This window comes from Curcuma longa, chromosome 8 (assembly GCF_044706935.1).
Source record: "Curcuma longa cultivar G26 ecotype Majalengka, Jawa Barat chromosome 8, ITB_CL_G26_1.1, whole genome shotgun sequence".
NCBI classification, from domain to species: Eukaryota; Viridiplantae; Streptophyta; class Magnoliopsida; order Zingiberales; family Zingiberaceae; genus Curcuma; species Curcuma longa.
The window spans coordinates 8,884,355-9,004,455 of NC_133868.1; the positions used below are offsets into that span (position 1 = coordinate 8,884,355).

Genomic DNA, 120,101 nt, shown 5'->3' on the forward strand with positions numbered 1-120,101 from the left:
AATTATTTTTTAATATATATAAATTTAATTTAAATTTTAAAAAATAAAATTAACTAATTATATTTATTAATTTAATAAATTATTTTATTAAAATAATTATTTTAATAAATTATTTTATAAAAAATATATAAACTTATATTAAATTTTAAATAATAAAAATAATAAATGATGTTTATTAATTTAGTAAATTATTTTATTATAATAATTATTTTAATGAATTATTTATTAAATAAAATTAACGAGTTATATTTATTAAATTAATGAATAATGTTTTTAAATATATATAAATTCATTTTAAATTATTAAAATAAAATTAATGAATTATATTGATTAATTTAATGAATTATTTTATTAAAATAATTATTTTATAAAAAATATATATGAATTTTTGTTAAATTTTAAAAAATAAAATTAATAAATGATGTTTATTAATTTAATAAATTATTTTATAAAAAAATTTATTTTATTAAAATAAAATTAATAAATTATATTTATTAATGTAATAAATTTTTTTTGTTAAAATAATTATTTTAATGAATTATTTGTTTAAATATATATAAATTTATTTTAAATTTAAAAAAATAAAATTAATGAATTATATTTATTAATTTAATGAATTATTTTATAATTATTTTAATAAATTATTTTATTAAAAAGTATTTAAATTTCTTTTAAATTTTAAAAAATTATAAATAAATTATATTATTTTTTGATATATTATGAATTTATTATTATTATTAATTTAATTGAATTAAGGGTAACATAATAAATATTAAATTTATTATATTTTATTCCTTTCAAATAAATAAGTTAAATTAAATAATATTAAATTATATTTTATATTCTATAATTTTAATTATATGATTATCTGATAATCATAAAATATTTTATATTTTATCATCTCTAAATTAATTTAATTTAGAGTGATGGATTCCGATGAGTAAATGCGTCAGCAGTTACTTAAGCTGGATATAGGAAACGCGTCGTTTCCCCCGATTCGTCCTATAAAGTCATGCCCTTCCTCACTTCTCTGCCAGTGGAATCCCACCTCACCGGCACCGCCGCGTCTCGCTGAGCATAAACCAGATCATGAATCCACCATGCGATTCCGGTTTCGAGATCTGCCCCCGCAACCCCGTTCGCCACCGTCCCAATCCAAGCTCCGCCGCCAAGGCCTACTGTCGGAGCTCCAGCTTCGGAACCCTCGTCGCCAACGAGTGGTCCGACGGTCTCGCCTTCCGCCTCGACGATTCCGACGACATGGTCATCTACGGCGCACTCCACGACGCCTTCCATCTAGGCTGGCTTCCCTCTGGCGCCAAACCGGAGCCAGCTTCAGAATACGAGGAGAAGGAGCGGTCGGTGGCGACGGCGTTTGAGATCGCCCACCAGCAGCCTCAGGCGGAGGCGAAACACTACCGAGGCGTGCGGCAGCGGCCGTGGGGGAAGTTCGCGGCGGAGATCAGGGATCCTGCGAGGAGCGGGGCGAGGGTGTGGCTGGGGACGTTCGACACGGCGGAGGACGCGGCCCTCGCCTACGATCGCACCGCCTACCGGATGAGGGGTTCCCGAGCCCTGCTCAACTTCCCGGACCGGATCGGCTCCGCGGAGGCCACAGCAGTGGCCAGGGCCAGCGCAGCAGTCGCATCACCCCCGTCGAAGCGGTCCTCACCTGTGACAGAATCCTCCTCCTCCTCCCTCAATTCCTCCTCTTTCTCGCCGAAGAGGAGGAAGCGAGGCGCGGCGGCGACGATTGCCGCCCCCAATTCTGCTCCTCCCGTCGCCAACCCGGTTCAAGGGCAGACCGTTCTCTGCGTAGGCAATAGACCGGTCTTCTCTACTCCATCGATTACCCAACTGCCACATGCCGACCAGTTGTTGGCTAGCTAGAGAATTATTTCATGAAAGAAAATCATTTTACCCCCATATCTTTTACTGTATTATAAAGTTCGTCTATTTTCAGTATTCTTAATATTATAAATTTATCCTCCATACTCATTATTATTGCCAACAAGCCCCTTTAGCTCTATAATTCTCATTTTAACCTACTAACTCATCTCATTCACCGCAATATTATAGGTGGTAATTTAAAAAAGAATAAAAATCTAGAGGTGTTTGTATACTTGGATACCTAATCAAACAACTCCTCGAAGACTCTTTGAAAGCACGTGAGAGTAGAAAAGTAAGGAACATGCGATCGCCAGTCAAACCTTGTGACTAAGGAAATTTAAACTTATGAAATTTCTTTCTTTCTTTCTGGAAGGATAATGAGTTGGTCCATCTCTTAAACTACAATTTTACGAATCAGATTTCTTTTTGATTTTTCTTCGTGAAGAATTGCAGAGAGATAGAAACATATCAATTCTCTCGACTTCAATTAAGGAGAGATGTAATGTTCCAATTCCGAAGACTTTATTTTTTCTTCTCGAACAGGACAATAAATGCTTATGATAATTACAAAATATAGTAGGGAAGTCAAAATAATTAGAATACTAAAAAAAACAATGTAAAGATCTTTGTTATAGAATTCCATCTAATTTTGTCATTTTGTGTGATTCTAGAAGCCCATCTAACAACTTACCTACCATCATTGATCTTTGGCACAGAAAAATAATAATTATATATCAAATTATAAATAGGATGATTATTTTAAAGATCAATTTCAAACTATATTTTAAATTAAATGCACGTCAGCCGTCACTGTCGCGTTTGGTCGGTTCTCGTGTTGCCCTAGAGCACGTGCCGTCGACGGCGCTCGGCGCAGAGAGCACGTGCCGTCTTCCCCTCCTCCTTCCGGTTCCTTCCGAAAACCCTCTTCCGCATCCCCATCCAACGCCGACCAAGCTGATTCCCGCCGTGGAACTCGACGCACGCCGCTACTCCTTCCTAGTAATCCTCCTCTGATCCTGGGACTAGGAGAAATGCTGCCCCCTTTGATCGCCACTGGAGGTAGAAGGGGAAGAGTCAGAACAGGAGGCATCGACCTGAGACGGCGAAGGTTGAGTCGGTAAGGAAGAGGTCTATTGCTGCAAATGGAGCGAGCACTGCATGCGTGCGTGCAGCAGCCCCCACCAGCTCTTCCGAGCCGGAGCGGCGGTAGATCCGAGAAGTCGGGAGGGATATTCTCTCTAACCGAGAGCAAGGCCCCCAGATCTGACTACGCTCACAGTCAGGCGGCGTCGTCGGAGATTGCCGTGGACGAGGTCGGAGGCAGGATCGTCCTCCGCCAGTGGAAGAACGGCATCAAGGAGGAGACAATCTCAGATCTGCTGGTACCGTCGCTGAGTTCCCTGTGGTGGTGCGCCACCACAGCCTGGCACAGATTGCTTCTACCATCGCGGCATTCTTTGTCAAGGCAACTAACGCAGGCAGCGTCGTCTCCGATCTCCTCGAGATTGGCAGAGCCCACTTCGGTGGCAGCTACCGGCAGCTCAAGTGTAAATGGAAAAACACCTTGGCTCATCGACGTCTTGATCAATCTACACTGAAATTAAGCTATGCTAAAACTAAGTGTTCAAATACACTATTTGTTGGTTTTAATTGATCTTTTAGAGACGGTGTATCACTCGAACAGTGTTCTCGCAGCTCTGTCTTCAAGCTGGACATCAAAGCCACCACTGGCAATTCGGTACCGCGCGCTTGGATATAGCTACTTTAGAGGAATCAGGTGGCCATAAGGCCCATTGCTCTACCTTGGAGCGGTTCTTGGCCTGGGAAAAGAAGCTCTACCAAGAGGTTAGCCCATTTTACAAATTGTGCATTGGTAACATAGCTATGTTATGCAGCTGTAGGAATTTGTAATTACACTTAAAATTCTAAAAGTTCACTTGCTGGAATCAAGTAATGGCTAGAACTCGTTTCTGTAAGACTTTCAATTCTGGCTTAAGAAAATTGTGCTTAAGGAAATTTTAACACTGTTGACCTCTCTTTAAATTAGTATATTTCAGTAGTAGCATTTAAATTACATTAGTTCAGTGAATGAAGTAATACTGTGACTATGCTTAGTTCATAATGAAATCTTGCAGAGTTGCACTGTAGTGAATGTTGATGATAATTGGTGATTGATACATGAAAAACAAATGCTGTTTTATTTTGCAATATTCGGTTGATCTTATATTGTTCACTAAACCAGAGGTTGGTCATTGGTGTCGCCTTTATATCAGCCTACTTAACAGACAAGCATTCTTTTGAGGGTTGATAAATTGCCAATTCACCAGGAAACAAAATTAAAACTATTTCCTGTTGACCTAGAATTGATGATGTATGGACACGGAAAGAGAAGTAAACCTAGCATGAGGTTTGTTGGTTTTGTTTAAATGGTGGTAGCTGGATTCAAGCTGGTGCGCTAGCAAAATCAGATTTTTGTCTCCTGTTTATTTAGAACATGTGAGTTCATTGTCATAGTTCATGTTTACAAAAATTGAAGTTGTTTTCCTTGTCTCTCTTCCTTTTTTTTCCTTTGTTTTTTTTATAAATGTTGATCTTACATCATTTCTTCATTCATCTCGTTTCAGTAGTTCAAAACAGTATGAGCAAGATATCTTCCTTCTGAATAAACATTGCTATTATGTGCCAAGCTAGTGGGCACGATGCAACATAGAAAATCAATCAAAAATACAACTTATTGTCATAGAAACATTGATTATTTGGCTCCTTAGTTCATATTTGCATGCTTCATTTGTTTTTGTAAGGTGCAATCATAGGAAAACAATGAAATGCATGCCATATTTTCATCACCATACTACTACTACTATGTGTCTCCCTAGGGAATTAAGTTTGAGTAGATTGGTGAGATCAAACTTCAAGCCCATGACATTATTTCAAGGAGAGTGTTTGAAGATAGACAGTACATCTATCTTCAGAGGCAACTGGTAGCAACGAAAGGAGGACAAGGAGAGAAGGAAAGAAAGCAAGTGATTACTTTCGTCTATGGGCGGAGCCAGCCCGGATGATTTATCCGAGCTAATCCCAAGCTATGAGCCACCACCCGAGCTAATCTTCATTTTTTTTCTTTTCTCTCATAGTAAATCGAAATTTATCTCTTTTCTATCACAGTTGAGTCCCCGGGCTACAACCCAAGTAGGCATCAATCTGGCTCTACCCTTGCTTTCGTCGTCTTCCTTGTCGACCTCATGTTGCTCATGCTCATCTCGCCTACCTTAACATAGACCTCAATAACTTCATTGCTTGATGACCTTAGCCAACTGCATGGTTTTAGATGCATTGCCCATCGTCCTGAGTGTTTGACCTTGCTCATTCTAATTAACTTTGCATCTCAAAACTAAATGTTTATCTAAAAATATTTTTTTTAAAAAATTAATATTTTAAAAATATATATTAAAATTTTAAATATTTTTTCGGTCTAGGGCTTCAAAATTGATCGAGACGGTTCTGTGTGAAGGTTGGAATTCATACGATGGTTTTTCTAGAAGAGATTTATTTTATTCAAGTTTCAAATAAAAAAATAATTTCACATATTTTATGGTCAAAATAAAACATAATACATAAAATTCAACGGTTCGTACATTGCGATCGCAACAGGTGACGTGTGAATTGCTGCCGGATAATTCTTGCGCATCGTCTTCCACTTTCTTTGCCCTTTGGTTTTTATTTTATTTTTTTAAAAATATTTTCTTGACCTTTATTCAAAATTAAATTCCATGAATTTAAAAAATTCACAGTCGGTGGATGCCATAAATGCCGAGACACGAACGAGAAGATAAAACAAGGACAGAAAGCGCAACGACGATGTGTGAAAGATGGAGACAGACAACCGAAACTCGTGACTTATTTCGTCATTTATGATGTGTATGTGAATAAGCAACTCGTGAGTTGATTCTGGACTCCACCACAGTCGTGGTTAACGTGGACGCAAAGCACCTGCACCACCATCCCGCAACGATTCGTGCATATTTTAAATCATTTTGCTTGCGTTCGACGATGGAAACGTACACGTTTACTATTGATGGCAATTAAAAGGGTGCCTCGTATTATTAAAATTATTTTTAAAAATATTTTTTAAAAAAAAATTAAAATAGTGTCATATTTTTGGAGGGATGATACATCCCCATGAATATATAGTGTATTTTTCTTTTTAAAATTTATTTCCTTTAATTTAAATACTAAATTCCAACCCTTAACTCTAAATATTATACCTTAAATTCTAAACCCTTAAATTTTTTTTAAAAATAATAATACTAGGTGCTCACTAATAAATGTGTAATATAACATTTCTATCTATTTTTATTTTAATATTTTCATAAAATTAATTAACTATGGAGTAACTATTATAATATATTAAAATTATGATTATTTTAAAGTGATTTTTGATTATATATATATATATATATATAATATTTTTAATTAAATTGAATTTAAAAAATAATTTGCTTTAAGACGTAATAAATGAAATAAATATAAAATTATTTTAAAATTTACAACCTGGGAATTTTACTTATTTTTCTTGAGTTAACACGAAATGAAATAAATTCCCAACTTATTGTTGACTTTGCCCATTCATGACATAAATTAGAAATTCGTTTTTTAAAATAAACCTGTCATTTTCTTATCAACTTAAAAAATTAATTAGTTCATCTAATTGCGTGGTCCTGTTACCAATTAATTCAGAGGGAAATGGTATTTGATATTTGATAAATAAAACAATAAATAAGTGGTGTTGTTATAATTATTATTATTATTTTTTTATATTTATTGACAAAGGTTAAAAAAAAGGTATTATATAAATATCTTTTAGTACGGTTCATCTCTCTTTTAAATTTATGAATTTATTAAATTATAAATTTTTTTAAATTAAAATTATTTGAAGATTTGAAAAAAAAAAAAAATTTAAATGATATTTTTTTAGCATGAACTATGACCATATGATCTCTTAAAATTTAGAATTTAATATTTATATTAAATGGCACTTAGTTTAATCAATGGCACTCGACTCAATCAAAATTAAGCTAAATTGCTATATTTGGACGAAATTTATGTGCAAATTACATTTTTATTGATTTAATTACACATCATTATTATTATTTTAATTTTACAGCTTGGCTTATACTTCTTGTTAGCTTTGCAACTTGTTCTTTCTTCTCCTTGTCCTCTCACAAATATCTGACTGGTTAATTAATTTAATCCGCTGATAGTAATCAATCAATTAATTTGTTAATTATGATAAGTATCATAGAAAGGAAACAGAATCGCCAGCTGCGCAATTCTATCCACTATCTGTTCCGTGAAAATTGTATTCCACACCCTCAATTTTCTTACTTTTATCAATACTCCCGAATATTTTTCGATCATCAAAATAGACCCTCTCATATGCATAGCTAAAAAAATACAAAAGGTACTTTCGAAATATGAATAAATCATAAGGGGCAGAGTGAAATTGATTTTTTTTTTTTGCTCTAAATAGCAATTTTTACTGCAGCAAAGCACACCCGAAGGGAAGGAAGCTCATCGCCACAACCTTCTTCCCCTTCCTTCTCTCTATATATTTATATCCCATTCCTTTCGTCCAATCAGCGGATCGATCGCCTCTCTCCTCGTTCGCTTTCCGAATCGAGACATTTTGAGCTCGTTCCGGCCATCGACCGCCGTCATCGATCGGAGCGGAGTCGAGCTGGTAGATATAATGAAGGCGGCAGAGGAGTACTCAGAGGGGAGAAGCAGTACTGGAATGCGATCGTTGCTGTCGAAGTACGAGGTGGGGCGGACGCTGGGCGAGGGTAACTTCGGGAAGGTCAAGTACGCGAGGCACGTTGAGACCGGCCGATCCTTTGCCGTCAAGATCCTCGACCGCAAGCGCATCCAATCGCTCAACCTCCACGACCAGGTTAGTTTAATTTTTTCGTTTCGGTCTCGTTTGCTTTAATAGAGCAATTCGCGCTTGTCGCCGTCGTTGATTTCTTCTTCGTGAAACGTCGAATCAGATCAAGAGGGAGATCGGCACCTTGAAGCTTCTCAAGCACCCCAACATCGTCCGCCTGTACGAGGTCCGTTTCTTCGAGTTCCTCCTCCTCGATTTCGAATATTGCTCGTTTTCCTGCACCGTTTTTGAGTTTTTTTAGGTATTTAATGGAATGATAAAGTCCGATGTGATTCGATCGGTTGATTTTGAGAAGGATTAGGCTGTAAACATATATGACCCCTGGAATCTTGTTGACGTTTTCATATGTGCTTGGGTTTGGGGAATTTTTTTTGTTTTTTGCACAAAAAGTTGGTTGATCGCCTCGCCTTCTACGGCGCTGATTGGCTCCCCTTCCTGTCCCCTAGCGAGGCCAGTGCTTTGAGATGCATGAGCCTGGACCCTTTGGGTCGCTGCGATCTATTCTGTTCATGAAATGATGGAATCGACCCAAATCATTGAGGCACCCTTTTAGCCATGGACCCCGACGTCCCTATCCGTCCGGTGCCGACGTGCTGTCGATGCTATTGGAGTGCTCCATCGAGCTCTATCCAGTATCAGACGCGCAGTGGTTCAGCTCAGCCTTGGAAAGTGGAGTCACGGTCTCTATGTCAGCACTCCTCGGTCGCTAACGCTTATCAGGAGTGCGATTGGGTAGCACTCATTTTGTTGTGTCTTTCACAAACACGGTGGCATTATTTTTTTTTGGCAAGATTATTGAGAAATTATTATTTTTTGATTATTTAGTGCTGTCGAATCGTTAAATTTCATTACTTTGTTACCACTAATCTCCACAACCCACTTATTCTGGACTTTAATTCACTATATATATCTCAGAAAGTTCTAAGCAGAGAAATATATTTCTTAGGAAAATACTTTTCATCGTTTAGTTTTTCATGATTTTTGGTCATGCGACAGGTGTCCGCTAGCAAACTGAAGATTTACATGGTCCTGGAATACGTAAATGGTGGCGAATTGTTCGACATAATTGTAAGGATCTTCGACTAGTGACTTTATGCTTGTTCTTGCATTTCAGAATGCAGGGTTCCTAAAGTTGGTACCTCTTCTCGTTGTTGATCTGTTGAAGCCGGCGAAGGGACAGCTTTCCGAAAAGCAAGGACGACATTTTTTCCAACAGTTGATTGATGCGATTAGCTATTGCCATGATATGGGTGTTTACCACAGAGATCTAAAGGTTCGATTAAGCAACCAGAATTCTTCGCTTGTTAGATTATGATTCTTGACTCTTTTTTTAATTTAAAGCCGGAAAATGTACTTGTGGATGCAAATGGAAACATAAAGATATCTGATTTCGGTCTCAGTGCTTTACCTCAGCATCTAGGGGTATGTCATTCAATCTTCCAAATGAAACAAAACACAGCAATCTATCTATTAACACATAATTTGGCTAATATCTTGCCTTGTGCATCAGAATGACGGCTTGTTACACACAACGTGCGGAAGCCCAAACTACATTGCTCCAGAGGTACATATTCAACTCACACAATACCTTCCAAGATGAAGATCGAGAACGTGTTTAATTTCATGATAAATGACTAGGTTCTGTCCAACCGAGGTTATGATGGTGCAAGGTCAGATATATGGTCGTGTGGTGTCATTTTATATGTTCTTCTCACAGGTTATCTTCCTTTCGATGATCGAAATCTCGCTGTTCTATATCAGAAGGTAAGTTTTAGAAGGATAAAATGATACAAAGGCAAACCAAGTTACTTTTGACTCGTTTTAATGTGCCTTGTTTCTCCAGATACTTAGGGGAGACACACAGATTCCCAAGTGGCTCTCTCCTGGTGCTCAAAGCATACTAAGAAAAATTCTTGATCCAAATCCTATTACTCGGATAAATGTAGCAGGAATCAAGGCAGATGAATGGTTCAAGCAAGACTATGTACCAGCTATCCTGAACGGTGGCTATGGCGATGAGGAGATAATCTTCCATAACTCTCTTCCAAGTAAAGAGGTAAAAAGGAGCAATTTGATGGCAAACTATTGTTTTTACGCTATTATGCACTTCTTTGTAAATTTGTTTCTTATTAATTAAGATGTATATCAATCTAAAACAGAGGATTGTTGATTGGATGTAGAAAGAGAACTGATCTTTTTTGGTCTGCAGCATAATGTCGCAGATCAAAATGAGACTTCGCCCAGCCATATCAATGCATTTCAGCTGATCGGAATGTCTTCATCGCTTGATCTTTCTGGTTTTTTTGAGAAAGAGGTAAGGATGTTAATCAGTACGTAGATCGAACTGTGAGAAAGCTATGGTCTAACTCAAACGAATTTAAAAAAAAACAACTAGAAGAAAAAAATTATTATCAACCAGTTGAAATTTGATGATTAACATTCTGTTGCCTTGTTTGCGTTTACAGGATGCCTCCGAAAGGATAATCAGATTTACATCAAACTATTCGCCTAATGTTTTGTTTGAGCGTATAGTGGACATTGTCACACAAATGGACCTTCAGGTTCAGAAGACACACGACAAAGTTAGTATAACTCCTTGATATCTTTCTCATTGGCGTTGTCAAACTTTCACTAAAGAACGACGAGTTAATAATGTTCATGTTCGTTGTCAGTTGAAAGTTGTTCAGAAGCAGGACTCAAAGAGGCCCAAGAACACTGGATCACTCTGCGTTTCGATAGAGGTAACTCAATGCATGAGCTAGATACCGAACTAGTCGATTCCCTAATTCAAAGAATCTTAGTGATTATTTAATGTGGCATGCAGGTGTTCGAGGTCAATCCATCTTTATGTGTTGTAGAATTGATGAAATCGCAAGGTGATTCTTCATGGTATAGGAAGGTACTAAATTTACTTTCTGGTTAAAACTCCAAACTCAGGGATTTAGAACTCCCACTTCAGTGATTGCTTAGTTCAACTTCCCTGGGTTTCCATCCACAGATGGGTTCGAGGCTATCAGAAGAGTTGGGCGTGGGTAAAGACCAGCAGGGATCGGAGAGAGAGACGATAACACCAGAGGAAGCGGAGGTGCCTTCTGCTGCATTGTGACACAGGATAATTTTGAAGTGGGTAGGATTAAGAAGTGAATAGGCGTTGTACAGAAGCCTAGGAACTTCCATGTACGGGACGACAAATATTTTCAATGGCAAAAAAAATTATCAATCAGATTAATAAACTTATAACAAGCAATGTCAATAGCTTGTTAATGTATCATAAAAATAGTGACACTGTTAGAATTTTTTACTATAATCTATCTATCGCTTACATTAATTCTCTTTTATATTCTAATTTTCCAGTCACAAAAACGGATTTTAATACGTTCTCATGTGTATCTTTCTTTCTGCAGTGCATTGTTAGATTCCTTTAATCCTCTATAGTGAAAATCTAATAAAGTCAGATGGGATGATACCCACTCAAGATGAGTAATTATGAACTCCACAGAAGCTGATATTAAAAGCATAGCACATAGCCTCCGGATAACGGTGCATTGGACTCAATGATTTAATCCAAATATCCATGATTCAAATCCCAACTTCAATGTTTTATCCAATGATTCAAATCCCAACTACAACACACCGTTTCTTCCAATGGAATAAAAAATCTAAAACATTAAGCTGGAGCCATACATATTTTCAAACTTATCCTTGTAGCTGAAGAAAGATTTTTATGAAACCAAACAGGATCTGAAGAATTAGATACCTAAATTATCAATAAAAAAAATTAAAGCATACGTGATTAAAGCATAGCACATAAACATATTTCAGTACAGGGGCTCAAACTGAGGATAACAGCAATTTTTGGCATGCCGTTTGCCAATAGCAGTCATACAAGCTCATTGTCTTCGACTAATAACATAATCTAGTAGCACATTCAGAAGAATGTGTTTAACCACCAAATTACCTAGCTTTACTTGAAAGCATTTATCATATTTCCAAAAGTTTTTACCAATTAACAGTGAATTATATGTAAACTTGTAGAGAAACGAGCTGATCTCATCCGTGCCATCCTAGATTTTGCATTCAGATAATATGTACTGAAACTGCATTTTGATATTTTTTACATCATCCTAGTTTAGGACGGTTATCTCATTTGCCACTCATACCCAATCTGCTTTTTTATCTGCATATGGTAAATTGAAAGATAATGGCTGCCAACCCGATGGGTGAGGCACGATCCACTTTTTCAAATCAGTTGTTGCTTGCAGTATCTGAAGAACTTCGCCTAAAGTAAGATGGTTTAGGCATGATTTTCTAATAGCTATTGCTGCTTGATACCTGCACAATATTATCATTTTGATAATATAGATGTGAAAACAAAATGAAGCATATCCGCAAAGAAAAGAAATGTTACCTGCTTTGTGATGCCGCTACTGAACGCCGTCCTTCTATTGACGATAGAAACTTAAAAACTGCATCCCCAGTAGCCCTTGGATGTTTAGCATAAATATCCATAGTATTAACCCATTTCCAGAGTGTAATATTTTTTTCTACGTATAAAGGCAAGTTACCACCCAACATATGGAGCACAACATGTTGATGTTTAATAGCATAATCCAAGGCTGCCTTAATGTCAAAATTCTGGATATTCATTTCACCATACCGTATACAATCAGCTATATTTGCTTCTGTCGGGATCATTTTGTCAGCTTCTAAGATATGCAAGGCACTTAAAATAATCTGAACCTCAGAAGTTGGTGCAGGGCGCCCTGGGTTATTCGAGAGCCCATCTTGAGACATAAATTTGTGTGTTACCGGTGAAGGTAGAGGCGGAGGCGGAGGTCTGTGCATATATTCAGAATTCCAAGAGCCATTTTTGTCAGGGAAAGAGCTCACACTTGGCTTGTTTGGGTTTGGATTATAGGATAGACCATTTGGATTACCACTGCTGGAATGTACTAAGGCACCAGGCCTACCCATTTCAGATTGGCTTAATGGACGAATTGATGGATTGAATGGACCACTGGAATAGAATCGCGGGCCATTATAAGAGTTTGAGGTAGCATAGTTGTAGCTCGGAGAATTTGTTGAAGACAAATTCCCATGTTGATTATTAGGTTGTGGAGGCAGTAAATCACTTGGTTTTAGTGGATGAGACCAATGCGATTTATGGTTACTAGGAAAGATATTCCCATGTTCTACAGCAAAAACAGGCCTAGGTGCAGTATATTCTGCTACATGGACACTAGAATATTCAGGCAAGTTTCCTTCTGCTACATGGCTACTAGAAGAATCAGGACAGTTTCCTTGAAAAAACTCATGAGGAGCTACCTTAAAAAGCATTGCTTCAGAAGGGTGAGAAGGTGGCTTTTGAGTTGATGGCTGATAACAAGGACTAGTATTCTTCAATTGGGAATTATCCTGGAATTTGGTGCTAGGTATAGTTGAGAGAGACACTTGCTCAGGATTTTGCATATTGTTGCTAAATTGTTGGCTACTGACGTAAGCTGGAAGACCTGGACTTACTGGAGGCAGATTAACCGTGCTTGGTGTCAGGGTTATAACACTAGTTGACTGGGTAGGGTTTGTTTGTTTCCTTTGTTTCCATTTTGTGCGATTATCAACTTTAACATTCGCACAAATTCTTTGAGTGCCTAGACTTACTGCAATAGTGGGATCACTAGGGTATTCAGTCATTTGTTCATGATCAGCAGAACATCCATAATTTATATCTTCGCTGACTGGATTACCATTTGACACATTGTTAATATAAGGTGGCCCAGGCAATGGTTTCCCACCAGTGACAAGGTCCTTCCAGTTCCAAACACTCTTTGCTGCTGCAACAAGAGTTTGTGATACATTGGGTGGTTGAGCGAGAAGAATGTTGTACCTACGAAAACTAAGTTGGTGGAGAGCATTTGAAAAGTCACGATCACCAGATATTAATAAGTAGTTGGCAGGAGGTGGATTATCAACTGCCCAAAGTAACATGTCAACCAAAATCTTCTTATCACTTGCATCTTTAACGCCTGTGTTACGGAGACGAGGATAAATAAACGAATGATTGTAAACAAAATCCTGAAATAACTCTATACTATTCAAGAAATAAGATCTCTCCAAAGAAGAAAAGCAGACTACACAGACTAGTGATATATTAAAATTAATGCACACTAATCATAATAGGATTGTAACATGGAAAATCTAGCTTTATATCAAATTGTAACTTGCACTAGATTGTGTAATTACATTTTGTTTCTCCCTTCTCCATGTAACAAGTTCCCACCTACAAACTGATTGTCTATCATCAACTACTACAACCTAATTAACATCTATATATATCTTGATATTTTAGTTGTTTGTATTTTTAGATAATAGAATTCCCTTTCCAGGAACTAATTTTAGATACCTCAAAATCTGAATGACAGCATTCATATTTCATATGTTGTTCACTGGTATTATGCATAAACTGACAAACAATATTCAAAGAATAGGCAAGATTTAGTTTTATGTGAGTTAAGTACATAATCTTCCAATATCTCTTCCTGTCCATGGATGTCCAGTAGTTCCTGGCTTGTCTTAATACACAATTTTAGATCCTCTTCCACTAAAGTGTCAGATTGACATACTGGTTTCATCTTTCATGTAATAGATCTAAGACATACTTTTTTAAGATTGGAAGAACCCTTTACTTGATCGAGAAACTTCAATTTTCAAAAAGTATTTTAAAAGCACTTAGTCTTTCATTTCCAATTCCTTGGGCAAATATTACTGCAAATCTTTCATTTTTTCTGGATCGTTGCCTATGATGTTCACATCATCCACATATATGATGAGTGCAGTAATTTTTTCCATTCCATTAAAAAATAATAATAATAATATGTGATCTAAATTACTTTGTTTGTAACCAAAGATTATCATAGATTTGGAAAATCGTCCAAACCAGCATCACATTTACAGTAGTCAATTTCATTGGGTTGGTTAGTCTTGTGACATCCGACTGAGTAGATCGTGGAAAATCATAACGGATGCTTCTGGTTTCTCGATGTAAGTAGTAGATTGTATGACCTCACAACAAACTAAGGAATAACACTCTTCCGAACATAGAAGTGGGTCATGTCATAAAATTTCCCATCAAGGATGATAAAAATATTTATCTAATCAGAATACTCAAGTTCACTAAAAAGGCCTATCATATGTTGTATCATCATCAAGATCCTTTATGGCTACTTTATTACAATAATCTAGTTACCAAAAAATCTCTAGTAGCTCTTCATAATACTAAGAGCTCCCAATAATATACTAAGAGGAATTAGGCTAGAAATGGATAAAAGTTACCAGAAAGGATGAGGCTCTTCATAAACATCGACTCCCAATAACTTTTATCCTTTGGAGCCAGATATCAGAAGTCAATGTTACCTTTTGATTTACCATTTTTTATCTCTCTTTTCCAACGCAGTAGGTGGAGCACTTTTATCGATGATGTAGGCTAGTTTTTCTCATCCAAGAATATGCATCTTTACCAATTGAGACTACACATTGTAATTTTTTCAATAAGTAAACGCCTACATTAACTCATTTTTTTACTTTTGTTTCTCTCTTTTTTTGTTTTTTTTCCTTTTTTAATCAGTAACAGATACTCCATGATATTATCTATTTTAGGGGGTGTTTTGTATAGAAAACTTGTAATGATAATGACTTGGCGTTGTAGTGGGTCTTAGCGCTAAAGGATGAGGCTTAGCACGATTGCTTCTTCTTGAGGAAGGAGCAATACAATAATCTCCGGGGATGCAAGAAGCAACGAGTCCATGTCAATACTGCAATTCAAACTCAATCAACTTATTCACCTTCACCATAGGAGGGAATGGAAGTGAAAGACCGGCGATAGCAATGTCGGTCAATGACATGGATTTTGTAGAGTGAAGGACTCCGGTGAAGCGACAGAGATGATTCAGACCACTTGGCAAATAGCAGGCAATTGGTTTGTTTAGAAGGAGTTGTCACCAACCCCCTTTTTTATGACGGTCAATGGCGATGACAAATTTGGGTGGCAACACGATGGCAAAAGGAAGCATGGCTTCTTAGGGCAGCAAGGGAGAAAATTAACTATGTTATTTCTGAATGAAAGGTATAAGAGAACGTATAAAATTTGATGTAGGAATGAAAAAAGTACCTATTTTTCCAATTTTTGAAGGATGGTAAAGAAGCAGGCAGAGGCAGCAATTCAATATTTGCAAAAGAAATTTAAAAGAAGGTATTAATTAATCTGTGGTGTGATCTATTGGTAAACAAACAAAGAATAAAAAAATTGTAGTATCAGAGGTGGAATCTGTTGGAGCAGAAAACTGAGAAAGAAAATGCCAGAAGAGAGAATAGAAGACCAAACCAACAAAATTGATAGGATTTGAAGAGGGAAGGAAAATTTTGGCTATGATACCATGAAAATAAGAAGTATTTTTGGTTGTTACACATCTTGACTAATAAAATAGAGTATGTATAGAGCCCTGACCAGTGTGGTGCAATGGTGAAGCACTCAAAGGAATAATAAAAAGAATAAGGTTCGAATCTCAATAGGGATAAATATTCTAGAGATTGAGTTTCTAAGTATGAATAAGTTGTGCAGTTGTGCTTAGGATTTACCTAATAGGCGAATCAAGGGGGAAGGTCGTTGATGCCGAACAGAATAATGATTATTTGGAGACCGAAGATTAGAAAAAAATTGTAAAGAAAACAAGTACGAGAAGTTGGAAAAACAAAGAGAAGCCGCGACAATGTCGTCTCTAGGATTTTTGCCGAAAAAGAAAATTTTATTCAATAATCAAAAGTTAGTCGAAAGCAATTAAACATGGATATAAATAAATAGACTGTAAACCAAACCTTAACTTCAAAAAGTCAAAAATATTCTAAAACCCTAAAAATAAAAAATTACTATTTATAATAAAAAATAAGTTCAAAGCCTTTGAAAGAACACTAAACGATGTCGGATGGGCCCGAAAATGGATTGGTACGGGTTTTATCCAGTACCGAATAAAGGTCTCTTAAAGAGCTTCAATTAGCAACTGACCGTGCCTCGTTCTGATACCCGAGTCAAAAATTATGGCCCGTTGAAGGTCGGCTCCTCATGTGTCACCCCTGCATTAGCCATATCTAAACTAGAGTCCCCAAATAGTTCCCTAGAAATCTACTTATACAATCTTCCACACAGAGTAATCAACTAACAATCTTCTATCCAAGATAATAAAATCAATTGTAAATATTCTATACAAGACAATAGAACTAATTTGCAATCTTCTATGCAAGGCAACAAAACCAATTGGAAAGTTTTACCAAACCGTTGATTATCTCACCACCTCATAATGATGATTACTTTAGTCATTTGGCAATCTTTACCGAATCCTTGTTTAAGTCTTGCTACTTTCTAGCTAGTAGGGATTACGAAGCACAAGCATGAAGTATTAAAAGTCCCTGATATGATCTTTTAATGGATTTATTCAAATGAACCCTTCAAAACTTTATCATTAATTCTATTTTTTAGATAAGTTTTCTTTTCAATAAATTATTAGACTTTTTCTCTTGAAAAAGTATCTTTATGTTCTATTTAAAGAAACGATATGTAATCCTTGAAGGCAAGCAAAATTCTTTTGATTAATCAATCTACTTAATCATTGGAGATCAATCCTCTCGAAGTGATCACCTATCTCTGTTCTCATTTTTTTTTCTCCAATTTTCCACGAGATAGGACACAAATTCCTATCAATTTGGTATCATAGCCAAGTTCTTTTCCATCGTTATCATCGCATAGCCTCGAACATCAATTTCTTCCACACCTCAAGTACACGTCCACTAGAAACAAGCGCATGGTCTTAACCCGACTTCAAAAGAAGAAGATCCACTCTGACATGACGATTGAAGGAACTCAACCTGACAACAAATGGATTATAGAATTTAAAGCTAAGCACAAGGCGCACATGGATAAACTAGAAAAGGCTATAGCATCCTTGGTCACAATAGTATAAGAATTGAAGGATCGTTTAGATGATGACTCCAACTCAAACAACCCAATCAAAAGAGGGACAAATCAACAATCTCAACAACAACAATACAACCGCAGAACTAACTCATATGAAGATCGAGAGCACAACCTTCCACGTATGAAGATAGAATTTCCCCGTTGGAAGAACGACGATCCGATTGAATGGATTTCAAGGGTTGAAAAAAAATTTCGCTTCCACAACACGTCAGATTATGCAAAGGTAAAACTAGCATCTATAAATCTTGAAGGCGACGTCATCCAACGGTATGACTAGCTTGAGGCATGCCATGGACCTCCAACATGAAAGAATTTTAAAGAACTCCTCAATTGATTTGATCCCTCCGAGTATGAGAATATTGATGAAGAGTTGGCCAAAATTCAGCAGACTACTACCGTATTGGAGTACTAAGGACGATTTGAATGTCTCTCCAATCAAACTTGTGATTGGTCCAAAAAACAATTATTAGGCACTTTTATTGAAGGACTTTGCCCTGACATACGACGAGAAGTGAAAATGGATCAACTCTGCACCATGAAGGCAGCCTAATCTTTTGCACGACTACAAGAAGAAAAGATAAATAAAGAAGGAAGAAGAAATAACAAGGTAATTCATGAAAAGGCACCTCGTTTCTCAACAACTCGCAAACTAACAAAAAAAGAGATCAAGGAACGAATGACAAAAGGACTTTGTTAGCATTGTAATGAAAAATGGCATCGTGGTCATCAATGTAAGCAAAAGAGTTAACCAATAGAGAACTCTAAGAAAGAAGATGATGAAGGTGAAACGCAAGAAGACATCAACGAAGTATAAGATGACTCTATGACCATCTCAATTCATGCCTTAGAAGGGCTTCAAACTCTGCAAATGATGAAAGTAAAAGGATTCATAAAAAAACAATCAGTGATAATACTTATAGATTCAGGAAGCACCAATAATTTTTTAGACTCAACTTTGGCAAGAAGGCTTAAATAGAAGGTAAAGTAAGCATCTACATTTGATGTCAAGGTCGCAGATGGAAGATCACTTACAAGTCCAGGAAAGTGTGACAATGTTAAAAAAATTTTGCCTAATCATAAATTAACCACAGAGCTCTTTCTTCTACCACTTGATGGATGTGATGTCGTACTTGGAGAACAATGGTTGAGGACATTAGGAGACAATTTAGAATTTCGCTCAGCTAACAATGTGCTTCCAAGATCAAAGAAAAGAAGTTTGCATCAAGGGCAAGAAATAAGATATAATCACATCAATCAGTAGCCATCAAATAGAGCGGTTGTTCAAGAAAGATAGCTTGATATATCTCATGCAACTCTCCATTAAGAAGGAACCTAAAGGTACATCATATAATTTCCAAGAATTAGAGACGTTTCTTTCAAAATTTTCCAAATTATTTGCCGAGCAAAAGGGACTTCCTCTACCCCGTTTACATGATCATCGTATACCTTTAATACCGGGGAGTGCACCAGCAAATATTAGGCCTTATCGCTATCCTCACATTCAGAAGGAGGAAATTCAGAAAATTGTACAGGAAATGCTTCAAGCTAGTATCGTTCGCCCAAGTGTAAGTCCATATTCCTCTCCATTGCTGCTTGTACGAAAGAAAAACGAAAGTTGACGAATGTGCGTGGATTACCGTGCACTCAATAAAATTGCAGTGAAAGATAAATATCCCATCCCCATCATTGATGAATTAAGAGGTGCCTCATTCTTTTCAAAGTTGGATCTTCGCTTAGGCTTCCATCAAATAAGAATCCATCAGTCAGATATTCTGAAAATAACTTTTCGGACCCATAATAGTCATTATGAATTTTTAGTCATGTCATTTGGCTTAACTAACGCACCTTCCACCTTCCAAAGTTTGATGAACGATATCTTTAGGCCTTACCTTCGTAAGTTTGTGTTGATTTTCTTTGATGACATTTATTTATAGTTCATCATTCGAAGATCATTCACACCACCTTTATAAGGTACTCACTCTTTTGCATGAGCATTCTCTTTTTATGAAAAAATCTAAGTGCAGCTTTGGAACAACTAAGGTGGAATACCTTGGTCATATTGTAAGCCAAAAAGAAGTAGCTGTTGATCCCTCCAAAATACAAGTTATGGAGGAATGACCCATCCTAAAAATTATCAAGCTATTATGTGATTTTCTGGGTCTCACAGGTTATTCTCGTAAATTTGGGGGAAAAATTATAGAAAGATTAGTGCTACACTAACAGCTTTATTATAGAAAGATGCATTTAGATGGTGTTGTGAAGCAGAAGAAGCATTTCAGAAATTAAAGGAGGCTATGATGACAGCTCCCGTTCTAGCATTACCTGATTTCAATAAACTATTTGTCATTGAAGGAGTTGGAATCGGAGCAGTTCTTATGCAAGTTATCTCCCCTACATCAATAGATGTCTATCTATGATAAAGAGATGTTAACTATCATACATGCTGTTCCTAAATGGAGACCCTATCTCCTTGGGCAACGCTTTCAAATATGAACTGACCATAAGAGCCTTAAGTTCATTTTCGATCAACGTGTCTCTAACATGGATCAACAAAAATGGATCAAGAGGCTCTTGGGATGTGATTATGAAATCATTTATAAGAAGGAACCAAGAATACATTAGCTGATGTTTTATCTCACCTTCCTAACCAAATGGAGTTTGCTGTTATATCTTTAGTAACTTGTAAGAACTTAGACAATATAAAAAGAGAAAAAAGGAATGTTCATTTGCCCAAGCTCTCATTCAAAGCATACTATAAAATTCATTGTTGGAACTCTGCTATTCTTGGGATGGAGAAATTTTATGATATAAAGACGGAATCTTCCATTCAACTAACTCAGTAGAAAAGAGAGTGATATTAGAAGAATTTCATTCTTCACTAATTGCTAGACATTCTGATTTCCTACGCACATATAAACGAATTCCAAGAGCTTTCTATTGGAAGGGAATGAAAAAAATATCAAAAATTTTGTTATTGAATGTGATGTATGTCAACGGAATAAAGGAGAAATATAACAAGACCAAGTCATCTTCAACCCCTCCCCATACCTGTACAAATATAGACAGACATTTCCATGGATTTCATAGATGGTTTACTAACATCACAAGGACACTAATATCATGGTGGTCGTTGATCGCCAAAATATGCTCATTTTTTGTTCGTTATCACATCCTTATACAGCTGCCCGTGTTGCTCAAGCATTCGTTGACCACATAATCAAACTACATGGGCTACCAAGATCTATTATCACTGATAGAGATCCAGTATTTACGAGTATATTTTGGAAGGAATTATTTCAAATATAGAGCACTAAACTTAATTTCAGCACATCCTATCGCCCACAGCCGGATGGACAAACAGAGATGGTTCGATGCTTAGAGAATTATTTACGTTGCTTAACTGGTGATAAACCAACGGAATGGATTCGTTGGCTTCTATGGGCAGAATGATAGTACAACAGGACTTACCACTCAGCTACTAAGATTACACTATTTGAGACAGTTTATGGATGTGCACCACCCTCGATCAACTCATATGCACGTGGATCCACAAACGTGCATCAAGTAGACTCAAACCTACGCATAAGAGATCAAATATTGCAACTTTTGAAAAATAACTTGCACAAGCAAGAATGAAGCAATTGGCAAACAAGCATTGTTCAGAGAGAGAATTTGCAATAGGAGATTGGGTTTTTCTAAGACTTCAACCATACAAGCAGGCTTCTATCCGTACTTCAACCTCAATGAAATTGTCATCAAAATTTTATAGCCCTTATAAGGTGCTAAAGCGTATTGGATCTGTTGCTTATCACCTAGAGCTTCCACAAGATTCTAAATTACACCCTGTGTTTCATGTGTCTTGTTTGAAGAAGAAATCAGATGATAAATTTACTCCTCAACATCATCTCCCTGAAGTGAATTCTGATGGTGAAGTTAAATTTCAACCTTGTACTATTTTAGAAGAAGACTTGTGAAAAAAGACAATCAAGTGACGGTCAAGTTATTAATTCAGTGGGGCAACTTACCTATTGATGATGCAACATAGGAGTTATATGACACAATTCAAGAAAGATTTTCGGAGTTTATTGCTAATCAACCTTGAGGGCAAGATTATTTTGAAGGGTGGAGGAATGATACGATCCTTTAATGAATTTAGTCAAATGAACCCTTCAAAACTTTATCTTTAATTCTATTTGTTAGATAAGTTTTCTTTTAGATAAATTATTAGACTTTTTCTCTTGAAAAGGTATCTTTATGTGCCTATTTAAGAGACGTTATGTAATCTTTAAAGGCAAGCAAAATTCTTTTGATTAATCAATTTATTGGAGATTGATCCCCTCAAAGTGATCGCCATATCCCCGTTCTTATTTTTTTCTCAGATTTTCCGCGAGATAGGATCCAGGTTCCTATCAGTCCCAGCCAGTCAAAGCATATATGAAAAACAATGGAAACCCAAAAAAAAATTAAGATAAAATTAAGGCCTTACCATAGGATAGAACAAAATAGGTTCTAGCAAAAAGAGAATTGGGCACACTTTAGGGCATAGAAGATCCACAAACCACAACGTCAAGAAACTTAGGGTTTACCATAGAAAGTAAAGAATCAAGAAATTTTACCGGCAGGGACGTGGTTGAGCGCGATGCCGGTGCTATTGAGCGCTTGTTGCACGGACTGGGGTATCTTGCTCGTGTCTCCGAAGGCGGAGATCGAGACGGGGCCGCGGTATCCCAACGCCGCCAGCGCCGAGCTAATGTTCTGGGCAATCAGGTGCGAGTCGCACACCTTCGGGACCTGGCAGTTCTCGATATCCCACCACACCGACGTCTTCACCGTCGCGTAGTCATCCTCCGCCACCAGGCCCGGTGCTACCGATCCTCTGCCCCCTCCCATCGCGTATCCTCCCTTCTCTACGACTAGGGCACCATCGGGGATGATCGGATTGCGGCGGCCATCCCCCTTCCTCTCTCTTAGAATTGGGTCGATGGCTACGAGGGTTTCTTTATTGATGACTCAGGGTTGAGTCGGTCTCGACGCGGTTTTAGGATCAGCTGTTATTCATAATGCACGAAACACTTTTTCCTGTCATTTGGTGGGTTTAAAAATAATAAAAGTAATCATAAAATTATGATTTTTTTAGGTAACATGATATTAGTATTTTTTTTAATAATTCATTTATCTAAATTTCATTCTATTAAAAAAAATAAACGACTTTCTTTTTTTTTTTTTTTTGTTGATTCAGCCAATGAGTACTTGCTTGACTTGCACAATAAAAATTTAAAAGTGAGTTTATTTGAGACCTATATAGCTGAGTTGATTATAATAAAATAAATTTATAGAAAAAAAATAAAAATTTAAATCTCGACGAAATTGAATAAATCTTCGAGTATAAGTTTTTAGAAATGTTATTAAATTATATTATAAGTATTAATCAAATTGTACATATATAACTACCAAATTTAGATATTAAACAATTACCCTAAGTCATTAAATATTATTTATAATCACATTAATTTGTACTGTAAATCGTATCGTATTGTTTCATAAATTATACTATAACTATAATTTGCAAGTGAGTCTCCTGCAGGAGCAGAGTTAGTAATCTCATAAAGATGAACACACTGAAGACAATTTTCTGAATTCTTAAGTTGAACCGGTGGCGGGCAATGGCAGAAAAAGAACAAATGGGCGCGAGAGCGAACCCAAAGAACTCGTTTAGTTGCAAGGAGCATAGGCATACAAATGTTATTCCTTCACCTTCAAGATTTCTAGGGGGAGATCAATTTGAGATGATCTGTAGAGTAGCACAATACAAATTAGCGAGTACGATAGGCTGAAGTAGCAGCAAGTTGCAACTCGCAACATAAGCAGATCAACAGTTGATAGCAGACTCTTAATGAGCAGGAAATGACTCTATGGCAGGGGTTCTTGGGAGTCTCCCAGTCGAGAGAGATGAAGATAAGCATCTGTTCCTGAGCAGAGAAGATGGAAGGAAATTCTCAGCGAAGACATATTGAAACAGTGTGGTTTAAGCATGAAATCAAAGCTGCAAGTAGTAAAAGAGAACAAAGACAATGTTTGCTTTGGGTTGTTTTCTCTTTGAAAACGAGTTTTTCCGATGAATTAAGAGTTACATATTCCTTTTCAGCAACATAACTTATCCTTTAACTAAGACCTCAACGATAAAGTTCCATCTCAAGGTTGTTAAGCGTTGTAGAGGAATCTTAAAAAAGCTAAGTTTGCAGTATTTGCACGAAACAAGCTGGAAATTATATGTGAAAAATCACACCAAGAACCATAATAAGCTGAGCTTTATATTCAGATCACGAGGAGGATGCTATAAACTAGAAAACTTCAGAGATGATGGATCTCTTATGACTTTGGTGTTACTTCATTCATTACTTGGCCAAATTGTTCCAGATGATTGCTTGATATTAGCCCAAGTTAGTACTAACAATAAAAATACGTACATTTTAGTCCTGAAAAATCTGCAAGGTACTAATGAATGATGTGTAGGGGTACCTAACCTTTAGCAGTAATGTCAAAACATCTCAAAGGAAATACTACACCAGGATTAAACTATGCATCTGTCATAAAATGTGTATTGTATACGATAATAATTAGGAAATAAAAAGAGCCATATTGGAATTCAAGTAGCACAGAATGCAATTGGATTATTGAATAAAAGAAAGAATTGGGCCTACCATATCCTTCCATAGAGATAATTTGTAAATCGCCACCAAAATAACGAGCATAGAGACGGCTAATTGGGAGCCCATAACCATAACCTGCCATAATTACTCCATCTGAGCTTCCTTCATAGTTTTCTTCCAGTGGATTTTTTGCAGTGCTATAGAGATATGTGAAAATCTTTCGAAGACCGCTTCTTGGTATGCCACCCCCTTCATCTGATATCTGCAATAATTGATAACATATCAAAATCAATATTGTACAACAGTGCTCCAAAGCTAGATCATCTAGATGATTTCGTCAGTAAACCTCAAAAGCCATACGATGAGCATTAGCAAACAGTAAAATGCAACCAGTTCGCACATACTAAGAAGAAGGTAAATTACAAACATTAGAAAGTTGTTTTGCATATATCTTCTATATGGTTGTATTTGTATCAACAGCAGATGCTGATATACATGTAGTTCGCATAAAAAGGTTTTCAACAGGCTCTAACGTCTCCTTGTGTGCTTATGGTTAAATATAGACAAGAATGTAGTGGAAAGCTCTTGGATTTCACATAATGATTGTCTGGTTTAAAAGTAAGCTAGTGGCAATGAGCCCAAAATTTGTGAAATAGTTGGTTCCTATGTTATTTGTAAAGGTTTTATGATAAATCTAATCGTCCACTTTAAAGAGTGAGGATTTAATCCAATTATGTTATTCAATGTTATAATTATTCTGTCTTGCAAAGCTACATCTGGAAGTTCTGCAATATCAGCACATTTTGCATCAGCAACCTGAAAACAATTCCCAAAGGAAATATAATTCAAATCTATATTTTTCTTCTCCACTACATCTAGTTTCTATTTTCAGATGTACTGAAAATAACCTACTGTGTTAAATTCAAATTTTGCAACTCGCCGAGACAGGATGAAATTTCAACTATTTTTTTGCAATTCTTTTAAGTCTTGCATTTCTGCTTACCAAGTAACTCAACAGTAACTGAAGATATAAGTATTCGTTGGTGATGTACCTTTATTGTAACATCTTCAATCCCATCGGCAACAATAATTCTAACAGGAGGGGCATCCTTGTTAGAATTCATAAAACGTTCTTGAACTGCACGCAAAGAGTTTTTAACCAACTCAAAGACCATAAGGTGCAAATGAGAAGGAACATACCTGGTCCATGGAAACAAGTAGAAAGATATAATCAGAAAAGTGCTAAATGTACTATATCATCAAAGAAATATTTATACAGAAAGGAAGTGACCTTGAATAGAAAATTATCATCATAATATTATAATATTATATGGAAAAAATCATGATCTTACAAAAATACTACATAATCGACATGGTATATAATCAGTTGGAATTGTTATCATGCACTGTCATGCAACAACTACTCCAGCTTTGTTACAGAGATAATATATGGAAAGCAAGACCAAGCCTATTGGTCACTACATATATGGCATTACCAATGGTACTTATGAATAACTGCCCATGCAACAGGAAAAAGATAAGAGAAAGTAGATCAAATTTGGGACATAAATGGAAACAAATAAAATAAGAAAACTGAATCATTAGCCATGAGAGCAGTTGTCCTAATGAGCATACACTATACACACCTTAATCTGATATCACTACTGATTGAAACCAAGAGATTAAAGGAGAAAAAAAACACTTGAAAACATTGCTTTAAGGAATGGTAAATAAATGAATTTACAACACTCACGGGAAGGTGAAATTTGGATCTCCATATATATTAACCTCAGGAGCACTCCCATATTCCCTGGAACAGATACAGCGAGCATCTTCGCTGGCAGCTCGTGCAACTTGCATTGGAGAAAGTCTAGTGTTTATATTCCCAACACATCCAGGTTGTGGGTCAGGATCATGCAATGCCACATGCTGCCCTGAGTTTAACAAATATGTCATGAGTTTTATCCTTCCATATCACAACTTCAACTTTTCTTTGAGGTTGGCTAAACAGTGAAAAGAGATCATGCATAAATGTGTTTCCATGTAGTTAATACACGCACAGCATAGTGAAATCTGAAAATAAAGGATAAATGAATTAAGAAAATGTCTTTTTACCTATAAGCATGCGTATCCCAATTCTTGACAGGTAAAAACGATCAAGAAATTGATGAATCTCTTGTAGTTCTGCTGGCACAACCTTGTGCTTCAGGTCTCTTTTTAGTTGCTGTACTCCTAAAGCCATTGCTGGTACGACATTGTTGTGCCTCACTTTGATCATCTTAATCATTTGGGTAAAAGCTAATTCATCACCTGTGTCTTTAATTTCAGGAAATGACCGCATATCACGGAAAGAATCCTGATACCAATCTCTGACCTTAAAAAAAGGGGGCTGTTTTAAGTCAGCCTTCATAAATATAAATCAAGCATATATTCAAGCTGAATAGTGAATGATACAACATTCTACTGATTATTTGTCAGTTAGCCTTGCGATTAACTAAAAGAAACAGTCCATAAAAAAGGAGACAAAACGAAATAATAATAATAATAATTAATTTATGGTCATCAACCTAATGCAACTTTGCAAGAATTGCTTGCATTACATTGCAACTTATTCACTATTGCTAACCAAGTCTTTTTTTGGTCTCCCTCTATATTTATCATTTATATTTAAATAAATTTTATCATTTGATTTGCATATTTGTCATAATTTTCACATCGCCTAATTGGAGCATTTATTGATCGTCTAAGTACATGTCCGTACCATCTTAAACGTGTCACTTGGAGTTTTCCCTCAATAAGTGGAACCTCGACTTTCTCTCTAATATTTTCATTTCTTATCCTGTCCATCCTTATATGTTCGTACATCTACTTTAACATCATCTCTACAACTCTTATCTTCTGCTCATATACCAGATGTTCTACTAGGCACATGCTCAAATAATCCAGAAGCCTATATCAAGTGAGCACAAACGAAAATAAAATAGCTCAAAGTAGCATATGTCATATGATAAGCAATAAACGAAACCTTCTTAAAAACCAATTTAAGTGAGAGGGGGAAATGAATGGCAAAAAAATAACAAATGCATATTGAACTACAAAAAAAATGTAACAGAAATTTGTTTAAGGAAGTCAGCTGTAAACTGTAAAGAATTTCAAACCCATATAATCAACTCAGAATTTCTTAAACCTACCATTGCCCTAGGGCTTTCAATACTGTGTTAATTAAACAGCAAAGAAATCCCATCCTGGCACATTTAGTCCCAAATATAACTATGCAAACAATATTAAGTGAGGGCTTGTCTACATTAAAATACTTGTTGAGGCATAGAGACAAAAGAAAATGTTATGGCAAATGTTTGTTGAAGTAGATTTTCCCTGTTAGGGTGGTGAATTTGTCATTGACAACTCATTTACATCCACGAACCACACTAATATACAAGCTCATGCCCCAGTTTGATCAAGCTGAACTAAATCTATGAATATCACAATTTCCTCACTCTCTAAAATAGGTTGGATATTAATTTCTCATTTTCCTAGGAAATTAATTTAAAACATGCTAAACTCTATTCGCTAACTTGGTTAGAAAAGAAATTTCCAACAGAAAATCCTATGATCCGTGGTCACAGTCAGTTAGGAAAGCAATTTCCAACAGAAAATCCAACGGCCTGCGATCAAGCTGGACCAAACCAATGATTATCACGATTTTTTCTATCTGGGATAGATTTGGAAATTAATTTCTCATTCATCAGAAAATTTAATTTCCACACAGTCTACTCGCAAAATAGTCTGATAGATTCTATCCAATCACTCGGTTGGAAAAGCAATTTCCAACAAAAAATCGAATGACATACTATCAAAATACCAAAACAAATGGCAACATAAAAAGTAAGACGAATCGCATGTAGGGAGTTCGAATAGATACAAACATTTTGAATACCCAAGTGAGCACATAAATCTCCCTTGCTCATATGATCTAAGTCCCGATGGTGCGCTAGCGATGGAAATTAAATCTTTACTTACTACGGAGTTTATCTCCCTTGCTCATATGAGAAGATCAGATTACAGTGCTGCTCACTTATTGAGCCGGAAAGTCCTTTCTTCCCCGACATTCGAATGGATAGAAGGTTCTTACCCTAATTGGTTTTGTCAAGTTGTATCTAAAGACATGATGTACTCTCCTTAATGAATGCATGTGGTTTCGCTCAAACAAAATAAAGCCGAATATTTCCCTTTAATTGGTACAAGTCTGCAACACGGGATTCCATGGTGGAATCTTAGGCTCAAAAAATGAGAAGGTTCCCCATATGTGACAACCAAAGAATCTTATTCTTCAAATTTGCAACAAAAAAAGCAAGATTCATCATACAAATGCATAAAAGAGTCGGAATTTAGAACAGGAAAGCGCATCCACAGTCTATACCCACAGACCCAACGCACAGGGTAAAAAAAAGGAAACAGGAATCTTACAGCAGAAAAATCGTGGGAAATCTTAATTACCTTTAACACGGCCGATTTCTCGGACAAGCCGAAGGGCAGGGACTCAAGCTCAGTAGCCCTCCGGGCGATCCTTATGGAGAGCTCCTTGTGGAGGAACTGGGCGGAGATGAGGAGGTTCTTCCGGTTGGGCCGGGCTCCGAACTCCATCATGTAGCGTAGGCTGACCCCAGTCTGCTTCATGCTTCCCCATCGCTGTACCTCCTCCGCCAGCTCCTTGGAGAACGACTCGGCCGCCTTCTTCACCGCCATAGCTTGCCCAAGAAGCTCAAATCACAGGCGACGACGAGGAGGAGAAAGAAAAAGCAACGGAAGAAAGCGAAGTTAACGAGGCCATGGCGGCGAAGGCCCTTGTGGGGGGAAGGGGATTATAAGCGAATGAGATCGAGCAGCCCTTTTCTGCAAAAGTACAATTACTTCAATAATTTTGAATCCCTTGACCCTTTCTGCGCAGTAACTGACTTCTCAAAACCGTCCTCAGAAGAGGCATGGCGCAATATGAGAATATCCGAGCATGTTTCTGCAAATATTTCCATCGCGTGACAGTGACCTGGGTCTTCCGTCTTCCGGATAATAGTAAAAAAATAATATTGACGTGTCGTACGTGAATCACTGTGCGGATATGAATGAGGCCATGAGGCGGGCGGTTCAGTTTTCTAACGGAACCCGAGCCGTGGTTTCGGACGAGTAGGGTTGACAGCTCATAGCATACGGCGATTGCGGATGTTGATTTGGCGGATTGCTGACTCATCATCGATTTATTTTGGTCCCCCTTCAGGGCAAATTAGTCATTTAAGACGCTCAGGCCTTTTTTACTTTAATTTCCCTTTTTTAAAAATAGAATTCAAAAAGATTTTTTTATTGGAATACTCTCAAAGATAAATATTAATAAATTATGTTATAATTTATAACTAATATAATATAAATATTTTATCTATTATAATAAAAAAAATAAGGTATGCAGTTATAATCGAATATAATTATGACTGTGGTTGTTATAAATAAAAAATCTAATGATAATTTCAATAAAAAAATATCCTTTTAATTTTTTCTCAAAACAAAATATATATTAAAAATAAAATAGTATTAAATATAATAATAATAATAATAAATATACTTGTGGAAAGTGTTAAATTATTCACTTAACTTTTAAAAACGTCTAAATTAAATCGTTTGACGTCAAAATTGTTTACGTAAAAGATTAGAAAATAAAACATATAAAGGAAAATAATGATTTTATATAAGAGAAACACGGCAAGTCATTAATAATCTACTAAATAGCTCTAAAACGTTACCTTCGAAACGCTTTCCTGCCCTCCACGTGGCTTTTTAAAAGGATTTTATGTCCATGGACAACTGCTAAAATATTTAATGAGCTATTAGAGGTAATTTGTTTAATTCAACATAAATATCATATGTTTTAATAATAGTATTTAATTATTTATTTAAAGATTATTGTCATTTTGCACACTGATCGACATAGACGTTGCGCTAATTTAATTATTTCAATGAATGTTAATCATAATGGTGTTTTTATTAAATCGCATTCCTGTTTAATTTTGGCCTTATTAATTTTTTCATATTTTCTTTAAAAAAATTAACTTGTTTTATCTAGATCATAAGAAAAACTATTTTGTAATTTGTATTAATAGAATGTCCATTAATTTATCAAACCATGTGGGTGCGGGACCATTAATGAATGAGAAATTAATTGAGAAATAAAAATTAGTTTAAGATTTTAAGAGATAATTATCTAATTATTAAGAACTAGTTAATTAACTATTTAATTTAAAGATTAATTAATAACTAAATAATGCATGAAGGGTCCATCTATCACTGAAAAAAATATATTTTTTCAGTGATCCTTCATAGCTTAATGGATATAAATCTCTCAAGAGTTTAAATGGGACATGATTCGTAACAAAACTTAGCGCTTTAATAATAGATAAAAAAATTTTATAGTCGGCTCTCAACAAAAGGTAAAATTTATCATCCTAGCGATTTCATATGATCGACCTCCATCTATGAGAAGATAAATTGAGAAATTGGCTTCACCGATATTCGATCTTTATCGACTTTCAACAAGTTTGTCGTAGTAACATTGTCTTGCAACACTTCGAAATTGTTCAATGAATTAATTTTTAATCCATTAGTCATGGACTCAATCCCTGGGGTGACCTATCCCCTCATAATCAACGTAGCACTTATCGAAATGGTTCCACATGCAGTGAATTAATCTAGCAAGAGATTGAATTGGTGAACGAGACATAAGATTATGAGATTGCAAGCAAATGTAGCCTCTAATTTAATCCCATCTAAACCCTCTGCTTAAAACCTATAATTATAGTCTTCTAGACATCGAATGGAGCGACGTGGATCGCAAGCAACCGGAATATATGACATAGACACGCATTAATGGAATAGGTAATGCTCGACGTTAGCTGCTTCTCCGATCGAAACGTTAGATTCTATGACGTGCAATCCCATTCTCCTCTAACTCTACTATAAAAATAAACAAAAAATAAATCAAAAGGCATTATAAAGTATGTAAATAATTTATACACATTGGATATTTTATACACAGAATACTCATTATTCAATTGTTTTTAGCAATGACTATTACAACGTAAAACAATTAATTATTTTAATTTATCAAAATACTTTTATATCAATTTGATAAAAGACAGGATGAACTTTCTAGATAATAAGAGTTTAAATTTAATTTAAGATATATTACATCTGAGGAATTTGAAATATTTGTGATATCGTATTGTCTGACAGAAAATTTTTATAGATCAAGTCGATCATCTCTAAAATTAATCAGATCGGATAGTAATAATAATTGATTACCTGAATTACTATAAACAAAAATGGACACCACTGAGTGGGATTTTGAATGGTCGCAATCGTATTTAACTAAATCTTGTTAATTGATCTTCATAACTCGATCGACAAACGTGCGCACTAATGGTGGATCACTTTTTGGACTCTAACAAGAAAAACCGGGGGCGTTTTGTCCTGTAAGAGCTCTCAAACAATAAGAATTTCTATTTTTGCTATTCTTTTTAGTTAGCCTTTCCACGCTTTCTCTCTATTTATATACTATATGTGTTGTCAGTGTTAACGATGATCGTTCAAAGTGAATCAATGTGTAAATCTACCTAACAAACCGACCAAGTAAATAAATAGAGTTTGAAAATGAGTTGCACTAGTTGATGACAATAATAATAGAAATGAGAGTTAAATGAGACGAGCAAGTCGAGTGTATAAACTAAATGAATTAGGTCGGGATTAGGCGAAAGTATCCGCCGCGAGTTTGGATGAATTTGTGTCATGTCGAGCCAAGTCAATTAACACTAAATTCATGCCAAATTGGAACAAAATAGTCATTATTCATGTGGGTCGAGTTTGAAATATTTAACCCTACGCATTTTTTAAATGAAAATTGATCTAATTAGAATATTTATTTAACATTGATAAAAAAAATAAAAGAACATGAAATTGTAAGGAATATTAAAAGATCGCTTTAAAAAAATAAAATAAAATATATGCTTGTTTTAGAATTTACATTGATTTTTTACAATCCTAATTTAATGCAAGAAAACGTGTTTTATTTGTTTTTTGAAATTTAATTTATTGGTAAACTTATTGAATTTAAAATTTATTGCAAAATTTAAAAATAAAATAAAAATAAAAATAAAAATAGGCATATTTTTTATTTTTATTCTTTATTATTTTAGTGAACCCGGTTTAAAGTTGGCCGATGGGCTTAGTTTATCCTCAAGCGGGCCCCTATTGATTACGAGGTTGGTGGGCCCACTCGATGCGGTCCATTCAAAGGCCGAAAGAGGACTCCGTGACGGGCCTCGTTCCGATCGGACGGCTCATAGCTTTTCTTCTTCCACAGCGACCCAGTGACGTCTTAGTTCGGAAAGCATTCTTCGATCGGTCGCGAGGGATTGATCTGCTCTTGGTTTCGATAGAGAAGCAATCTTCCTCTGCTTTGAGGTGGAGGATTGGGGAGTGCGATCCCCCCTGTTCTCTAGAATTTGGGAGAGTCGTGCTGCGCCGCCGGTGCTGGCTTTCATTTTTTTTTCTTTCGGGAGGAAAAGGAATGGCGATCAGTGCGGAGCTGGAGGACATTCATCAGTAAGATTTCTGTCGCATATCTTACTGGATCATTCCCTTCGTGTTGCAACCCTAATGTTTATTTGATGGATTTGCTTGTCTTTTTGTACATTTGACACCAATTAAGGGAAATTAGAATTACCATGAATGTGTGAAGTCGATTTGCCTGCAGAACTGCGTCGATCTTTGTGTTGTTAGTGCCTATGTCGGTTGAAAATGTGCAACGAGGAATCAGCTGTAACAATGTGGGGAATTCCTAAGTCTCAACTATTTCATGTCGACTATTATCTTTTTGCCTTCGATCAGCTTTCTTTTGTATTTATAATTTCCATAAATCTCTTAGTTTTAGCATCGTTGCACCATAAATGCTAATTGATTCAGCTTATCTAATTAAAAATTTTGCATGCCGCCTTCAAACATAATCATACAATGTTATCACCTATTTCTCGATTGTATTTTGTCTTACTATCCGATAGGCACTTGATAATCACATAATATCGTTTCCTTTGTAACCTCTTACATTTTATCTTACGAGCAATATATTCACATCTTCCTGTCATCGGATAAGATTGAAAACTGAAACTTTAATCTAGACTAGAAGTTTTTTTAGCTTCATTAGTTACTACACAAGTAACAGGAAATTTCTATGGTGGATCTTCTTCCCTCACATAACAACTACTTCTGGTCAAGCAAATCAGAATCACGCTGATGAAAGTACTCTGTCAAGGAGTTAAACTTCAGTATTATCCCTGTAGCAATCTGAGAGTATCCTCCTGAGGTTAATAAGCAGCTCGATAATAAGAAGCAAACCATGGTCAGTTAATTTAACCCTTGATTTTGGCTTTATTCTGTAATTCCTTTTTTTTACTGTGTAACTTCCACTTGATTGCAGATCAAGGAGCTCAACTCATATGTGGCTTTGAGAAAAAGGTAATTTTCAAGTTGTTTTAGTAGTTAATCTTTCTGTTTTGTTAAGCTTTCTGCTGTAGTTTATTTATTTTTGATGTCAAATATCTCGGAAGAATCAATCATGAACTAGAACATGACTTCTGGTTGATTAATACTTGTAAAAAATGAAGTTTCTCCACATTAATACATATGGTTTACTAAGTTTTGGTTCTAGATTGCCTTGAGCTGATATTTTCTCTTTCTTGAACTAACAGAATCCTTTTGTACATGTAGAGTTTCTCTGGTTTGGCAAAGCTTTTGAGCTAAGTTTCTTCACAAATTCTGCCATCGAAAGCACACGACACCTTCAGTAAAATTGATTTGCAAAAGTGATTTTTATGGTTGATATGTTTGATAATGTTCTAATGAAAATGCGCTGAGAATACAAGTGATATTTCTGTCTAAAATATTGAAGAATTGTTTTAAAGCAAAATCTATCCATCAGCAGTTATAGTTTGTTATTTTCTCTCTTTTGAGGTTAGGACTTTATCATATCAAATATATGTTTAAGTGCTGTTACATATACTTTTATTTCAGCATTTCAAAAAAAGGTAGAATCTGTCATCCTTAACGGTCTCACACAGATTGATTCCATAATCATCTATGAGAAGGTAAATTGAAAAGCTATAATGGATCATTATGAAAAGGATATTGTCTCAACTTTATTGAAATTCGAACAAATTATCTTGAGTAACCTTCAATCATGTCTCAGGGACTGATACTGTTGTCTTCTGTAATAAGATAGAATCCACCACCTGGACGACTGACACAGTACTATTGTCATGAGTATTGAAGAGGTTGCTCAAATATCTTGCATACCATGCTTGAGAAGCTGCAGAGCTTAAGTGTCACTATTTGTTTTACATAGATTATTTTTTCTCTTGTATATCTTAATATCGTGTCATAATTTTCTAAAGATTCCTCATAGTTGTAAATAAATAGTCTAGTAAAATTTTGTGATGTTTTGTTTGATAACATAATTTAGTCTATATTATACATTTTTCTATTCAAATTTATTTGATTTTTTAAAATTTTTTATTGAGTTTATAATATAAATTTATTTATTTATTTTAAAAGCTTATTTTGTGCATTGGTAAGCGTACCGTCAGCCTGTAGCTGTATTCCTACGTGACCGTGTCGCCGAGGCCCGATGTTCCTTGGGAGTTTGTCGAAGTAAAATATCTGTGTCCCATTATGTCTTTTTTTTTTTTAATAATTTTTTTTTCTAATTCATGAAATATTGTTTTATATGATAAATAATCAACTCCCTGATATTCATAGTCAACAAATTAGTCACACTTCATTCATATTTAATTAATTTATTCACGTTATGTTAAGTGGAAAAAACTTTCCCCATAATAAATATTTTTTGGAAAAAATATTTTCTCAGCTGCCTCACTGCTTAAAATAGAAGGAATAACCAAATTTAGCTACGTTAAATTTGACATGCATTAATTAAAATCCAACCAAGAAACCTTAATTAACAAGAAGGCATTGGAAGGGCAATTTAGTCTTCTCACATATCAAAGGGACAGTAGTGGTATCCGAACCGAACCGCCACGTGTCAATTCCTTTCTTCGTCCAAAATTTGGATTTTGGCGCGCGCTCTCGGCTTTCGAGTTTGCCCTGAGTAAATGTGGTCCGGATCCGCACCACAGCCCCGGTAGCTTCCATTTTTATCAGCCCGAGCCGAGCGGAGCCAAGTGGTCCGCGGCGTAGCGCTGTTGCTTGCCTTAACGCCGCCTCTGCTCTCCGAGGAGGAGGAGAAATATGCGAAAGGCGGAAAGGAGAGATTTTGAGCTTCCTGTCACCATTTTTGGGTGAGTGCACTTTTCTAGGGTTTCTTCTGTTTCGGTTCCTCGGCCGGAGGAGGCGCTTCTGAGGTGGGAAATGATGCGTACGTTTCCTCTTTCGTCCGTTGACAAAGACGCGGAGGAGAGGCGAAGGAACGCGGAGTAGTAGTTGACGTTGTATTTTTTTTTTTTTAATATTTTTTTGAAGGATTTTAGCATCTGAGCAACTGCATCTCCCTGGCAACTCCCTTTGTCTAGAGATCGATCGAGTTTTGTGGCGATTTACAATTATAAACAAGTAGTTGAATCGATTTGAGGTTGCGTGTTCTGACCCGAAAAGAGTAAATCGCTGACAGAAGCTTGCGCCTTTGCTAGATATCTCTTGTCACCTTCGGAGAGAAATCTTTGGCATCGAAGCGTCGTTTCAGCGTTTTGCGGTCTGGGTGGATGCCACTGCAGTAAGGGAACTCTTTTCTCGTGATTTCTGTGTTTGAAACGTGGAATAGCTTGTGCCACTGTAGACGTTTTCTTTCTTCAAGCTTTCATAATAGCTGTATCTTTCGTGGTAACCTTGCGGATTTTGAGATGTCCACGAAAAATGTGTTTTTTTGTTGGAAAATTCCTCTTTATTTTAATTTCACAATGAATATTACGGTTTTGGCTTTTGGTGTCACTTGGGATTTAAATGCAAACAGTGCCATTTTCGCTTTGAATTCTTCAATGGGACCAAGACCAGTAGCTGTCTCTTTGAATTTCCATCAGATTTGGGGAAACTGTATCCACTTGTTGCCTGAATCATCTTGCAGGGGAAGAGAAATTCTAGCTCGAAGACATCTGCCATAGTATTTGTACCCATTTATTTGCATGTTAGACTGGTGATTTTCTGATGTCCGTGGCGGAGACAGTAGAGTCTTTGGCCTCCTCTTCATCATCAATAGAGGTGGATCCACTTCTCAAGGATCTAACAGAGAAAAAGTTGATATTTAAGAAGAACGTAGTTACATTGGCGGCGGAGCTGAAAGATGCGCGACGCCGCTTGGTGTTGCAGGAGCAGTCTTTTGCAAAAGAGGCACACACGAGAAAGGTAGGTTTTGATTCTGGTTTTGTAGAGTGGGATTGGTGGATGCCAAGGTAGTGTGGTTGGTATGTGAAAGAGAATGAAGTGGTGAAGTCTTTGACAGGTAGCAGAGACGAAGGCAAGGAGCATGGAAGAAGAGATTGGCCGGTTGCAGATGTACCTTCAAGAGAAGGATGAAAAGCTCAATGCAACCTTGAGTACAACTCAGCAGGTACAAATGCTAGAGTTTCCTTTTTCCATTTGCCATGGCTTTATGTTTTCTATTTTCTTTCTTGTACATTGGACGTCGATTCTGTCTGAGTAAGCAAGTTTTTTGTGCAGTTCCATGTTAAGATCCTAAATTTTAGTAGGAAAGGTAGTTTTCTTAATCACTTGGGATTTTTTGATCTTGTTTGAATCAGAAACTCCAAATTCAGTGGTTCACTAGCTTTATTCTCAGTTTTATGTACACTTTAACAAGATATCGATACAAACAATTCTCAGTTTTCTTGTACATTTTTTGTAATGAGTTAAATTTTGAAATTTTTTTTATCTTCCTGGGAATACTTTCCTAGAATTAACTTTCCTGTGTTTATATCAAATTAGAAGAGGCTTGTTAGCAGCTTAAATGCAAATTGTTCACAGAAAATAGTGAAAAATGCCATCATACTTCCAATAACTAATGCCGTATGAATAGTGTTGAATAAATATCTTAGAGTTCTTTTATTTTTACATGCATTCAGGTTTTCTGCTACAGGTCATCAATGCTCGTTACCTCAATCTTGAATAATGTTGTTAAATAATGAGTGCATGTTCCAGTCTGTAAACAAATTTAAAAATTTCATGCTGTATACTTTACATTAGTAGTATAAGTATTAGTTCGCAAAAATATTCTTAACTTGCTTCATGTCATACAGTACACGAAGGAGCTAGATGTTTTAAAATCTCAACTGGCAATTACTCAAGCAACTGCCGAGAGCAGTGCTGCATCAGCTCAGTCAGCTCAATCTCAGTGCTCGGATTTGTTAAGAGAGCTTGATGAAAAAAATAGTATGCTAGAAGTGCATGAAAACAGAGTAAACAAATTAGGGAAGCAGATAGACTTTCTGCAAAAGGATCTCAAATCAAGAGAATCTTCACAAAGGCAGCTAAGGGAGGAAGTACTGAGAATAGAGAAAGAGATAATGGATGCGGTTGAAATGGCTGGAGCTAAAAAAGACTGTGAACTAAGGAAGATTTTGGCTGAAGTTTCCCCAAAGAACATTGAGAACATCAATAAGCAGCTGACTGCAAAAGATGAAGAAATTGCCAGGTTGAGAGATGAGATTAGAGTGTTGTCTACACACTGGAAACAACTAACTGAGGAATTACAAGTGCAGGTTAGTCTTCATCTGATTGCAAACCTAGTTTCAACAACATTATGTCTTTTTTTTTTTTTTTTGCTTATTTAGTACATGTATTACAGCTAGAGCAACAGCATAGGATTGATCAGGAGCTGAAGAAGAGGATAATGAAACTTGAATTCTGTCTTCAAGAAGCACGATCCCAGATGAGGAAGTTTCAGAAGGTAACTTGTTTGGAGGGAATTCAAGTAGTTTGGTTATATTTTTCTATATTTGTTTATACATAACTATGAATGTTTGTGTTGGAGCAGGTCTTATCTTTCATACTATCTAGTCATAATGTGTATGACGTTAAATGGCGAATATGAAATTTCTCCAATAAAATATTAGCATCGCGAATAGCGGCACCTCTAGATTGATGAATTATAGCTATAACATGTTTTCTTCTTCTTCTTCCCCATCTTTCCCTCTTCGATCACTTTTCCCAATCAATGCCAATCAACCCCACCTCACATTGGCATGGTGTGCTGCTCAACATAAAATCATTTCTTCTAGCCAAGCACTGAAACCACAACCTAGAATTCAACTTTAAACCTTGGTGCATATGTATATTTATAATTTTTCTCTTTAGGTGTATATTTGTTGAGTAATACAATTTTATGCCTATCAACATCACTTGGTGTTGACATGTAATCGAAGTCATCTCATTCGGTATTGTAACTCTGACACAATGAGGTTCAAACCTTTGCATGTGTGCAAAGATATGATTCTCTTTTTGTTTAGATCATTAGGACTATTCCTCTAGCAACATTGTCTAGATATATTAAATCACACTTATGGTGGAATCCACATAGTGGATCCTGTCTCCCATTGTAGATTTAAATCTATATGAGCTGTCAGATTAGCTTAATTATGGTTTACCAACTCTTGGTTATTTTTCTACTTGTTATATTTCTACTAAAAGCCATGTTTTGAAAACTAGACCCCCTGGTTCAACCAGTTGAATCGCAAATTGAAGATGGTCAATTTATTTATTTATTTTTCTGATTCAGCTGGATTTTTGACAGATTCAACATGAAAACCTGTGATCTGGGAGGTTGATCTGTTAACGTCCCAGGCGGGTTGTTTGCGCACCAGCTGAAACTATACTTTTGGTCATAACTTAAAATAGCATTGCTAATTGTCTTAAGTTCCTTCAAAGCTCATGTATCTTTGGGACCTTTTGTCAATGATGTAATCTTAAACACATGCCTTTGTTCATGTAACAGATGGGTGAGAAAAGAGACAAGGCGATTAAGGAGTTGAAGGATCAATTGGCCATGCGGCAACAAAATTGTTCTAATTGTGGTGATAGAGTGAATTTCTGGGAGAGTCAAGGGTTTAAGGTCATTGCCTCCATGTCTATGCTGGTCCTTGTTGTTTTTGCAAAGAGATAGAGCAAGAGCCGTTTTGTCGATGCCTTTGTAAATGAATGTTAGTTCAGTTTTCATATTACAAAACATGTACTGACTTTATCAATGCTATGGAATGGTCTATTTTATTCTCTCGTGTGGTTTCTATTGACGGAATCACTCACATCTCATGTCATTGTTTTGTTCATTTGATTCTTTTATCTTTGTTTGCTTATTATTATTTGTCATACTATTTTTTTTATCATAATCATAATTATTAATTGTTTGTATATTATTTTTTGGAATCTGATGCTTTTTTTAATCAAAATGTGCATACTTAATTACCTTTTATTATATTATTATATTATTATTATTATTATATATTTTTATTTAAATTTTGAATTGAAATGTGTTGTAGTAATTATAAAATTATAATTACTATATAATTATAGTAAATTATAATTATTATAATTGTGAATGTTAGATAAGTTTGTAGAAGTTATAGTTTTTGTTGAATTATATGATGTGTCGAAGTTTATTAAAAAATATATAATCTTTTGGTAAGTATAATTTATAATAATTTAATTTTAAGTTTAAAAAATATCATTTAAAGATTTTTTTTAAATTTCAAAGGATTTTAATTGTAGATTAGTTTTTGTATTATAATAATTGTGATTTATAACTATTATAATTATAAGTTATAATTATTTTAGTTGTAATGCTATAAATATATATAATAGGTATGATTTAGTAATTGTTATAATATACTGTTTTAATTGTTAAGATTTAAATAGGATAATAATAAGAATAATATTGATTTCATAAAAAAAAATTACACACCTCTAAGAGCAGCTGCAACGCAGCTGGTGTTAATCGCAGCGTTAATGCGCATGGTCGAGTTCACTGCCATGTGGTTGGCAGTGGTGGTCGACCAGTGGTCGACCACTATATGGTGATCGACGATTTGGTCGGAAACGACCACCACTGACCCTGTTTTGGCGTTTGACGATTGACGTTAACATTGAAAAAAAAAAAAATTATGGTCCACCGATTAACGCGATGGTCGGACGGTGAAGCGATGGTGACGACAGCGGCGGTGAATCGCGGATCCTCCATACGGTTCACGAATTACTCCTCCACGTCTAGCATTCCCTTGTTACGCTCCTCCACGTCCGCTGTTAATGCGCGATTAACGGCGCGTTTCATAAAAAAAATCACACACCTCTAATAATTAAAAAAAAAGATATTTTTTATTTTTGCCGTACTATTTTTATTATAATTGTTATTATATTATTACTTATTTTAAAATTTTTTTAATAAACAATAGAATCTATCATTTCAACGACATGATCGATCTTATAAATAAAAAAAAAATTACAATTGACCACGCTGCCGGATATCCACTTTCGGCGAGATCCGCCTTCCACTTTCGAGCTCTCGCTTCTTCCTTGTGTTGTTCACTGCCTACTGCCCCTCCAAATCCCATTCCCATGTCAAATTACCACGAAGAGGAAAGGGCGGCGGAGGAGAAGGTCCTCTCCTCCTTTTTTTTATACGGTAGATTCTTCTGTCTCTGCCGACAATGCGTCAAGCACCTGCCGCGACTCGAAGAGGACCCATCGCCGACTCACCAACCGGGGGAAGACGAAGCTAACCACTGACTCCCCTGCGACAGATTTCCGTCCTGTCCCCTGGAAGACTTCTTGTAGCTTCGCCAGTGCTGTATGGGGTCCAGCGGTGGCAGAGGTATAAGCGGGTGAGGGGGCGAAGGGAGACGATTGAAGGAGGTACGTCCGTCAAAGTGAGATTTTTGGAGGTAGGGTGACTGCCGAATTAGGGGTTTTGATTGATTGTCATGTTCCGATGAATGTTTTCCGATTTATCCGTTGGATTATGAACGCCTGATTTCTTGCTTTCAGATTGATTTTCGCCATTGCCATCGCTTGCTGTGTCTCCTTTGAAATTCTAATGTTTTGAAATATGATTCTGCGGGCGGTTTGCATTTAGACACTGATATTATTGAGGGAAAAATTGGCATGTCCAGGTTTTTTATTCGTTCGACATGATTAATTTGTAAAACTGCATGCTGAAAAGATATTCTGTAAAATTTGCTACGAAAATATTGCTTTTCCACTTTTATTCCAATGCTAGTGGTTCTACCAGAAAGAGCGATGCAAGTTCATCCCTTTTTTGTTTTTATTTCATATGGACACTTGAAGATACTGTTGCCTCTGGCGTAGTTGTTATCTTGGATAGGGTCTTTAGTTAGTTTGATCTTGACTTTTAATTCTTGCAGATACCGTGCCATCAGAAACATGTCATCGTCCAATCCTTCTCTTTCTGATCATCTATCTGGAAAAATTAGTCCTTTTGGTCTTCGAGTGTGGGAGATAATTGGTATTAGCTTTGGAGCTGTCCTGTTATGTGCACTCTCATTGTTGATGATGTGTGTCTGTTGCCAGAACAGAAGAAGATATAGAAGTCCTTCTGGTTATTCTCCCACCACTGAGATTCCTGCATTTACAAGAGACATAGAGGAAGTTCCAGTCGAGAAGCCTATAAAAAATGATTCTGTTCTTCTTAATGTCTATGCTGGCTCTAGTGACAATGGTTCCAACAAGGGTGTGGACTTTGGAAAACTGGAACCAGGTGAAAACGATAGCAATTTCGGCTCTTTCCATTATGTCCAGAAACATACTAGCTCCGAGTCTACTGAAATAAGGACAGTGAACTTTATGGTAAACAGGCAGCATTCTGCTAACCCTGCTGCTGCTCCACAATTATCAAGCATTCCAGAGTTTTCTAACCTTGGTTGGGGTCATTGGTTTACCTTAAGGGACTTAGGAATTGCGTCAAATTGGTTTTCGAAGGATAATGTTATTGGTGAGGGTGGTTATGGAGTTGTTTATCGCGGGAAGCTGATCAATGGAACTCCAGTAGCAATCAAGAAACTCCTCAACAATTTGTAAGTTCATGGAGAATACATGTGTGATATTTCTATACAGTTTGCTTCATTATTGCCTTGCATTTTCGTTCCTTAACGGAGTTTTGTGGTATTGTGGGTTTCAGTGGCCAAGCAGAAAAAGAGTTTAGGGTGGAAATTGAAGCAATTGGTCATGTTCGCCACAAGAACCTAGTTCGGCTCCTTGGATTCTGTGTGGAAGGCACTCAAAGGTTCACCATTCACTTAAACACTGACAAGTTGCTACAACAATAGTGGATCAAACCAAATGCATTTTCTTTGAGATAGTTCTTTGGATCAAACCAAAGTCTCGAACTAACTTCAGATTATTGAGCAAAATAATGGATCTTTTCTAGTGTGCCTTGTAAATATTACATGTTTCTATCTGTATCTGATGTATATTCCTCAATGCTCTTATCCTTTATTTTTCCAACAATGATCAGGATGCTGGTTTATGAGTATGCCAATAATGGGAATCTTGAACAGTGGCTTCATGGGGCTGTAGGACAGAAGGGTTCTCTTACTTGGGAAGTCCGTATGAAGATTATCTTGGGAACAGCTAAAGCGTAAGTAAATCATCTGAAGATTGCTCTTGCATTTTTCCCAATTTGCACATGCTTAAGTCAAAAGGACATGGCTGCAAATCATGACACTTTACTAAAATCAACATGGTTATATACATATGTTTGTAATATGAAGCTTACTTTCTGATTATACTTAAAACTTAAAACTCTCGTGTGTCTTTACTAATTCAACCTCTTAACTTCTTTAGGTGTAACTTTATACTTTAGCATATTTACTTAATGGAAGAGACTATTTCATGTTTTGTGGGTTTTAAACCCTTATGTACATTTACAGGCTTGCGTATTTACATGAGGCTGTTGAACCAAAAGTCGTCCATCGGGATATTAAGTCCAGTAACATATTGATAGATGAGGACTTTAATGCCAAGATATCTGATTTTGGCTTAGCAAAATTGTTGGGTGCTGGGAAAAGCCATATCACTACCCGTGTTATGGGCACTTTTGGGTAAATATTCTAGCTGAAATGGCAAACTATTTATATTTGCTAAATATTTATGAACTTATTTAATTTGAAGCTGTCGTACCTGTCGTTTATCTCTTACATGCAGGTACGTTGCACCAGAATATGCAAATTCTGGATGTCTTAATGAAAAGAGTGATGTATACGGTTTCGGTGTTCTTCTCCTGGAGGCCATTACTGGGAGAGACCCAGTTGACTATCAACATCCTCCTGATGAGGTAGAGTACTGATCTTAGACAGTAATGATATTAATCTTTAAATAAGCAGTCCAAAACAGCATCATTCAGCTGTGCTTATGTAACCTTGAAATATTTTCTGAACAATTTCATAACTTCTATCTGGGTGTCTTTTCCATGCAAACCAAATAGAATGAATGTATTTGTGAGGCCACATAAGCCTAAGCAACATGCACAACATGACTATCCAAAAAATGGAGAAAAAAAAAAAAACATATACTTAGTGGATGAAAACTCTAGTTCCTATTGAGAATCGGTTTTCTGATCTGGAAGCTACTAACATAAGTTTTCTTAGGAAAACATGGTATCTCATATTTACATGTATTAGTTCAACTTGAAATACCATGGTTTATCTTTACTAATAAGCTTTTCAGATCTGGCAAAGTTAATAAACACTGCCTGATTTACTTTTCCCATGGTAATATAAAGATTCTTCTCATTGTTCAGTTTTTGCCATCCGGAGATGTACAATAACAAGTCTACCTATTTCTGACAGGGATTCGGTGACTATAATAGTATAAAATTGTGATTCAATCATTCAAAATCTTAGGAAAATTCATTTTGATCTACTTGTAAAGCATTGGAAGGAAACTTCAATAACTTAAGTTTGTCCAAGTTATCTTGCCATATTACGTTATGGATCCTGAGTTGTGGTATTATTGACAATTTGAGTACAGTTAATTGTTATCGTATGTTAATCCACATTAAGAATCTCACTGCATCAACTTTCAACTTTGAGTTTGATTGTCAATATCTGTCACCTGTATTGATATGATAATTGTGAAAGAGTTGAACATAATATGAGTTCAGCAAATTCTCGATCCTTCCACATCTGACTAATATTTTTTCCTGTCATGTTGCAGGTAAATCTTGTTGACTGGCTTAAATGGATGATTGCCAACCGCCGTTCTGAAGAAGTGGTAGATCCAACCATAGTGATTAGGCCAACTTCTAAGGCTCTGAAAAAAGCCCTTTTAGTAGCATTGAGGTGTGTTGAACTTGATTCAGAGAAGAGACCGACAATGGGGCAGGTTGTTCAAATGCTGGAACCTGATAACCATAAATCATGCGAGGTTCGCTTTTTAATCTCCTAGTCCATTCATATACAATATAAATAGTGGATAAAAAGAGACTAGTAGGTGAAGAAGACAAAATGTCTTCTGCAAATCGTTGAGACAAGTTCATTTGTATTTAATTATGATCTTCCAAAGGCTAGCCTGACTCATAACCATGATCATACTGGAAGATAACAATTAACAAGTTAACAGCACATAAAATCTGGGTTATGGAAATCACTAGTCTAAAACTGCTTATGAATGAAGTAACAAGTACTTATACTCGATCCAACAAGATGCTGTGATAGTTCAAGATAGAAATTTCTATAAAGATGTTTTTTGTGCTAAACGTTTTGAATGTCAACTGCATTTTCTGCACAATGTTATTCCTCCTGCACAATATTAATAACTTCTTGTTTTCCAAAACCTGGGACAACACTTGCTTGTTTTCCATTCCCTATACAAAAAGGGGATATTCAGTGCTAAAATTTATGTAACCTTTCTGATTGTTAACAAGTCTGGAATTGCAGAGGTTTTGAACCATAATCTAAATCTGGTATTAAGTTCTGTAGCTTGAAAATCATCTTTACTACTTTGTAAATGGCACTTGGATCTACAATTATCTATGATACTAGTATGAGTTTGAGTAGCATTGTTTGTCAGAAACCTCGCTTATCATTACCTTTTGTTCACATTTTTGTGATCTTGGTCTGTGCATACCGTTGTAGATACTCATATCTAACAAACTCATTTTAGATTATCATTGACATTTTAACTATTTTACAGGACCAAAAACATCAGCACAGTCGGGTTGCGAAAAGAGATACTGAAACAAAACTGGAAGATTTTGATAAAAATCCCAATCCTGATTCCAAATCCAAAGGAACAAGAGACAAGCAGAAAAATGATAGGGGGGACAACTAAATTGCAGACGACGCTCAACATGTATTAAGTTGTTGCCTAGCGAGCGATAGATTTAAGATTGTTTTAGGAATTAAAGTGTGTTATGTAGTCGTTTACACTGGTAAAAGTTGAAAATATGTATAGTAATCATATTTACACGTTTGGGGATTAATATTAAATTATGTTGTTAATAAGAATAGTTGCATGGTAACTTGCAAATTATTTTTTAATCTGTCACGCGACGCTTCACTCGTGTGGTCGTCCACCTGTCTGTCTAAGGCTCGCATGATAGTTTACATGGACCTTCCACCTTTGTGCCTATATAAGGTTCCGCAAAAACACACGAAGGTATCAGAGTCCAAAGCTATCAGAATCCGACTGATGTATACAAATTTGTTGGTCAAAATGGAAGACTCCATACATATAAGATTTTTAGATTTGAATGATAGGTAAATAAAATAACTCAAAGAAAACAGAATTTAGTCCCTATAATTAAAGGTGAGTGAAGAACATTTGGAACAAACGTCGAATGAAGAAAGCCAAGAGTTTGTTATCCACCAATTCCTAATCTATTCAACATCAAATCGAATTTTACAAATGCATTCAGAACAAAGAAAGCAAGATACAAGTTGTGAGACAATCCGTCCCATATTGTGGCAAGTCGAGATCAAACTTAGAGGGACACGTTTGAATTCAAAGGATATTCAAAGCTAGAGGGCAGAGGTTTGAAATAATTGATCATTTTGAAACCAATGGTGATATATAGAATCTACAGGTTAGGACTGCACTTAACTCTGCACACATAATACGAAGCCAATGAATCAGATCATGGTTCACATTCCGGGGCCTTCGCCGGGGTGGCCAGACCGAGCATTCAGCAGTGGCTGTAAAGCTTTAACGACAATGCTCATGTTCGGCCGAAAATCAGCTTCATATTGCACGCACAATGCCGCCACCGCAGCAAACTGTTGAACAAAATTAAGACATCATCATCATTGTATTGTTTCCTCGTGTTTGTCACAACTATTTAGAATCTACTACATTTTAAAATTGACTATGCATGCTAGCCCTTAATAGAACTCTAACTATATCACTCTTTTCGAATAATCAAATTTAAAGTTAATTGAATTACGTTTGCACAGGTAGCATTAAAATTTATTTGGACCCTATGTCAAATATCTATGATAACCAAATATAGATTATGCATATTTCCTATCATTTATCTATGAATCATACAAATATCTATGATAACCAAATATAGATTATGCATATTTCCTATCAAACCTTTATGACACAAACAAGATCCCAATGCCTAATGAATCTTAGAAGACGGCTAAAAGTTTCAAAGATTATTCATAACTGACAGTATAGAATTGCAGACAACATTAGATAGAAATATAATCAGGTTCGCCCCCATCATATCAATCGCCAAAAAGTTGTTTGGCCTAACAATTCAACTGAGGTTTATAAAAAGCATATGGATGTAGGTGAGATGGGTTTAAATACTATGTTCTAAAAAATAGCTTTATAAACAAACAATTGTTTCTGAAGTAGTTGTCTATAAATTTGTTTTACCTTCCTGATGATTAAAACACACAGACATATGACATGACCATTTTTAACTTCTTGATGGAAGCATGAACATGTACATATTTCTTTGCTATAGGTAGTGTTAGTTGGTTAACATGCATTATTGAATATTATGTTTTATATTAAAGGTATTTGATTAGATTCATTTTTGTACAGAATTATGAATTTCTTAGGGAATTCATTTGATTGTCAAGTAAATCATAAAATTTTTATTTTCATTAATAACTTAGGTAGATTATTGTTATATAATATGTAATTTATGTATAAAAATATTTTCAGATGCATGATGCATTATTGCTAATATAAGTGTAAAATTAATACTATTTCTTTTCTAAAAGAGCGGGGGCAACTCAATTGTTTATTGCATGTCTTCATGTGCTTTTTAAGCCTTGAAACTCATGCATTCCCAACAGTGTTTTATGTCCACCTACAAGCTCCTATAGTTTGTTTTAGTATTTTATGCTGTATGCTATATAAAGGCATGAATAAATTTCACTCATTTTTTTTAATGGATTATCAATAATTTAGTACTTATACAGTTGCGTTTAAAAATACAGTTGAAGATTTACTATAAAGAATTAAATATATACCTAAGAAAGTGAGTTAAATAATGTACATTTTCATATCATTATCAGAAATTTAAACTAGATATTTTTTTCTTATCAAATTTGGTATGATCATAGATATATTATCAATGGAAATACATCCATGAACAAGTTCTAAGACTTAGATTTACTTGTTTATACAAAGTTTTACGTCACATATTTGATAAGGTTATGAATGAAAATTTTAATTCTTTACTTCAAGTTTGAGCTCATCTACAGGCACAAAATTAGCTCTAGATTACCAAGCTTTCCAGTAAACAAGGCCTAATGTGAAAATTGAACTCAGGTTGAGATTGAAAGAGCTCACAATTTGACCAGCTCACTAATGAAGTATAGGATGATTACCTTGGCGACTGCTTTGGGTGGAAACTCTGCATTTAGCCTTGAGTCAATGCATTGCCTTACTTTGTCTTCGCTAAGCCTTGGTGTTACCTGTATATTTTCAATATTCCAAAAAAAAGGTAAGCTGCAAAATGTTGTTGCCATGTCTTTATGATGCTACAAACAACATCACCATTCCAATCGATTAAAGTGAAATAAGTCAAAGGGCTAATCACTTTACCCAAGTGACAAGACTTTGTTGTCCTCTTGGTAATGTATGATCCACAGGTTTACGACCTGTCAAGAGCTCTAATAGAACAACACCAAAACTGTATACGTCACTTTTGGAGCTAAGTTGACCAGTCATTGCATACCTGCAGGGTCCAACAAAAAGCTCTAATCATATTGCATGTTATTTACCAAGTTGCATATAAAACAAGTATAATGCAGGTGCACATTGGTTCTAGTGCTAAAATTGGCAGGATAAGTTAACAATAACTTACTCTGGTGCATGATATCCAAAAGTTCCCAGAACTCTGGTAGAATGAAGTCTAGCAGCCATGTCAGGAGCTTGATTTGATAGGTCAAAATCAGCTATTTTTGCAACATCATCATCAAAGAGTAAAACATTACTCGACTTTATATCACGATGAATGATATGAGGCTGGGCTTTCTCATGCAGGTATTCCAATCCTTTTGCTGCTCCAACAGCAATTTTAACTCTTTGATGCCATGACAACACTGGGCCTGGTTGTGCTCCTTTAACTCCTTTTCGTCCTGTGCAAAACTATAGACATCACTGCTTGCTACTTTTAAATAAATTACTTGAAGAAGTGCAAATCTTCTGAATCCATTGTCACTTTAGAACTCTCTAGGCAAGCTTGATAGATGAAATCATATTATAGAGCATCAACATAATGATGATAAAAGCTCATCTATTGCTTCACTCTACGTATCTATTTTATCATTTAGTTCAGGAGTAAAATAAACATAAATGATTTTGTACCATCCGGCCATATAGATGTGTTACTATCTATCACAGGGAGAAAGGAGGATTTAATGTGAGGTATAAATGATAAACATCTTCAACAGTTGGAATAATAATGAGATGGGCCACACGCATCTGGTTGTACCAGGAGATTAGAAAACAAATTCAGAATAACATATAATTAATTATAGTTTTCTGTGTTCCTTGCATAATTCTACTAAATTCTTTAATGAGCACGTTTCTTTGTACTTCATAGGCTGTACATGTTGGCGAGAAATATAGACAAAAGCCAGCTGTCCTGCTCCCATGAAAAAGCAACTTAGCCACTTATCTTCAATCCCTGATATTAACTTAAGCTGAACATTTACCTCTTCAATAAGCATACAAAGGAAAGATCACCGCATGGTTCCCTCTGTTTAATTGATGAACTTAGGTTCAGTTTTTATTAAACATTGTTATGGATATTATCATCATATCATATTACAAAATAGTATTGCTTAAGATCCATTGCAAAAATTACAAGTTGCCAAATGATGAATTGTATAAGGCAAAGGATGAAGCTCTCCTTAATGGAAAAGGGGAACCTTAAACTGCCTGAGACAGTATGTTGATTTTTGGTGTGCTACGAGATAGATGTGAAAAATTCTAGTTTACTTAGCTTGATTAAAATGATATAAGAGGGTGGTAGATGTGAAAATTCCTTTTAAATGGATTACTTAGGTTTTATCATATGATATGTTTTGTAACTGATGTACACTTAAATATTTTCATACACATTGCCACATACTCTCATCAACATAATTAACTGTAAAAAATTTTGACGCCATAGATGTCCACATGAATCTGTGTTCCTTATATAAACTATGCAGTTGAGTGGTTTAAATATTTTGGTGACATATGTGTCCACATGTATCTGTGTCCTTTATAAAAACTATGCAATCAAGAAGGCCCCAGAAAAGTTTATATAAGGAAATATTTTGGTGACATATATGTCCACATGTATCTCATTGATCATATATTGTTTGTATATGTTTTCTAAAACTCAATTTTAATCAATGTACCATTGTAATAACATGGTTGCAATAATGGATAAGTTTGCCTCAGAAAAGTTCATACCATGAAGAATGTCATGAAGAGACCCCATCGTAGCAAATTCATATGCTAACAGACGGAGATTTCCTTCAACACTGTAACCAACCAACTCCACAACATTCTCATGCTTCAGCCGTGACACCATGGAAACCTGTAAAATTTTTCATATGAGCATGGCACCCCAACTAATAAGGTTAAACTAAGTATGAATAACAAAAAACCTGCGCCAAGAACTCTTGGTCTGGCTGCTTGCTTGAATCTAATTTTTTTACAGCTACGCTTCTCTCATTCTTTAGGACACCAAAATACACTCTACCAAATGAACCCTCCCCAATTAAAGCTTCATCACCAAAATTTTTTGTGATCTCCCTTATCTCATCAAGAGGAATAGCTGGGACTGCAATAGGTTGCGGTTTAACAGTTTGGGCACCCTTAGAAGGAGGATTAGCAGAAGGATAAGCTCCATCATTTCCTGCAAAATAGGTATCCATATTCATTAGAACTGAAAAAAATGCTAAAGAAACCCCTAAAATAGATTTAGTCATCCAGTTGAAATGGAAGAAGACTAAATTTGGAATAGTGCTTGAAGCAAAAAACTCTAGCAGCCATTTTAGGTATCCTTACCAGCTGAATGGCTTGCAACAGAAGGACCACCACTGGCAGCAGTTCGATTAATATCATTCTCTTCACAACATCCAAAGCACGACATTTGTGTTTTTTAAGAGCACTCACTATGATGCTACCAGACTTGCAAGCTGTAACTAAGAAAACCTGTTTACAAAAGAAAAAAATCCAGTAAACATTATTCATTAAGTTTGTAAAATAAACAAAAGTCACCAAAATGCATATAGGTTGGATTGGGAAGTATATTATTTACGTTGGCAAAGTATGAAAGGAATAAAATGCAACAAGATTAATCAAAATGAGTGTATCAGATAATGCAGTAATCTAGCCTGCAACTTTATGGACAACAAATGTGAAAATATTCAAAAAAATATTTAATTCAAACTGTAATATTTACTTGGCAACAACCACAGTAAATAGCCATAGCTGCAAGTGAACAACTACTAAGGTAGTTAAAAAATCATAATTTTTTTCTCTGATGCTAACACAATATTGCTTAATTTTGCAAAGAAATAAAGGTAAAATATTCTCTAATTTCCTTTTACCAATCAAATCAAAAGTATTATTCACAACAATGCGTATGATGTTGCTTTACCATACAAATTACTAACTCTTTAAAAGAAGAAGAAATAAAAAAAAATCCACATAACTTTAATGAGCTATCTCCTGGGTGGATTTCAAATTCCATTAAACAACGAACATAGACTTATTTGTAGCTTATCTAAAAGATAAAACTATATGGGCAATAATCGACTGCGGCAGCAAACTCCTTGCTGTAAAAGACATACATGAAACAACAACAAACAAAATATTACTCAGCTCAGAGATTTGTTTCGAAATGACTATTTTTCTTTATTGTTCATATATCAACAAGAAGATCCTAATGTGAAAAATATGGCATATGCGACTTGAACATAGAGAGGTATATGACCTGCATTATCATCCAGTTTTACTGGAATAGACGTGTAAGCGAAACAACTTTCAGTACATACCACCGATCCTTCCATTATTTGAGTAACGTGTAAAATAGACCTAACAATAGTAACGGAATTGAGACCAGAACAGGAAAAAGAAAATTAGTGATCGCGGAGATTTGGAAGTCTAAATATACTATTGCTAATGTAACTATTAAACAACTAGGAAGACAGAATTGTACACCAGAAGAAAGATGATTTTTAGAGTTCCCGGAAGTCCTTAATACCTCGATTCCCCTACTGTGGATGATGCAACAATGTTTCTAGGGCTTTAACTGCCACTGTTCTACAACTTGCACCGATCAACTCGATATCCGATACCAAAATAACAAAGATCGACAGGTTCGAAATAGAACATCAAAGTCCCAAACAATCACTCAAAATCTCGAACGATCACCGATTCCTTGAGGATCGAAGATGATGAACTAGAAATCAGTCAGAGTAAGAACTTAGAAACACCGAACCAGATCCGAGAAAGGGCGGTAGAAGACTGACCTAGAGTAGAACTCCTTGACAAAGGGACTCCGATCTTGCTGAAGGAAGGAAGGCGAAACCTGAGAGTGTTCGATCTTCCTGAAATTACCGTCAATTTAAGAGGCATCGGAGTAACCGCCGGTGAGCTCACCTACCGATTAGCATCTGACCAGGTCCAGCTGTACAATGACGAAAAAGTAAAAACATTACTAAAGAAAATGTTTTTCATAGTTGTTTTTAAAAGCATTTTTGCGTTGTATATATAGAAAATCAAGTAAAATATACACTTCCAAAAATGCCAGTAGCCAGCTATATTTAAGCACGTGGCACGACCGACTCGTTCCATTACCATAATTGCTCTCCATCTCCGACGCGCTTTCAAGATGTACGGTAAAGGCGATGCCACGTTTCTCTCTAGGTGGTGGATTCCGCATCTCTGGCCGTTGGTGGGTGGTCGTCGGCTTGACTTGGGAATGGAACGGGCATCCCACCTGTTGCGGGGCCCGCGCCTACTAAGCCAATGGCAGCACGAGACTGCCGCCCCCGAGATTGACGCACTCGCCTTCACCATAAGTTTTTTTTAAAAAAAAAATCTACAAATGTAAATATATATTTAAGAATTTTAATAATATTATTATTAAATATTATCATATTATTTTAAGATATATAAATATATGATAAATATATTCAAAATGATATTTAATAAAAACTTGAGCATTATAAAATATAATAAAAATAAATACAACAAACAAATATTTCAAAATATATTAAGAAGGCATCTGATTTAAAATTAAATAATTAGACAGACTGTTAATCTCACAGTCTATTACCTATCATCAATTGCTGCAAAACACAAAAAAAAATTTATATTAAAATTTTCATTTTTCATGAATTTAAGGATAAAAATTTAAAAAGTGCCTCCATATTATTGTTTTCATTAAATATGCCGTTTTAAAATAAAATAAAATAACCCTTAACACATTTTTCATCGAAAAATATTATAAAAATTATTAATTATTTTTTTATAATTTAATATCTAATTCTTATTAATTCTAAAAATGATCAATCCAGCCCTATAAAATCAGCTTATACCGGTTCGAATCGGTACGCTGGGCTTGTGAAGACAAAGTACCGGTTCGAATCAATTGTAGCAAATTTTATTACGCCCCTTTTTATATTTTCTATTTAATAAATAGATACCTAAACGGCAGCCAGAGTCGACCGCTCGCCTTCCCCAAAACTCCTCGTGCTTGAGCTGCTCCTCCACCCTCGCTGTCGATCTCGACGCCGATCTCTAGCTCTCTCTGTCCGCGTGTTTCCCGGTCTCTGGCTGGTCCCGATGGACGATAGCTGTGCGGTTTGTGCCGATCCCCTCGAGTGGGTTGCCTACGGGCCATGTGGCCACCGGGAGGTCTGCTCCACTTGTGTCGTGCGCCTCCGGTTCGTGCTCGGCGACCGCCGTTGTTGTATCTGCAAGACTGAGTGCCCAGTTATCTTTGTCACCAAGGTACCCCACCCGGGGAATTGCCTCACAATCTTTTTCATCTCTCGCTCGTTCTGCCTTCTCGGTGATATTGGTTTTTTTCCATGTCTAATTAGCAATTGTTTTTCGAGAGAGAACTTTTGCATTAAATTTGGCATCTCCAATGTTCCTTCCTCTGTTTTACCAACGAAAGTAGGGTTTTTTGTAATTGTTATACAGTGGTAAGATTTGCTTTATTTTATTCATATTCCAATCTTTTTTTCGTTGGTTCACCGTCAGAATCGTCATTGATTAATATGAAATTGTGGTCTTCCGATTCTTTCTTATCTACCTACAAGGAACTGGATGTGATTTTATACATTGCTTACATGTATGTTTAAATTATTTGGCTCTTTCTCGATTGTTACTTTTCAATCAGCTAATGTTGTTATTAACAGGCTCTTGGAGATTATACTAGGGTGGTAGCTGATTTTTCAGTTTTCTTAACTGGAGCAACAGAAGGGAAAACTGGACAATATTGGTACCATGAAGACACGCAAGCTTACTTTGACGATGCTGACCATTACAAGATGATAAAAGCAATGTGTCGTCTTTCCTGTAGCATCTGTGACAAGAATTCTGAGAGTCAAGGTGGTGAGAGCACAAAGAGGAGGACAAGATTTAGGAGCATAGAACAATTACATGGTCATCTGAGGCATCAGCACAACTTATTCATGTGCAATCTATGCTTGGAAGGAAGAAAGGTGATTAAACGTAAAAAGTTGTTCTATTTTCATGCCTGAGTACTGTGTCTGAATGTCCTAACCAGCATGAGAAGATTAAATATCTTGTTTGCATGTTTGTGGTTTACATGCCTGCATTGAATCTGATTCCAAGTAATGGACTTGTTTTCTTAGTGCTTCTGTTAAAACACTTCTTTTCCTTTTGCTTGCTTTCACTGGGTTTTTTCTGCATGGTATATTTCTTGTTGTTTATCTTATGTATTTATTGTTTCAGATGTTGCATTTCCCTTTTTTTCTTTTTAATTCTCTTCTTTCCTGAAACACCCAAGTCATGCTCACAGTACTGATACACCCAGCTCAAAAAGATGGAATAGACCAACCTGCTTGACTAATTAATTGAGAACCACTTATACATGCTGGTTCAGTCAGAACAGAGACATTCTAGCTAGTCGAATAGGTAAAAAAGTACATCATCTTTGGTTTGATGGTTGAATTTCCAAGTTTGCGGAAGCTACTATAGCCTGATTGCTTAAAATATCTTATGCCTTTGTATTTTCCATGCTCTTTTCTGTAGAAACCTATTGTGACATTATCAACCTCTAATTATTCTGATGAAGTCACAAGTCAAGGCTAAACAATTCTTGTCGTAATGGTGCATAGTTGTTCGCAAAGCTAATTACTGCAAAAATTTGTGTTAGGATCTCACCTTAGTGATATGATGATGACTTTACTGGGGGAGACAATAATAAATTAGGGCATAGCTCGTTTTAGCTTCTCATCAGACAAATTGATTTGATTTTTTTTATATATTGTCAAGAATCTCTATAATATCAATGCTTTGCTGAAAGTTTTTAGTAATTTCAAGCAGGTATTTATTTGTGAACAAAAGCTATACACAAGATCACAACTAAATCAACACAAGAGCACTGGGGACTCTGAGGTGGATGGCAATGAGAGTGAACGTGGTGGTTTTATGGGGCACCCCAGGTGTGAGTTTTGCAGAAATCGATTCTACGGAGATAATGAACTTTATATGCACATGTCAACAGAGCACTATACCTGCCATATATGTCAACGGTATGTTTTAGCTCATGCCAGATGACTTCTTTATGTCCAAATTTTTTGTGACATTTTTTCACTTGTCATGACAAATGCAGACAACATCCAGGACAATATGATTATTTCAGAGATTATAATGACTTGGAGGTAATGTAGTAAATCTCTACTTTTATGTGATCCTAGAGAAATCTGCTGCGGCTGTTTACAGAAAGACTTGTTGAAGAGTGCATACCTGGCTTATTTTTATGTAGTCAAACCTTTTTGCATTGTGTGTAGAATTCCATATGCACTATCAAAAGATGAGCAAATAACATCTGATGACTATGAGAGTAGCATTTTCCTAGTTCAGAGCTCTTAAATCTCTATCATCTAACTATAAGATTATTGTTGTACAACAGATGCATTTCCGCCAGGAGCATTTCCTCTGCGAGAATGAGGCATGTTTAGAAAAGAAGTTCATTGTTTTTCAAACTGAAGCAGAGATGAAGGTGACATTTTGCACAGTCCTGTCTTTTTTCTCTTTCAATTCCTTAAACAATATCACATTTTGGCAGACAGTTCAAGGATAATTATCTGACCTTTATGCATCTCCATGCAGAGGCATAATGCTCTTGAGCATGGGGGGCACATGTCACGTTCAATGCGAAATGCTGCACTTAGGGTATTAAACTATACTTGATTTCCTCCCTCCTGAAACAGTTTTCTTCATCACTACTCTTTTTTGTTTATTCTGTTGAAGTATTCTTCTGATTCACATTCTTCACTCAGATACCAACTAGCTTCAGGTATCGGAGGAATGAACAAGAGCAGCGCCGAGGAAGAGGTCGTGGATTCCGCCAAGATTCTTCTGGTGATCAGCTGGCTATGGAAATACAAACTAGCCTTGAAACATCAGCAGATGCTGATGGTAGATTTCAGGATTCTTCTTTTGGTGCTCATTCAGATGGTGACAATAGGAGGATGAGGCGTGTTGATGCTGGTACTGGTTCATCAGAAATCTTAACTGTCCATGAAGGTCCAGAAGCACCTTTGAACCAAAACACTAGGACAAATCTGATACTAGAAGAATCCTCCTTCCCTCCTCTTTCTGATAGAGAACTACCAGAGCCATCTTCTAGATATGCTCAGGCTCTTAGTCTAAGTTCCAGAAATCCTGGCAAACTTAGGGAAGAATCATTTCCTCCTCTACCTGGTGTGACTAATACGGCTAAGCCTACTCATGGATCAGAAGGTTTGGCCACAAATACCCTTGCTGCCCGTCTCCAACGGAACAGAGGCTCTGTTGTGATTAACTCTGCTCCAACAAGGCCACTAGAGTATCATGAGATGTTCCCATCTGCTTCTCAATTGAGGGCCACTCCAAATCATGGCATCACAGCATCAACTCTCACAAGTTCTCAACCACGAGCAAACCCTTCAAGAGAAATTGGATTTATATCACCTTCCTCTGCTAGTTCTTCTGTTAATTCAGCTGTTGCTAATAGGACGGAGCATTCGGCATCAGTTCCCAACCTAGGATCAGGGAAGAGAGAGGAATCATCAACTTCAAGCAACCAATCTCATACTTCCACAAGTGATGTTTATGCAGCTAACAAATCCATGGTAGAACAGATTCAAGCTAGTTTAGGTATGGATGAGGATAAATATAGTGCATTCAAAAGCATATCATTAGAGTATCGTCAAGGTCTGATCAATACATTGGAGTATCTTTCTTATGTTGAGCAATTTGGCCTGTCACATCTTGTTCTTGAACTTGCTCGTCTCTGTCCTGATCCACGGAAGCAGAAGGAACTAATTGATGCTTATAATCTGAGTTTAGGGAACAAAACTCTGCAAGAAAATGCTGGCACTAATGGTGGTAGAAAAGGCAAGGGAAAAACTTCTGCCCGAGCTAAAAGTAAGTCTAATAATACATTGTCTGATAACTTTTTGGACACAGTAAAGAAGCTACAATTGAATCAGAAGCCTCAAGAAGAAGAGGTGGCAGTACTTCATAAGGATGGCTACCAAGCTTCCAACTCTGGTGCAATTGATGCGAATTCCATCAAAACTAGTGTCGACAGGGAACCGCAATCTGTTACAGACATGACAAAGCAGAATTTGGCTGATGGTGGGAGCAGTAAACAACGCAAGAAGACATCAAAGTTTAATAGGGTACGCCTGGGCGATGGTTCAGCAGCTGCACTTTTTGATCCTTCTCGCAGGGATGCTATTCCTGAACCACAAGAGAACAGAGAGGCTGATGGTTCTTCTGAAACCATACCAGTCCGAGGTGTTTGGCGAAGTGGTGGTGCAAAAAGACTTTTTGCAAACTCTAATCAGAATGCCTGAAGGCATCATTTATTTTTTGACCATCACGGGGTTCATCTGATGATCTAAATGCATCAGGTTGTTCTTCAACAAAGGTACATCTATATTTTGCCATTTACGACTCTTTCATAAGTACATAGTTGTGTGCATTATGTGAATGTAACTTCACATATTTTGCCTTTTCATTATGTGAATGTTTACACATCTTGATTGTTATTTATTGAGCAAAAAACTAAACGTTAGTGTGCTAACTGAGAAAACCATTACTAGAAAGCTCTACAATACATCAAAACAGAGACAATAAAATTTGGCCGAAAGTGATTCCATACAGGACACAAACATAATTCAAGAGTCTTGCAATAATAAAAAGGAAGATACATAGTGGAATGGACCAACTTAGATAGATCTGCGTGGGTTGGTGCACGAGTTATCCCCTAAACCCACCTTTTACTCTGTTATTCACCAGTATGTTCTCGGCATCGACTCAACCGACTAACTCGAGAATCAATTGTGTCGGACTCGAGTCGACTCGACCAGAAGTACTGGATTCAATTTTAAAGCCACCCCACCTTTTGCATATAATATTCCTACCTTGCTTTTGGACAGGGAGATCAACTTATCCTGAATCGAACTTTTGACGTGGGTTTCTTTTCCTTTCTATTACTTTGTTGAATTTTTTGATAGATCGAAGAACTAGCAGCCCAAATCCTGATGACACGGACAAGAGGATCTATTCAAGCAGAGAATTACATAGAGGAAGCTTGGAGGCAGAGAAGAAACAGAGCATTTACAGTGAAAGCTTTTGTGGATGCATAGCAAATACCATTAGGGCCGCGTGCAAGTAGTCACTACAGGCGTGGCTCCAAATGAATGCCTTTTAGCCTTTTTACCATGTACAAGGAGCAAAGAAGGCACAACGCCATGCAATGATCACATAAAGCCTCGATCAAAAGAGGGTGGTCCTTAAATCCTCCATGTGTGTTATTTTCTCGATGTTTGTATATATAATCATTGGAGAACAATCATCTCTCAATAATTAACCTGCGTCTAGAATATGCAGCCAATTGCGTATATAAATCTAAAAGGCTAAACTTTAAGGATTAGTGCTGAAACTGCAAGACCATCTAAAGCCGCTTTGCCAGAGCATGGCCGCTTCAAAGCTTCTTCTTCCAAGCCTTAAAAGTGCATTACGATTGGCAAAGAATTAGAATTGAAGGTTAGGGAGTTTATAGTATGCTTAAGTTAAAGCCATTGAGTGAAGCATGCAGGAGACCACCATTGTTGCGGTTTGCTTTATCACAGATTCCTTCTGCTGCTAGAGATGAGGGGAAGGTCGCATACGTAAAGCTGCAACCAAACAAAAGTACCTAAAGAGAGCAAATGCTTTGTTTTAGAGCCCACCCATCACTTCTGGATATTGTAGTTGTTATTTACTCACTTAAAGTTCTTGTCCACGAATTTTGGTTTTGAAGAAAAAAAAAGGTGCAGGTTTCATCAGGCATCAATGGTGGAAACAGTGCTCTATAAGAGTTGGTGTTCAGTCCTCCAATGGAGTGCTCTACCAACACTGTTCACTAGCGGTTTCAAAGTAAAGCCAATGGAGCTAAGTAAGAAGCTCATTTTGCTTCTTTCCATTTTCTATATTTTCTTCTGCACTTGTGTGGATTCAAGAGCTCATCACCACAAGAAGAAGCCTCCGGCGAAGCCGTCCATTGCTCTACCTCCTGCTCCGGCGCCGGAGCCTCTGAGTAAACTCGGTGTTCTCAGCGTCATGTCGTTTGGAGCTGTAGGTGACGGGGTTTCTGACGACACTGAAGCTTTCAAGAGCGCGTGGGACTCCGCCTGCGAAGAAGAAGGGCCGGGAGTCATCGTCGCTCCCCGCGGCTACTCCTTCAAGATCAGGTCGACCATTTTCGCAGGGCCTTGTCGAAACGGCCTCGTTCTTCAGGTACAAGCAGAAGCATGCATGATCCCCTTGTGCATTGTGGATAACGACGGTTGCTCAATTGTGCCGTGTTAAGGTTGATGGAACGATCATGGCCCCTGATGGACCAGAAGAGTGGCCTGGGGATTACAGCCGGCGGCAGTGGCTGGTGTTCTACAGAGCAAATGGCTTGGCACTGCAAGGCGGTGGACTGATCGATGGAAAAGGACAGAAATGGTGGAACCTCCCCTGTAAACCACACAGAGTAATACAATTACGTTACAAATCGATTGCAACTCTATTTACTTGCTTCACTAACCATCTCGATTAACTCGATTTCTCAGGGGAAAAACCACACCACGATGCCCGGACCTTGCGATAGTCCTGTCGTGAGCTCTACACTCACTGAAACGATCAACCAACTAAATGTTGAGAATCAAGAAACTGACACAGTAACTGCTCTTTTTCGATTTCAGGCTTTTAGATTCTTCATGAGCTCGAATATTACAGTGCATGGGATCAGAGTCAGGAACAGCCCCCAGTTCCATTTCCGGTTCGACAACTGCCGGAACGTCACCGTCGATTCCGTATCCATCCGATCGCCGGCGCTGAGCCCCAACACCGACGGCATCCACGTAGAGAACAGCGTCGACGTGAACCTACGCAATTCCGTGATCTCCAGCGGTAATTAATCAGTGCTGAAGCTTTCTGGAATTGGTCTGTTGATTGAATGGACTCATGTGAAATACACATTCACAGGCGATGACTGCGTGTCCATCGGAGCAGGAAGCAGCAACATACACATCAGGAACATAACGTGCGGGCCGAGCCATGGCATAAGCATCGGAAGCCTGGGAAGGCAGAGCAGCAGAGCATGCGTGAGGAATATAACGGTGAAAGACTGCGTCATCAAGCACTCCGACAACGGGCTCCGGATCAAGACGTGGCAAGGCGGGTCGGGATCCGTCTCCTCCGTCAGCTTCGTCGACGTTCTCATGGAGGCGGTGAGGAACCCCATCATCATCAACCAGTACTACTGCCTCAGCGGCGGCGCCGCCTGCCGGAACCAGACCTCGGCCGTCTTCGTCTCCGACGTCGCGTACCAGGGGATCAAGGGGTCGTACGACAGCCGGAGCCCGGCGGTGCACTTCGGGTGCAGCGACGCGGTGCCCTGCACAAACATCACGCTGGCGGAGGTGGAGCTGCTGCCGGCGCAGGGGGAGATCATCGCCGAGCCCTTCTGCTGGAACGTGTACGGGGTGTCGCGCACGCTGACGATACCGCCGGTGGCGTGCCTGCTGCGCGGCGTGCCGCGGTCCACCATGGACATCGAGTCGAGCGGGTGCTACTGATCGATAGCGAAGATCAAAACAGCGTGTATAGAGTGAAAGTAACAGCATTTACTTCGATGTAATAGTAGGAATTGGGGCTTGTTTTCTGTTGATCATTTCATTCATGTGCGTTTGCATAAGTACGATCGATTTCGATGTGATTGGAAGAATTAAGAGTGATTAACATATGAGCCATGCATGCCCGGTTGGCCGACTAATTAATTACTCGATTAATTAGACACGTAGAAAGCAGGAATCGCCTTAATCCGCAAGTTAATCACCGCTGCCGCTTAATTAATCCATCCCCATTTGTCAAAGTCCAACTTAATCGTGTCGTTTAGTTGCAAAATTACCTGCCCCGCGGCGTCGGCGTCATTCCATCCATGCAACCGCGACGCGTGGCGGCATGATCCAGGCGCGCCACGTTGGAGTGTGGAACGGCGACACGTATGCGTAGCGTAGGTGCGAGGGCGTCGCCTGCCCAAGTCGTGGGCTCCACTTGGCATGCTGACGTCACAACTGCGAGACCGTCTTAAGATTTTATGCTTGTTTTGGAATTTATATTCCTTGTTCATTAATGGCGTTCCTTCCAATCTTGGAAAATTTTAAGATTGTTTTATATGGCTAAGAAATATATCGCTGAATTATAATCTAATGTCAGAAATTTATTTCCAAATATATATTTTAATTTATATTCCAAACCCTTTAGCTTACAATCAAAATAAAATACACGCCCAATATTAAAAATTCACATACTTCCTTTAACTATATCCACTAGCAAAAGAAAATTGTCCAATTATTTTTTAAAAATATAATATGTTAGACATATTTATATATTTATGTTTAATTTTATTTAATTATTTATTAATCAACAGCAGGACCATTGTGCTAATTCTGCTCTCCTCACGCCGCCGACGGCGCCTTGATGACCTTGACCTCTCCGGCCTTCGAGAGCGCCGCCGCCATCAGCGGCTGCTTCGCCTCCTCCGCCTCCATAGCCTCCTCCGGCGCGGCGGCGATGGCTGGACCTTTGTAGTCGAGGCTCTCGTCGTTGTACACCTCCCACCATTTGGATACCAACATCTTTATGTCCTCCCTGTCCATGTTCGCCTCCTTCCCCGTGTACCTCCATGGCTTCGACCCCTGAAGCAATTCCAACAATAACAGTTGATCTTCCATCATACAAATTGACCAAGCCTGATAAGACGAATGCAGAACACGTACCGCGGCGCAGTAGTGCACCACCTTCACCTTCTCGAGCTCGACGTTCTCCGGGTGCCTCCACAGCATCGCCATGACCAGGTTGTAGATCAAAGGAATGGGCCTGTAGACGTCCTTGAAGAACATGTTCAAGAAATCCTGCACGATATAAAAGGAGAAAAACAAATTTTTAAGGAAAAAAACTACTCGGCGACATCCATTGAATTAGTTTATTGTACCTGCTCGGCGAAGGGGGTGGGAGCGGTGATCTTGACGGTGGCAATGAGGGACTCGGCGGTGGCAAGGCTGGGCTCGTGCACGAACATGCCGGCGTTGAAGTAGAGCGAAGGTGGCGGGCCGAGCTCGGCGGCCGGCCACGCTACTCTGTCCGGACACTGTTGGCAGTACCCAATCCGGTACTGCGGAGTGTGGCTCCACGTCTTCTCGCAGAAGCAGTCCATGACGGCATAGAAGCTACCGTTCGGCAGATCGAACAGGTGGTCGACGTTGTCGTACACTTGGATATCGGCGTCGAGGTACATCATCTTCTCGTACTCCACGAACTTCAATAAAACACAAAATTAATCCTATGTTTTGATCGAGTATAACCAATTGATTGGAATAATACCTCCCAAATGCGAAGCTTGGAGTAGTTGATGACGTAGTAGGCCATGGCGAACTGCGTCTGGTTCTCCGGCGGGTACACCGGCTCGATCTCACGGAGGACGCAGCCCTGGGCGGCGAGGAGACGGCGGTGGCTCTCGGGCACATCGGGAAGCATCGCCACCACAAGAGGGTAAGCGGACCCCACCTTCCTCAGCCCCTTCGCCAGCCCCACCACTCCCTTCACGTAGTCGCCGTCGCCTGCCAGGAACGTCACGAACGCCCTCGCCACCGGCTTATCCTTCTTTCCCTTCCCGGAGACCACCGTGGAAACTATCTGCGGCGCCATGTGTGCGGATCAAAAACAGAGCTTTCGGAATCTTATTGGCGTTTTCCGATGAGGCGACAGACGGAGGCTTGGGCCAGTATATATAAGCGCCGATAGGGGCATTCACGGAAAGGCAGGAGCCGTTTTGGATGGAAATCCCTTATTCCGCAGGAATCACGACGATTTACGAGCCGGAGATCGCGCGTCGAGATTCGGGATCGTCGGATAAGGAAAGCACCACCGCCTTCCATACTCTTCGGTCTTCCTGTCCGCGGACCGTGCGGCCACGTCATGATCGAGCCACCGACCAGGGAGCGTCGGCACGGGCCCGGACGCGGACACTTGGAGTAGGATTAGCCGCTCGATTGAAATCGAACGGTGAACACTGCGACAGCGCCGGTCGCCGACCTCTGCGCTGGAGGAAAGATCGGATAAATGGAGTGGTTACAGCGATCAAACGATTAATCTATTCATTATTCGTCATTAAATTATCAAGACATAAACAATCTATTTTTGGCCCGCCAAAAGGCCCAAAAAGCCCACTACTATGAAATTTGCTTTTGGTTAATTCAACAAGAAAATGGCGACCTGTGTGTGTGAGGATTCTTTTCAAACAGATTGTAGATTGTGCTATTGAGGAAAGTCAACGTGGTGATGTAGTTCGGCATTCACTTTCTCAACTTTACACTGTTCGTTGACCTTTCGAAACATAAGAAAACAGGTTTCTTAAAGTAGCCTCTTCATACACCCAGCACCAACGACAGTAAGCTGCACTAACTGGGCACCAGAAGCTCTCCGTTGACCTTCGAGAATTGACTAAGTCCGTAGGCGTTGACCTCTCTTAATCGCTAACGATCGAGCGTCAGTAGGAACAATTAGGAAGTAAGGTGGACGTCGACGTTAGTTTGTCAACTTTGAAAGTCCTCTAGAGCTGAACAGTGAATTTACCCTTTTTATGTTTTAATTTCTCTTTGCTAGAAAAGGGAAACACGAAGAAGACTGAAGAGCAATCTCAAATAAGTTCAGGAGCCACTTATACAGATGGAACGTCCTTACTGGTCCAGGGAGAGGGAGACCCACTCACAAGGTCAAACTTGCACTGTTCGAGTTCACAATCACACTGCTGTTCTGAATGAACCAGCCAGCCACTTGGAGCTTAATTGCACTATCACGTCCAATCGATCGTGAAGTGCGATTAATGGAGTTGATCATGCAACCGGGCCGAGTGGTGCGAGTGCAACTAGACGCTTCCACGTTTTCAGTGAAGAACAGCAGCAGTGTGCATGGCTCGATGCTTTGAGGTTGGAGGCCATGGGTCTAGCGTAGCCATTTGTTGTTTTGTTATTTACAGAGGAAAAAGAACAACGTACGTCATCTTGTGCCAAACTGCATTGACCAGACGAATGCCTTTACTCCTTCAGAGGTTAATGATCCATGTTTGAAGGACAATGCCGACTTGAAAGTCAAACCGAGTAAGACAGATGAAGGCACAGGATCGTCAAAGTTTTCAAATGCCTTGTACGCTGTTTGACTTCTGTAGTCGAAGCTAAATCCATGTCATTTCCCTCTATATAAACCCTCAAGGCCTCAACCCTTTTGCAAACGAAGCCGATTCAGATATCTAATCGTTTATATCTCCGGTGGGGGAGGGAGTCGTCGATGGTGAGTGAGGTGATGAACGTTAGAAGGGGGCCTTGGACTCTGGAGGAGGACCTTCTTCTCATCGACAATGTCGCTTCCCATGGAGAAGGGCGATGGAACTCCCTCGCTCGAGTTGCAGGTATTGATTCTTCAGATGAACGTAACCTCTTGTTAAGTTCGTGTTAAGAATTGGCAGTTGATCGACTTCTTCTAAGAACAGGACTGCTAAGAACAGGGAAGAGCTGTCGGCTCCGGTGGCTCAACTATCTCCGACCCGACGTCCGGCGAGGCAACATCACTCCGGAAGAGCAACTCCTCATCCTCGACCTCCATTCTCGTTGGGGGAACCGGTAAGTGATCGATATATCGATTGTCAAGCGATCGATTTCCCATTTAGACTGAAATGGAAAAGTGAGCGCTTTCAGGTGGTCGAAGATTGCTCAGTACTTGCCGGGGAGGACCGACAACGAGATCAAGAACTACTGGAGGACGAGGGTGCAGAAGCACGCGAAGCTACTCAACTGCGACGCCAACAGCAAGCAGTTCGAGGAAATCGTGCGGCACGTGTGGATGCCGCACCTCTTCCAGAGAATTCATCGAGCCGCTTCGGCCGGCGGCAACTCGACTGCACTGGCCGCCGCTTGCGACGGCGGACCAGTTCCGACGAGTCCCTGCGACGACCGAAGGCCGGCGGAGGGCGGCTTGGGGCTCTCCCCGGTGAAGTCGAGCGTGGTCGAAGCGTCGCCGGAATTACTCTCCCCGCTGCTGGCCTCCGAGGACCTGTGGAGGCCACTGGAATCGTGGGACCTGGACCAAAGCATTTGGGACGAGAGCTCGTGGAATATGGAAGACTCGTGGCTGCAGCAACTCGAACTGTAAGGAAATTAAGGCGATTTGTAAACACTATACAAAAAAGGAAAGGAACAGTTCTGTAGACTTCTTAAAGCTTCGTCTTCAACCTTTTCATAGCTTAATTTCTCTGTTGTTTTTCAGACGACCAATTCAAGTTTAGAAGAAGGAAAACATTTTCACGAGCATTGCCGATGCAAAAGTAAAAGAAGAAAATTGTTTTAACTATTCACATATTCATTCGACAAACTCTAACAATCATAATACAATTCAACTTAATTTCAGTAAAATAGTAACTAAGCTGAGATCGACGACTGCTAGCTACATCCTGAGGAGGAAGATGCAGAGGTCAGGGCCACCGCTGATGTCGTGCCTCGCCGAGTCCGGATTGATCAAGTAGAAGGCCTCCGAATCCTTGCTCCCCATAACTCTCTCAAACTTGGCTCTCATGTACATCACCTCCCCCAATTCCCCCTCCTTCCCGTAGCTGGCCTTGCCGCCGGCGGGCTTCTCCGGCGCCGACGCGTCGGGTTCGGGTAGCAGAGCAGTCGCCGCCGGCGACGACGGCAGAACTCCCGCTCCCACCGACACCACCCGCACCGTGCTCAGCACGTGGAGGTCAAAGCCGTTGCTCTGGCGAGCCACGGCGTAGCCGCACCGGTGCCCGTTGCAGTACATGGTCCACAGCGGTTCGTCCCATAGAGGCCTCTGCTTCTTGGGTACACGGTAGCTTTGCTTCTTGTAATCTCCGGCGACATCCAGCGGCGTGGCCCGTTCGCATTCCAGGAGGATCCTAACCGTCCCGGACGCCATCTCCTTGACCAGGTCGCACGTCGTCACGGCCAGTTCGAGCAGCAGCGCCGGCTCGGACCGGGAGTCGACCTGCACGGCGAAGCTGACGCGGCCTTTCCGGCGTCCGAAGAAAGTGCCGGCGACCACTGCCCTCCGTCCGCGGAGGCCGGGAGAGACGACCCCGTATCCCAGCCCTCGCGCCGGCACGATCGGCGACAGGGTCCACCGGCACGAGGGCAGGAACAAGGCCTGCATGCTGGGGAACAGCGATCGGATCACGTCGACGGCAGCCTTCACCAGACCCAACGACGAAGTCGGCGACCTCGAAGACCTCGCCCGGAGCAGCGGAAGGTACTGCACCAGCGACAGGGAGCCGGAGCCGGCTTCGTTACTCTCGGAAGCGGACGAAGAAGAAGAAGAGATTAGCTCCATGGCCTGAGTTGACCTCCGCTGCATGCTCTAAGTGGCCACTAATGGTGGAAGGGAATCTTTATTAGGAGACAAAGCAAGTATAAAAACCAACACCGCGATGATGAGGAAGAAGAAGATCGTGATATATGACATGATTAAATATAATAAACAAGAAAAGTTTGACAAATCAACATGATTGTGTATAATTTTAGGCACGGCCGGTGGGAGATTGACGCATGCAGGAGAGGTCGTTGAGCTTATCAATTAATTACAACCTCCAGTTAATTAACAATACCTGTTTCACGTAACATGACGTTGAGCCGATATATATGATCTGCTCGTTGCGCATATATGTCGTTAATAATTGCGCATGTATTTTGTTTTTCTGAAAGTCGTTCCACAGATGTCAAACGTGACACAGGATGCGAGGGCGACGACATTGTCTTGTAGTTCTGAGTGGGTCAACGAGAGTGCGAGGTGATAAATTTGTAAGGGTGTCAAAAATTGATCTGATTCGTCAATCCGATCCGATTTAATTTTAAAATAATCATGTTAAGATTGATTCGAATCGGATTTGGATTGGAGATTTTGGATTGACTTGAATTCAAATGGATTCAATTGATTTGAGTTACTCCGGATTGATTCCAACTTATAATTTATGAGATTTTTAACGAGTTAAATTAATGTTTTATTTTAAATTAAATAGGAAAAGATATATATATTTTTTAAATTAGGCTGATTAGGTAGGTTATACGAGTTCAGATTTAAAGTTTTGGGTTGATTTTGAATTTGGATTAGATTCGATTTAAGATTTTTTTAATAATATTTTTATTTCAATCCGACTCAAACTCATTCAAATTGACACCCTTAAAATATTTGTATGGTTCAAGGGGATCCTATCAAAGATCTAGTGCCTTGTTTGACTTGACGAAGGTCAGACACAGGAGAGCTCTCGACCAATTTGTCGAAGAAAATAACAACGATGAAGAAAATAATAATAAATAATAATTTTAAATTAATTTTAATCAATCCAGATATATCATATATATTTGAAATCATCGTCGACCTGAATTAATATCAAAGATAATATCTCTAAATTTATCGTATTTATTGCTGAGATTATAATTATTATAAATTTATATATCATATTTAATCTTTTATTTATTATTTAAATAATGTATATAAATATAATTTTTATTTAATTTTTTCATTTATTATTTAAATAATTTCTACAAATATACTTTTTGGATCCAATAATAGAATAAGAAAAATCTCTTTATTCTCTCTTTTATTCTATCAAAAGGAGCCTAAGTTTTTGTGGTTTAAGAGTCTTTTATGATTATTTTTTTAATCCAATTATTCAGTTCATAATTCAGCTTTTAAAATTCGGTCTTGCATGAGATTTGTACTTTTATTATTTAGGTAGTCCGTCCCATCTCTTACTCTAATATCATAGTTCTGGATAATTTATGATTGTCCAGGGGCAATGGTTTTTTATAGGATATCCGGGTTGTTAATCCGGTTCGATCCCCAACTACAACGTATTTGCAAGAATTTTCTTCCAAATGGGGAATGCAATCAAAGGATGTTGGGCATCTGGATTGGCTGCCGTATGCGCTTCCCGATTTACCCTGGTGGTCGGTGGGAAACTTCCGTGGGACTGGACCGGCCACCCCCACGGATTGAGTCCATGAGACTGACTGGGATTTATCATTTTTTTTTTGGATAATTTATGATCAATGAAACTATATAAAGTATTAGGTATTAGGGTGATTGAGCTCCGGAGACATAGTTGAGTTGGTTACGATAGAGCAGAATTACAGAAGATGACAAGGGTTCGAATCTTGACGAAGTCGAGCAATACCCCTTCGTCGTGATCAACTGCAGTTTCTCGATTTATCTCCTCCGACTGTGTAGGATCGCTAGGATGACAGATTCCACCTTTATTGCAGAAGAAAAGGGTATTAGGGTGGTTGTTATTAATGGATGTAATTAAGCTCTCTAGAAGTTCAATTACTTCACTTATTTGTGTGAATTTTAACTGGGATTTTAATTTGCAGGTCCAATGTGAGAGAAGTTAACAACGAGATTAGTTTAACTTAAACACATTTTTTTATAATTGAAATTGATCCAGAATCGTGTCTTAGTTTTGAGCGTGATAGATCAAAAATATGGTCAAATTTGGGACAGGTGAAATTAATTTTTTTTATTTAAATGTGTCATATAATTTTGATCTGTAAACTAAATTGTCATAAAAATAATCTAAACTTTTGGAGAAAATGGAAGCAAATTGATTTGGATATCTACTGGATCAATCCACGCTTAGCTTTTCTGCCGACACAGCAACCGTATTAAATTAATGAAGCTTTAATATTTATCAGTTTCTATAAAATACCTTTCGAGGTTTATTATCGTTAAAAATATTTTTTATATTATCCTTTTACTGTAAATGCTCTCTTTCGAAAATAAAATACGGAAACATTTAAAAGGATACCCCCTTATTTTTAAAAAATATTAAAACAACCCTTCCTCCTCTTATTATTTTTTTCAAAAAACATCTTATTCTACTACCATTATTATAATATTTTCAAAATTAGAATACCCTTTCCATAAAGCAACAATAATACCGTCATTGATGATCCCATTATCTACTCATTTATATTTATATTTATTTTATAATAAATAAATAATGTATTTTAAATTTAGAAGTCCTTAGCCAACGGACATTTTAATAATAAAAATAATAAAAGTGTAGTTAATCAACTAGGGAATCACCAACCGTCACCGCGTCGATGTGGCTACCCTTGTTTTTACCGACCAATGCTGTTACTGAAACAGACGGGTCCCTCGTGAGTAAATCGCACGGCAGTGCCTTGAATCGCGATTGGGGTTTCTGGTTGCACTCCGCACACCGACCATCGCTTTTAAACACGAGGATGGCCGCTTGCGCTTGCGCGCTCCATCACACTCCCTTTCCCCTCAGATTAACCTCCGATTTGTGCTATGATTGCTGCGTGATAAGCTTTGGGATCAGATCTGGTGCTCCACCGAATGCTCCTCGACTAAGGGGTTCTTATTCGCGTTAATCGATTCCTCTTCGCGATCGTCCATGGCGATCTCAAGCCCCGTGACACCGGGTCAGGTAAGGGACCAGCATCAGATCTAGTAGTTTAGTTTTTTTTTTTTCACTTCCCATTTGCCGTCTCACTGATAATGTTACTCTCCCTCCATTTTAGGGGGTTTAGGACGATTTTAGTTACGGTTCTGGTTCGGATCTACAACACATTATATTTGCTGGAGTTGCGATATTTGTGGTAGTCTATGTCTATCTGTCACGACATTGCTGATTCGGTGGTACTTCTAGGTTTTAGAAGCGAAAGGAGCAAGACCTAGTGATAGTGAGTTCCCTAGTTGTATACATGCGGGTAAACAAAGTGCAAATGACGAATAATTTTCTTGTTTTTTTTTGTCTAGGAAAGATAGTAAAGCTAATTCGTTTTATTGTGGTTCAGTTTAAAGATTACGACCATATTTTACTGTTGAAATGGACTTTAAGTGATCCTCTGGGATTGTTTAAACTGAAATCTGATTTTTTTTCTTCTTTTCATTAAGGACCATATTATCACTGATTATTGGTTTTAGGTTTGGGAAGTAACTACGCGTCTCTTATAGAGGTTCAACTGATTTATTAACGTAACACTGCAGGTGTCATTTTTGCTTGGATTTATCCCACTTTTTGTGGCATGGATGTATTCAGAATGGTTGGAGTACAGAAAGAGTTCAGCATCTACTAAACCGTGAGTTTTTATTTCGTTTAACAAGAGGCCTTTTATCTAGTTTTATTACTGTCTTAGATTCTCATTCATTATGGTTTAAAGTTTAGCTCATTCTATCTTGAAATGGTGGACTTAATTATGCGATTGATAGGTTACGTTTAACTAAAACTGGTCCACAATCAAAAGGTGGTACATGGCTAAGGACATGCTATAAGAGCAACCCGTTAACTTTTGGATGAAATTGCCACAAAAACTCATCCCTTGTCATCAAAGTGATTTTTATTTGTTTAGTGATAACTTAACATTTTGCTTTCTTGACAAAAACTGAGCAAAAATTTCATACAGCATTTCAGCTATTTGAAGTGAGTTGACAAACTAGTGCCTCCTGCTAGTTGATAAGGCCTCATTTGACAGATCATGTCATTGATAAGAGTTACTATCAATTTCAAAATTTGATAAAAACTATTTTTAATATTTTGAGTATTTCACATTTCCTAAGATTTCAGTTGTTTCAAGCTGAGTGATTTGAACATTTTCACTGAACATTCACGTGGGTGGGTGGAATATACTGGCCCAAGCCCAAACCGGCATGCGTGAACCAAACTTGATCATGATATGCACAGACTTATACCATCTTAATTGATAGGCAATATTTCCCAAAGCTCAATCTAAGAGGAAAGGATCAATTCTATACACGTTTGTATAGCTTATTTTCAGTATGAGAAAAGCTATTCTAATTATCAGTTACAAACTTTAGCAATTATACATGCAACCAGAAGACGGAAGCCACCCTTACCTTTCTTCAGATTAGTGTAGACGAAGATGCTGTGCATGCATTCCTAATCCTTGTTAGAACTGAGTTAATAGTTTGTGTGGAATTTTCAACATTCATGAGATTTATCTGTATTGTCTTTTTCCCGGTGATAGGCAAAAGATTCCATACTATTCTTCCAAGTTATATCCATGAAAAATAGTTGTAGATAACATATGCCAACTGAATCTTATACACTAAAACTGGATGTTTGAAATAACTTTTAGTTTGATGGTGAAATATGTGATCATTTGAGACAAATCCATGTCATTAATCTGATTTTATTCTATTGTATGCTTATATCCTCTTAATTGTTTTTTCTTTCCATGATAACCAAGAATCACCAGCACAAACTATGACATACTAGGTAGTCCTTTTTTCCCCTCATCTAGCTCACAACACTAATTACTTGAAAGATATCTTCTCTTATGTTTGACCTTATATAGCAAATGGTTTATTTTTTATTGGAAGGAACTCGGACATCAGATTGGATGGACTGGACAAGGAACAAAACAAAGATGATGATCGAGCTATCTTATTAGAGGGTGGTCTTCAATCAACATCCCCTAAAGGGTATCATGTTTCTGCCACACCACACCTCTTAAGGTAGACCACTTACTCAACAAATTCTCCTAGATTGAACTACTAATAGTTGTACATATAAATTACACAAAGCTAAAGCTGTAGACTGTATAAAATATAATCTCCCAATTGATTATATAACAAAGTTTGTGAAATATCAGGAATTATTCTCTTTATTGCATATAATCCAGTGCTTTTTGACTTGTATGAATGCAATAATTAACTTTACATTACGATGGGGAAAAAATTCGCTATAGTTGGAATAGTACTAAAGTCATTCTACTTAGTTTCAGAAGTCTGACATCTATGTTTTGTCTGTCTGCAGAATTACAGCCGCGATCTCTTTCTTTTTCTGTACTTTCTTCTTATTCTTGTAGCAGCAATGACATCATTTAAAATTCACCAAGACAAATCAACATTCTCTGGAAAATCTATATTGTATTTGAATAGGCATCAGACTGAGGAATGGAAAGGATGGATGCAGGTTGGTTATCCATTTGATTTCGTGCTTGATCATATAACAATTAATTTTTTATAAGATTATCTGTATTGGCTTCCCATACAAAATAGATTATTCTAGTTTAAAGCTTTATGTTCTACATAGCATACCAAACTGAGCAGCCTGACATCGTGTCCCTAGATTTGTTTATGTAACATGTAGAGGAGAGTACATGAAGTTGGTTCTCATAAACAAGGCTGAAAACTTCAGTGTACTAAAATTGTAGGAGTGTTAGTTGCACTTTTCTTTTCATATATCTGTCAATTTATTTGATAGTTTCTGTTTACTTTCTCATGTTTCTCTTTCCAGCTTCAATTTCTTCTGTCATTGTCAATTTATAGGTGTAAATTGGGAGTTTTTTCTGTGGAAGCATTGCCTTGAACAGAGCTTTATATATGGTTAAATCAGAAGGCATTCATGTGATTTGTTTGTTTGATTTTTCTGCTAATCATTAAACAGAACTTGTTCAAGAATAATCCATCTTCCCAATCTTAGTAGTTAGTATATTATTAGAGTGATGAAAGGCAATGAAAACAAATCATTGAAGCATAGGAAGAACACAAGTTGTCCATGTTCTTCTGAAACTTTATTGTGTTTTGAATGAAATAATATTTGACATGTGCTTAGTCTAATTCTTTGTAAACCCTGTTGTTTCAGAGTAATTCTTAAGCATTGAAACTATTTATCATTTTAACATTCTAACAAATATAAGACCCATCAACTGTTAGTTTTCTTTGTTATTATCATTTCTCTTTCCTCTACAGGTATTGTTTTTAATGTACCACTACTTCAATGCAAAGGAAATTTACAATGCAATTCGAGTTTTCATTGCTGCATATGTGTGGATGACTGTGTTTGGGAATTTTTCATACTATTATGTACGAAAGGATTTTAGCCTTGCTCGATTTGCTCAGGTGACTTGGTTATTCTTTCTAGTTTCTTTCCTGTGTTGGCCAATTAATACTTACATTTTTGACTGTCCAACAGATGATGTGGCGCCTTAATTTTTTTTGTGGCATTTTGCTGCATTGTCCTTGACAATGACTATATGTTGTACTATATCTGCCCAATGCATACTCTGTTTACCCTTATGGTCTATGGTGCACTCGGAATTCTAAACAAATATAATGAGATTGGCGCTGTGGTTGCAATAAAGTTTGCAGCTTGCTTTTCTGTTGTTATTTTGATCTGGGAGATACCTGGGATTTTTTATGTTGTTTGGAGCCCATTAACATTCCTCCTTGGTGGGTACTCTTTTTAAAGTTATGACTAGGACCTTTCTCTTTAATTTGATCTGAACTAACTTCCTTTAACCACATCCAGGTTACAGTGATCCAGATCCTTCAAAGCCCAAGTTCCCTCGTTTACACGAATGGCATTTCCAGTCTGGACTTGATCGATATATATGGATTATTGGAATGATATATGCTTACTATCATCCAACTGTATGTTTCGGTACCTTGAACTATTAAATACTTAGGAACAACTCCATAATGTTTTGGGACAAACATCTTCTTCCTAGAAGGTACAACTTAATTTATAGAAGCCACAGTGATATCAATTGATTGATGCAAAAACATGATTATGCTCACGCCAAGTGCCCTGCCCCACAACTTAATAAAGGGAGGTAAATCAGGTATTGAGTGGCCACCTGAGTGGGAGGGCTTTTTTCCGCAGTTGCCGCAACTCGAACCCTTGCCCATTGATGCAAGTCTGCCATCCGATTACGAACTCAGCTACGCCCTGGGGGTAGCCACAGTGATATCAAGATTGGCCAATTGGAGGATCTCGATATCAGCTGTAATAGGTGAATCAGATTTGTAAAACAAAATATGGAGAAGTAAAATTTAAAGTAGAAAAATAAGTGAAAAAGAAGGAAGATAAATACATCTCTTTGCTTTAAAAGTTTGAATGCTTATATATGTTTGGAATCTATGTTTTGTTCTTTGTCGAACCCTATTTTTTTCTTGTCATTACAGGTGGAGAGGTGGATGGAAAAGCTTGAAGAAGCTGAAACAAGGAAACGGATATCAATCAAGATATCTATCGTTACAGTTTCACTAGTGGTAGATTTTATTGGATTAACATTTTTCATAGTCCATAATGATTCCAACATTTTTTCTCAGATTTCATTCTATGTCAGATTGGATACTTTTTCTCAGATTCCAACATGTTCACCCCTCTGCGTTCCCCGCGAGCATCAGGTACTTGTCCTTCCTGGTGAGCGCGGTGCACCGGAATCCCAGCGCCGCCCCGATCTGGCCCTGCACTAGGTTGGCCACCTCGCAGCTGCTCCTTCCCTCCCTCACCATCGCCCCCGTCGCCACCGCCGGCAGGAACTCCGCCTCGTACCTCGGCCGCGGGTTGGCCAGGAAGTAGAACGGGTCGAAGCACTTGAACCCGCTGGCTGTGGTGCCGTAGAACATGGTGACCCCGGCATCGAGCGCGACGGGGACCACCTCCTCCGCCAGCTCCGCGAAGAGGGGGCTGAAGCGGAGCAGGTAGGGCTCGCGGCACGTGGTCCCCTCGGGGCACACCACCAGGTCGTCGCCCCGCCCAAGAATCCGCTCCATCCGCCGCCGGTCTTCCTCCTTGTCTCGCGCCAGCCGGGTCGTCTTGATCGGCGACAGCGCCTCCGACACCGGGCTGACGCTGTAGGTGACGGCGACGACGGCGCGGTTGAGGGTGCCCGAGACGTAGATGGGGTCCAGGAGCGTGCGGTGGTTGCATACGTAGAGTCGGCCTCCCTCGGAGGGCCCTGCGGAGGGAGGCCGGACGAGGCGGTTGGTCATGCCGGTGGCGGCGCCGAGGGGGATGGAGAGACGGTAGGGGAGGCAGAGAAAGAGGAGGACGCGGAGGAGGAGGAGCGGGAGGGCGAAGGGGAGCCAGAGGAACATCACAAGCGTTGCAGCGGGGGTGGGGAGGAAGGCCATGCGGCCATCGTGGAAGACAAGAGGGTTGGGGAGCGCGGCGGCGGCGGCGGCGACGCTTGGCGGCGGCACGCCTCGCCATTTCCTCTTCTCTGCTTCGCTCACCAGCTGCACAATCAATTAACAACATGGATAATGAAGATGATTACCATTTTCGGTAAGGATCATTAGCCCAATTAGTTTCGCTCAACTGACAAACGAACAGTTGACTAATTAACGACACACTTTCCTCCTCGTAAATTGCATCTCACTAATTAATTGCAGGTTTCACTTTCATTGTTAACTTCACCCAGACTTCACTCGACCAAATTATTTAATCACTCTCGAGGTGCATGTCCTATCAAGCACCACTTAGTCCAAACAGTCTCAAGGTAGTTCCGTGATCGATCAACTACTCATCGGCATGCACACATATATTATTTGTTCTATCAAAACTTTTTTTTTTTTTTTGAGATGTCAAAATTATGAATTCATGCTCGTAACTGATCATCAGATGAGTAATTTTTACCTTGCATTGAGAAAGAAGCATCATCTTCTCCAACAGCGAGACTCCATCGTCGTGATGGCCAGCTTCTTCTTCCTCCTCCTCCATGAAGCCGGTATAATACCCGGCAAATACCTTGAGCTCCCTCGCCACCACAGTCTCCACCTCCAGATACTCCTTGAGGAAGCCTTCTACCATCACTCTCGGCATCCGGCTGACACACACCTTGAGCTTCGCCTCGTGGAGCACCTCCAGCCCCTCCGATCGCATCTCTTCCAGGAAAAACTTGGGCAGCACCGCTCGCCCTGCCCTAAACTTCTCCTCCTTGATCCCCGCGAAGGAGACCAGTGCCATGACCTGCGCCGAGCGGGAGATCGCTGCATGTTATTCGTTTTACGTCAAGAGGAATATTGAATTAATTAGGCTCTCGCGCGACCTTAACCTGAATGGCGGCTTCTCGCGTGAGGCAGCAGAGGAGAGGATAGAGGAGCAGGAGGAGGAGGCCTCTGGGGATGGAGCCGGCTTCGAGGGCGACGAGCATGAAGTAGCAGAAGGTGGAGGAGGACCGAAGGAGGCCGCCCTCGACGTCCACCACCAAAGATTTTCCACTCAATTCGGAGAGGCGGCGAGTCTTGAGGTGGCGGCCATGGTGGTGGTCTTTAGTACTGGACCGATGAAGCGATAGCAATGGCCAGTTGGAGCGAAGGGAGCGGTGGAAGGAGAGGAAGGACTTGGAGAGGAAGGTTTTGGAAGCCATATCGATCGATCGCCAACAATTCTAGCTTCTCTAAGAGAATATATATATATATAATTGCCTGCATGGGGAGAAAATGTGCATGCAAATTCAAATTGAAGAAGATGTTTGAGTCAAAGTTGTCGAAGTAGAAGGGAAAGAGATCGAGAAAGAAGAGGTGAGGCTGATAGCTTACCGTAAGCTAATGAATAACTAGGGAACGGGGATAATGCAACCGTACGGCTCTAGCAATGACTAGGCTGCCTTACCTATTTCAATAAAAACATATTTAATTTATTGAATGCATACAAATTTAAACTTTAATTTTTGCAAATCAATGTAAATATTAATTATCCTCCACGTAGATATATAATATATACAGTCAAATTAGAATATATTTACTATTTATGATTAGCAGCCATCAAATATAATTATTTAGTAAAATAAATTAGATGAGTTGATTTTGTTGATAGCCCATATATCCACGTCTTATGGTGTCCTAATTTTCAAATACAATGTTGACTTATTTATTGGTCTTGAGTTTTAAACTTTAATTGTGTGGATGATCTACTAAATGCGTCTTACCGTTGTGTCGTACCTAAAGGTCTTTAATAAGGAATATGAGTTTGATGTAAAATGAGTTTGAATTAAATAGTAGACACGTTGATGAATTAGTATATAAATAAATATAATGAATATTAATGTAGAATTTATATAATATTTAAATATATGAATTTTCATTTAAAACTAACTATCAAAAATATAAATAATAGAGAAGAAAAAAAATTAAAAATTGATATGATATGGCCTAATTATATTTTTATATATAATGATATATCAACTATTTGATATAAATGGATGGCCTATTTATAGATATAATTTCTTTTAAAAATATTAGTATTTTATATCATAAGAACTACATTATGTTAACCTTGCTATTTAAGATCATGATACGGTGAATCAGCAGGAAGTAGGTGCTAAAGTGGAGAAGCAGGTGACACTAATGATGATTAATGAGTCAAGGATCAATAAACTTGGTGCCACGTCAAAAACTTGGTCGTCCTGGGATACAGGTTGGAGCTGGACCACAGTTGTCTTAGTCCAGTTAATTAGACTCGAGCCTCCTTCGATTAAACTCTGAGGAAGGCTTGTGATGTTGTGGATAGGGAGATTTACATGTGGCAGAGTCAAATCAACAGTCAAGCCTAAGTGTAAAGTCAAACATATATGGAGGTCAAACTGACCACTTGACTCTATCATAGTAATCACTCGACTCCAAAGGACTCAGGCCATTTAACTCCATCAACTCGGCTTACCTAACTTTAGAGGACTCAGATTTCTCAATTCCACAAACTCGGCTTATCTGACTCTAAAGGACTTAGGTCACTCATCTCCATCAGCTTGGCTTACCTGACTTTAAAGAACTCAAATTCTTTGATTCCACCAGTTTAGCTTACCTTGACTCTAAAGGACCCAGACCACTCAACTCCATTAGCTCAGTTCATCCGATTCCAAAGGATTCATATTCCTCGACTCTCTCAGCATCGACCACCCGACTCCTTAGTACATCCTAAGTTCGGTCGTTCCCAAAATAGACATTGTCAGCGAATATTCCAAAACGTATGACATCGTGGGGTTGGTGAAACAACTATGTTGTTGTTAGAGCTAGTACCCTTGATGCCCTCCATCAAACACATGGTGTCTAGTGAATGGAGAGGTCACCAATGACTGTTAAATATGGTCTTCTCATTTGCTCTGACATGGAGATATTTTTCGGATAACTATATAATCCCTAGAGAATGTATGTGCAAGAAGAGAAGGCATTGTCTTCTTCTTCTCCTTCTTATTCTATTTATTCTATTGCTTTGATCTCCTCATAGTCTTGTGCTAATTTAAGTGTCAGAGTAATCACATCGAGTCCAACTTCGACACCCAACGTAACTCTTATTTTGAGTGTTGTAGACATCCTTATGCCTTCATCATCATCAGTGTCACTTGCTCCTCCATTTCAACACCTGTTCCTTGTTGATTTACAGAATCATGGTCTCAAACAGGAATAATTAATATGTTAATGATTTTGTATTGACCAAATGATTAAAATAAGAATTATGAGTATGAACAATAAATTTTTGCAATTATTTACTTTTGCCCGAACCATTTTTTTTGTTGATAGATTGGGATGACCAAGTCTATAAAATTAAGTATGTTTGTTCAATTAAGGCTAATCAAAGACAAAAATATAATTGCTCCCACGGGTTGAATTAGATGGTTACTGTATGAGAGCTATGAGGTATGGTCAATTTTCAATGGGTGTGAAATAAATATAATTTGTATAATTAATATATAAATTGAGCAAGAAACCTATTATTTTTCTTAAATCACATTTGGACGCCATGCCATTTATTTATTGAAAAATATTTTTCTAAATGATTTTTTAAATGTGATACTAAATTTTGCTAAAAAATTATTTTTCTGTTTTTTATGAGAGAAAATATTTTTCTATTGAGAAAAAGAAAATTTTTTTATCATATTTTTCCATTATAAAACACTATTTTTTAAAAAATTGTTTTAAAATATGTTCTATTAAATAAATTGATCAAGTTTAATTTTAATTAGCTCAAATTTTAACTACTTAAATAGGAAGGAATGTATATCATTCTATTCCATGTTTTTTGGTTGGCGCATAATTAATTTTGAAAATGATGGATATTGTGATTTCACTTTGACCTCTCTTTCCTTTGGTCAAAAAGTCAAATCATATTTTCCATTATACAACACTATTTTTAAAAATATATATATTATTTTAAAATATGTTCTACTAAATAAATTGATCGTGTTTAATTTTAATTAGCTTAAATTTTAACTACTTAAATCGGAAGAAATGCAAATCATTCTATTCAATAACATGTTTTTTGGTTGGCGCATAATTAATTTTGAAAATGATGGATATTGTGATTTCACTTTGACCTCTCTTTCCTTTGGTCAAAAAGTCAAATCATATTTTCCATTATAAAACACTATTTTTTAAAAATATATATATTATTTTAAAACATGTTCTACTAAATAAATTGATCATGTTTAATTTTAATTAGCTCAAATTTTAACTACTTAAATCGGAAGGAATGCATATTCAATAACATGTTTTTTTGTTGGCGCATAATTAATTTTGAAAATGATGGATATTATGATTTCACTTTGACCTCTCTTTCCTTTGCTCAAAAAGTCAAAGCACCTTGACTTGTCTAGCTCATAAATTTTAGATTTTAGCTTACAATTTTTTTTTTTGTATTTGTATCCATAGTTTGATAAATTGCTCAACCCTCAAATATCTAATTCAGGCCCATTTGTAATTAAATAAAAGTATTCCAATTCATGAATTGTACTTAAGTTTATTAAAATAAGTAAATTAGCATTACTTCGATCTTATTTATCTCTAGTTATTTATGAAAATTACTAGTCAAAATGATCGTGACGACCAAATAAACCCTTATTTTATCAAAAAGATTCTACCATATATTTTAATCTTACAAGGTCGTTGCATTTGGTAGAAGAAGATAATCTTACAAAGAACAACAAGAAAAACTTTTGTTTCTCAACTAACTCCCTATATTTAATCTATATATATTTTAATAAATTATATTTATAATTTATAAAGAATGATTATATGAAGATATCTATTCAAAATCTTATTGTATGCAATAAAAAAAAATTGAAAATGTTCATGTCTTAAGGAATGATTATACTTTTCTATTATTTTAAAGTGATTTTTTCTATAAAAATAACATAATTAACTTCTCACAAATAACACATGTAATCATTAATTCATTTTAACTATTAATCTTAAGTCCTTTTCAATTATTTAATAGCAAAGTTTTAAGCCCTGGTGATCAAGTGAAGTTGCATATTTGTGCATCTAGTTCTTCATTATTTCAGAAAGTATGGACTAACTTTGTGACGAATCATTCAACTAATATACAAGAGAAATCAAAATATTCATGGATGATTTATAAACATAGATGAACAAATTACTATTAACTTGAACTTACATGCTAAAAGTGTCATTATCTTATATGAATTGCGCAAGAACTGCACTTTTCCAAGGCCAAAAGAATGTCAACACGAAGCCCTCACCAATGCGAACCAATGTGCAACAGTATCTGCTTATCGACTCGTATGTACAAAGCGCGGTTACGAGTAAATATACAGACGAGACAATATGTTTTAGTCGAAGCCAAAAAGGATATAAATGACAAGGAGGGAAAGTGGCATACAAAACTATTCCTTGCAGGAACTACAAATGATTTCTGGATAGATGGTAGGACTCAGATTGAGAGATCTTCAGGATTTCTGTTATCCTCCAGTTGTTCTGCTTTCCATCTAATGCCCGATTAGGTTAGTCTGAGACCCTACATCACTGCAATGACAAAGTGATTGTTATTATCATCAGAGCTAATAATACCCATCAATGATTTCATCTATATCTTATTATCTAATATATAACAGTTATAGTAGGGATCAGAGTGAGGGTATGAAGTTCGCCTAGACGTCCTCTAAGAAACATTTCAACAGCATTCACACACTGCAGGCAGGGAAGAAGAATTCTCCTTTAATAGTATGTGTATGAAGATCGTACTTTCGTCGAAAACTTGGAGAATTCTGAACAATGAGAAGACAATAGAGAAGCGTACGTTGTTGGGGCTGCTGAGCCGGGCATGTTGATGCCATTTACTGAGGCATCTTCGTTGTATTGAAAAGAGATGAATCCGCCGCGAGCTTGTACAGAAGATTCAGGGGAACCATGATGATTGATGTTAGAATTGCTCCATGATAAAGCTCCTGCATATAACCAAGAAAGTCGCACAATGAAAAGGACGCCAACTCGTGACTGCATGATTAAGTAAGAAGATACTGATAAAGCCAACTGGAGAAATATGTCCATGGCTGATGGGAATTGCATTCAGTCGTTAATGTTGCATGTGAGGCATAGTCTCAAGGCCCTGGGTCTTTGCCAGTAAAGAATAATAATGAACAACTTACAACAAGCACTGCATGTTTAAATCTAAATATGCTCAGTTAGCTTCGATTGTTGCTATCAGGGTATATACAATCTTCATATGGTTTAAAGAGTTTAAGATCGTATAAAAATCTAATCTATATGACACAACTGGTTAGATGTCCTAAAGTTAACAAAATCCATCTAATGACAAAGTAAAGGTGAACAGTACAATGCAATATTGAACAAGCAGTTTTGGAGGACAACAAATAGCAAACGATCACTCAATCAACTCGACCAAGCCAATAGAAGTGGAATGAGCAGTTTTAGCACATTTATAAATAATGGAATATCAGTTTACATGAGCTTTTCTACCACGTCCTGCTCCTGCTGTTGCAAAATGAAGTATGGAGGACTAACTCATTCATTAGCCACATGGTAGTTAGTATGGAGGAGGTAAAAATGTTTACATAACAATATTGACAACGACCAATGTAATTATCTATAGTAAGGTTGCCTCTAATTATTAGGCAGGTCAAGTAGGCAACTTAAGTTAAATAATAGAAACATGAACATAATCGCAACCTCTCTCCTGGAAATGGACTTCTCTGAACAGGCAGTAAGGGACCATCCTACAAAGGTGGCCTATAGATCAACACTGAGGTGATGAATTGAAGTTCATGATCTGTAAAAAGTCTGATGAGCATGTGCAGAAGCCTGAAACAAACATGGAAAGGATCTAAACTAATGGACTTTCAAAAATGAGTGGCCCCTCTTATTCAAAGCATACACCTTTACTTCCTGGATTGGCTATTGATGTATACTTATATCACAAATGTCAATTTATTACTATGTTTGTGCCATCAAAGTCTAAATTATATTTCTACAGTATATTTAGTAACCTAGAAGAGACATTAGATTAAATGTACCATCGAGATGGAACTTGTCATTTTCTGTTTGGCTGTTGCATAAAGAATCAGTAATATAATCAAAACAATCAAGAGGATCAACTTTTTTTTTACATCATTATATACGGCATGTTTTTCATTGCAATTTTGAATATTGATTTATGATATGCATTTGAGAATATCCAGTAGTAATAGTAAGTTAAAAGGGATGGCAATGAGTTCATTTGACAAAATATTAGAGGTACTAGCAATGTCACCATGCAACTAGATTGAATAAAGAGCAAAATAAAAAGATAACTTCATGCTTGGTAGCGTACTAGAAATGTATTTATTTCCTGCAGTGTCATCGTATCAGAAGAAAAGATTGCTAAATCGACAAATCTTAAGTAAATGACATTAAATATGTAAATGGACAAGGAATTCTTGGAAAAGATTGCTTGTTATTGAATGGTAACATGCCTTTGAGAAAAGCAAGGGTAACCTTTGCTGGCTAGTAACTAGAAGATCATCTAATCTTTATCAAGAGCTTGCGATATAATTCAAAGGCAATGAAAATCAAGAAGGAAATATACCTTGCCATATTAGAAAGAGGCAAAAAAGAATGGTAAAAATCATGGCACACAGGTTGCCACTAGAAGATGATGATTTGCCATTTTTCAACATCTTTTTCATCCTCTCGATCCTAGCCCGCTTCATCATGGCAAGCTCAGATATCTCTCTAATCAACTTCTGATCAGCATCATCGAAAGGCGAAGATGTGGGAGGACGGGGAGGTTTTGGAGGCTTTTTACAGCGTTTCTTTTTCACCTTCTCAGCTCCCAATTTCAACAAACTCTCCTTTTCTTCTCCATCCCTCCTGTCCAATGAAGTTTCTGCAATTGTGACAGGAAGCTCGGCATGAATGGACATTCTGCTCGGAACTTGTTCGCCTTTCGAATCATTTGATCCCTTATACAATGCATTCTTTCCCTGCCCTGTGCTAGACCCCACATCTTTTGCTCCTTCCTGTTCGTGCATCGCCGAACTCATGCCACTCTCCAAGTCCACAACATCCCCATCCATTGTTCTTTGCATATCTATGAAGTCCAACTGCAAATCAATACTCATAAAATAGAACCTTCCGCTCCTCTTGCCGATCAAAGCAGAATGCAAGTCCACGTTCTAATTAGCACCTGCGACGAGCCGCCAAGAACAACATCAAGAATTTGATGCAACTCGGTACCCTAGCTAAAATCGACCAGCGTCAATGCCCAAGGAACCCTAGAAAAGCATCCGGAGTGGAAAAGATTCAAATGCAGCAAATACATCTACAGGAACAAAAACCTAATGTTCTTTTCCAAACGAAAGATCGGATCTTTTTGCCCCAACCGAAGGGATTTCTGCAGAGGGGGAAAAAAATGAACTTTACAAGATCAAAATAAAACGCAATGCACGAAATCAGACAAGAAAATCGTGCAAACAAGCATCTTCAAAGAGGCGAAAACAAGATCAAAAGGCAATGGCGCGGGCGCAACCACCATTCTCCAAAAACGAAGCAAATGGTTTCTCAAATCAAACAGGGAGACAGATGGCTCCCAATGGGATCTAGCATTCGCCTAGGGCGAGGATTCCACGATCTATCGGCGCGTCTCAAACAAAGGCAAACGTAGACGAAATCGATCGACCGAACAAAATCTCAACAAAAAAAAAATCTGCGGAGTAATCGAGATGAATACCGGGAGGAAAGGAAGAGACCGTGATTCGCGAGACCACAATGAGATTATCCTATTCAAGCGGTGACCACCTGTAATCTTAGACCCATGCCCATAAATAAATCCAACAGATAATCGAACTTTAGATTCGCAAACTAACTAAAATTATCGATTTAGTTTAGATTCGCTCCTAGATTACTTTAAACCCACTAAATATCAACTGAACAATTAAGATTTTGTATAACTATATATGTACATGTAGCTACGTACATAAATAGTATGCTAACTATAGCAACAACAATAAAATATAGTTAATAACTAATTATTTTAGTACTACATTTTCGATTTTTCTAAAATAATTTAAATTGAAAAATCAATCAAGAATGATTGTTTTTAATATAAAACCAATGCAATTTCTTTCACATATAGAGCGACTACATCAAGACCAACTCGATCCCTCAACGAGATTCAAAGAGACAATGAGTGACCTTTAGAATAAAGGCCACCCAAACCCTAGAAAAAGCCAGTCGAAGTTGAATGTGTGTCTATAAATAGGGTGGTGGTGGGATTCCTTATGCCCCCATTCATGCATGCTTCCCATTTTTGGTTACAAGATGGTGTCCTTATCTGTGGAGGCCATATTCATGCATGTGAGGCTGTTTAACAGGCCACGTAGTGGCATCACAGACCTAATTCACCACATGCAAAGTGATCATCCGGTGAAATTCATCGTTCCAACAGTCTCACATGATAAAGAATACGATCAATCCTGTTCATTTTGGTCGAGACTGACCAGTTCGACCTCCGAAAATTTCGATCTAACTGATCTAACTAATCCAAGATAGACAATTAAGGAGCTACTAAGCACAAGGGTCCAACGCTGGCTGATGGCTCAGGGCAAGCGAGCAAAAGGCCAAAGCGACCCCCTCTCTCTCCACATGCTGACATTGTTGGTCACCAGAGCACAAAGGCACCCTCCCAATGGCGGAGCGCGAGGGGCCCTCCTCCACCCCTGTCCCATCGCCGTGGGGCTCATTCACTCACACATGGTTCATGTCACGCACCACGCCACGGGCGAGACAGCCCACCTGGGAAATCAATGATGTGGCGTCACATCCACTGTCTCACAGGGTGGCATGGGAGGGCAGCGCAGGGCAGGGCATTGCAGAGGTCGTGAAGAGGTTCTTGTGGCCTCCCTGACACAGTGACACCCCCATGCCGTACGCATTGCCATGCCACAACTGCTCCATGGTTGAAGAGAAGAGAAGAGAAGAGAAGCCATGGATGGACGGAAGAAGGAAAGCTCATTAATGGCTTAAAAGCAGAGAGAAAGAGAGAGGACCCATTCACATGGCTAGCTTTCATTATGCCCAATCTTTAACTTTCATGTGCAGTGCAATCGACACGCACCCAAACAGAGAACGCAAAAGCTGCAGAGTCAGATTCACATGGATCCCATTTACTAATCGCTCTTCGAGATGTGATTTCGAGTGAGTGAGATGAGGTATAAGAGAAGTGGAGCCGGAGTGGGAAGAAGACGACAATGGAGATGTTAAATAATGTGAGCTGAGCACATGGGGAATCATCTGGTTACAAATGAAATTAAGAAAGCGGATAATTAAAATGTACAGATAAATTACACCGCCAATGTTGGAAAGGGAGAGCTGCTGCGATCGGATGGCAGTCACATGGACTGGGCTGGGGGAGGAGGAGGAGGAGGAGGTGGTGGTGGTGGTGGTGAGGGGGCGGCGCTGGCAAGGACTTCGGTGATGGCGCTCATGGCGCGCACTTGCATCTGGAGAGCTGCGATGTAGTCGGAGACCTCCTCGAGGAGCGACGGCAGTGGGAGCTTTCGGCAGCCGGGGACCAGGCGGCCGAGGACCCTCGTCTTCTTCTCCAGCGCCGGCGGCCTGCTGCTCCCCGAGGAGGCGGCGGCGGGCCTCGGCCGGGTGGCGGCACGTGGCCGGAGCACTCTGCTGCGCTTGAGAGAGCGAGCCTTGCCGGAGAGGAGGATGGCGCGGCTCCACCGCGAGCGGCCGCGGGCGGAGACGGCGAGCGCCCGGTCCGCCGCCTCCCGGAGGGCGCGGCTCCGCGCGCGGTCCGTCGGCGCCGGAGCAGATGAGCGGACGCGGCGGAGCGCCGCGATGAGCCTGGAGGAGTAAGTCCTCTGCTCGCCCTCTGTTCCCCACTTGGCCGCCTCCGCATGCGACGACGACGACGACGAAGACTCCGCTCCGCGCTTCCGCTTCCTCTCCCCGCCGCCCTCCTTCGCCGCCAGCTCCATGCCAACTCCGCGACGAATCTACCTACACATAAACCCCATCAATTCCTTCATATCAAAGACACCCAAATTCATCAACAGATCCAAAAATTAAAAACCCCATTTTTTCTGCTCACTAAGAAACCGTAGAGAAGAACAGGAAGGAAAATTCACGGGGAAAATCGCGGCGGCGTGGATCAGCGAGTGGGGATCGATCAAGCGAGGGAGAGGAGGAGGAGAAGCGATGTATTATAGAGGAAGGAACGAAGTAAAAAGGAAGGAAGTGAAGAAAGAAGAGAAGGGTGTCGTGTAATAATACAACATCACAGCGCACATGACAAAACCGGACTCACATAATTTAGTTTCTCGTTGTCGTTTGACCACATGGCCCTGTTTACTTTCATATCAAATCAAATCAAATCAAATCATAAATAAATATCAAATGAAGTTTTCATCAAATTACTCCTTTGAGGTTTATGCCAATTTTTTTTATCTTTATTTTAGAATACTTTTGTGTGTATGAGCTAATTCTACGTGAAGCCTTATGTATTATAAAAATTTTATAGTTATTATCTTGCCCTGCGACTAAGTGCCATGGTCCACCACCTTGAATGCTTAGTAGTTATCGCTTTGGTATCCTTCTCTCTGAAACGTATTTGGCGTGGCCGTATGATGGCGCTGAGGGCTTTATTAAGGTTTCGTCCTCTTCCTTCTTTTGTCATCTCCCTCGTATTATTGGCTTCTTCATTTGAGAATTAAATAATCCGAGGGTCAGTGTCTCTTTATTGGCCATTAAAATAATTTAATTTCTCGCTTGCTTTCTTTGTAAAGAAACTTCACAGTACATTAGTCCCACTTTATAACGTTGAATATTAATTAGACTATTATTTATTCAAATAAATAAGAAAAATATTGTTGTGTAAATTTTAAAATGTGAAAAGATTTAGTTGATATTATTCTACATAATTATGAAAAAAAATCAAGAATTGAAGTTCAAGAATTCTACGGAAGATCAGTGGGGTGTGGGGTAAAATCAAATGAGAAGTATTTCATGATTTTATTGGAATATTTAGATGGATAGATTAGGAAACTATGGTCCTGATCATGTCAGCAAAAGAAAACGCAATCAGCTTCGTAAAAATTAGGTCAAACTAACTTTGTTTTCACTTTATTGGTGTTGGAAAACAAAACACAAATCAACAGATCGATCACTAAATCAACCTGTCGATTTTTTTGATACATGAGAGCAAAAAGACAGGAAAAAATACGCTCATCATAATGCTTTGCTTAAACGCTTGTGTGAAGCCCCTGGAAAACCGATTTGATCATGCAGGGCAAGTGAAGTTGATTTGCATTTGCTGTGTTCGAAAATGATCACTTTGTGTACAAAACATCCTCCCATGGGTGACGGTAGAGTGGTTGCTTCAGTCTCTTCTGATCAAATGTGTGCCTGTGAATTCCAAGAATGAAGTGTTACATATAATGAAGCAACGATTCAATGAAAAAGCAAGTAATCATAAATTGTGCAGAGAAGCCTATATTTCATCCTGGTAGATTCAATTATTGTCAACTTCCCATCTATTCTATATTTATATCAACTCACTACGACATTCAAAAAGATGGATTATCTACCCAGTTTCTTAGTGACAGTCCACAAACTCATGAGGCAAAGAGAGGTTCAGCAATCCAAATAACTAGCCACTGGGACTAGTGGAAATACCCCTCCGACCACTAACTTATGAATCAACTCCTCTTACAAATGAGACTAAAGAAAGCAGAGGTTCACCAATCCAAATGACTAGCCACTGGGTCTAGTGGAGATACCCCTCCGTCCACTAACTCATGAGTCATGAATCAACTCCTCTCACAAATGAGACTAAAGAAAGCATTTTGCCTACACTAGGGCTCAGGTCACACTATGAAAGGATAGATAAATTATATTCTTCCATTACTCTTTTACGCCACCCATCATTAGCCACAAAGAAAATGAAATCCATGGAAAACAGGTTTAAAGAATAAGGATAGTAGAGAAGTGACTCATCAACTCACCCAATCAGACCAATTGAGCGTGCCAACACAAACAGACCATTTAGATAACCAATTTCAACGATCTCGTCAATTTCTTGTTTGCTGAACATTCCACTTCCAGCTAGAAGATCCAAGAAAAGAGATCCAATTGCGCCATCAACATTAAGAACCAAATTGTTTGCCTTTGATAGTGTGTATGCCTCAACTTGCACAGCATATTCCATATACTTCACAGACGGGAAATGAGTGTGTGCATACTTTTGCAGGAGCTCCACTCTTTTATCTCTGTTGTCTCTGCTTTTGATCCTGTTAAATGGCATATATCATTGACGTGGACAAAAGCATAAGATGGCTATGCAAAATTGCCCAGTCATATATGGAGCATCACTAGCATATTTATTGCTAACTAAAGAAAAAGAAAACCAAATGATGCAATGTGAGTAAATATCCATATCCAATGATGCAATGTGAGTATCGAATATCCATATCCATGTCAAACATCCATTGACAAAAGTTTCAAGCAAAATGATTTATAATCTTTACGACATTACCTCATCTTTCTTCAGAAAAGGTGGCTTAAACCAAACTAGATATTCAGGGTAGATATGAATTAGTGAAACCAGTTTAATCAGTGAGGTGACAGTTTACCAAATCAAAGAATCCAGTGTTTAACTAGTGCACATCTAAGTATCTACATTTCTAGCATTAGTGCTAGGTCTTACTATAATTATTAACTTTGGTTTATACGTACAAATACCACTCAGTCCCATCATAATACCATGAACCAAAATGCCACTCCCTGCATTTTTTAATGATGGTCAACGACACTCTAAGTTGACAGCCAAATACCCCTATTGGTCGAGTGTAAAATCTTAAAAACAACCATGTTGGACTTCGAAAATCACACCTGTATCTGATACTCATACCTAAGTCTCTGTAACTTAGCTTCTAGTCATCTTAAAGCAAATACAGGAAAGAGAATCTGAAATTTAAAGCAGAGTACAACAGTCTTTGGCCAAGATGTTTATGCTGTTCAAGCTTATCTCCTTGTTCAAGCTTCCTTTTTTTTTCTCTTCACATTCATTGTTACACACCTCATCATGCTGTCTACAAGCTTATCTCTCTTTGTCTAAACTTTACAATGACTTATGGCTTTCTTGTTATTTATTTTAGAAAGAATCAATTCCAAATTTGAATCCTAGTCAAGTTTAGGTTATCAACTCAGCATCCAAAGGACAGATGTCTGTGTATGTTTTAAACAGATATTTATGACATTCACAAACATACTTTGCTTTTTGGAAGTTCTTGGCCACAATCACAATCCAAAAATAAAAAGGAGTTAATTATCAGATGGACATTGTGAAGCCTTGTAGGTAATGTGATCAAGTAGTCTGTTAGTAGGTACTTAGATGAACTTTGAGAGCACATAATAATGGAAACAAAGGAGGTTTTCCGATGAACTTGAGTATGTTGGAGATGTCCAAACAAAATCCAAAAATATATTTAGTTTGGTGATTGACCATATATGTATAATAATTCTTTGGAAATGGCATGAAAGTGCTGAAAATTTGATCAATAGTATGAATATCAGTTAAATAGCATGAATATCATTCATAGAAGAGGGAAAATCATTAGAAACTGAAAGATATAAACCTGTGCCCTATTCCTGGCACTCGAATGCCCTTCTTTTTCATGCTTTCAACAAACTCATAAGGGGTGAGGCCCTGATAACAGATATATATATATATATTCAGTATTACTGCAACTTGAATAAATAAAGAAAATAAAACATCAGAAACATTGCTAGCAAGTGTAAATCCTGATCTTATATACTCACTCTGTCATATGCATCTTTGAAGTACCGAGCAGCATCATCAATTGCCCCACCGAATCGAGGACCAATTGTAAGCAACCCTGTATTTGAGAAGTCACTCATTTTTCCTTCCAATGACCCTAGGAAAAACTCTCAATTTGACCATTACCATAAGCCAAAGTAAATCGAGCTTACCTGATACCAGACTGGAGACTAAATCCTTTCCAGCCCTTGCAGTAACTATAGTGTTATGAGCTCCAGATACACAGGGACCATGATCAGCACATAACATGATGCAGATCTAACAATTACAGAAAGTAATAATGTGAGAGACCAAGATTATGGATACCAAATATTAGTAGATTGTGTTTGCATAAGGTAACTAAAATCCTAGTCAGACTAATATTTACTAGTCAACTTGAAACAAGTAAAAGAAACTCATTTTTTAACAGACCTCAATGAATTGTGTACAATAACGTGGTAGGCTACGCTTGAACCACAAAAGGGAGATGACATCACCCACACCAAAGCCACGTTGGACAATAGTAGACATGGGTACACCAGCATAACAAGGTTCATCGCCTGTGGATAGAGATGTGACTTAGCAAAGTGTTTAACATTGAAAAAGTCTGTATGAGAAAAAAAAAAAATCTACTAATCAAACCTCTGTCATCTGAAATGGTGGAGATGATATGAGTTGGAGCCCGGACTTTCCCACTTTTGATTGCAGATTTAAGATCCTCAGGTATTTGAGGAGGTTTAATTTCAGGTACAGGAGTAATCTGCCCTTCTTCAACCTATCCCATAAAGAGAACAAGATATAGATAACAGCATCAGACATTCTTCTTAAGTCAATAAAAAAACAGTTAATATTATATCACAGAAAAAAAACTAAAGTGCAACAAGGTACCAGCTTCTCAAAAGTTTCTTTGATTGCAGTCTCAAATGCTTCATACGAAGTTGGAACAACTGCTCCAGCATCTCTTAGAGCCTGATTTTTTGCTTGCGCTGATTCCAACTCACCACCACTTTTTGCACCCTAGTTTAGTGAATTGAGAAAAAACAAAATAAGGCATAATGATTTCAATCATAATCAGTAGAGGTGGTCACAAAGACAACATGTGATTGAAAAGATCAATTTAAACTCACAGCATGACCAAATTGCACTTCAGATTTGAATAGCCGGGCACATGTTCCACTAACCCAAGCCACAACTGGTTTATGAACTTTTCCTTCTTTTAGAGCCTCAACTAGGGAGTACTCATCTCTCCCACCTAATTCCCCCAACACAACCATCATCTTGACCTAAATAGATCATAAGCAGTATATGTGATAAACAAATATTAAAGGCAATGTTTACTAATTTTCCTTTTCTGCAAAGAAGTTTATATTGATCAATTTATTCAGTTACAGTCCATTTTAAATGCTGCAATACATGACAAGTGATCAATAGATTAAATTAATGTTGTTATTCACTAAAGAGCTTTATGTATAGTTGGGGGGTGTCGTTCACTAGAGCTTTTCTACTACTTGAGAAAATTACTTTCATGGTGATATACAGTTTTTCTATAGTTGAGGGATGTTGTTCACTGAAGAGCCTTTCTACAGTACTCAAGAAGATTATTTTCATGGTAACATACTTGAGGGATGTTGTTAAAGCGCAGGACATGATCAGAAAGTGTTGAACCAGGAAAAACATCTCCTCCAATTGCAATACCTGAAATAGCAAATCATCTAGAACTCAGATCAAGATTTCACAATGAGAAGTATCATTAACTTGGGGGAAAAAGTAATATCACCTTCATAAATTCCATCTGTGACGCGTGCAATTGTGTTGTAAAGTTCATTTGACATGCCACCCTATAACCACACAAAATAGTTATTATACCTGATGAGTTAAATAAAATTAGTTCAAGTAATTTTTTAGCAAGGAAAGAAGAACATATTTTACAAGCATTAGCTGTTAGCACATGGATAGTGATAAGTGATTTGAGGGAAAATATTGTGATGCAATTTATTTTTATAGAACATGAAACATCAAGAATCACAATAAAAGTGTGATTAGCATGATTTGTGCTACACAGGGAAACTATGATTTTATCCATGATATATGGGTCAGAAATAGTTAGCTCTAGTTTTGGGTCATTTAATGGTCGACATAGATAAAGCATAAAAGTAACACAAAAGGAAGAACAATATTTGTCCATGAGGCTCCTTCCAATGTGGTTTCTAGAGAGAAGTAGCATCCGATGGATTAGTTAGCAATATCTGTATAGCTTAGCCAAATGCTATCATGTGGCTCAGAAAAAAATGCTGTTGAAACTACTATTTGAAGCAAGCATGAGAATATACTATTTTAGAATAAAAGGTGTACGTAAATCAAGGTAGTCGTGAATGAATACCAATGAAAAATATTGTGTAACATATCATGTATTCAATGCCATCAACGTATTGTCCACTTTGACCAATATCTTATACTATTGGCCTCGAGGTTTTATTGCATGGTGGAATTTGACTCCAAGGTGAAGAGCTTCCCATTCAATCACCCACCTCAGAATTGCTCACGCCGAGCATGCCTAATTACAATGTTCTGAGAACTTGACTAATTCCACTAAAAGGCACCTTGCTGTTGAGAGTACACACTCTAACTATTTATGCTTTACACCAATAGGACAATCACACTATCCCTGTTTCGGTGTGTTTTTTGATTCATTCTTTGGTATCCTAGATGCTAGCCAAGGGCAGCACCTTATCTAAGCTTGCTCCCTGGCAATCACAGCCTGCCCTTGTTAGACTGAGTGGCAACATATTGCCAATTGTAGAAGTTTTTTTTACCAACGACTACAATAATAACAAAATTACTATAGGCGAAAGAAAACCCACACAAACAAAATAAGTTTAGAAAATGCAATACTTTAATGAGAGAACAAGTACCGATTTAGACACAAATCCAACAGAACCAGGCCTGTAAAGCTTGCATTGAATTATATTGTCAATTGTTCCAGCAGTGTCACCAATCTTAAATGCACCAGCTTGAATGCCTCCAACAGTGGCTGGACCAATAACTACCTGAAACCAGCTTTGAAAAGGTATTAAACATGAAATTAGACATTAGTGCAGGAAAGATACACAGTAAACCAATTAATTAATCCACCACAATTTTCTCCATTTACTACCAAATTTATTTCTGCTATATATTTTTTCATTTCTAAAACTTCAAACTATAAGATCTAAATTCTTTTTTATTCTAACTGAATGACAAAATTCGTTAGTCGTTTCATGTTTCCAACCTTGTTATTAGCTCTTGCATATGCAATTAGTTGCTTTGTGTCTGTCTCTGGAACACCTTCAGCTATAATAGCAACTACTCTAATGGTATGTTGCTTCAAAGCTGACATAGAAGAGGCTGCCGCACTGCATTAACAATGAAGCATAGTATCAAGAAAATGCCTCCCTTTTCTTATCCAAAAAAAGAAAATACCTCCCTTTTAACAATAAAAGCATAGTATCAAGCAAATGCACTTTTCTAAGAATGCAAAAAACAGAAAAATCAGTTACCTTCTGAATGATGCAAAATTGATAAAAACATCCGCAGCTGGGTGTGCATCACATGCTGCTTCAATTCTGCAGTTTAAACACACAAGAAACATCAGGAAACTGTTCTGGTAATCAAACAATAGAAGCTAAAAGTTAGTTTAATAAACTGAAAGAGATTTATTGAAAATTCAAAACAAAAGTTATCAAATCAATACAAACCAATTTCCAATATGTAAAAATAGCTATTTGGATCTTACAAGTTTGCTTAACCTTATTGTCAACTGGAAGTCACTAAATAGACTATTTCAGTTGAACATAATAGAATCATAGTTAAGGTATTAAAATATGTCCTGGATGTAGTAATTAAAGTAGTTACCATGCAATGTTATCAAGTTGATGAAGTAAAGAACTTCCATAGAACATATGTGCCTTGCTTTCTCATTTTAATCATTGTAAATGCCAACTGTACATGGAATCATGTAGAAAATGCCTAAGCTATTCCATCTTTGTGGCACTTGATAGTACTGTTAAAAAATTCTCTTATTTCTTGACATATTATCAAAATTTCCATATATCTGACCTACTTGAAGACAAATTCATTGTACCAAAATAAGCGAAGGAAATATATATGTCGTCAAGATGATGAGCTCCGCACAAAAAAGAATCAGATACACAAGAGTGAAATCAACAGGCTGTAGTGATCCAATCATTTTATTGCTTAAGTAAATATTAAGTGCCAATATCCACATGCATAAAAGTCTCTAGTATCAATGCAGATGTAGTGGATGTCTTACGTTGAATGGACAGGAATTGCAATTTCTTCCTGGCCGAAAAAGAGCTTTTGAAACCCCTCTGAACCTGGATTGATTATTCCGGCAACGGAGGGTGTTTCTCTTCCTATAATAATTGAATAAGAAAATTCAAAGATAAATAAAAAAAGTGTAACCCTAAAAAATAAGTGTAGGTACACAAGGAAACAAAAAGAAAAAGAAAAAAAACATTAACAAACCACAAAGGAAGTCAAAGTCAAGCATCCTCTGGATTGGGAGTTGCTTATAATTGTAAAATAGAGCTTGAGTATTTCGCGAGAAAATTTGTCCAGTGGCCATTATGTGAGATAGCACAAAATGACCTGTAATTAATACAAAGTTAGTAACTTTTATGAGAAAGAATGAACCATTAACTATGAATACAAAGGTCAAACATAGCAAGATATATCAAGAGGCAACAAATAGAAACATTACAATAGTAGGGAAATGAAACTTGAAAGAAAAAGTATGAAATAAGAACCCTAGTGGATTGTCCCCAACATTATGGTCACTGTGCCGATAGTTTGTTTAAGAGAGATTCCTTCAATTTTGCAAATTCATGTAAATGACAATCTTTAGAAAATAATGATAAACAATTAGCAATTTTCAATTAATTATAAAAGATAGAACTGACTCACTACCATCCCAAAAAGGAGTAAACAGTTTGATAAGGTTAGGTTTGTGTCATTATAGAAGGTTTCTGCCAAACTATGCATTTAAAACAAAGCAAAGAATATGAATTACCAACACAGAATAATCAAACCATACAAGATTTTCCATTGCAGCTTTGTTAGTATAGAAGGATACTCTTAAAGACAATAATGATAGGTACAGTGTGACTCTGAAAATCTGGCATTTGGATGAGGAATAAACACACAAAGACTAGCCAAAACATCAAAATGTAAAAAAGGAAGCTCACTATTGCTAAATGTTTTTCAATAGGATATTACTTGAAATAATTGCTTTCATAAATAAGCAATCTTCTGGGAAACTAAAAAATGTATTGACTATAATCTAATTAAGAGATGTCTGGGAAGTTCATACCCAATAATGGTAGAACTATTATTAGGCATCAGACACAATCACTCATAAAGCATTAGCATATGTTGAATAAAATAATAATTATCCTAGACAACATAGTTGTAGGCATTCACAGGTATGATTCTCACTGACAGGACCAGTTTGGAAAAGGTCTTTGGAAGATTAAAGTCCCTCCCGCTAGTTCCTCTCAAGTTAAACAAGCCACTTTCGCTCTTAAGAAGATAGGATCTGTACTAGATCCGTCCTTAAGGAAGAATCCTTCTGTACCAGGATTATGTGTAGCTAATGAGATTGTCAAACCCATGTCAAGGTTGCAACATTGTTGGTTATATTTGGATTAAACTGCTGCAACATTTTGCCTACATGCCAAGGCACTACCTAAAGATGTATGGACTAAAACCTTGGCCAATACACAAAAGGATTCACGTAAAAATCCAACTCACTAAGTATATTTTTGCATCAAAACCCCCCATACTTCATGAGAAGACAACAATTGAAGATCCAATATCGAAACACCCGGAAGATCCAGAAAACGCGAGAAACCCAGGTATTCATGATCGACAACCCGGAAAATCGACCAAAAATATTTCAAAAAATATACAAAAAAAAGGGGGCGAGATGAGCGATTAACTGGATTCCGCCCGTGGCTCCGCAGATCAAACAGACCTCGACTTGAAGAAACGAGTGAAATCCAAATCGGGAAGATGAATCTGAAACCCAGGAAGGGAGAGTGGAGAAGCGGATCTACCTGGAAAGCAACGAAATGGCGGCCCCGGCGCCGAGAAGAGAACTGAATCAGCAACGGAATCGCTCACAATCTCGAGACGAGCGTGCGAAAGGTGTATAAATAGAGGGAGGTGGTTAGCTGAGCGGTAGGTGGTAGCGAGCGGTCACGTGCCGTCCGACCCACTGCCCCAACCACAACCTACTCCGCTATTGGCCGTCGCCAACTGCGCAACGCCATTAACTTAGAAAATAAAAAAAGAGTCTCTAATTTATTTATATTTTAAAAAATACTCTTCATTTAAACATTATTTTAAAAAATCATTCATAATTTAATACTAAAATATCATTTTTTAGCATAATAATTTTAAAATAAAAAGTTACTGATAATTAATTTTTTTATTTTTTTCTAATAATATTTCATTAGGATGTAAAGTGGAAGAGTAGGAAAAGAATATATGGATGAGGGAGACATTTTAAAATTATAATTTAAGAATTATATTAATCTATTATTAAAGAATAGACAAAAATAAAAAATATATATAAATTAATATAGTAATTCGAATTTTCATTTCGAATTATTGATGTCCACTCATGGTCAAGAAGCCAAGTTGGAAAAAGACTAAACTATTTTATTTTATTTGGAAGAAATTTGGTAGACTTTAATTACAAGAAAACAAACAAAGTCTTAATAATTAATTATTGATCACAAGTTATCATTTTGAATTCTCTGTTCTTTTTTTTTCCTTACACCCTAACAAAATATAATTTGTTATAAATTTTTTTTTGTACATTTCTACAATATTTCTCCATACTGACAACATAGCTTGAAATTTTCGCATTTTCTTATGCATTTATCTCGTGAAGCTTTTATATTGTTAAAATTCTCTCCAAAATAATCACAAATTTAATTACCCTAAACTTCTTTGGTATTCTGTAAAAGCACAATTTAATACCAACTAAAAAAACATAATTGAAGAGCATTGAAAATTAGTCGAAGTTAAATTTATATTTAATCCATCTCATTTGAACATATTGAAGAAAAAATGGAAAAATGGGATCATAAAATCATTAATTTTCTTGTTAATTGTAAGTTAATAGAAAGAATTGAAGAATCTAATTATATCCAATTTTTCAATCTAACTTTTACATAGAAAGAAAACTTCTTTTTTTTAAAAAAAACAACAATAAGAATACATTTATGATCCCGGTGCCATAGATGACGTGGTCTTTCTCTCTTTCTATAAGATAAAAGTCATGAGTCAAATAGGAGTCAAGCCTAGGACTGATTTGGTAGTGCTAGTCAAATAGACTAATGTCGATATTTATCTTTTGTTGATTCAACAAGTTGTACATGTTCCTAAGACACAGGGCCACATAAAGAGCATTTATGAAGTTGTCATAGAGGTGTTCTGTGCCACTTTTTCCTACACATAATACCAAAAAAGAAGCCAAAAGAAAAAGTCAGTCCCGCATTCACCGTGATTTACCTCATATGCTTACATAATGGGGAGCTCGAGGAGAAAGTGTGGGGCCGCTTCTTCGGCTTCCAACCTTTTTCTTCATGAAGTTGTCATAGAGGATCTTCTTAAACCTTTTTCTTCCTGCACATAATCCTAAAAAAGAAGCAAAAGAAAAAGATTTTCTCAAACTCTTTTTCTTCTACATTTTCATTTTTTCCTTCCACGAAATACTAACTTGAGCGTTGGAGTGGCTTGTCGGGACTCCCCGACACCATTCTCACCTCCTGTTGAAATGCATTTCAAGTTCTTATCATCCTCTCCCTCGAGCTCCGTAGGAAGTCGCACACTTCGTTGACTGGTGGCTTGACTATCCGTGGTATTTAGCCAGAATAATTTATTTTTTTAGTGAGGAAAATCAAAATCAAGCATCAAATAATAATCTTATTAAAATTAATAATTATTATTATAACCAAAATTTTATATTAATTAATTAAAGAGTATAAAGATAAATAGCATACGATAATAATTAATTAATACACTAAAAACCAGCCATATTAAAAAAAACATTTTAGTCAAAAGGTTTTTTTTATAAAAAGTCTGCTAACTTTAGGGTATTTCAAAAATGACCCACCTACCTTATCTTCTAATGCAAGAATTCAAAATTGCCGTGCCAACCTGTTCCACTATTATGTTTACCTGGATGACAAATCATTTATATCCGCAGGCGTTTCGTCTTGCTCGCCTTGTCGCGGATCGTGCACATCCCCGTCGCCACGCCACCGCCAACCAAACCCTCTCCTCTCGTCTCCTCCTGATTCGAGAAGGTACCGGCGACCGAAAAGGAAAACCCGCACAAGGCGGTTTGATCGATTTCTGGAATATTGATTCTCTGTTCAATCTTGTCACAGGAGCGAAGGGAAGGCCAAAGCGTATTGGAGCCGCTCGCTTTGCTTCCGATCTCAACTTTCTTGCTGCGGGGGGAAAGGAATTGTCGGTCTGGGAATTCGCGGCGGTTTCGCAGTTGTTGCCGCAGGAGACGCGTTGTTGTTGTTGGAGGAGGTATGGCGAGCGGCGGGAGGGTCATTTTCAAGCGAGCGGCGCACGGGCGGAGGCGCCGGCAGCGATCCAAGGCCTCCGAAGATGAGGATGATGAGGAGTATGTGATGGAAGAGGAAGAGGAAGAGGAGGAGGAGAGCTCTGATGAGCCCCTTGATGCGTCCGATGCTTCTGAGGAGGAGTTCGTGTTTGGTGGATCCACCAGCGATTCCGATGATGGAGATCGGATGGCGGCTGAGGCTGATGAGGACGAAGAGATCTCGGTGGGCCCGGGACCGAAGCGTCTAAAGTGCTCTTCCGGAGCCAAGAAGAGGCCGGCGAAGAAACCTAGGGTTTCGTACTATGAGAAGGACGATGATTATAAGGCCGAGGAAGAGGAGGAGGAAGAAGAAGAAGACGAAGAAGAAGAAGAGGAAGAAGGAGGAGGAGAAGAAAACGAAGAAGAAGAAATTCTATCGCTTAGGAAGAGGAGTAAGAAGAGAAATTCACCTGCGGTTAGATCTCACTACCAAAAGGCTAAAGGTTCGGATTACGAGGAAGAGGATATGGAGGAAGAAGAAGAAGCCGAAGAAAAGGAAATTTTATCGTTTAGGAAGAGGGGGAAGAACAGAAATGCATCTGTTGTTAGATCTAGCTACCAAAAGCCCAAAGGTTCATATTTTGAGGATGATCTGGAGGAAGAAGAAGGTGAAGAAAAACAACTTTTATCCCTCAGGAAGAAGGGGAGGAATAGAAATTCACCTTCAATTAGGTCTCACCACCAAAAGACTAAAGGTTCAGATTATGAGGAAGAGGAGATGGAGGAGGAAGACGAAGAGGATGAGGATTTCTCACCTGACGAGCAGGATCTTGCTGATGAAGAAGCCTTCATGCCTCCTGGATTGAAAAAACGAGGACAAAAAAAGAAAGGTGGAAAGATGCAGAAGCTGAGGAATTTGAGGCAGAAGAAAATGGGAAACAGATGCCAGAAGAGATCTGAGGATGATGATTTTATTGTGAAAGATCGCGTTGCCGCCAGTAGAAAGACTAAAAAGTCCAAGAAAACAACGTGGAAGAAGAGTTCAACATCAAAGGTCATCAAGAAGAAGTCCGTGGAGGAATCAGATACATCAGAGTTTGATTTTTTAACTTCTGATGATGATTTTGTAGAGGATGCCATTATGCTGGATGAACCAAGGAACAAGAGCAGAAATATCCAGAAGACTAATAGGTCTATGAAAAGAAGGCAAATAGTATCACTGGAGGAATCAGTTTCTTCTTCAGATGGTGATTATAATATTTCTGAGGATGTGTTGAGGGATCTAAGAGTTGATGGGATTGCGGATCAGCCACAGACAGATAGGATAATCGCTCAAATAAAAGGTGCTGAGAAGGGCAAGGAGAAAGAAAATGAGGATTCAGGGAGGCCATTATGTGGTATTTGCTTGACAGAGGAGCATAAAACAACAGTTCGAGGAGTGTTGAATTCTTGCACTCACTTCTTTTGTTTTGCGTGTATAATGGAATGGTCAAAGGTTGAGTCACGATGTCCTGTTTGCAAGAGGAGGTTTGGAACCATTACCAAGACCTCAAGATCAGAACCAGGGTTTGGTTTGAGGAAAGCAGTTATAAAAGTTGAAAAGCGTGATCAGGTATTCAGTTCATTTTGTAATAGCTTCAAAGAGAGTCCGTCTATTAAATATTGTTTTTTTAACTGTGTGGAAACACATTACTAATGCTACATTGGCCAACTTCTCAACGCAATCATATGTTTTCATTGATTCAATAGAAGATAGTTTCAAAAAGTATCAGTCTCAAATATCTTGGCATAACTTTGTGTTTTTAAGGATTATTTTTATTGATTAAGTTATTAGGAACTATTTGAGTTGTATATATATTTATCTATATATAATAAGGATCCACAAAAAGGAGTTACAAATTTATTTGATTGACTACAGTTGATTGTAAGAAAATTTTGTGTGTTCTAACTTATTGGCAGCTAAATGATTCTTTTATTTCTCTGATGCACTATATGCATGAGTTACTACAATAGAGCAAATACTCAAATTATTATATATATTGCTATTTTGTATGTTGCTGTTACCATTCTTTTGTATGTTCCATTTACATTATAGATTTACAAATTTGTAATTCAACATTTCATAAGCTTTTTACTAAACTGTTACCTGTTTCTAAAGGTTTATCAACCTTCTGAAGAAGAAATAAGGCGAATGCTGGATCCATATGAAAATGTGGTATGCATTGAATGCCATAAAGGTGGGGATGATAGTCTCATGTTGCTGTGTGATATCTGTGATTCACCCGCTCACACATATTGTGTTGGTCTTGGGAGGGAAGTGCCTGAAGGCAATTGGTACTGTGAGTGTTGTCGATCTGCTGGTGATGATTCATCATACTTGCAAAATCAAGATTTTGGAGCTGATCAAGCAGATGGCAATACTGATGCATCAGGCAGACACAATGAAACAGAGGTTCTTACCCTTCGTGGTAATACAAATTTGTATAGGTCAAGTCAACCTACTTTGCACGAAATTGATCTGAATGTTTCACCAAGATCAATGGAAAATTGTAGTTCTATGTCTCAGCCTTACGGAGTTGGACCGTCAACTGTTTTGGGTCGACGTGCAATACAGCAGCGTATACGCATAATATTGTCTAACAGTAGATCACAAATCTTTCAGCAGACTCGAGTATCACAGGGCAACATAGGAACTGATGTCATGACATCAGAAATTGGACGAAGGGTTGAAAACTTACGTAACTCTCAAGGGCTGAATTCTTGGAACAGCGTGCCAGCTTCTGAACAGTGTTATCAGAACAGTTGGCCTTCTTTATAATCTGATGCTAGTTTAGCTCAGTGCATGCTAGAAAGCTTAAGTTCTGAAAGTTAAATGATGCCATGCTGGAAGTCTACTCCATTATAAAGCGTCATTTAAAAGAATACTCCAAGATTCTGCACTTGGTACGCCTCACTTTCCAATTTTATCTATAAATCCTTTACAAGGAATCAGGACATTAGGACCTTGGGTCATTGAAAATTTATTAGTACAAAAATTTCTGCTTCTGTAGTGTTTGTAGGTGAGAAAAGTTATGACTAATGAGTATTATATTTTGTCAAATTGAGAAGATGATTTGAACTTGGAGAAAATGACTGAGTTTTCAAAAGAGAGGGTCATTTTGTAAGCTAAGAGACTCTGTAGCAGTTAGAAAATTTTAAAACAAGAAGATATTATTTTAACTGTTTGAAAGTAGATAATTTTTTTATTAATATTAAGTACCTACATGTTCAATTGTATTGGCCCATGGCATCATAGCTGATTCCGGTTGGCTTGGTCCATTCACTTGCATTCTTAAGTCCCAAACAACCTAAATGCAAAGCATGGCATGCTTTAAATGCCTTTTTTGGTGGAATATAGCATGTGCAAAAGAACACTAATATTAGCTATGTCATTACTGAGCCTGTTCAACTCTTTGTTAGGAGAAGCAATGGTCATAATCATCTGCTGAACATTTAGAAAAATAAATTTATTTCTGTATTTGTTCTCCATCAGACAAATGGATTGCAAAAGAAAATTCAGTTATCTGCATGCTTTGCTTCTACATGTGTGAACTTTAGAATAACTAATGGAGGCCCTGCTAGTTCAAGTGACAAATTATGTTTATGTTCTTTAGTTCCTATCACCCTTTGTTTCTTTCTTACTTACAAACCACTTCACATTTGGTTAGGAAAATGTGATCTTTTTAACTTGGAAATAAATAATCACCCTTAACATTACCTTTGCTGTCCAAGGTTGTCATCTAGCCAAATTGAGCTAAGAATAACATTCTATTTTTTAAAAAAAATGAAAGTGAGCTTAAAACCTCATATTCAAGCTTGTCAATTGAAAGGCTTGTTAAGCTTGAGTCTAAACTTAAGTTTTCAGCCCACTTTATAATATTTAAGCTCGAAAGTAGTCCTTAAATGAAACTTAGCTTCTCATGAATTATATTAAACATGTAGAATAAATAAATAAATTTGTATTTAAGCAACACAATTATAGAATTGGATTTGATTTATGTATTAATGCAAAACATTCAGAACAAACTTGCTAAAATGATATATTTTAAGTAGTTACTTAAACTTAATTACACATTCTTTTATTTATATATTTTTTTTTACCGTAACTCTGGATACATGGGCCATGCAAGCAATTGAGATACCTCCATGAAATAGAGATGTCATGGGCTTGAGAGTTGTATTTTGATAAGGTTGGAACTGAAGGAATCACATATATTCCTTGACTGTGTAGGATATTAAGTAGAAGGCTTATTGCCAATAAGATTGTCATGTCGCCAAGTATGAATCATCCTTCATATCAAACCCAAAACACTTGGAAAAGATATAATCAGAAACAAATCTATGAAAATTTTGAGAACCAATATGCAATATATAAGAAAGGAACACAAATCTGCTAAGGAGAATAGCAGATTTGTGGATGTTTAGGAAGTAGCCTTAAGGATCCTATTATATCTCAAGAATGTTCTCGGAATAGGTTTCCTTTACTGTGACCATGGCCATCCGCATATTGGTTTGACTTTTCCATAGAATTTTAAGGCAACTAAAAATCTTGGAAGAATACGAAGCAAACTGTCATGGTTAAATCAAGTGTAGAAGTAGATCATATAATTATGACCCTTAGTATATTTGTATATGTGAGCTTATGTTGCTCAGATAAGCCTTGACTGAGTTAGGTAATGTTCTAAACTTCTAATAGACCAATGAAACATATATCAAGCTGTCCTAAGGTAATAATGTATAATTTAATAAATAATATTCATGAATCAGCATGAATGGAATATTGAAGATCAAATTGTAAATAAACTAGAGGTTAATTGTAAATATATCAGCTTGAGGGGTGTATGGGTAAAAGAATAATAATGATAAATTGTATCAAGATAGAGGGGACTACCTAAGGTAATAATGTTAATAAATTTTCCCATCTAACATTATTACTATAAGAAAATGCGATATAATAGATCATCCAGAGCGTATCATTCTCAACCCTCTTCACTTTCAGTATAAATGACCAATTGGTTGGAGAGGAATTATTCTACCAGTGCCTTGCTCTATCTGTCTCTGTTCAAAATTCTTCCTTATCTTCCGGGAAGTTTGGATTCAATTTCTGTTTTCATTCTCTTCAAACCAATTAAATCAGATCTTTTATTGTGTGTGATTTATGGGAATAAGCATTTTATTTCCTTTGAATTCTTGTGGAATAAGTATTCTGATATTTGGTTGCCAAGATGAATTTGAAATACCAAGTTGCCACAGAACTGTGATTCCCTAATACTTACTTTGTTCCATGAATTATTATTTTTGTCTATTTGAATCTTCTTAGAATACTATTTTTACTCTATGGTCTTGTTGGATCTGTTGTGCCGGATGGGCTGACTGAGTCATTTGGACTGGGCAAGTGAGATGGGACAGAACAGGCCGGGCCTGGCTGAGCACTAGACTGGTGGATTGGGTTGGAAAGGTTAATAGGGCCGGTTCACAAGACAGATGCTTATAGTGATATTTTATATTGTGAAGGCTGTGAAGTGTGAATGCTATTGCTTCTGGTAACATTCTTACATAACTAGATCTAGAAATTTACATGAAGCTGCATGTTTTTCTCAAAGTTAATGTATGCAAGTAGCTACTGTTTTAAGGTGCTATATCTAATGCTATTTTATTTTACAAAGGTGAGTGAAATAAATGTGCTGTGGAGAGAATGTTGCAATGTCGTACCTACTATGATTTTCCAGATAATATGTTTTCGTATTTATCAATGACTAGCTTAACCAACTTTGCTAGATCTTTTTTTTTTTAAGAACTCTGTTTTAATTTTCATGTCCATTAGACATTATTTTTTTCCAAATTTATGAACTGATTTTAACTATCATTTATGAAGATCAAGACTCGCGAGAAGCATCTGTAGGCAATTCTACCCACTCTGTTCTGGATGGAAGCATCACGGTGGAGAGTTTTCTCGTCCTGTTCCTTTCTCCCAGTGGTTCAGATTATTTGTACCAAGAACAAACGTCTCCAACTCAAGGATGATGCATACCGTACTTTAGATCACATGCTGCAGTGATCAGCCTGGTTCATGAGGCTCTCAGTTTTATTCTGATAGAATCAATTGAATGGATCTCACATGGAAGCTGAGGTCTGCTACTGGTTTCTCCTGCTCAGTCCATTTGATGTGATATTTTCCTTTGGTTTGCTCGATTCTGCTCATTCGATATCGGCATCAATAGAGATCGAAGGTTCAAAAAATTTTCTTGGCCATAGAACGGGATTCCTAAAACAGACGTGAGAAAACACGTGTATTAATTCTTTTGTACTTCGATTCAAAATTGTATTTACTTTTACTTCACCCACAAATTGCGTAAATTCTTAAAATTTGAAATTTCTTCACGCAGTATTTCATTTATTTAAACTGAACTTATTTGTATGAGGGAAGGCGTATATGTTTCATTTGTCATGTTCTCTTCCTGTATATAGATTGCGTACGGAGGAGAGGAGGAAAGCTGACATGCAGATGGCCCCTTCCAGTGTTTACTTTGAAGGAAATTAAACCAGCCGAGGGAGCGTAGGAAGGACAACAATTTTTCTAGTTTGATGTTTTTTTTTTGTTTTTAATATGCGGTCAAATCAAATAAACTTTGCCTTGATAAAAAGTGTCTTTTTAATAATAAATAAAAATGACATCCTGTTGAAAATCCAATAAAAAGAAATATCATTGTATATGTATTAACACGAGTAGCGTTGAGAAATCTCTAAGAAAGCTAATCAACCCAACAAAGTTGGATCAATTAGTACCTTGAATCGAATCATCCAAGTAATCTAATTAGTCATGATAATCCTGAATAAATGCAACTGAAAAATACAATACAATTAAAAGTAGGGTTGTAAATAAATTAACAAGTTAAGCCGAGTTAAATTTTATAGTGTTCAAATTTATTTGATAAGGTAATTAAGTTGAATCTAGTCTAAAATGAATTAAGCTTTTGAAATAATTGTTCAAACTTAGCTTAATTTCTTTTTTATAAGCTTGAGCTTTGTTCAAACTTAGCTTGAATTTGATTTATTTAGATGTTATCGAACTTTCAATTCAAACTTATTTGATTATTTAAAATTTTTATATTTTAAATTTGTTTGATTGATTATTAAGCTTGATAATATTAATTAATTAATTTATTTATTTTAAATTTTTTTATTCAACATGTTGATAAAAATTTTATTGATAAATATGATTTACAAATATTATTTATTTACGAATATTTATAAATATTATTTACGAACAATATTTACAAAATTGTTCACGAACATAATAACTAAACACATATGTGTTCAAATTTATTTATTTAATTTAATAAATTATTTAAATTTATTTATTTAATTGATTTTTTATGTATTCATCGAACATAAACGAGCTCTTACCAAATTGAATACAAAATTTGTTCACTGGCATTCAGTTCATTTACCGTCTTAATTAAAAGGTGTAAAATGGTCTTTGGGCACCAGGATCTTCACAATGATAATGGCACAAAGCAATCAATAAATTCATAGAAATAACTAAAGAATAAACTGTATTACACTGTAAATACTCTTAATTAGGTAATAGAATTAAATTTCATAAAAGATTCGCTGTCTCTCTTTTGCCATTTCCCTGCGCTGATGACAAAGCGCATTCTCCGCCGCATAATCCAAAGTTGGGGCCTATAAAATAACCATCATTTAATTCTCAGCAAATTAACTAGCTTTGTTTCTTGATGAAATCTGTTATTTTAGTAATCTGATACGATCGGTCTCACGATCATAAATCGAAAAACTGCAACTAACTTTCTTGTTTCGTCTGATGATCATAAATCGAAAAACTGCAACTAACTTTCTTATTTCTTAATTATATGATCGGTCACATGTACACGTACATTCAATTCTCCATTTTCCAACAACAACAACATCATCATTTATTGTTCTGTCGTGGCGACAACTTTTGCCTAGCTCCAAAATTAAATTAAGCCAAACTTGAATACATACTTAAAAAAACATAAATTTATGTAATCAAATTTGGCCATGGCCATGTAGAATTAATAACCAGAATAATTAAATTTAATTTTGATTTGAATAATCAAAGATATCAAAAGATAGGTGATCTTTTTTACTCTATTTAACTTATACGAATTTAAAAATTAATGGATAATATATTTGTCAAAATTATAATTTATGTTTGTTTACTTGGGACGAAGGGCGGCCGTGGTAGAATTGAACGAGCGCAGAGCAGAGCACGAGCAGGAAATTAACGACGCACGCGCACGGCACGGCAGCAGCGATCGAGTGGCAGCGGCGACGTGGTCGATTGGAAGCCCGCGAAGGGCGTACGCGCGCTGCCTCACGCCACGACAACTCGCAGGTGTCCCTCTTCCCCACCTCGCATCTCTTCTCCCCTCCCCGGCCGCTATAAAACCACGCACCCACGCTGGCACGCACGCAGCTTGAACTCGACGACCAACAACACTGCACGATCGAGCTAGCGCAGTCTGTCTGAGATGGGAAGAGCTCCATGCTGCGTCAAGGCGGGGTTGAAGAGGGGGAGGTGGACGGCCGAGGAGGACGAGGCCCTCCTCAACTACATCGCTGCTAACGGTGAAGGCTCATGGAGGTCTCTCCCCAAGAATGCAGGTAGCTACTAGCTAGATCTCAGATTCATTTTTTATGCAGATCATTTATTAGTTCCGATCGATCATCGATATCTATATATATAGGGCTGTTGCGATGCGGGAAGAGCTGCAGGTTGAGGTGGATAAACTACCTGAGGTCCGGCCTGAAGCGAGGCAACATTACCACAGAGGAGGAGGAGATCATCGTCAACCTTCATGCAGAACTCGGCAACAGGTATAGTACAATCATTCTTTTATAAGATTTTTTTACTATTTTCTTTTCTTTTTTTCTTTGTCGTGTTGTAATCAAATCATTAGAATGATTGCGTCTCAACTGTGCCAGAGTGACATGTGATGTGAGTGCACGAGAATTAAACTTGACCTTCGAAGGAGAAGGCTCATAGCCGTGAATTTGTTCTTGTGTAACTGTCCAGGTGGTCCCTCATAGCCGGGCACTTGCCGGGAAGAACCGACAACGAGATCAAGAACTACTGGAACTCCCACCTCAGTCGGAAGATCCACAGATACTGGCGATCCAGCATCCTCGCTGCGTCGGCGATCGACCTGAGCAAGCTCCCGGGCGGGGGCAAGCGGCGCGGCGGCCGGACGAGCCCGACGGCCATGAAGAAGAACGATAACGGTCGAATTGTTCAGGTGGCTGCCGTGAGCCCCGCTGCCTCGCTGGGGCAGAGCGAGGAGGTTCAGAGCGCGGTCGTGGATCCCGACACGAACCGAGCGAGCAGCGCCGGCGGAGGTGGAGCTGATGAGGAGATAGATGATCTCGAGCTGGAGAAGATGATCGAGGACTTGAGATCTTCGATCGAGGCGAGGAAGAGCGACGAGGTGCCAGCTGCGCCGGCGGCGATGGTTGCTGATCAGGCGGCGGAGCAGGATGAGTTCTTGATGCAAGAGTGGGACTGGGATCAGGCGCAGCTGTGGGACGAGGCAGAGGAGATGTGGCCATGGACGCAGTGGGACGACAGCAAAGAAGCATGGGAGGACCAAGAAATTAGCTCGCTGCTGGACAGCAGTTGGCTAATATGATCTTTACTGTTGTGACTTTGCTTAGCTTGAACATGCATGCTTTGTCTGTATATTAATTAGAACAGGATCTTTACTGTGGGACAAATTTAAATCTGAAAGGAATTGATCTCAACGTGGCAATTTTAGCTAATTGAATCGAATATGAGATAAAAACTTTCTCAGCTCGATAGGGCATTCATTGAATCAATCAGTAATACAGTGCCCACAGAGCCCTTTTCTCGAGGCTCCATTAATGGCAGTCACATAGGCGCCATTACGGCACCTCCGTTTCCTGCTCTTTCGGGAGAAAGAGACTCGAAGTACCTAAAACAGTATTTCTGTAATTGAATCAGAATAAATATTATTCTGTATGAGATTTGATAGGGTGAGCTGGTTGATTGATTTCCAATGATATGATAGAGAAGAGACCGTTTGAATTCTTAACTCCAGTAGAAGTTAAGTCGGACCTTGATTCAATCACTTCGACGGTTCAGTAAAATCTTGATCGATAAAGAAAAAAATAATAATTATAAAGAGAATAATTAGAAAATGATTTAATATACATATCTTCACTCATAAGCGTGGACTTCCTTTTATACCTTACCTAGGCACGAAAATGAGTGTTCAAGTCTTCTTGGAGAAATGATTACGTTGTCTACGTCTTCCGTGAGAAACGAATACATTGCTCCACGCCCTCCGAGAGAAACGATTACATTACTGACGTTCTTCGAAAAAAATGATATGGTAGGTCACGTATGATGTAGGCCCAATCAAGGATGACGGAGATGGTTGAGCTGAAGAAGTTGATAAGGACAAGTAGAGATGACTGAGCTGAGGAGGTTGGCATGCAGGTCAGACTACTCAGGAAGTCGGGAGGTTAGTCTTTGTTGGGAAGACTTCTTCGGAGAGGTGAGCTTTATTAGAAAGATTCCTTAAGAGATAGACCTTAGGAAAAGTGCTTTTAGGCCTTGGGAGAGGTATCGAGAAGAATCTTCGAGAGAAGTGTCTTTATCAAGAAGACTCATTGAGAGGTAGGCTTTGTTGAAAAAATTCCTCAGTAAAAGTAGGCCTTATTAGAAAGACTTCTCGAGAAACATATTTTTATTGGGAAGACTTCTCGAGAGACAGACTTTGTTGAGACGACTTTTCGAGAGAGAATGTCTTGTTGAAAATACTCCTTGAAATGTAGGCCTCGGGAGAGGTGTCTCTATGTGAAAGACTACTCGGGAGATAGGCCTTGGGAGAGGTGCCTTGTTGGGAAGACTCCTCAAAAGGTAGGTTTTGTTGAAAAGATTCCTCGGGAGAAATAGATCTTATTTGAAAGACTCCTCAGGAGAAGTATGTCTTGTTGGAAAGACTTTTCGAGAGAGATAGGTCTTGTTGTAAAAACTCCTCAAGAGGTAAGTCTCGGAAGATGTATCTTTATCGAGAAGACTTCTCAGGACAAGTGTCTTGTTAGGAAGACTCATCAGGAGATAGGTCCTGCTAGAAAGACTCTTCAGGAGAGGTAGGTCTTGTTGAAAAAACTTCTCGAGAGAGGTTGGTCTCATTGAAAAGATCCCTCGGGAGAGTTATCTTTATTGGGAAGACTCATCCAGAGAAGTGTCTTGTTAGGAAGACTCCTTGAGAAGTATGTCTTATTGGAAAAACTTCTCGAGAGAGGTAGATCTTATTGAAAAGACTGCTCGAGAGATTAGTTATCGAGCTAAGGTGGTTGAGATGATTGAATTGACTCAGTTTAGCCAATTAGTATTAACACACCCAGTTATCGAGCTAAGGTGGTTGAGACTGCTCTAATGGCCTATGCCTAGGGCCCCAAATTTAGAGGGGCACATTTTGTTTATATATTATATTATTATATATATATATATATATATATATATATATATATTAAGAGAATAAAAAATTATTAAAATATTTTTATTGGATTTTGGAAAGATTTTGCATGATCATTGGATTTTATAGAGATTTGGTATGATTCCAATATATTTAATATTATTTATTTTTTAAAATTCTAATTTTCTAGTTTCTTTATATATTCCTCTCTTTCCTTCCTTATTAACCTAACAACTTATTTTGCTCAACTTCAAACATTTTACTTATTTGATAGCTTATTTTCTCTCCTCAAAATATATATTTCCGAGATCATCACAAGGGGTGCAAGGAGAGTAACGATCAGAACAAAAAGCTAGAAAATTTAATTTTATATAAAAAATTTATTTTTAAAATTAATATTTTAATTTATTTTAAAAAAATTTTAAACCCATCAATGTCGGTCTCAATTAGTCCGAATAAAAAGGGTGAAAGAAATTTTTTAAAATAATAACAATTATTTTTAAAAAAATTCATCTAGGACCTATAGGAGGCTTGAGCCGCCCCTGAACACACCATGAGAGATATATGTTGATCGAGTCCGGATCGTACTACTTGGATCCTCTACTAACTAAGTCAAGAGTCTATCACGTGGACCATTACTTTACTTTTGCATTAAATGTATTGATTTTTCATATTTAATTAAATAAAAAAATTACAATTAATTGGTGATCGATATTTAATTTGTCGATGCATATGACGAAGTCGATCTCCCTCCGCTAAACACACGGTGAATAATTAAGCAGTGAGGATGGATGTCTTAACTTTATTCCTTAAATTCTGTCAATTTATTATCATTAATCGAATGGTTGAGACAGCACAAACAAACAAACAAACAAACAAATGAACGAACAATTAATTCACGTTTTATTCCAATTGGCGAAGCTGTCGATATATCGGAATATACAGTAGTGGAATGGAGGGGTGACTGCTATCTACTTGAAAGCAACGCTGCTCAATTCCAATTTTGTCCTGCTCCACTCTTAATTACTCCATAAATATTATGAAAGAAAGACTTCGATTTCTTTTAAAATAAGTATTTTTTTAAAAAAAAATCACTCAAAAGAAATTGTAAAAAAAAAATCATTGATTATGATTTTCAAAATTGGAAGAAAGCTATTCACTAAACAAAGAAAGACTAAATATCTGATACAAAAACCTTACACTTTTGCATCCACATATGTTTATATTCATAAAAGATATATAACTCATCAGGTTCTTCATATAATATATATGAGAATGAAACTACACTAAAAATCATATAAATTTGTTGTTCATATTTTGTATAAGAGATTCTCAATTCTCTTACATTTTGTTCCGGCTCGTTACCACCCAGCCAAATTAAAGAGATAAAGATAACGACCAATTCCCCAAACTTGGCCCCCCTAAAAACCTGCATATTAATGCACCGGACCGTTAGATGAAGATCAGTAAATCTAAACCCTTGATATTCGAAAACCTTCAAAAGATTATCCTTACCATGCCAACAACCAATCAGATGCGCCGATCTCCACAAATAACGCTCCTCCTGGTATTATATAAACCCTGCAGGTATGAAGGAAAAAAGGGGGGTCTCTCTCTCTCTTTCTCTTTATTTCTCTATTTATCTCATACAGTTCTATTTCGGCTCTAACTTGAGCGTCGGAGTGGCTTGCCGGGGTCCCCCGGCACCATTCTAATCCTCCTTTTTCTTAGTGATTTTCAGGTCCCCCTCTCTTGGCGATTCTTTCCGGGGAGCACAGTTCTGATCTGGCGTATAAATCATCCACGGCGAATTTTAGCCGGAACACATTTCTTTTCCAAATATTTGATTGATAGAACCTGGGAAGAAAACTCTCTTCTATAATACACCCCATAAAACATTTTAACCCAAGACTCCTTATGTGGCGGAGATAATCGATACCATGTGACATAGTCAAAAATCACAAGTTAATTTGAGCTGGAAGTCATATCAAACTGAGCTTGGGTCAAGTCAAGTCAAGCTCGAGTCGAGTTAATCCAAGCTTGAGTCAAGTTGGCCTCTGTTGGAAGACCTCAAGTCAACTCTGTCCAAATCGCATTTGAGATGGTTCACCCCACTTCAAGGGCGGAGCCATAGTCAAACCTACCCGGGCTGTAGCCTGAGGGCTCAACGGCGTTAGAAAGGAGAAAAATTCTAATTTACTATAGGAGAAAAGAGAAAATGAGAAGATTAGCCCGGGTGACAACACGTTCATGACCCATAACTTGGGATCAGTCCAGGTAAATTGCCGGGGCTAACTCCGCCATTGCCGCACTTTGAAACTCTGATTCGACACGTAATGATAATTGAAGCATTGATCACGAAAGAGTGTGTTTCTTAATAGAGAGGGAAGAGGTGTGTCATTTGAGAATTAGAGTAATCATTTCACTTTCTATTTAAAGATAACTAGTTGCAATATCAAGACAAGTAATTCCACTGTTTTCTACTCTCCTTACTATTCTTTTTAGCCTTTTGTTTTTTCTTCGAGGTCTGACTTGAGCATTGAAGAGGTTTTGCCAAAGCTTGCCTTGACCCCTTTTAATATCTTCGTTAAGTCTTTCTAGACCTCTGTCTGAAGGCCTCTGTGGTACTCGACATTCAGAAGACCGACCTACTGAGAAACCAACTTAATAATAGCCGATTTAATTGAAGTTCGATCTGAAAAAAGTCGATGTAATTGAAAGTCGACCCAATTAAAATCTGTAGGACCATTGCATGCGAGAGAGGGGGTGAATCTCGTTCGTTTGATTTCGTTTCACTATCAAAAAAATTGACAGTGTAATTAAATAAATACAATAAAATGACATGTGGATTTACTTGGTATCTAACCCCCTAGGATTAGTATATTCAAGGCCTAAGTACGAAATGCACCCATCCATTAGTGGTCTTCTTTCTGAAAGTCTTTACTGAGGCGGAGAAATCATCTTACAGTCAAAATACAAGAACAAATGTAAATAGTAAAGAGTAAGGCAAATTAAATACAAACACTCGAAGTCGAGTCGATCTGGAAGTCTTGAGCGCAACATACACCCCTCTTGAAACTTTCCCGATAGCACAAATAAAGCTTTGGTCGTGTTCACAAGCACCGCAGAATCCAAGAGTAGTTGTGAATTGATTATTCTTTGATGTTGCTCATTGAGGGCTTATAAAGACTCTTCCGTGCACCTCGGACCGATTCAATCCAATTTGGCTATGACGGTCTTTATCCAGCCAAGTCTCATCCTGGTCCAGGCGCCTGGATCAGTCTAGGGCATTTGGACTATACAAGAGTTTGGAATATCATCCGGACGCCTAGAGTTGCTCTTGGTATAGGCGCCTGGACCAGATATGAGCACTTGGATCATCTGGAAGCCTGTAATATGATCCGGATGCCTGGAGCTAATTCAACTCAATTTGACTTGAGTTGACTCTGAACTTCGTTTGGTTGCATCTGTTTGCTTCTGTCATGCTTTTTTAGTCTTGCTTCTAGCTCCTGATTCTTGCAAGATATACATGCGCCAAATAAGCAAGCAACCTAAGCTTATCTATAGTTTATCTGACCGACTAAACTTACCTAAATCTTACCCTATAAGTTTAACCTACTAGGCTTACCTAAAGGTTACTCCTCCAGGATTTTTTTTGTATAACATCCAGTCACCCTTGACTTGTTTAGACTTACTATTGTCTAACATCTAGTTAGGACTAGTCACTTGGTAAACTTTTCACTTGACAAACATTTGGTTACCTTTGGCCTACTTGGACTTCTTGCTCAACATCCAATCCTCTGACTCCCGGGACTTTCCTTTCAATGTTCGGTCCTCGCTGATCCATTGACCTGCTAGACGTCCAGTCCACTGACTCATCGCCTAGACTCTTCGCCCAGTGTCTTCGATTTGCTAAATCTTCCTTGCTTAGTCCCACTGACCAGAACTTTCTTGCTTAGTCTCTAACTAGGGCTTCACCTACTAGTCATCTAATCAATTTTGACTTAGTTAGACTTTGTTCACATTCAAATATTATATCATGTTTGAATCAACCCTTAGTCAAACTGATCAACCTTAAGTATATAATCAAACATCGAAACTTAATTTACAAGTAAACTGCACTCCTACCTATTGAAGATAGACTTAATATAATCTGAAGGAAGCCTGACCTACCGAAGACATATATACCTCACAGAGGCCTACTCGATTTGTATCCAACCGGATGAAAGTAGTACTCGGTCGTGATTATTAGGATGAGTCATCTCATCATTTGATCTCCGACCAGATCAACTCCAAGATATTCTATCCTTACAAATATTTAAAGTTTCTAAAATTTTAACTATCACAATCTTAAACTGATATCAAAATTGATTTAACAGGTACAATTTAGAGTTAGTGCACAAATCTGCAGACTAAACTGAAACTAAGATTAAAGGCTGAACATGATATGAAAACTGCAATACACATAATCGTTTACATTAATTAATTTACAGCAACTTTAATTAGATGTTTAAAATAGCCGTAAATGAAAGAAGTGCGTTACGTTGCGTGCATGTTTGCTGTTGGGGCCGAGCTGATCAGGTGTCGTAGGTGCGGCACTCGTCGGTCTCGGGGTTGTCCTTGCAGTAGTTCTCGAGGGGGTCGGAGTTGGCCTTGAGGGTGTCCCTGGCGTGGCTCGCCGCCGCGCTGAGCTCCTCCACCTCGTCCCACGCGGCCGCGCACTCCCCGGCCACCGAGTCGCCCGCGCACGCATCCTCCGCCTTCTTGATGCTCTCTTCCACCTTCTTCGATATCTCGGGCGGCGTCGATGGCGCGCTCGCCACCACCCTGAGGCCGCGCCCCGCCGCTCGGCGGTGCGACGCTTGCAGGCCGATCCTTACGGATCTCGGCGCCACCTTGACGACGACGGAGACGGCTCGAATCGTCGGGGCCGAGAGACTGACGCCGGCCGCCGCCGCTGTTGTTGCCATGCTGTTAACTTAGCTCGCGGGATTAATGGTAGCGTTGGTGAGGAGGAAAGATCGCGGGTATTTGATTGGCTGCGTGGGCGTTGGAGTACACTCGTTTCTTATCTTCTTCGCCGCAAATTTGGAGCCTCCACGGCCACACGCTTGTAGATATTTTGTTAATACAAACGGTGAAACAATATCAAATCTTTTGAATGTCGGAGATTTTTATTGGGTGGTGTTCCGGCAAAATTCGCCGTGGATGATTTATACGCCAGATCAGAACTGTGCTCCCCGGAAAGAATCGCCAGGAGAGGGGGACCTGAAAATCACTAAGAAAAAGAGAGGATTAGAATGGTGCCGGGGGACCCCGGCAAGCCACTCCGACGCTCAAGTTAGAACCGAGATCGAAGAAATATATGCGTGTATGAAATAAATAGAGAAATAAAGAGAGAGAGAGAGAGGCCCCTTTTTCCTTCATACCTGCAGGGTTTATATAATACCAGGGGGAGCGTTATTTGTGGAGATCGGCGCATGTGATTGGTTGTTGACATGGTAAGGATAATCTTTTGAAGGTTTTCGAATATCAATGGTTCAGATTTACCGATCTTCATCTAACGGTCCGGTGCATTAATATGCAGGTTTTTAGGGGGGCCAAGTTTGAGGAATTGGTCGTTATCTTTATCCCTTTAATTTGGCTGGGTGGTAACGAGCCGGATCACAAGCCTCCTCTCCAAGTCTAGTCGAAGGAGGCGTAGTCCGACTGACTGGACTATGTATACTGATCTAATCGTCTCTCTTACCATATTGGTGATGAGCTGTTAGGATGAGGTGCCTAATTTGAGGTAGCCGAGACGAGATAGTCGGGATGAGTGGCTGAAAGATTTGGATGAGTGGAGGAGTTGATAGAGCGGCAGAGTTGCCGGGTTGTTGAGTGACAGAGCGGTCGGCTGAGACCGATGTAGAGGCCAAGTGAGGCAGTAAGCGGATGAGGTCAAGGCCGAGTAAGATGAGCGGCCGAACGAGGTCGAGGTCGGCCGAAAGGTCGAGGCCGAATAGGGTAAGCGACCGACCGAGGTCGAGGTCGAGGCCGAATCGAGGTCGAGTGAGGTAAACGGCCGAATGAGTCGAGGTCGAGTGAGGTAAGCGGCCGAATGAGGTCGAGGCCGAGTGAGGTGAGCGGCCGAGCGAGGTCGAGGCCGAGCAAGGTTGAGGTTGAGGCCGAGCGAGGTCAAGGCCGAGTTGAGGCCGAATGAGGTCGAGGTCGGCCGAATGAGGTCGAGGTCGGCCGAATGAGGTCGAGGCCGAGTAAGGTAGGTGGCCGAATGAGGTCGAGGTCGGCCGAAAGGTAAGCGGCCGAAGCGAGGTCGAGGCCGAATGAGGAGAGCGGCCGAATGAGGTCAAGGCCGAATGAGGTAGGCGGCCAAGTGAGGTCGAGGCCGAGTGAGGTAAGCGGCCGAGTGAGGTCAAGACCGAGTAAGGTAGCGGCCGAATGAGGTCGAGGCCGAGGTAAGCGGCCGAATGAGGTGAGGCCGATAAGGTAAGCGGCCGAATGAGGTCGAGGCCGAATGAGGAGAGCGGCCGAGTGAGGTCGAGGCCGAATGAGGTAGGCGGCCGAGTGAGGTCGAGGCCGAGTGAGGTAAGCGGCCGAGTGAGGTCGAGGCCGAGTGAGGAGAGCGGCCGAGCGAGGTCAAGGCCGAATGCCGACGAGATCGAGGTCGAGTGAGGCGGCCGAGGTCAAGACCGAGCAAGGTTGAGGCCGAGTGAGGTCGAGCGGCCGAATGAGGTCGAGGCCGAGCGAGGTTGAGGCCGAGCGAGGTCAAGGCCGAGCAAGGTTGAGGCCGAGCGAGGTTGAGGCCGAGTAAGGTAGGCGGCCGAATGAGGTCGAGGTCGGCCGAATGAGGTAAGCGGCCGAATGAGGTCGAGGCCGAATGAGGAGAGCGGCCAAATGAGGTCGAGGCCGAGTGAGGTAGGCGGCCGAATGAGGTCGAGGCCGAGTAAGGTAAGCGGCCGAGCGAGGTCAAGGCCGAGTAAGGTAGGCGGCCGAATGAGGTCAGACCGAGTGAGGTAAGGCCGAGTGAGGTAAGCGGCCGAGTGAGATCGAGGCCGAATGAGGAGAGCGGCCAAATGAGGTCAAGGCCGAATGAGGTAGGCGGCCAAGTGAGGTCGAGGCCGAATGAGGTAAGCGGCCGAGCGAGGTCGAGGCCGAGTGAGGAGAGCGGCCAAATGAAGTCGAGGTCGGCCGAGTGAAGTGAGCAGCCAAATGAGGTCAAGGCCGAGTAAAGTAATGAGGTCGAGGTCGGCCGAATCGAGGCCGAGTGAGGTAAGCGGCCGGGAGTTCGAGGCCGAGCTAAGGCCATAGAGCTCGAGTGCCTGTGGTAAGGTGAGATCTAAGTGCGGTATCCAGGATGGAGCTAAGAGAGCTCGAGGGCCGGATCGGGAACCTACCTCCATTGAGTGTGGAATCTCAAGATGGAGTTGAGCATGCCTAGGGAGCTGGTCCCTACCTCCATTGAGTGCGGAATCTCAGGATGGAGTTAAGCATGAAGCTCGAGGGCCTGTAGAAAGGCATAGGGGAACGGATCCCGACCTCCATTGAGTGTGGAATCTCAAGATGGAGTTGAGCATGCCTAGGGAGCTGATCCCTACCTCCATTGAGTGCGGAATCTCAGGATGGAGTTGAGCATGCCATGGAGCTCCATTGAGTGGGCCTGTAGAAAGGCTAGGGCCTGTAAGGGGATCCCGACCTCCATTGAGTGCGGAATCTCAAGATGGAGTTGAGCATGCCTAGGGAGCTGGTCCCTACCTCCATTGAGTGCGGAATCTCAGGATGGAGTTAAGCATGGAGCTCGGGGGCCTGTAGAAAGGCATAGTGGGAACGGATCCCGACCTCCATTGAGTGCGGAATCTCAAGATGGAGTTGAGCATGCCTAGGGAGCAGGTCCCTACCTCCATTGAGTGCGGAATCTCAGGATGGAGTTAAGCATGGAGCTCGGGGGCCTGTAGAAAGGCATAGTGGGAACGGATCCCGACCTCCATTGAGTGCGGAATCTCAAGATGGAGTTGAGCATGCCTAGGGAGCAGGTCCCTACCTCCATTGAGTGCGGAATCTCAGGATGGAGTTAAGCATGGAGCTCGGGGGCCTGTAGAAAGGCATAGCGGGAACGGATCCCGACCTCCATTGAGTGCGGAATCTCAAGATGGAGTTGAGCATGCCTAGGGAGCAGGTCCCTACCTCCATTGAGTGCGGAATCTCAGGATGGAGTTAAGCATGGAGCTCGGGGGCCTGTAGAAAGGCATAGCGGGAACGGATCCCGACCTCCATTGAGTGCGGAATCTCAAGATGGAGTTGAGCATGCCTAGGGAGCAGGTCCCTACCTCCATTGAGTGCGGAATCTCAGGATGGAGTTAAGCATGGAGCTCGGGGGCCTGTAGAAAGGCATAGTGGGAACGGATCCCGACCTCCATTGAGTGCGGAATCTCAAGATGGAGTTGAGCATGCCTAGGGAGTTGAGCATGCCTAGGGAGCAGGTCCCTACCTCCATTGAGTGCGGAATCTCAGGATGGAGTTAAGCATGGAGCTCGAGGGCCTGTAGAAAGGCATAGTGGGGACGGATCCTGACCTCCATTGAGTGCGGAATCTCAAGATGGAGTTGAGCATGCCTCAGGGAGCAGGCACCTATTGAGTGCGGAATCTCAGGATGGAGTTAGGCATTCGAAGTCTTCAACTATGAAACCAAGCGGGCTCGGAGGCAGCCTTTTATTGAAGAAACTGAAAGGCATCAGGGATACTTGTAATTAGCAAATAGCGATAAAAAATGAATATCCAATGCGAAAATATCAGAAATGAACAGATACTGCCCTTTTAGATGTAGTAAGGCCGCAGGTGGGTGGTGCTCCAGGGCCTTGACCAGCGGAGCTCGGGATGGGATCATCGGTTCTGGAACCAAGCGAGCTCGGAGGCAGCCTTTTATTGAGGAAACTGAGATGCATTAGGGATGATTGTTATGAGTAAGTAGTGACAATAAATGCATATTAATTGCGAAAATATCAGAAAGGAACAGATACTGCCCTTTTAGATGTAGTAAGGCCGCAGATGGGTGGTGCGCCAGGGCCTTGTCAGCATTTTATGTTGGAGGTCGGCCAGATAAGTACGATCCTCCTGCTATTCGACCGGTAACTTGGTAGGGTCCTTCCCATTTGGGTTCGAGCTCACCCAATCCTTCTAGGGATGTCCTTCTCTTTCAGACGAAATTTCCCACGTGAGGTTCCGAGCTCAGCAACAACGAGGTTC

At 38.4% G+C, this 120,101-nt stretch overlaps 18 protein-coding genes, 1 long non-coding RNA gene and 2 pseudogenes across 27 annotated transcripts; 11 read left to right on the forward strand and 10 right to left on the reverse strand.

The window, feature by feature from the left end:
• Positions 1–1,047: 1,047 nt before the first annotated feature.
• On the forward strand, positions 1,048–1,970 carry LOC141833545 (ethylene-responsive transcription factor 1-like). Its single transcript, XM_074721022.1, has one exon. The coding sequence runs from the start codon at positions 1,090–1,092 to the stop codon at positions 1,888–1,890; it is 801 nt and encodes a 266-aa protein (XP_074577123.1). The 5' UTR covers positions 1,048–1,089; the 3' UTR covers positions 1,891–1,970.
• A 5,484-nt stretch (positions 1,971–7,454) lies between these two features.
• On the forward strand, positions 7,455–11,158 carry LOC141833305 (CBL-interacting protein kinase 1-like). Its single transcript, XM_074720710.1, has 13 exons — positions 7,455–7,840; positions 7,938–8,000; positions 8,831–8,902; positions 9,000–9,107; positions 9,176–9,256; positions 9,345–9,398; positions 9,473–9,598; positions 9,678–9,890; positions 10,044–10,148; positions 10,300–10,416; positions 10,507–10,575; positions 10,659–10,733; positions 10,833–11,158. The coding sequence occupies exons 1-13, from the start codon at positions 7,640–7,642 to the stop codon at positions 10,938–10,940; spliced, it is 1,392 nt and encodes a 463-aa protein (XP_074576811.1). The 5' UTR covers positions 7,455–7,639; the 3' UTR covers positions 10,941–11,158.
• Positions 11,159–11,671: 513 nt separating this feature from the next.
• LOC141833514 (uncharacterized) lies at positions 11,672–22,823 on the reverse strand. Its single transcript, XM_074720980.1, has 3 exons — positions 22,472–22,823; positions 12,243–13,857; positions 11,672–12,166 (listed from the first exon to the last, which is right to left on the reverse strand). The coding sequence occupies exons 1-3, from the start codon at positions 22,743–22,745 to the stop codon at positions 11,989–11,991; spliced, it is 2,067 nt and encodes a 688-aa protein (XP_074577081.1). The 5' UTR covers positions 22,746–22,823; the 3' UTR covers positions 11,672–11,988.
• Positions 22,824–23,474: 651 nt separating this feature from the next.
• Positions 23,475–29,333, reverse strand: LOC141833515 (pyruvate dehydrogenase (acetyl-transferring) kinase, mitochondrial-like). 3 transcript variants are annotated; one of them, XM_074720984.1, is made up of 6 exons: positions 29,003–29,333; positions 26,621–26,879; positions 26,259–26,439; positions 25,558–25,705; positions 24,557–24,767; positions 23,475–23,824 (listed from the first exon to the last, which is right to left on the reverse strand). In XM_074720984.1, exons 1-6 carry the CDS (start codon positions 29,249–29,251, stop codon positions 23,766–23,768), a joined length of 1,107 nt encoding a protein of 368 aa, XP_074577085.1. In that variant the 5' UTR covers positions 29,252–29,333; the 3' UTR covers positions 23,475–23,765. The 3 variants fall into 3 exon arrangements, with proteins under 3 accessions (XP_074577085.1, XP_074577084.1, XP_074577082.1); XM_074720983.1 differs by having other exon boundaries at positions 23,475–23,818; positions 26,621–26,894; XM_074720981.1 differs by having other exon boundaries at positions 26,621–26,894.
• Positions 29,334–32,990: 3,657 nt separating this feature from the next.
• On the forward strand, positions 32,991–34,458 carry LOC141832875 (uncharacterized). Its single transcript, XR_012602165.1, has 4 exons — positions 32,991–33,148; positions 33,818–33,941; positions 34,020–34,057; positions 34,310–34,458. It is a non-coding gene; the product is annotated as an uncharacterized LOC141832875 (long non-coding RNA).
• A 2,296-nt stretch (positions 34,459–36,754) lies between these two features.
• On the forward strand, positions 36,755–39,808 carry LOC141833835 (nuclear envelope-associated protein 2-like). Its single transcript, XM_074721332.1, has 5 exons — positions 36,755–36,952; positions 37,050–37,157; positions 37,843–38,304; positions 38,391–38,492; positions 39,537–39,808. Exons 1-5 carry the CDS (start codon positions 36,755–36,757, stop codon positions 39,702–39,704), a joined length of 1,038 nt encoding a protein of 345 aa, XP_074577433.1. The 3' UTR covers positions 39,705–39,808.
• Positions 39,809–41,424: 1,616 nt separating this feature from the next.
• On the forward strand, positions 41,425–45,970 carry LOC141832854 (putative receptor-like protein kinase At5g18500). The gene is made up of 8 exons (XM_074720222.1): positions 41,425–41,475; positions 41,956–42,624; positions 42,729–42,833; positions 43,065–43,187; positions 43,480–43,650; positions 43,754–43,883; positions 44,765–44,974; positions 45,743–45,970. The coding sequence occupies exons 2-8, from the start codon at positions 41,975–41,977 to the stop codon at positions 45,878–45,880; spliced, it is 1,527 nt and encodes a 508-aa protein (XP_074576323.1). The 5' UTR covers positions 41,425–41,475; positions 41,956–41,974; the 3' UTR covers positions 45,881–45,970.
• Positions 45,971–46,431: 461 nt separating this feature from the next.
• LOC141832998 (pto-interacting protein 1-like) lies at positions 46,432–52,649 on the reverse strand. 4 transcript variants are annotated; one of them, XM_074720374.1, is made up of 10 exons: positions 52,549–52,612; positions 52,281–52,478; positions 52,011–52,111; positions 51,080–51,226; positions 50,677–50,927; positions 50,480–50,606; positions 48,879–49,152; positions 48,617–48,749; positions 48,400–48,486; positions 46,432–46,824 (listed from the first exon to the last, which is right to left on the reverse strand). In XM_074720374.1, the coding sequence occupies exons 4-10, from the start codon at positions 51,162–51,164 to the stop codon at positions 46,693–46,695; spliced, it is 1,089 nt and encodes a 362-aa protein (XP_074576475.1). In that variant the 5' UTR covers positions 51,165–51,226; positions 52,011–52,111; positions 52,281–52,478; positions 52,549–52,612; the 3' UTR covers positions 46,432–46,692. The 4 variants fall into 4 exon arrangements, with proteins under 4 accessions (XP_074576475.1, XP_074576474.1, XP_074576476.1 ...); XM_074720373.1 differs by lacking the exon at positions 52,011–52,111; XM_074720375.1 differs by lacking the exon at positions 52,011–52,111 and having other exon boundaries at positions 52,281–52,456; positions 52,549–52,609.
• A 1,113-nt stretch (positions 52,650–53,762) lies between these two features.
• LOC141833673 (uncharacterized) lies at positions 53,763–59,532 on the forward strand. Of its 2 annotated transcripts, XR_012602234.1 has the most exons (8): positions 53,763–54,034; positions 54,448–54,753; positions 55,601–55,809; positions 55,890–55,938; positions 56,190–56,279; positions 56,390–56,452; positions 56,560–58,196; positions 58,786–59,532. XR_012602234.1 is itself a non-coding variant. In XM_074721160.1 (7 exons), exons 1-7 carry the CDS (start codon positions 53,867–53,869, stop codon positions 58,120–58,122), a joined length of 2,448 nt encoding a protein of 815 aa, XP_074577261.1. In that variant the 5' UTR covers positions 53,763–53,866; the 3' UTR covers positions 58,123–58,352. The 2 variants fall into 2 exon arrangements, 1 of the variants encoding a protein (XP_074577261.1); XM_074721160.1 differs by lacking the exon at positions 58,786–59,532 and having other exon boundaries at positions 56,560–58,352.
• Positions 59,533–59,606: 74 nt separating this feature from the next.
• Positions 59,607–61,525, forward strand: LOC141833674 (polygalacturonase At1g48100-like). 2 transcript variants are annotated; one of them, XM_074721162.1, is made up of 5 exons: positions 59,607–60,049; positions 60,123–60,290; positions 60,370–60,414; positions 60,502–60,709; positions 60,785–61,525. In XM_074721162.1, exons 1-5 carry the CDS (start codon positions 59,699–59,701, stop codon positions 61,375–61,377), a joined length of 1,365 nt encoding a protein of 454 aa, XP_074577263.1. In that variant the 5' UTR covers positions 59,607–59,698; the 3' UTR covers positions 61,378–61,525. The 2 variants fall into 2 exon arrangements, with proteins under 2 accessions (XP_074577263.1, XP_074577262.1); XM_074721161.1 differs by having other exon boundaries at positions 60,370–60,709.
• A 539-nt stretch (positions 61,526–62,064) lies between these two features.
• On the reverse strand, positions 62,065–63,543 carry LOC141833675 (galactinol synthase 1-like). Its single transcript, XM_074721163.1, has 4 exons — positions 63,185–63,543; positions 62,796–63,119; positions 62,581–62,715; positions 62,065–62,499 (listed from the first exon to the last, which is right to left on the reverse strand). Exons 1-4 carry the CDS (start codon positions 63,506–63,508, stop codon positions 62,260–62,262), a joined length of 1,023 nt encoding a protein of 340 aa, XP_074577264.1. The 5' UTR covers positions 63,509–63,543; the 3' UTR covers positions 62,065–62,259.
• A 1,603-nt stretch (positions 63,544–65,146) lies between these two features.
• Positions 65,147–66,007, forward strand: LOC141833676 (transcription factor MYB2-like). The gene is made up of 3 exons (XM_074721164.1): positions 65,147–65,267; positions 65,349–65,478; positions 65,554–66,007. Exons 1-3 carry the CDS (start codon positions 65,147–65,149, stop codon positions 66,005–66,007), a joined length of 705 nt encoding a protein of 234 aa, XP_074577265.1.
• Positions 66,008–66,298: 291 nt separating this feature from the next.
• On the reverse strand, positions 66,299–67,201 carry LOC141833986 (protein MIZU-KUSSEI 1-like). The gene has a single exon (XM_074721459.1). The coding sequence runs from the start codon at positions 67,199–67,201 to the stop codon at positions 66,299–66,301; it is 903 nt and encodes a 300-aa protein (XP_074577560.1).
• Positions 67,202–70,289: 3,088 nt separating this feature from the next.
• Positions 70,290–74,920, forward strand: LOC141833084 (protein REDUCED WALL ACETYLATION 1-like; annotated as a pseudogene).
• Positions 74,921–74,922: 2 nt separating this feature from the next.
• LOC141833083 (putative glycerol-3-phosphate acyltransferase 3) lies at positions 74,923–77,019 on the reverse strand (annotated as a pseudogene).
• Positions 77,020–81,132: 4,113 nt separating this feature from the next.
• On the reverse strand, positions 81,133–84,669 carry LOC141833420 (uncharacterized). Its single transcript, XM_074720850.1, has 4 exons — positions 84,612–84,669; positions 83,469–84,068; positions 81,684–81,831; positions 81,133–81,409 (listed from the first exon to the last, which is right to left on the reverse strand). Exons 2-4 carry the CDS (start codon positions 84,001–84,003, stop codon positions 81,373–81,375), a joined length of 720 nt encoding a protein of 239 aa, XP_074576951.1. The 5' UTR covers positions 84,004–84,068; positions 84,612–84,669; the 3' UTR covers positions 81,133–81,372.
• A 1,455-nt stretch (positions 84,670–86,124) lies between these two features.
• LOC141833421 (transcription factor bHLH149-like) lies at positions 86,125–87,114 on the reverse strand. 2 transcript variants are annotated; one of them, XM_074720852.1, is made up of 2 exons: positions 86,985–87,114; positions 86,125–86,889 (listed from the first exon to the last, which is right to left on the reverse strand). In XM_074720852.1, the coding sequence occupies exon 2, from the start codon at positions 86,869–86,871 to the stop codon at positions 86,272–86,274; it is 600 nt and encodes a 199-aa protein (XP_074576953.1). In that variant the 5' UTR covers positions 86,872–86,889; positions 86,985–87,114; the 3' UTR covers positions 86,125–86,271. The 2 variants fall into 2 exon arrangements, with proteins under 2 accessions (XP_074576953.1, XP_074576952.1); XM_074720851.1 differs by having other exon boundaries at positions 86,125–86,893.
• Positions 87,115–87,978: 864 nt separating this feature from the next.
• On the reverse strand, positions 87,979–96,884 carry LOC141833019 (ATP-citrate synthase beta chain protein 1-like). The gene is made up of 17 exons (XM_074720398.1): positions 96,824–96,884; positions 95,235–95,357; positions 95,020–95,122; positions 94,247–94,312; positions 93,979–94,102; positions 93,623–93,757; positions 92,488–92,548; positions 92,329–92,405; positions 91,838–91,993; positions 91,599–91,727; positions 91,353–91,485; positions 91,143–91,270; positions 90,884–90,989; positions 90,713–90,789; positions 90,529–90,599; positions 88,897–89,181; positions 87,979–88,297 (listed from the first exon to the last, which is right to left on the reverse strand). Exons 2-17 carry the CDS (start codon positions 95,332–95,334, stop codon positions 88,222–88,224), a joined length of 1,827 nt encoding a protein of 608 aa, XP_074576499.1. The 5' UTR covers positions 95,335–95,357; positions 96,824–96,884; the 3' UTR covers positions 87,979–88,221.
• Positions 96,885–99,015: 2,131 nt separating this feature from the next.
• On the forward strand, positions 99,016–105,756 carry LOC141833793 (uncharacterized). The gene is made up of 4 exons (XM_074721290.1): positions 99,016–99,085; positions 99,170–100,948; positions 101,495–102,279; positions 105,251–105,756. The coding sequence occupies exons 2-3, from the start codon at positions 99,323–99,325 to the stop codon at positions 102,152–102,154; spliced, it is 2,286 nt and encodes a 761-aa protein (XP_074577391.1). The 5' UTR covers positions 99,016–99,085; positions 99,170–99,322; the 3' UTR covers positions 102,155–102,279; positions 105,251–105,756.
• A 2,135-nt stretch (positions 105,757–107,891) lies between these two features.
• On the forward strand, positions 107,892–109,106 carry LOC141833849 (myb-related protein P-like). Its single transcript, XM_074721351.1, has 3 exons — positions 107,892–108,024; positions 108,108–108,237; positions 108,437–109,106. The coding sequence occupies exons 1-3, from the start codon at positions 107,892–107,894 to the stop codon at positions 109,044–109,046; spliced, it is 873 nt and encodes a 290-aa protein (XP_074577452.1). The 3' UTR covers positions 109,047–109,106.
• Positions 109,107–115,298: 6,192 nt separating this feature from the next.
• On the reverse strand, positions 115,299–115,919 carry LOC141832942 (calvin cycle protein CP12-1, chloroplastic-like). The gene has a single exon (XM_074720305.1). It carries the CDS (start codon positions 115,829–115,831, stop codon positions 115,439–115,441), a length of 393 nt encoding a protein of 130 aa, XP_074576406.1. The 5' UTR covers positions 115,832–115,919; the 3' UTR covers positions 115,299–115,438.
• Positions 115,920–120,101: the final 4,182 nt, after the last annotated feature.

Excerpts from the sequence above, each read along its gene's own strand:
- LOC141833421 (XM_074720852.1), bottom strand. The coding sequence starts at position 86,871 with ATGGAGCTGGCGGCGAAGGAGGGCGGCGGGGAGAGGAAGCGGAAGCGC.
- LOC141833514 (XM_074720980.1), bottom strand. The coding sequence starts at position 22,745 with ATGGGAGGGGGCAGAGGATCGGTAGCACCGGGCCTGGTGGCGGAGGAT. Across the intron at positions 13,858-22,471 it reads GCTCAACCACGTCCCTGCCG|GCGTTAAAGATGCAAGTGAT; the intron begins GTAAAATTTCTT and ends TCCGTAACACAG. Across the intron at positions 12,167-12,242 it reads GTAGCGGCATCACAAAGCAG|GTATCAAGCAGCAATAGCTA; the intron begins GTAACATTTCTT and ends AATATTGTGCAG.
- LOC141833420 (XM_074720850.1), bottom strand. The coding sequence starts at position 84,003 with ATGAGTATTGATTTGCAGTTGGACTTCATAGATATGCAAAGAACAATG. Across the intron at positions 81,832-83,468 it reads CCTCTTTCTAATATGGCAAG|GAGCTTTATCATGGAGCAAT; the intron begins GTATATTTCCTT and ends GGTTATATGCAG. Across the intron at positions 81,410-81,683 it reads GGCTCAGCAGCCCCAACAAC|TGATGTAGGGTCTCAGACTA; the intron begins GTACGCTTCTCT and ends TTGTCATTGCAG.
- LOC141832998 (XM_074720372.1), bottom strand. The coding sequence starts at position 51,164 with ATGTCGTGCTTTGGATGTTGTGAAGAGAATGATATTAATCGAACTGCT. Across the intron at positions 50,928-51,079 it reads TGTTGCAAGCCATTCAGCTG|GAAATGATGGAGCTTATCCT; the intron begins GTAAGGATACCT and ends CCTATTTTGCAG. Across the intron at positions 48,487-48,616 it reads AACAAAGTCTTGTCACTTGG|GTAACACCAAGGCTTAGCGA; the intron begins GTAAAGTGATTA and ends GAAAATATACAG.
- LOC141833674 (XM_074721161.1), top strand. The coding sequence starts at position 59,699 with ATGGAGCTAAGTAAGAAGCTCATTTTGCTTCTTTCCATTTTCTATATT. Across the intron at positions 60,050-60,122 it reads GAAACGGCCTCGTTCTTCAG|GTTGATGGAACGATCATGGC; the intron begins GTACAAGCAGAA and ends TGCCGTGTTAAG. Across the intron at positions 60,710-60,784 it reads CAATTCCGTGATCTCCAGCG|GCGATGACTGCGTGTCCATC; the intron begins GTAATTAATCAG and ends ACACATTCACAG.
- LOC141833675 (XM_074721163.1), bottom strand. The coding sequence starts at position 63,508 with ATGGCGCCGCAGATAGTTTCCACGGTGGTCTCCGGGAAGGGAAAGAAG. Across the intron at positions 62,716-62,795 it reads CCACCCCCTTCGCCGAGCAG|GATTTCTTGAACATGTTCTT; the intron begins GTACAATAAACT and ends TATATCGTGCAG. Across the intron at positions 62,500-62,580 it reads TGGTGCACTACTGCGCCGCG|GGGTCGAAGCCATGGAGGTA; the intron begins GTACGTGTTCTG and ends GAATTGCTTCAG.
- LOC141833515 (XM_074720981.1), bottom strand. The coding sequence starts at position 29,251 with ATGGCGGTGAAGAAGGCGGCCGAGTCGTTCTCCAAGGAGCTGGCGGAG. Across the intron at positions 25,706-26,258 it reads GATCCAAATTTCACCTTCCC|GTATGTTCCTTCTCATTTGC; the intron begins GTGAGTGTTGTA and ends TCCATGGACCAG. Across the intron at positions 23,825-24,556 it reads TATCTCTATGGAAGGATATG|GAACAGATGCTTATCTTCAT; the intron begins GTAGGCCCAATT and ends TTCTCTGCTCAG.
- LOC141833986 (XM_074721459.1), bottom strand. The coding sequence starts at position 67,201 with ATGGAGCTAATCTCTTCTTCTTCTTCGTCCGCTTCCGAGAGTAACGAA.
- LOC141833305 (XM_074720710.1), top strand. The coding sequence starts at position 7,640 with ATGAAGGCGGCAGAGGAGTACTCAGAGGGGAGAAGCAGTACTGGAATG. Across the intron at positions 10,576-10,658 it reads CACTCTGCGTTTCGATAGAG|GTGTTCGAGGTCAATCCATC; the intron begins GTAACTCAATGC and ends TGTGGCATGCAG. Across the intron at positions 10,734-10,832 it reads ATTCTTCATGGTATAGGAAG|ATGGGTTCGAGGCTATCAGA; the intron begins GTACTAAATTTA and ends TTCCATCCACAG.
- LOC141833793 (XM_074721290.1), top strand. The coding sequence starts at position 99,323 with ATGGCGAGCGGCGGGAGGGTCATTTTCAAGCGAGCGGCGCACGGGCGG. Across the intron at positions 100,949-101,494 it reads AAGTTGAAAAGCGTGATCAG|GTTTATCAACCTTCTGAAGA; the intron begins GTATTCAGTTCA and ends CTGTTTCTAAAG.
- LOC141833019 (XM_074720398.1), bottom strand. The coding sequence starts at position 95,334 with ATGGCCACTGGACAAATTTTCTCGCGAAATACTCAAGCTCTATTTTAC. Across the intron at positions 92,549-93,622 it reads TTGGATTTGTGTCTAAATCG|GGTGGCATGTCAAATGAACT; the intron begins GTACTTGTTCTC and ends GTGTGGTTATAG. Across the intron at positions 90,790-90,883 it reads AGTCTCCAGTCTGGTATCAG|GGTTGCTTACAATTGGTCCT; the intron begins GTAAGCTCGATT and ends TCTCAAATACAG.
- LOC141832854 (XM_074720222.1), top strand. The coding sequence starts at position 41,975 with ATGTCATCGTCCAATCCTTCTCTTTCTGATCATCTATCTGGAAAAATT. Across the intron at positions 42,625-42,728 it reads AAGAAACTCCTCAACAATTT|TGGCCAAGCAGAAAAAGAGT; the intron begins GTAAGTTCATGG and ends TGTGGGTTTCAG. Across the intron at positions 43,188-43,479 it reads ATCTTGGGAACAGCTAAAGC|GCTTGCGTATTTACATGAGG; the intron begins GTAAGTAAATCA and ends GTACATTTACAG.
- LOC141833673 (XM_074721160.1), top strand. The coding sequence starts at position 53,867 with ATGGACGATAGCTGTGCGGTTTGTGCCGATCCCCTCGAGTGGGTTGCC. Across the intron at positions 55,939-56,189 it reads GAGATTATAATGACTTGGAG|ATGCATTTCCGCCAGGAGCA; the intron begins GTAATGTAGTAA and ends GTTGTACAACAG. Across the intron at positions 56,280-56,389 it reads AAACTGAAGCAGAGATGAAG|AGGCATAATGCTCTTGAGCA; the intron begins GTGACATTTTGC and ends ATCTCCATGCAG.
- LOC141833835 (XM_074721332.1), top strand. The coding sequence starts at position 36,755 with ATGTCCGTGGCGGAGACAGTAGAGTCTTTGGCCTCCTCTTCATCATCA. Across the intron at positions 37,158-37,842 it reads CCTTGAGTACAACTCAGCAG|TACACGAAGGAGCTAGATGT; the intron begins GTACAAATGCTA and ends CATGTCATACAG. Across the intron at positions 38,493-39,536 it reads AGATGAGGAAGTTTCAGAAG|ATGGGTGAGAAAAGAGACAA; the intron begins GTAACTTGTTTG and ends TTCATGTAACAG.
- LOC141833545 (XM_074721022.1), top strand. The coding sequence starts at position 1,090 with ATGAATCCACCATGCGATTCCGGTTTCGAGATCTGCCCCCGCAACCCC.
- LOC141833849 (XM_074721351.1), top strand. The coding sequence starts at position 107,892 with ATGGGAAGAGCTCCATGCTGCGTCAAGGCGGGGTTGAAGAGGGGGAGG. Across the intron at positions 108,025-108,107 it reads GTCTCTCCCCAAGAATGCAG|GGCTGTTGCGATGCGGGAAG; the intron begins GTAGCTACTAGC and ends CTATATATATAG. Across the intron at positions 108,238-108,436 it reads CATGCAGAACTCGGCAACAG|GTGGTCCCTCATAGCCGGGC; the intron begins GTATAGTACAAT and ends GTAACTGTCCAG.
- LOC141832942 (XM_074720305.1), bottom strand. The coding sequence starts at position 115,831 with ATGGCAACAACAGCGGCGGCGGCCGGCGTCAGTCTCTCGGCCCCGACG.
- LOC141833676 (XM_074721164.1), top strand. The coding sequence starts at position 65,147 with ATGGTGAGTGAGGTGATGAACGTTAGAAGGGGGCCTTGGACTCTGGAG. Across the intron at positions 65,268-65,348 it reads CTCCCTCGCTCGAGTTGCAG|GACTGCTAAGAACAGGGAAG; the intron begins GTATTGATTCTT and ends TTCTAAGAACAG. Across the intron at positions 65,479-65,553 it reads CATTCTCGTTGGGGGAACCG|GTGGTCGAAGATTGCTCAGT; the intron begins GTAAGTGATCGA and ends GAGCGCTTTCAG.